The sequence below is a fragment of the Colias eurytheme genome, chromosome 6 (genome assembly GCF_061535395.1).
Source record: "Colias eurytheme isolate Ceu_HAF_F1 chromosome 6, ilColEury1 Martin Lab GWU primary, whole genome shotgun sequence".
Lineage (NCBI taxonomy): Eukaryota > Metazoa > Arthropoda > Insecta > Lepidoptera > Pieridae > Colias > Colias eurytheme.
This window is the reverse complement of record NC_142985.1, coordinates 9,025,910-9,155,248: the sequence shown is the minus strand read 5'-3', so window position 1 is coordinate 9,155,248 and position 129,339 is coordinate 9,025,910. Positions and strand designations below refer to the sequence as shown.

Sequence of the window (129,339 nt, the reverse complement as noted above, 5' to 3'; positions counted from 1 at the left end):
ATGGCTTGGTAGAAAAATAAATAGTGAATTATGCATAAAAAGTTACCAACATTTAACAGAGACAACTGTTAATCGTATTCTTTTAAATAAAAATGCCAAATCAAAAAACAACAAAACCATTTATTTTAGTAGGTATTATTATTTTACGAAGTCAGTTAAACTTTAAGCAATACACATACAATCAGTACCTAATAAAAGTTTACTATAATATTGGTAGAGTTTTTTCAGAAAACAAAGTGCGCACGCGCGGGAGGCCTCCCCCATCGTTCATTGGGCGCGGATTTTTGAATTATTTGATACTTATCAAAAAAATTGGTTGTTTGTAAAGTAGGTTTACGATCGAGATGTTTACGTGATAACATAATGCAGTGGCAGCGCTCGAGATGAAACGGGAGAACGGTCCGTCTCTCTCTCGTTATACCTGCGATCGCGCTCGTGAGGTTTTGGTGTGACACAAGTTTATAAACATGTCACCCGACTAAAACGATTTTAAAAACGTTATCACGTTAAAAATTAAAAAAAATCAAAATTATTTCTTTCTTTCCTTTACATAAACAAATTTGTGATTGGAACACTCCTAGTATGCAAATAAAATGCTTGTGTCAGGAGGTTCCGCTCTTCCTTAACACTATTACAGAAACAGAAATAAAACAATATGAATGAATACAATGCAAAAACATAAAAGAAAAGAAAGAATTTAATAAAAAAATATCGGTATCGGTTGATTTATTATCGGCGATACCGATATATCGGCTTGCCGATATATCTGTATCGGTATCGGTATCGTTACATCCCTACTTAAAACCAAAAGGTCATAATGCATTTTCAATAATATTGATACAAATTTTAAAGCTCTCTTGACACTGTTAACCTCAAACTCACCATTATTTATTACTTTCAATAATGAATTGAGATAATCCCAAACAATAAATATCTTTAAAGTTGACTTGTATTAAATTATATTTCCATCACTTAAAATCCAATTTCAAAAAGACGGTTCTAGAAAATTTAACTCATACCACTTGTCCTTGAGGGCGAATGCAACGGCGTGCTTTGTCCTAGTTAACTGATAAGCTTCTTAGATACAATTACCCCCTTTTGGGCAGGTGACCACGGCTTGCGAATGACAATGATCGCGCCTTCGACCATGTGAGAACGTTCCTAGTTATATAAAAGACAATGTTCTTGGCGGAGGCTAAATCTTATTTGCCATTTGTTTAATCATTGCGTAGGATATTACGATAACAATGTTAAAGATCTTAAGGCCGTATACGATGTAGTTAATGGGTCGTTCAACCAATTAGAGTTTTGTAAATGTTTAAGTGAAGCGTAGTCCTTTTTAATTTTTGTAAAAAACGCTACAATAACCAGATATTACCCGTAGTGCGGTAGGTATACCTATAGGTAGATTTTCTCTGAACTTTAAGATAAATTATTTTTATTCATTAATTGGGCGTGATTCGAATAGCGAAGGTAATAAATAAACATGTTAGTTTAATTCTAAATCATGACGGGTGGTCAAAGTGAAAATTCCAACGTAATACATAGTTCTCCTGACCTAACTGCCATGGCCACAACAGGGTAATAATAATATAATATTATACTAGCTTAGGGCCCGCGGCTTTGCCCGCGTATTTCAAGGAGATTCCTATATCAATGAAATATTTCACACCGTAACCTTCTTACCTACCTATATCAGCAAAGATGATAATTATAATTGTCATAGTGGCTAATCTATATTCAGACTAGTCCTCCATCCAGATATCTAAACTAATATCGTAAGGGATTTTTTGGTGATTACTATTAATGAAATCCATCAATTTTATAAATTACTAGCGGTCCGCCCCGGCTTCGCCCGTGGTACATATGAAAAATAGATGTTGGCCGATTCTCAGACTTACCCGATATGCACAGAAAAGTTTATGAGAATCGGTCCACCCGTTTCGGAGGAGTATGCAGACTAGCATTGTGACACGAGAATTTTATATATAAGAAGATTTAACAATAAGAGAGCTTCATGATTTCCGAGTGAAATAATAAATATTTTATGTCTGTTTCTATCCCATGGTCAGCAGAACCAGCCAGAATTAATTATAGGTAATATTCTGATTTCTGAACAAACAAGCACAACAAAGAAATGCACTTAAATGGTCATCATACATCATTTGCATCATTATCATTCATTATTCATCAATATCTATAAGTGTTCATTTTCAACTAAGTAACTCTTAAGTACCAATACTTTTTAATATTTTTAGTATAGTGCCAGCATTATTTTATTTAAGGAGCTGTTATTAAAATTACAGGTTAGGTTTATTATTAGTCCGGGATCCATCGCTCATTAATTTTGCAAGTGATTACTATCAAGCTAATTTTTCGTGAGTAGCTTTATTTTGATGAGATGCCCAATAATTTCATGTACGAAACTCTCGATTGTGGTAGCTAACAGAGGAAACAAGGATAAAATATTTTGATTTGATGGTTCTCAAATATTAATTACTAACTGAATGTTTTTTTTTGTTCAATCTCAAGATAATTATCTAAATTATTCGAAAAAAATATTTGTCCTACAAAATCTATGGTTTGATCAAAGAGTCCCCCTTTCCAATGTGTATCGATAACGAGGTCATCATAAATGATTACTAACCAGCTGATTTTTTTATTTTCACTTATTTAATACTTATATAATTCAACAGACATATTGTCCTACAAATTGCGTAATAAATATTTGAGAACCGTCAAATCAAAAATTTTTATCCTTGTTACCTCTGTAAGCTACCACAATCGAGAGTTTCGTACATGAAATTATTGGGCATCTCATCAAAATAAAGCTACTCACGAAAAATTAGCTTGATAGTAATCACTTGCAAAATTAATGAGCGATGGATCCCGGACTATATGTAACTTTCTCGAATACCTATTGTTTATATCAAAAACATATTACATATTATTTGTTTGATTTGATTCAAAATAAAGGAAATTGAATAATTTTTTTTTTATTTCTTTTGTATTATAGTTAGATCAGTCGAGACAGTGACACACCACCAAAACCTGCATTCCGTAAATCTATTACTAGCTGTGCTCCGCGGTTTTACCAGCATAGCTCCGCTCCTGTTGGTCTTAGCGTGATGATGTATAGCCTATAGCCTTCCTCGATAAATGGGCCATCTAACACCGAAAGAATTTTTCAAATCGGACCAGTAGTTCCTAAGATTAGCGCGTTCAAACAAAAAAACAAACAAATAAACTCTTCAGCTTTATAATATTAGTATAGATTTGAAATATATAATATGTAAAATATACTTAAGCATCTTTTAATCCTCTGACTCAACTTTCGGTAGATCTATTAACTGGAATGCCGATATTACTACGTATTTTGACACAGTTTATCCAATGAGTAATCGACGCAGGCTGAAGTAGATACGTTTGACGCCAAATTAACATAATAATATTTTTTATTTATTAATATGTAAATTTCATACATCTAAATGTCCATCTATATTACATACATATATTTATGTGCCTAATTGGGAATATTTGATAGCTTCAATTAATTGCACTAACATTTTATAAAAAGCGACATCTATCGGATATTGTCTAAGTTAATGTTAAACGTTTAGAAGGTTGTTTTACACTACTTTTACAAAATGTAGTCGTTTCAGCTATATTCCCTAGATGGCAGAGTACGCACTGTATTTAAAATTAGTAAATTATTAAAAAATATATTCCAAGCACAGATTTCAAGTATCAACAACGTATCATCGATCTATGTTAAGTACCTATCATCAAGGTATCATCTAACAAAAATGCGTTTATAATGGAACTGTCATGAAGAATATTAGATTCGGGATTGTTACCTACTGTCTTACCACAAAAACCTAGACAGGGTTTAACTTTAAGCCCGGGTTCTCTTTAATCTGGTTTTGTCGTATTTCACATAGACAACGATTAAAGTGACAGATCCCTGGTTTAAAGTTAGACTGTGTTTAAATTGTTTTGTGGTAAGACCATTCATGTTTAATAAATTATTGACATAAAAAAAAAACAGAAAAATATAAGTTGTTATAATAATTATCTACCCAATATTTCAAACAAACAAACTCAAAAATTATTCCCCATAAGTTATTTATTCATTATCAAAAATTAGCAATTGGTTTAAACTTTAATCTTACAAATGCATTCCGGATAAACTAGCTTATATTTATTGCATTCATCGAACTAACAATCTACACACTCAGGGAAGTTTTTTGCCCACTAGGTATCTATTTCGTTGACTCTCTTCTCCTTAAACGTGATAAGTTAAAAATTCATATCTAGAATTAAACTATAAATATCCAGTTTATGTAACAAGCTGTGACTATCACGTGTAGGTCAATCCAAATGACCTATAGTTAATATAAATAATGTTAATATTAGATAATCATTTATTTTGATTTAAATTTAATTGCAGAGAAACAAAGGTTATCAAATACTTCTATAATGTTTAATTGCCGTTAAATAAGTTCAATGTAATTATCGGTATTCTTAGTTAGGTATTTGCAAGGTAAAAATAATAAAACAGTGATGAACTTATCTAGGAATCATAAATTTCAATAAATTATACATAACATTGAACTAGACGTTTTCTTGAATCTTTCCTTGATAAATGAATTATTAAATAACTTAATAGCGTATTTTGCTATGGAATAAAATTTAAAAAAGTGTTGTTATAGCAGTTTCTATCAATTTTATAGAAGGTACCTCAGTTGCTTCTCAAAGAAGAAAATAATATTCTCTGTAAAATGGAAGGCTTATACGCAAAAAAGCTTCTACATTCGGCATGAAGTTATTCAGTGATTGATGCGGTTGCAAATACGAGTCCAAAGTGAAAGTGCAATGTGGATCAAATCTAATATGTTACGTTGTATTCAGTCCTACATTGCCATTTATTCTTTTGAGGCAGGTTCAGGACACTAAAGAAACAAAAAACATTATCTGCTAATCATTCATTGTAAATAATTAGTTTAAGTATAGGTCTACCAGAATCTGATGGCATATTTATATTTACGAAATAAAAGATTTTCATATGGCAATTTTATTTGACAACTATCAAATTGGTTGTCAAATTATTTGTCTTCTTTGCAATTGATGAATAATTTTTAAGATTTTGTCTAAAAAATCTTCGAAAATGTCGAAAAAGCCACTGCGATCACAAGCAAGAGGTGTTGTTTATAATGTGTATAGAAAAACATTCGATGAAGAAGGGTCAAACACATCACAATTTTCAATTTTGAATATTTTATTGGTAAGTTGGACTTACCCGTTTTGATACTTAAAATAAAAAATATTATAAGTAGGTAACTATAATATTGTTTGTTGATTACTTACAATATAATTTTATGAAACTTATTACAGGAGTTTCCAATACGGCTATTCGTCAAGTCCAAGCTGTCCAAGTCAATTTTATAATGTGTGTATCTTTAATACTTACAAAAATAAACATACCTAGTTTTATTTTATTTTTATTTTATTTTATAAAAAATTATTAGCAATCTAGTTTTGATCTACATTATCATTACATCCATATTTTTACATGGCATAATGATAATGAATATACAAATATAGGTATGTGTAAATAATAGTATGTATTACATAGATAAAAGTAATATATTGTATATTATACATGTAAGTATGTACCTACATAATATTAAGTGGATATCTCATTATTAAGTACAGTATTGTTCACTTATGTAATATGACTAATGATGTTGAGGACAAAATAAAAAATAAGCAGTATCAAGATCGTTCAGTCCATTTTCCCTAGGGTTGCACACTCAAAATTTTGATTTCCCAATTTGCCATCAGATTCTGGTTTACCTATATCAATCTTATTCAGCAACATTCTAAGGACTAAGACACGTACTTAATAGTTATAATTAACAAATGCCACTTCAAAAACTGGCTAACACGAAACATCTTTCATTTAAAATATCACTTAATCGATCTCGATTTCGCAACAAGACGAGAGTCATTGTCTGCTTACATCCTATACATAGGCAAAGTGTGCTTTGTTCTATCCAAGATATCTAGAGACTTGCACTCCCATCAAAGATAGTTGAGTTGGCAAGACTTTTACAACCTTGAACTATAAAAAACATAGAAATCGAAATGCCTAATAAATAAACCAAAAATGTTTTGCTGACTTTTCATTTTGAGGACCACATTCCTTGCATCAAGCTGGATATAAACTGGTTCAGTATTTTTGTTTTCACGTTGTATTTCACGTGTACCTTTTACTCAATTAATTGCATAATATTAAAAGTTTCCGTATTATATCATTAATCTGAAAATAATTTTTGAATAATTACTTAATTTGTCACGTGTATTTAAATATTTGCATTCACTTTGAACGGCATAAGCCAATCCTCATATACGTACCTTCATTTTCTTTGTAAATAAATTGTATATCTGATACTTGTATCGAATTTGCTAGATGATACAAAAACTTCACAGATTTGTATTAAGGTCATAAGTACCTATATCTATTATCTACCCCTCAGAGATCTACCCAGTCTTAAGAAATTGACAAACGAAGATCATCAAACCAGAGTAGATAACAATAAACTAAAATAATTTGGAAAATCCAAAAGTGCACGCCTCATAATTTTTTTTAATAAATATTTATTAATTATTATTTTTGTTTATTTAATAACAATTAAACCACATCGAATCAGACCCTGAAAAATGAAAGGGTTCTATTCCTGAGCATACTCAAGCGTAAGAGAAAAAAAAAGACTCGATTAGTAAAGTATTTCGGTCGCTATCGTGTTAACAAGAAAAAGGATCCGCACATACAGACACACGGACGTCCAAGACAGAACTTTTTTAAACTGTTTTTTAACTAGTTTAAATAACAAAAATGACATCAAAAATATCATGAACGTTAAAAATAGTGTTTTTTCTTAATATGTGTGTGTATGTATTATCTTACAAGTGCAATGTATGATACATAAAGACATTTTAAGTTTGAAAAATCAGATGTTTTGCGCGAAGTGACAGTAGTACCCACCTCAACGCTTCGCTTATGAGGCGTGCAATATGAATTCAGGAGTAATACTGGCCTCTGAGACTACTAGGAGACTACAGAGAAAAAAATATAACTTCAGCTGCATATCCACTCAACCCCGTTAACATGTAGGTAGTAACGTGTTTAAAATTTTAAAATGACTGTCGACCAGATAAGAAAGTTTCATAATAATCTCTCTTACAAAGAAAAAAAAATATAAAATTGTACGATGATATTCCACGTTTTTCATTTGTTCCAAAATACTTTATACTGTCGTTATAGTATAAAATAGTTGCTACACTCGTATAGTAGTTACTTATACAAATAGTTCGTCCATACTGCTGGAAGAATCATCTAGATTCTAGACTTTGACGCCAGTTCAAACCATTCATTAAAGCTATATACATATTATATATCTGGTTCACATACGCAACTGTTTGTACTCTGAGCTTTAATGGCACGAGACTTAAATTGATGCTGTAATAGTATGTAATTGAAGATTGTCGTCATTTCTAATTTATAGTTCAATTCGGAGTTTGTTGTCTATTTATTTTAGTCATCGATAATTGAAATGTTCTACTTCTAGAACATGTTGCTTACCTACTACCAAGTTCAAATTGCTAAAATAGCGGTCATAAACTTGAATTTATATATATGGTCCGGGAGCCAGCAGCAGATTTTATGACCAAGTTCCTCTCAAGCGGTAATTAGTAAAATGCATCAAAGTATACTTAGTATTATGAAGCCTCGTGAACGTCAGCTGGAGCTCGGTTGGGGGGAAGAGCGGTTGTAGCCTCCCGTATCAGCTGACGGTTTTTCCACCAAGATACAGCCAGGTAAATAACATCAGGTAAATTTTTATTTGAGAGGAAATAACGGAAAATAAATTTTTCTTTAAATTTAACTTTCATGTTCGAGACACCAGCTGACGTATAATACACCATGTTGTAACCAGCTGACTATTTTTTTTCGTTGAGATATTGGGTTAGCTACAATTTGACAAATTTTTAGCTGAGAGGAAATGAATGAATGAATGTATTTTTTTTCCTATGTGCGTGGGAGGCTACAACCGCTCACCCCCCCAACCGAGCGCCAGCTGACGTTCACGAGGCTTTATAATACTGTACTCTCATGCGTCTGACGAATTATCTCTTGAGAGGAAATAGTTAACCAAATTTGCACCTGGCTCCCTAACCAATAGGAATTGGGTATTAATTCAGTTAATACCCAATTCCTAAATATCTCTTGATACTTATATTTTCATAACGCTGCCCTTTATACCCTTAAAACTTTTCCAATATAAGGCTCATAAATGACATAAAAATGTACGTCTGATGTCTGGGATTTGATGAAGTTGTTAACAGTGTATAAGCTCATTTTAATAAATTCAAAAAGTTTATCATCTACCTATGTATGAAAAAGGTAACATCATTTTTGTTTTGATAACATTTTTTTATTACTCGCATGATATATTGAATGAGTGTAAAATAAAATCTCAAGTTCGAATGGAGAAAATATGAAAACTAGGTAACATCTGTAGATGGATAAACTTTTAGAAGTTCGGTTTGCCATTATTAGTTGAAGTCAATACGGTATGTGTAAAAGTTACTCTTACTGAAGGACCAAGTTTGCGAAATTTAATAGCTAATTTTATCATTAAAACTACATCGCTTTTCATGGTACATTAGTTAGAAGCGTTGCTACCTTGATGTCCATCGTTTTTTTTTTCGGACTCATAAATAATATAAAACTTTTCAGTCACATAGGGAAGCCTAGCACAAAAGTCAAGTGAACAACTTTTTTGTATTTGAAATCCGTACTGTAAAAAAGTAAAATGCATTTGCCTCACTCCAACACAAATGAAGTTAAATCTGAATATGCTAAGAAATAAGATCCTAACTGCACCTACACGTATAATTTAATATAACGTTTATGGGCGGTGGTGACCACTTAACATCAGGTGGGGCCCACCTTGCCCCTTTGCTTGCTCTGTCATAAAAAAAAAAAATAATGTATATATTTAGATATTCAAACTATACAATTCAAATTGTATTATAATCTTGTTCACAATGACAAGTTATTATTAGTATATCGAATTAAAGCCAAATTATCGAAAGTAAAGATCATTGCCAAAATATGACTTTCGTTAAATCGATCTTCTAATATATGGTTTTAAATTACATATAAGTAGCGAAAGTGTTTAGCATAGCATCTGTATCAAAGCTTCATATTATGATACATATTCTTTATACATATAGGAGTTATAAATAAAACAAGGAATACAATTATCACAAATCATATATTTACTCATAACTTATGGCTATTTACAGGCTATTTACAAAATAACTACATAATAACATCTCAAATGTATTCAAAAGGTATATAACATAACCTCCTTACGACTAGAAGGGGGAGTTGCGGGAGGCAGAACACTAAAAATACCGCGAAGGGGCTGAAAAGTATGAATGATCCGAGCCACGCCATCAAGAACCACGTCGGCAGAAACGCTATTTGTTCCATTATTATCGATGTGTCCTCACAAAGTTCATTTTAAACTATAGCGTAGTAAAATCTAGAACTTTTTATAAACGAACTATTTGCAGCATCCGATCCGCGTGCAACTATGAACGCCATCTGTAAAAGACAATCGATTATTTATTTGTGAACAAAGAAGCACATTTAAAACGTATTTATTGTCAATGAAGAATGTTCAGCTTTCATTCTTGCGCGAAGCAATTCAATTTAAGATATTAAGATTTCTTTAAAGAATTACATTTTCTTTATTTTAGAAATATATTTAACTTTGTTTTCCTTAATTAAAAGAATATAAATTACATATTTGCCACTATGATAAATGTGTTTGTATGCATTTGAAATAGTCTGAAACATCGTTTTCAGAACTCGTAACACAAATACTCTTCATTTAACAGTTCTCAGAATATTAATAGCATTGCCACCAGCATAACTTCACATTAACCGCAATCTATTACTTGTCAATTTCCAACTCAAATATAAAAGTTCCAACGAGATGAATTTAATTGAAGTTAATATTATTCAATCTATTTTTATGCATGATAAAGTATTTAAATTATGTTTTACATGGATTTAATATTTATTATTAATTTTCAAAGGACACTCAAATATGACATTCAATAATTAAATAACAATTTATAAGTAGTTAAATATTATCGATATTATGTATTGATATTATTTTACACCGTCTTAAAAACAGTTATATATACATAATAGTACCTACTACGTATATTATGCAAATTCTCTAAAAAGCTCGTCCTATATAGTTCGCTACGCTTTCACTAAGCAGTAGTTATGACCGATATTTAATTAGGTACGGGCCGTACGGCTCAAGAAACGGTAAACAATAAGTCGCTTACAGTAGGACAAGACATCTCGTAGAACCATTTAGCTATATGTTCATTATATTTTTAAATACATAGAATACTGTATTATACCTACAGCATAAGACAAAGATAAATCGTGAATCGATCTTATTGTACCGATTAAGAAATGAGATGAAATCGCTCGTGTCGTGACTAATATAACAAGCTTCTTATTTGTAAATGTATAATGTTTAGGAAATTACATTTAGTAACTTCTCTTGTAAACTTCGAGACAGATACGGAGTTTATTATTTTGCTCTTAAAAGAAAATATTGAAAGAAAAGCTCATTGACCCCTGGGTGATAATTTAATTGTATTTATCGATGTTCTCGATATAACCGCCCTAAAATAATATTATAAAACCAATATAATATTATCTCAATGATTTGCAGGCTGAGTTCACGATAACATTGTTTTATAAACAAAACTGGCACAGTTCGTTTCGATACTCGACGTTATCAGTTACTTGACACTGTTAGCACTAATCATTTTCTTAGTTATAATATATGTCTAACACTTATCTAATAGTTCAATGGTCAGTTAACAGCTTCAACAGCTCTTCAAAGGCAAACATTGTTTGATATTTATACATACTGGTACCTATTTCTGAAATACATAAGAATGTAACTTGTTAACAAATATTTAAATACCTTCATTTACACGTTAAAGCACATACATATTAACTTTTATTTTATTTTAATAAAAACTATTAACTATTTTTGAAATAGGTATATCTATGTATAATTTGTACCTTCTGCTCAATACTCAATCATAATATTATGTATCCAAATATAAATAACGTTGGCTTTGACTGTAGATACAAAATAATTTGGAAAATCCAAAAGTGCACGCCTCATAATTTTTTTTTAATAAATATTTATTAATTATTATTTTTGTTTATTTAATAACAATTAAACCACATCGAATCAGACCCTGAAAAATGAAAGGGTTCTATTCCTGAGCATACTCAAGCGTAAGAGAAAAAAAAAGACTCGATTAGTAAAGTATTTCGGTCGCTATCGTGTTAACAAGAAAAAGGATCCGCACATACAGACACACGGACGTCCAAGATAGAACTTTTTTAAACTGTTTTTTAACTAGTTTAAATAACAAAAATGACATCAAAAATATCATGAACGTTAAAAATAGTGTTTTTTCTTAATATGTGTGTGTATGTATTAGGTATCTTACAAGTGCAATGTATGATACATAAAGACATTTTAAGTTTGAAAAATCAGATGTTTTGCGCGAAGTGACAGTAGTACCCACCTCAACGCTTCGCTTATGAGGCGTGCAATTTCTAATTACGGTAATACACTTATCATTTAATTTTATTATTATGGTGATCAATAAATGATTTTTTTGAAAATTGTAATGTCAAATAGGAAGTCTGCGTTATCAATATTATAGCAAGGGCTCAAAGCGAAATAGAACTTTTGAACGAAAAAGTTATCGGAAAATTCAAAGCAACTTTAAGTACACCACGAGCGAGTTACAAACGAACTCTATCGACATTATTGCATTTCAAAAGTGATGTATGGATTGCAGCCAAATAGTGAAATCTATTCCTGGTATTTGGCATAAAAACTATATCCTACAATCGAACAATGCATGACGATATCTATACCACTACTTCAATTATTATCTATTTATAACTGCATATAGTAATCCTATGAATGTAATAAAAGTGAAATATTGCAAACTTTAAAATACTTAAAAGGTTTAGATAAAATTTTGTAGACAAAGTTTTACATTTGAATATAAGATTTTAACCTAGAACTACGCCGACGATGTCGCAGGCCACGAATGGTAAGTATAGCAGAAGTATTTTATTTTAAGCAAAGAAAGTTTTTATGTAAAATTAAGTAAGTGCCTTCGCGTTAATATTTACAGTAGATAAAAGATAATAAGTTCTGTGAATATCAAAATATTGATATACATATAGAGATTACACTTAAACTTACAAAGATGATAGAGCAAGCATAGAGCCTTTACATGTTTTCATATTTATTTAGAGTCGATGTTTACAATATTAGCAAATAACCATAAATGTGACGTTTTTGACATTGGAAAATTAATATTTCGCCATATATGCAAATGAGAAGGCAGTACTGACTGTAACATAAACAAACATGTGAATTTAATATTCATGTGTATATTTTTCACTAAATTCACCGTTTTTCATCAATCAGCTTTGCATTGTCGTGCAACTATCGCAAATTGCAATCTTTATGGGGATGATTGTCAATATGTATTTAATAATTTGATTGATTTGAGTTTTATTATTTACACATTTTTAAGTCTATATTTGATGTGTTTTCTTAAAATTTTGTGCTATAACGTTTTGGAATTTTACAACCAACACAACCTCCTGAATATTCGTATACACTAATAGTTATTATCATATTATCATAGTTGCCTATAACTTTGAGTGTACCTACATAATTTAAATGGAAAACATGGTATTTTTTTGCAAAAAAATATTATATCTAATATTACGTCATGTATAAAGCAACACATGCGAAATACGGTTAATTAATTCACATGACGTTATTTTCCGCTTCACATACCTACACGATGTTAGCATTGTCTTTGTTTATGTATTTCGATATAAAAACTGAAAATATTTATCGTGATGTAAATAGTGGATACCTACACATTTCACTCACTTTTAATGCTCAATTAAAATTTAAAGAAAAGCAATACATTTAAAATTTTACATTCATTTAATATTATAGTTTAATATACTCTTAATGTCGCTACACTTATGCCGCAATTGTGCAATTTTACGATCCTTTGTTGGTATATAAACAAAAAAGTAATGCTAACCGATGCATACACGTTCGCTGGTAATCCTATAAATCCAGAGGTCACAGAACACGTGCTCAAATCGTAATATCACTGTCACTTTCAACTGATCACAATACTAAGTTATAGTAGGGTCTAAATGTGTACTGCGGTAAGCGGATCAGCATAGCGTGGCGCGCACGCAACATAAGGTTGCAACACCGAGAGCCAACCAGTTGAGTCTGTCTCGCTCCCTCAGCTGGTGTAAGGTGAATATGAGCGAGACGTACGCTGCAACAGACGTTGCACTAGTGGTTGACCTTCTTGCAGCACCATTATTGCTGTTAAGCTCGACTTTTGCAATCGGCCCCTTGAGCCACATTTGAAGTGTAGCGTTTGTGCGTTATGTAGGCTTTTTCAATGTTAATTAACAATTCGAGTTAAATGAAAATTAATGCTTTTAAAACGTAGGCAATTTTTTATTATGATGGAAAATTTTCAAAATTAAATTGTTTATTTGACATATTAATTGTTATAAAATCACGTTTATTGCAGTTTAAATAAGTTGTGTGCTTAGTTAATTTATTGATACTTGAGACTGTATATTTTATTTGGAAATTAAATTTCAGTTTAAACATATTTTTTATTATACCTTACGTACCTACACCAAAGATTGAATAAGAGTTGTTAAAAATACTTTTTGCTATGATTACGTTGCGTTATGCGTATTTCGTGCACAAGTAGAGCATCTATGGACTAGCAATGTAGAGTTCATAAAACAAAATTAATATAATATTTAACTATTTAATATTTATGCAGGGATTTACAAGGCCGAATGATAACGTGAAGATAATAAATTTAATAACTTCAATTTATATGTAAGTACATGTAATAAAAAAAAAATCAAATTTATGCAAAGGTCTCTACTCTCTACTTCTTTTTTATTTATTTTAATACCGGATTTTAAAGTATACTTGTAATAATGAGTCGAAATATAACATAAATAGGTACCTAAGTATATATTTATTTTGTTTACATAATATAATGACGTATTGAAATTCAGTGACAGCTTTACTAACCTTACAACAATACAAAAAGGTACGTTACCGACTTGTAAATTACGTAGGCACATACCTACAAGGATAACAGATTACCTAATCTTTTAAAATCATTAGATAACGATAATAATAAAGCGATAAAATTAAGTAACAATCAGTCAGTTTTAGTAAATAGAAAAAAAAAATAAAGAATATCCTATTAGGTACTATAAAAACTTTTTTTGTCTTGCTAATTGTTTCATATATAAATCGCCAATGCTAACGTCATGAAAACAAGAACTAAGAACATGACTATGTACGAATTATAATAATTTAGAAAGGTAGAGTGTTATCGTATTTCATGCATATAGCTATAGATCTACTCGCCTTGACATTTTATAAACATGATACCTATTATATATTTTGAACAAGCAACATTCCTGTTAATGACCTATTGATTAAAAATTTTACATGGCAATATTACGTACATAACTATGGCCATAAAAAATGTGTTATCAATGAACTGTTTAAATGCAGCGAGTATTGTGATAATAAAATAATTTTATCTATTCCTATCAACGAAAGACAAACCATCTGAAATAAAAAATGGATTCAATAAATATATTGAAACTTTTTTTTATTTTTACTATTACTAGTTACTAGTTACTATTTAGTATTTGTCTTTTAATATACTCACATCATCCACAAATATTCTTCATTTTTACTGGTCTGCCTTTGAACTGGACCGAAATGTGATCCTAAAGTAAACAAAACATTATCATTACAATTATATGTAAATTAACGATGAACAAATAAACGACTGAAACATAATTTTAATGCTGCATTAAAATAGGTAGGTACCAACGTCGAATTTAAAGACTCAGGATTTGATATTTATAATTTGATTGTAAATAATTTTAAGGATAGGTAAACAGATTGTCACATTGTATTGAACAAGTTAAAATGTTAAATTGAACTTTATAATTCTAGTTTTAAAGTTTAAAATTATGTAAAAATTTCTTCCCGTCTACCTGCTTTAGAGAATGCGTGACAAGCGACACGCATATCAAAGAATGCGTGTCGAGTCATGGCATCAATATAGCAATTTATGAAGTATTTTCTGAATGAAAGTGCATAATTATATATGCACTAAGTACACTTTTAATGTAATACAAAAATGTATAATAAATACATAATATTACAAAAGTAGACCCATAATATCTTATTGCAAAGAAATTATTACTTATAAAAATTTAAATGTGTGAAACATTATAATATACTTATACCGATTTATATTATTCCATTTTATATCCACATAGGAACATTAAAATAATAATTTTTTCTAAAACTAAAAAAAATAATATTTTGATCATATTATTTCATAGAACAATAATTTAGAAGCGCTTACCTGATTCACTTGAAGTATTAGAACAATTAGATGTGACACTGTTCTCACTCTCCGTTCTCTGCCTTGAGTTGAATAATAAATTCCAAGGATTGTAGTTATTATTATTTATAACCTTATTAATGGTTTTGGAGTTAGTTTTATTAGCGGAATCCATGACGCTATCTTTAAACTACACACTAAAGACTTTCTATTAAAATTTAAATTAAATATTGCAATATTCACGAGCGTACTATCTGATAAAGAAATTGTGCTATGTTGTGACAAAGGTTGTGACGGTCCACGCTTGATGCTAAACAGTTGCCACAAAGTACAACTACGAGCAGCAAAGCGAGTCAGCCAGCTTTGTTTTGATACGATAGAGCCCGAAGTTGCGCGGAAACGCACGAACTTCTGTTTACTAACATTGGACTTTGTACCCCATCAACAAGTCGCACTATTGACTCTAGCAACTATTTAGTAATCTGTACTATGACCAGTAATACAACATGGTGCATATATTGTATCAATAACATTAATTAAATACGAAACTGAAAATACTCAAATGTATTTTAATTGATTCATACTTCTTAAACTGGTACTTTCATGTTTTACAAGTAAATAAAAATATTGAAGAAAGCTCCAATGATTTATGTTTACCAAAAAATAAGCTGCAATTAAAAATAGTGGTTTCTAACCAGTATGAGTTTTACATTAAATCTCATTAGATAATATACAATTAAATGAGTTTTAATTGTACGCATGTCGTAAAATGACAATTACCTATATAATGTCATAACGCTATAAAAGACCACAAGAACCACAACTACTCTTGAAACAGTTACTGATAACTAGAAAAACATCTTTAAAAATAAATTATGAAGATACCATATGTAGTATCGCTGAATGCGCGCGAGGCCTATACAACTGCACCTTTTATGAAAGCTTCAGCAGGTGAAGCTGGGCGTAAAATTATAGCTGAAGATTTCGAATGGGACGACAACTTTAGCCCAGCACCTCTCACATATTATGCTGCTCTAGAACTATCCAGAATTTTCCATAGAATTAACCCACTCAAAAAAATATTACAAAAGGATGTCGATATTCTCATGGACCTCTATCCTGCTACTATACCTTTGAAATATAGCGTTATTCATATTAAGGTAATTAATTGCTTACAGTTTGTGTACCTATATATCCTAAACATTTCTATATCTGTAGCTAAATAAAAAAACCATTACTTTAAGGATGAACAATATTGGAAAAGATCCTTCTCTGCGAAATTTCCATCTCGCAAAGAAATAGGTGTCACTTTTTGGAAAGGTAAATTTTTATCAGCTTGCTTGCAAGATTACCTGGAAAATGTGAACCCAGATGTATTTATCGAAGAAGATGCGGTTGAACTGGCTTCTTTGGCAAGTTATTTCATATAATTCGTTTTATCGTATACCTAGGTATTTCTATGTGAAATTTAATAAGTGTATATTGTAGGTGAGCCCATACATCTATGAATTAAGATTGAATCAATTACAAATGGTCAGACAACCGAATCCACCAATACCTTCAGAGAACTCAATAGAAGATACATGTATTTTCAGCGTTCCAAAAGTGTACGATCACATTCCTCTCGAACCCGTTCTTATGAAATTATTTAACCTTCAAGACATATCTTTAGTTTTTGGAATCAATAATGTAGAAGATGGTTACTTGACAAGATATTTTGAGTTCTCTTTAAGCGACTGTGAGTCCATGTGTCGAGGTTTGGAGTACTTACAACATCTTAAAATATTTAGAATCAACCGCAGCAATTTAGATTGTTCAAAAGTTAAACTTATTTTGCAACATCTTGTGAAGAAAGATAGCATAGAAGAACTAGATTTCAATCATTGTAAAATTGGAGATTATGGGATGAAAGCTCTGGGGGGTTTCATTTATATGCACAAGAACGTGAAAAGAGTAAGAATCGCAAACAACAGGTTCAAAGCAGTCGGTGTTCAGGGAATTGCTTATGCTCTACAAATGAATCCTGCGGCTCCAATAGAACTATTAGGTAATGATAAAAAACGCATTATGATAAACAAAAATGTGAGCAAGTCAAATGTGTACCTAATAAGTAATTAACCAGACCAAGAGGCTCGATAGAGCCTTTCTGTTTATAATTTTCAAGGCCTTTAAAATTATAGACACCAAATGATATTATATAGATTTTAATGTTACGTAACTGTAACTAATTCTGGTATGATGCTTTCTATATTTTCCAGACTTTAGTTTAAATCCAATGTCGCTGGAATGTGCGACGATCTTCGCCGCAGCATTCGTTCGATGCAAGGAAAAACCTCAAACGCTAATCGTCAATTCGTGTGGATTTCACGGCGCCTCTGCTGAGAAGGTCGCCATATTTTCCTGTTTTATTAAGCAGTGGTGAAGGCTAGCTAGTCATAATTGAAGTCATTTGTATAATGGTGTTTCTGTGTAAATGTTTACTTTAAAATAGAAAAAAATATTCACAAATGGATTCATAATCTAGACTTTGAGAGCATGTCATACGTTTATAGCAATATACGTTCAGGGAACTATGCAAGCACTGCCTATATGTAGCATATATGACGCTTATTTTTATCGAAATACTTGCATTATTACATCAATAGCTTATCATATAAACATTTTAATTGCAGGAAACTCTACTCTAGAATGCTCTACATGATTATCTCTGATTATCTCGTGGTTTTTATAATACATTTGTGATAAAAGTCACGTAACGATTTATCGATTGGTTTCTCGAATAATTACATATTTTACCAATTGCTGATATAATTACAATTTAATTACTATCTACGATATACGTTTATCGTCCTTGACGAAAAAGCAATCTGCTGAAAGATTAGTTAAATATAAATTATTATTGTATCTTTATATTATTTCTCATTTATATTATTTTATCAAAACAGTGACAGACATAGAATAATATAATACATATGTGACGTATGTAGTAGTGACCCAAATGAACGAAGTTGTAATTTGTTGAAAACAACAGTAACAAATGTGGACCGTTGGTTATCTTTAGCCAGGTCTTTAGCAAAATTGAAAGCGCCGTCAATCTGAGTTGTGGATTGGGTGATCTACAACGTGGCTTGACGTCTAATTTTATTTCAAGTTCTTTTCGTTTAGAAATAGCTTTACGGACAATGTTCGGGAAATCAATTTCTCCGCTCGACAATAGCTTCACAATATTTTTATGTACTATGTATGTCAATTATTTAAATTTTATAGTAGCAGATAATAATAAAGATTAGCGTAGATAAAACAGTCTATTGTATTTGTTATCTAGATGGCTGGTCTGCTAAGCCTTAATCGTGGTCTAACACGATTAGATATGGCTGCGAACAATCTGTCTGGTGAAGCTGAGGCAACGCTGATACGCGCTCTTGAGCAAAATAGGAAGGTGCTAAGAGTCGATTTGCGAAGGACCCGTAAGTACTCAATTGTGTAACAAAATATTGTTTGCGCGTAATCGTATATTCTGATATTATACACAACATGATATCAACGTTATACTAGGAAGTTGTTTCAACAAAATAAAATAAAAACGATGTCATATTTATTTATCGAGAATATTATTTTAACTGTTGTGTTTTTAACCGTCACGTTTGGGTTTTCAAAATCCAATCAAGGGTGACTGTAATTTTTATGCAAAAAGCTTTGCAACTCTATAGTAGAGTTCATTATCTGACGCTTTCTTTTGCCTCTACATTACGCATTTGAAACAATAAAACGGATAATGATCGTAAAGCGGGTGCAAAACTATGCAACGCTTTCCGTTAGAAAACTGATCTGGAAGAATAGTTGATATTAAAACAAAATTTAAAATAATTCCCGGAAAACGAATGAATTTTATCAAAAAATATGTTGCAATTATGGAGAAATATCTAACACGTAACGTAGTGTTGAACAAATAGGACAGAGCGATACGAAACGGATTATATAAAACGAAATTTACTTTATACAACTTAAACCTATTATAAAATGTTTTTTTTTCTTTAGACATCTCAGAAGAGACACAGAAAAAGGTAAATGAACTGCTTGAGCGTAACAAAAATTTGATTGGTCAAGAAACCGAGGCCAGCGACGAAATACCACCGTTGTATCTCAACGAGCCTGAATATCTCATTTGGGAATACAATCCTAATAATCCAGATTATATCCCTGGACGATATCCAGAGAGAGTCCCGGAAATATAATGTATACATATCTATTTTTATATTGTAACGTTTACTAGAACTACGATAATTTTCCTATTACCTAAATGTGTTGTTGTATCTATTTTGTAAACATTTTTAATTATATAAAAAAAACGTTAATTAAATTCATATTCTATGGAATTATTTTTTACCTTGCATCAATAAAAATACACAAGTAAATATTATTGTCACGATCTTGTTTACATACGTATAAGGAAATACAATTTAACGAAATGATATCGTTACACGTGATTATTTAAATATTTTAACGTTATTTATCCCATTCTAAATAAGAATTTCTAAAATATATGCATATACCTATAATAAAAATCGCATTATCTACTCGTACCTGCTATGAAGCAGGTACGAGACATTTTTTAATCTTTAAATGATGTCAGAAATAACAAAATTAACAGTATGTTCATGAAGTAATTTATATGTAATAATACTGTATACTTATACGAGGTTACAAACCTAATGAGTTTCTTTAATTAACCTTTCCACACGATGCTTATTCAAATACATTTCTATTAGAACACGCATATTGATTGACACAAGTGCGTTTAATTGCTTTTGCGATACCTAATAGAAACCTGTTGTACAGACATTACTATTGCTTAATATCATGTACATATTCATGAGTTTAATTAGGTATTATCTTTTCAGATCTTATGATGGTTGTATTATCTCTCAGTCTTTAGATTCAGTATAACCAGGGCAAATCCATCTAAAATAACTACCTACACATATATAACTACAAGGTTCCTACCTTCTTTTCTTGATGCTGCAATCCCCTTATATTTACGTCATGGAAAGTTCGTTTAAAAAACCTATTAGTCTTTAATCAAAGAAACGAAGAAATATAAAATAACCAGGTCACAAAAATTACGCACGTTAAAGAGTCTGTAGAGATTTAACTCAAATTTTACGAAACCATTTTTTTGGCTCGAAACGAATACATTTGCATTTTAATTATACCACCACCCCTGTAGAGATGCTGTTGGGTTAAATATCTCATGCAGAATTTGATTTCTTTAATCTCTTTGTATATGAAAAATTTCATAATTATTATTACCACGATCAGTACAATGAAATTTTGGATTTTTGAATCGACAAAACTGTACGTTACCTAAATATGCACATTAGGCCAACGTGTTAACGATAGGTAGATAAATAACTATTAACTTATTAAGTGGGTCATCTCATTCAAGAATTTGGTTTTCATAGTTAACTTCAGTTGTAGTAGATAATATATCGTGGCCAACATAGTTTGATCAGGTAGTCTCATAGTAAAAGACCGTGACCTCAATGTGGGACAATTTACTTGATGATTAATTCCAATATCAAAAGTTTTTAACAACCTGTCTCTGGATTCAATTAAAGTCGCTAAAATCAAATTTTCTCCTCATATTTTTCATAGCGCTGTAGATTAATTTTGGTAATACATAACAAGAAGTAATTCATTTAATATCTCTGACAATATATCCAAGCTTACCTATTGTTACAAATGGTTTTGAAATCGTAAATCATAATATCCTAGATTCCGCTGTTTAAGTGACTAGCTGTGCCGCGCGGTTTCACCCGCATTACTCCGCTCCTGTTGATCTTAGCTTGATGATATAATATAGCCTATATTACTCGTGGATAAGTAGCTTTCGAATGGTGAAAGAATTTTTAAAATCGGTCCAGTAATTTATGAGCCTATTCATTACAATCAAACAAACAAAGTTTTCCTCTTTATAATATTAGTGTAGATTACTGACTTCTACTTATCTGACATTTAGGTTTTCCACTCCAATTTTATAACGAACTAGCTGTGCCGCGCGGTTTCACCCGCATTACTCCGCTCCTGTTGGTCTTAGCATGATGATATATTATAGCCTATATTACTCGTGGATAATGTAGCTTTCGAATGGTTAAAGAATTTTTAAAATCGGTCCAGTAGTTTATGAGCCTATTCATTACAATCAAACAAACAAACAAAGATTTCCTCTTTATAATATTATCGTATAACGAATGAATGAATAATACCGGAGTAAATAATATAAGAAGTAAATTATAAATCACTGTGAATTTTGTATGTATGTCAAGAATTTATATAATATGTAAATTGTTATGTGCATATGCTGTAACAATTATATTTTTTTATTATTTAAATAAATTTTGGAGCCTGTGTAAAACACAAGAGCATAGGCGCGAAGTGTAAATAAGCACTGCGTTTTTTAGTTAAAGCTCAATGTTTAATGCTGTCTATAAAATATATACTCAATATTGTTTTAAATGATTATTAACATTAAATTATCAAACCAAATGAAGTTTAATCCTCTTTAAGCTTTCCAAGTATTTAAATGAGGCATACGAGACGTATTATTGTAATATTTTACACAGCACCTGTCTCTATTGAACAATTCAATGGTAGTCGTCGACTTTATAAGAGTTTGCGCCGGTGTTGCAGGTAAATGGCATAATTTGTCTACTTTCTTGAACTCTGGTAAACAAATGCATTACATAATATTATAGAGATAAAAAAGGGTCAAGAGACAGAGATTAAAATCACTTCTTCTTCGTTGAACAATAGATATTGTGATTTCCTGATTTGATTTGTGCAGATTTTTAGTTCTATTACTCGTTCAAAAACCTTTACAAACTCGCTTGATTCCTAATTTTGTAGAGCTTAGCTTAGTTGGTTAATAGTGCAAAGATAACAATTTCCCCATATTCTGCTGCAATATCTGAAGTTTTAAATTATACGATTTACCTGCAACATAAACATTGAATCGACTGAGTTTCTGAATACATTACAGCGCCTTTGGAAAATATATTTTGAGCTCAAATCCCTGTTTGCTCTAGCTCCTAATAAATGTATCAGCAGCCTATATCCATTAGATAAGATAATATATAGCTTTGTTTCTTTATCAATATAAAGTCCATATGTATCATTAGACTATTAATCTAATATGAATACTACATAAGCATATCTTGGAAACAGATAAATAACGAAATTTTCGGTTTTTCACTGACGTTAAATAACACAACGAAAGTAGTCTCAATGTGTAGCGTACTTTTTTAATATTTAATTAAAATCGGATACATGAAAAAGTGGTTATAGCCCAGCTTTTTTCATGCACAATCACAGTATAAAAGAAAATAGGGAACTGTATTTATACAAGCAATGTTGATATACAGAAGCAACACTGCCATACCATACAATATTTCTCCTTGATTCTTGTAATAACATCGTTTATTTGGGGTTTTGTTTATTAATATGAGGGTAATGGGGTGTGATTCGTCAGGAGCAGATAAAAGGCCGCATTATTGTGGTTAAACGATCGAATAGATTACTTTCATTAATGTGAGCACATCCCATTAGTAATGAGAACTTTCTTGTTGTGACAGTTCCATAATTTTGGAATATTCCACTCTATGATAACATCAACTTTAACGTCGATATTTCTGAACCTTTGTTTGTACTTATTATGTGCTTTATAATACTATACTATATACGTGAACTGCAATATTGAACTCCGGACTCCCTATTTAAGTATTTTGTTTATGATACGTTTTATATATTCTCAACAATTTAAATAACAACCCGTCGGCTAAAACGAATTGGTTTCTCAACCGATAGTTTACGTTAGAACTTTGACGTAAATCTAATAAAACTTATGTGGTGTGGGTTAAACTATGCCACATACTATGCTTTAAATCCATATGCATGTATTTTTATTTTGTACATTTTTTTATCTATGCCACAAAAATGTACAAAAGCACGTTCTAAAAATTGTAACAGTGAAGCCCTCTGGGCATGTAGGTAATGGGTCATACGTGTTATTATTTTTAGTAAATGTAGTCCTATTGTGCCTCGCTAGACCGAGAATTTAGAACGAGGAACTGAATAAACCACTTCCTTTTGCTTGTTATATTTGCGGGATAAATAGTGTCCGAAAGAGATAATATTTAAACAGAATATCGTGAAAATAGGTAATTTTTTACAAAGGTCGTACAAAATTATGATACTTTTTTTATAATGTTAATTTTATTATTTGTGGCTGACTTTTGTGACAATGTATTCAATTAATTATATCTTCAAAAATATCCAGTACCTACAGTAAGTATCCTTCAGTAAAAGAATTTGGAATGTATGTTTTTACAAAATAAAACAGCAAGTGTTTCAATTTCAACTAATTGTTTCCTAAAATACAGCTGGACTCTAAAAAAAAATAAAGTAAAAAGTAAAGTAGAGTCAAATCTGGCACTTTAAAACTGATTGATATATTACCAGATCAAAATATTATGTACTCGTAATTCATCAAAAGCCTTTTCGTGAAAAGAACAATTCGCGCGAGAGAAAAATGTTTAACGGTTTATATTTCAAAATATTAATGCCAACGCGTCTGTTGTGAAAAGATGGTTTGAAACGAGTTGAAGCAACGTCTTACGTCTATTTTGTCGGGTTTACTGTTATATCCCCTCAAACGATGAAAGAGTGAAACTATTTTAAACATTTTATTAAATAATAAAGTAGGTACTTGCTTTTAAAATGTTTATTGACAAGTTTTATAGTGTTGAGATTTAAAATGTCGATAGCAATAATTTGTGGGTGATTTATTTGCAATTATATTGTTTAGCAGTTATTTGCGTCAAACAAAATATGTACTTATAATTATTACGGCCGTTTTGAATTAAATTTAACAAAAATTATAAAATTTAAGACATTTTCGATTGCATTATTAAACTGCTTCATTACTTATGTATGTATAAATGGCCAGATACAATTACATAATTTAAGTTCAAATAAATATTTATAAATATAGCTTTTAAAAATTGACTTGTGTTTAGCAAAGTTTCCTCGTTCCTACTCTACATATTTCAACGTAATAGGTAATACCTTCTCATTACGTTGTGTGCGATATTAATATAAAATCTATCATCAATAGTTGTCAATACATTGTAAAATTATATTTTTGTGACTTTCAATCTCAACAGTATTTCGCGAAGATGGCCACGTGAAACAATAGGGTACGAGGAAAATTCGACAGGGAAAGTGTAAGGTTACTTGAAAGAAGATACAAAATTTGGGTCAGCACTTTGATTTGTTACACAAAATCATTTTAATTAAGGCTATTGTTGGCTTTCTATCACTTTGTTACTTTTTCAGTTTTTCATGTACAAAATATATTGGCAAACAAAAGGAACCTAATAACTGAATAAAGACTTCGTTTCGTCGTTAAATATTGGTCTGTTTAAGTATTTAAAATACTTAAAACCAACATTATATAAATGTAAAATTATATGTGAGGTTTTGTCTATTATTAGAATATATTTGACACAATTTCATGCTACAATTCGTACTGGATTAAAAACAAACTAGATATACGACAATATCCAACTATCTGAAACCAAAAGGAAAGTGTATTTCAAATTAATAAATATTTTACAAGAACAGGAAAGCAAACAGCTATATCAATACACATGGTGTTTAATTTTTCAACTCGCACAAATATTTGAGTCGGTCTCGGCTAAAGAATTCCCAGCGTAATAAAAGTACTGCAACTATGTACTTAATATCCGCGCTTATATTTAGTAGAGCGGTTAATGTACTTACTTCCACTTGAAAAATGTTACAATCTGTTGCTGTCGTCTTCTAGTGAAATATTTGCTGACAACGCAAATATTTTTTACTATAAAGAACATATATCCTTTATGAAACATCATATCTTATGTTTAGAAATATGTTTTCTTTTCGTCGCTACGTAGCATTTATTATAATAAACGTTATGTTGTGTGAAATTTGGGTACATAATTTATCAAATACTAAGAAAAAAGCTGCTTTCAATCGTTAAGTATATAATCAGAAAAGAAAATAACTATAGAAATGACAAGACATCTTAATTACGGTAATGATTCTAATCGCCGGAGATATTCCAAGAACTTTTTATTATGGCATTAATAATAATTAATCTCTTAGCAAGCATTAGATATAGACAATGCATTTCTACGAATGTTCCCAGAATATTACTGAATTAATTTATAATGAAGTTAATTATGATAGACTTTTCATTTTACTTTAAAGGTAAGAATAATTAACTCGCTAATATAACAAGTTGGATTTCCCTTGTGAGTGACTGTTCTGACAGTTGGTCAACATCAGGGTACAGGGCACAAAAGCCTAGTTGTATATTCTTGATCTATGTGTATATAAATGTTTATAATATTTTGTCTATTATCTATTTAAATAAAAAAATCACAAATGCCAGATCTTGAAACAGAACAACTAATAACAACGCAATCTGATTCGCATTGCGTCTGACTTAGGTATTTACGACGACTTTGCTAATTGAATTTTCATCAAAGTAAACCCTGGTATCATTGCCACCTTTTAGCTGTTGACTGTAGAAAGGAATATTTTGGAATCTAGACTGATTACGTCTGTCTGTGACATAGCTCCTGAATGAAATGAAGAAGGCGCGGTTTTAAATCGAAAGTTTTGTCTGCTGAAATTATCCTTATTTATGCTATAGCTATTGAAATAGTCATTCATCTAAAAACTCTCTCTAACTTAATACTAAATTTTAAAATAAATATTTATTTTGGTCTATTATTCCTTCAGTCGCATATTCCGCACTACACGCTTGTCCTGAGTTATTATATAATACAAGTACATATTTATAAGCTTTCAGATCAAGTATACAGGGTGATTGGTAAGACGTCAGACGCATTTTGACACGAGCTTCTTCTCATGAAACTGAACAACTTTTGTTCTACAACTTTGCTGAATTCGTAAAAAAAAATTGGACTTTGTAAGGAAACTTCGCTAATCAGCTGACCGATTTCCGTACAAAGTCAATTTTTTTTCTACGAATTCAGCAAAGTTGTAGAACAAAAGTTGTTCAATACGAGCAGAAGCTCCTGTCTAAATTCGTCTAATGTCTTACCTTTCACCTGGTATAGTGGAAATATTTATAATACATTGACTATAACCTCGATACAGAGTTACTCTGCACGTTACTGTGCAAACATACACTATTATTTCTCGTGAAAGTATCTCAGGAGTCAGTTGAATGTCTCCCCTCGCACGGCAATAAAAGGGTTTAATCTTCGTGAAACACACAGTACAGCTTTCTTTCAAATATTGCACGCACTTCATAGTTGAAGAGGTCTTGCATATGAAATCTTTCTTCACAATGGTGTATTTGTTTAATACTGGAAGTCTGTGTAAGGTATTATAATTGAAATGTATACAATTGTAAAATATCTATAAATATTTATAACCCTTGGATTTATGTACTTTTAAAAGTTCTGTTCATTTCACTCTTACGAAATATAATCAGGCACGACAATTTTTTATGACAAAAATAATAATTGTTTGGTTTAATAGTGTTTGTGGGTGTTTTTATTAAGAAATTCAATACTAGAATTAAGAAAGCTTTTAAGCTCCAAAGACAGAAAACATGACATAAAAATTCAAAAGCTACATGAGGCACATAAGACCTTTGTCCTTATAGACCGGGAGATACTGACACAAAATTTCGAGTCATTTGTAACAGGATGGCGGTTCTACAGGGTTCTTAGTACGCAATGACAAAAAGAAAAATGATGGTGTGAACGCTGGTACCGGCGGCTTAGTCGCGTGGGCGTTAGTCGAACTCGTCGGAAAATAGCGAAAGTCAAACGATTTGTAACAGTATGGCACTTATTTTTCCTGGAAGTTTGAGGATCAAAGAATATAAATACAAAATTTCAAAGATCTAGGTGTTGGAAATCGTCACTTATATAAATTAATACTAAATTAATTTTTCAAGTATGACAGCACTTTTTCCCCCTACTAGAAGTATGGCAAATATAATAATGGTCACATTTTATCAAATACTCTCCAAAAATCCAAATGCAATACTGGTACAAAAAGTTTGGCGAAATAAATTTTTTTTGCAGATTTTCGGCGGTATGGCGACCATTTGGAATCGTCCGAAAAGTATGGCATGGCGATTTTCGTAAATGGCTGCACGACGATGGTTACCTGTGCAAAAGTTAGCCTGGTACAAATGGTTGAATAATTGTTTTATTTAAATCAACATATTCGCGTCGGTATGGCGGGCTGTAAGTCACACCGGAAAAGTATGGCATGACACTACCGCCTACTTCTTTTTTATGGGCTATCGGTAAATACTAAAATTTTTGTGTTACAAATCGTTTGACTTTCGCTATTTTTCCGACGAGTTCGGCTAACGCCCACGCGACTAAACCACCGATACCAGCGATCACACCATCATTTTTCTTTTTATCATTGCGTACTAAGACCCCTGTAGAACCGCCATCCTGTTACAAATGACTCGAAATTTTGTGTCAGTATCTCCCGGTCTATTAGTTTTATGTTAGGTTGTGTTATTCGCTCTAGCAACGACAATTTACTTATGTAAACCCGCAACATTTCGATTTTCGATATATTAACCCCAAAGATAAATTTAAATAGAGTGAACAAACTAAGGGTCATAGTCACTGCATTAGGTATTAGTCAAATAAACAGTCAATAGTTACATCTTATCTCATTGTAACTAAATTCCCTGAGGTACGCTCTGGGCTCATTGGATTAATCCATCTAAAGTGTAGGTCAACAGGATACATTAATTCGATCTTATGTAATCAGGAATGGTTCAGGAAAGTTGTAAACGTGGGATAAATACCTAAGTACGTACAAAATACATGTGAACGTTTTTAAAACATACAAATGTACGAAAATTTTAACTAGGTACTGTACTGTACATATGTAAGGACATATGTACAGTTCTACACATAGTCCAAATGTAATTTTGTACCTTTTGTAGAGTAGGTAAGTGTGCACGTTAATATTTTTTTTTAGAAACTATTAATAAAACATTATTATATATTTTTGATTGACGTAAGATTAACATCCTTAAGGGTGCTATAACAGTTTTTTAACAAAAACCGCTATTTTACGGTACAATTTTAACTCAAAGCACTTACACGTGAGAACAAAGTAATATCTTAATTTAAAGATAATATATTCAGTTCTACGATCATCTTATAAAAATTGTACGACGTCATACAAAATTGTCACTGAAATACGATTTTCCCAGCACAATGATCGCATAAAATGCAAAAAAATGGGGTCTAAACCGGTACACTTTTAAGAAAATTAAAAGCCTAATCTATCTTCTTACCTATAAATTATTGAGGGATATATAGTCCTTTATAGATTGTGATAATTTTTTTGTATCTAAATCAAAATTTTATTTCAATTATAAGCTAAATTAAAAATACTTGTCGATTTCTTCATACATTTTGCTCTCGCGGGTCGTCAGACCGCGCTCAGAAGCGCTCTTGGAAGGACGGGTGTATCGCTCCTCGTCCCAAAAATAAAAACGAATTAGAAAAAGATTATTGTGCGTATACTGTCGTTTTCGTGATTTGAAATATTTGATACTTTATAAGAGTAAACTGTATAAGTTTCATATTCCAGTTATTTGTAATTTAAAATTATGTTTTAAAAATTATGTTGACTGAGATCCTCTTTTTTTATTGGTTGTTGAACGGATTGGTGGGGTAAAGCAATTTGACAAAACTTAAATCCAAAATGGCGCCGACGAAAATTTGCCATCTTTTCGTCATGGGTGTCATTTTCATGGTTTTTGGGGTAGCTATTAACCAATATGAGGTCAAAAATAAAATCCAAGATGGCGCCGACGAAAATTTTACATCTTTTCATCATGGGTGTCATTTTCATGGTTTTTGGGGTAGCTATTAACTAATATGAGGTCAAAACTAAAGTCCAAGATAGCGCCGACGAAAATTTTACATCTTTTCGTCATGGGTGTCATTTTCATGGTTTTTGGGGTAGCTATTAACCAATATGAGGTCAAAAATAAAATCCAAGATGGCGCCGACGAAAATTTTACATCTTTCCGTGATGGGTGTCATTTTCATGGTTTTTGGGGTGGATATTACGCAATATGAGGTCAGAACTAAAATCCAAGATGGCGCCGGTGAAAATTTGACATCTTTTCATCATGGGTGTCATTTTCATGGTTTTTGGGGTAGCTATTAACTAATATGAGGTCAAAACTAAAATCCAAGATGGCGCCGACGAAAATTTTACATCTTTTCGTCATGGGTGTCATTTTCATGGTTTTTGGGGTAGCTATTAACCAATATGAGGTCAAAAATAAAATCCAAGATGGCGCCGACGAAAATTTTACATCTTTCCGTGATGGGTGTCATTTTCATGATTTTTGGGGTGGATATTACGCAATATGAGGTCAGAACTAAAATCCAAGATGGCGCCGACGAAAATATTACATCTTTTCGTCATGGGTGTCATTTTCATGGTTTTTGGGGTAGCTATTAACCAATATGAGGTCAAAAATAAAATCCAAGATGGCGCCGACGAAAATCTGTTATTTTATTTTAGTTTACTTCTTTATTATTAAGAAAATTACACCTATGACGAAAAGATGTCAAATTTTCGTCGGCACCATCTTGGATTTTGGTTTTAACCTCATATTCGTTAATAGCTACCCCAAAAACCATGAAAATGACACCCATCACGAAAAAAGTCAAATTTTCGTCGGCGCCATCTTGGATTTTAGTTTTGACCTCATATTTGTTAAGAGCTACTCCAAAACCTTGAAAATGACACCCATGACGAAAAGATGTAAAATTTTCGTCGGCGCCATCTTGGATTTTAGTTTTGACCTCATATTGGTTAATAGCTACCCCAAAAACTACCCACACTTGCAAATGTGTTTGCTACGTAGGAAAAGTTCAGATTTAAGAGTATCCTAGGTAATGTGTTATGTGACGAATACCTATAATTTATTTCATTCCGACTATTTTTCGGAATAACATACATTTACTAAGAATTGTAAACAATGCCGGATTTAATAAAGTGCCGGTAACATCATATGTATGATAATAATTCTGCATTTCTTAAAAAGCTTTGATATTGTATACAATTCATAGATTATTATTCAATGAAATAATGATGTAAAATAGTCACACTTTTTTAAGTTGTTTGAATATACTAACATACTTATTAGGATCGTACCTACCTACTAATAAAAGTAACAAAATGAATTTTTAAAGTTCCTAGTAATCTTCTGGAATCAATTTCAATAAAAATACATAATATCAAAAATTAAAAATAATATCAAGTATGAAGATGGTCTATAAAATGGAATGCGCTATGTTTACGTGAGCGTGATATTGCCGCGAACAAAGTTACGTCGTTAGATACCTAAATTTGAGTAACGCAGATTTGTGACAGCGTCCTTAAAACTTCGTTTCTGATAAACACTTATTAGTACCTAGATTTTAAAATCCAAAAAAGTACTATAAATGCGAACAAAGGCGTGGGCAGAAGGCATGTCTAATTAATAACAGCACGGTAAATTAATTAGATGTGCTTGTGTCTGTAATATATTGATAATCCTCAACACGGCCCATGTTTGAAAGCGTATAAATTAGTATAAAACCCTTATAGGCAAAAGACTGCTGATAGAATATAATAACACATTCATCACAAATTTTAAGCGACAATATACAACACAGAATATTTGGAATTTGATTTAAACAGAAATATGTATGTGATAAATAAAATATTTATATCATGAGGCAAACGTTGACATCACAATATATAGGTACCTAAGTGTAGCTATAATAAAATATGCCTCTGATAGCCTATCTGATACTTTTTGATGTACATCATACGTATTTATCATTTTAACTGGCAGATAAGTTAAACAGAAAAAATCGGGAGCTGTGAAACCCAGCCATAAATCTTTTATTTTAATTCCTGCCCTCTATTATTTGACATTCGTCTCCTAATAGTTTTTCCTGAACAAAAGAAGCGGGAAGCTTCGTATCAGTTACCGTTCCTCACATTGACATATCAATCGTTCCCGCGCTTTTCACTGAAACGTAGGTAATGAGAATGATTCACATTGTCAGAAGACGAATCTATTGAAGCGAACAAAAGGAAGTAACTAATGTTTTCGATAACGTTATGAAGTGAAGTGGGTACAGATTACGCGACAGGAAATGTCACGAGTAGCCCGGTGTTTTTCTGAATATTAAAAAAAATAATTTGGAAAATCCAAAAGTGCACGCCTCATAATTTTTTTTAATAAATATTTATTAATTATTATCTTTGTTTATTTAATAACAATTAAACCACATCGAATCAGACCCTGAAAAATGAAAGGGTTCTATTCCTGAGCATACTCAAGCGTAAGAGAAAAAAAAAGACTCGATTAGTAAAGTATTTCGGTCGCTATCGTGTTAACAAGAAAAAGGATCCGCACATACAGACACACGGACGTCCAAGACAGAACTTTTTTAAACTGTTTTTTAACTAGTTTAAATAACAAAAATGACATCAAAAATATCATGAACGTTAAAAATAGGGTTTTTTCTTAATATGTGTGTGTATGTTTTATCTTACAAGTGCAATGTATGATACATAAAGACATTTTAAGTTTGAAAAATCAGATGTTTTGCGCGAAGTGACAGTAGTACCCACCTCAACGCTTCGCTTATGAGGCGTGCAATATCCTGCTTGGATTTTCATATATGTACACGTGTGCACAATGTACATACTGATATAATTCTGATCTCTTTCTGTTAGCGAAAAATGTCGCTCATCGTGTACTTTATATACAATCATAGTTTTTTCTCCGCTTAAAATACGACTTTATTCATTAAGTTTTTGCAAATATTTATACTAATTAATTATTATTATACCCTCATGAGTAGGTATTAATTAATGTAATTATACCAACAAATTATAGCCTTATTAGAAAGTGGATTTCTTAAATAAAGTGAGTACCTATTATAATATTTAATTGGAGATACGCTAATTTCAGCTGATTATTTAGAAGCTTTTCAAGATTATTACAAGTACTAGCTGCGCCGCGCGGTTTCACCCGCGTGGCTCCCCTCCTGTTGGTCTTAGCGTGATGATATACAGGGTGTAATCGTTAAGTGTGCACAGGCTATTATTTCGTAACTATTGCAGATATAAAAAAACTTTATACTGATATCGACAACCCTTTACCTAATGAGTAAAATGACTACAATAACTTTTTAAAAATAAAAAGAGAAATATCCAAAAAAATTACACCAAACACTCCCATACATTTAGTATGAGATATGACTATCCTCAACATGTAATATGATTTTTTTTTTGTGCTTAAATTACTTCGCAAATTAAAAAAAAAACATTTAGAAACTGTAAACAGAGCTCGATGTGGAATACAATGGTATTCCAAAACGAGGACGTCACTTCGAACATTTGCTTTGAACACAAAATGTATGGAAAATTCAATGTATGGGAGTGTTTAATTTAACTTTTATGGATATTTCCCGTTTTATTTTTTAAAAGTTATTATTGTCATTTTACTCATTAGGTTAAGGGCTTTCGATATCAGTATAAAGTTTTTTGATATCTGCAATAGTTACGGAATAATCGCCTGTGCACACTTAACGATTACACCCTGTATAGCCCATAGCCTTCCTCTATAAATGGGCTATCTAACACCGAAATCATTTTTCAAATCGGACCATCAGTTCCTGAGATTAATGCGTTCAAACAAACAAACAAACAAACAAACTCTTCAGCTTTATAATATTAGTATTATAGATAATATAAAATTTGATACGGGAAGACCGACTATAGGTAAGTGTTATTTTACGCTTATCGGTATTTTCCATTGTATTTTTTTTTAATTAATAATAGTAATTCTGTTGACTTTTTAATAAAAATAAAGTGAAGAGAAGACTTGATGGGTTTGATTACTGTATTATAATAAAAATCAATCAGAAAAATAGATGTGAAAGGCATCTTCCCTATTAAGAGCAAATCATTATTTTTCTGTATTTTGACGATTCAAACACTTTTAATAGGTGTAAAAATAAATGTTTGAGTTTGAGAATCATTGGGGATTGAGATTGAGAAACCTCTCTTATATACATATACAGGGTGTAATCGTTAAGTGTGCACAGGCGATTATTCCGAAACTATTACAGATATCAAAAAACTTTAAACTAATATCGAAAGTACTTAACCTAATGAGTAAAATGGCCATAATAAATTTTTAAAAATAATACGAGAAATATCTAAAAAATTAACTTTAAACCCTCCCATACATTTAGTATGAGATATGAATATCCCATGTACATGGGTTGATCCAAAAGTAATGATAATCAATAATAAACAAGGTCATTACAGTTAAAATAATTATGTATTTCTCTAGATAGTCTTCTAACTAGATAATATACTTCGATATTTTTTTTCCTTAACTTAGAAAAAAAAAACTTTGACTTCATCTACAAAAACCCCTCAAAATCGGCCATCTCTTCGCTGTCGTCTTAAAATTTCTTGTATCGACGGTGTTTCTTGTGCCGAGGTAAGAGATAGAATTAACTAGGAGCTAGATCTTACAAACAGGGTGGGTGTTCAAGCATTTTCAATGCCGATTTTTGATTGGCAGCCATCGCAACTGATGCTTTGTGATCTGGTGCGTTGTCTTGGTGAACCAACATTCAAGACCGAAGTTTGCCATGTCTCTTTTTCTTACTAACCTACCCGCAATCTTTTAATTTGGTCTGTGTAGTATAGTAGTGTAGTAGTGGCTACCTTCTTAAAATATTCCACATTTCTTCAGCGTCCCAAAAAACTACGGCTTTAATCTATCCCACTAATTTTCACTTTGAAAATCTTCACCGTCACTTTGGAAGCTCGCATCCAGGCCACTGATTGTTTCTTGGTTTCAGCATAAACATGGTGAACCCAGGTAACGCCCATGGTCACAAATCGTGACAAAAAGTTATCCTGATCTCATTAAAAATTTAGAAATTCACCCTCTAAATGTCGAATCGTTGTTTCTTCTTTTCGTCGGGAAACATTCTGGCTCGGACTGTTCACATTAAAATTAATGTTAATACTTGGAAACGTGGCCTGTAGATATAATTTTTTTGTGATAACTTAGTGATTACATGAGCAAGCATTAAACATTTATTTTATATTTTTATGTGCACAGGAAATACCCAACTATCATTACTTTTGGATCAACCTATACATTTAATATGAAAGATTTTAGCTTTTTTTTTGTTTTTTTGGTTTTCTGCTTTAATTACTTCGCAAATTTAGAGGGAAGTTCATTTAAAACTGTAAATAGACCTCCTCATTGTATTGCACAATAAGGACGTCACTTCGAAAATCTACTAAGAATACAAAATGTATGGGAAATAAATTGTATGGGAGCGTTTAATGTAACATTTTTGGTTATTTCTCGTTTTATTTTTAAAAATTTATTATGGTCATTTTACTCATTAGGTTAAGTACTTTCGATATCAGTTTAAAGTTTTTTGATATCTGCAATAGTTACGGAATAATCGCTTGTGCACACTTAACGATTACACCCTGTATATTATACTTACATGATTCCGTAATATTATGAGTACAAAAAGGTAAATAGGACATTAATAAAAACCCAAAATTACTTGTATTCCATTTATTAACATATTTTATTGAATTGCACATTGAATACTCGTAGGTAATAACAATCAATATTTACATCTAAATTATTTAGCTTGAGCTTTGTAACGAAACTTTCATTTAATATACTATATTTATGTTTAATAACCTTACCTATCTATTTGAGTTATTTTATCTCTGTCGGTAAAAATGAATTTTGGTCGAAATTAAAAGTAAAGAAGAATCACAGTTAAAATCTATATTTGAGAATAAGATAACAATTTATTTAAATCACATTTTGATTTTTGGATCGAAGCTAAGCCTGTTGTAAGCCTGTAAATTTGTAGTACAATATTGAAACACAAAATTCATAGAATCAATTAATAGATTCGCGCTCCGCTATTACGATTAAATAAGCAATTTAACTGAAAGAAAAATACGTTATTATTTTTATATACAAATATATCTTCCAAATTGACTTGTTACTTACCTATCAGACACTACATTAAAATTACGATCTATCTACACATATAACCTAATTAAATAACTGTAAACTGTTGGCACATCTTTGGCACAAAATTTAATTTACTTTTAAAATGGAAACTGAAACATCTGTTGATATTATTTCGATATTATCTTCATTAAGAGTGTAATAACGTATAAACGATTGTGGTCTTTAAGCCGGTGGTTTTAAGGGTGTATTTCCAACGTGGAGGTTCTTGAGTTGGGGTAGAAGAATGGCCCCGGTAGCGAGTGTAGTGACCAAAACGAATACCGCGAGGAGTGCGCGGTCCGCAACTACGGCCACCTGAGAAATTAAAAATTTTCTTTATTTTCGCTCGCTTCATTTACAGGCCTGCAGATATATTTTTCCTTCCGCATTCTTCCTAATTATAGAACTAAAAATAGATTTTTCATCTGTAGACGTAAGAACGGTTTCCATTCTAACAATAAGAAAATATTTTTGCTTTAGAATTTGATATTTATTGTTGCTTTTCTATTTAAAACTACTGTCTTATTATAGAATAGTTTGTTGAACTCACATAAGTATAGCATTATCATTTAAATACAAGATACGATGAAAAATGAAGTGTAACAGGAAAGTTAAATTGGATTATCCGTAAATGTCGTTAACCCTAATTAAGGCCTTCACGGAAAACCTTCGTTGTAATTTTATTTCAACTTTGTTCGGTCTTTTGATCAAACGGTCGCTGAAATAACAGCTTACAGCAGGTGGTCATGTAGAAATAGATAATGATAACATTAATCATAACGTATTCTTAAGATAGGAAATAATATTGTAATACTGTGATATTATCGTAGTGTAGAAAAATAATATTTAGCAAATTTTATACTACAATACTTATCGGTATTATTAAATCTGGAACAAATGTTCGTAGCAAAAACCAAATCAAATCAAATCCAAAAATTTCTGGTTTCTTTATTAAAATCTTTATTATCAACCGATTCGTTTATTTGTATGCACTTTTAATTACATTCGTTCTCATGTAAGTGAAGTTGATTTTCAGGGTATTATTAAAGCGAAAATACTAGAATTTCTTTCTTAACTTCATAAGTATCCACCTTCCATACTCTGAAGAGACTAACCTGTTTCCACTCAAGATTGGCTCTCTCCATCCGCTCACTAGCCGCCACGCGCTGCTCATGGCGACTAGCTGCTTCACGCAGGGTGCATCCACAGCACACGCACCGGGGACACGCGCCGATACACCCCATAGCTTCTCCTGGACCACTTGACACTGACCCGGAGATCGGGTTGCCACAATCTACGCAATAAGTGACTATATAAGTTTGATATCTAGATTTTATCATGGTCTTTCGAATGTGAACGAAAATTATTTCTACTACAGGGTGTCTCAAAAGAAAGTTTATATTTTGTGGATGAATAAAAAAAAGTAAGCGGTGTATTGAAAAAATGTTTATTAATTATTAAAGTGCATAATATGGGAATTTATTTCTTAAAAATAATATCGTCCAAATGCAGTCCATTGCGTTCACAGCACTCATTTAATCGAACAGTAAAATTACAGTATTTATGACAGCTCGGCAGGTAGACCCAGTGATAGCTGCCATTTCGTGCCGGATATTTTCTTTTAAATGATCTAGAGAAGTTGGTTTGTTGGCATACACTTTAGATTTAAGATACCCCCACAAGAAAAAATCCATGGGAGTTAAATCAGAGCTGCGTGGAGGCCAATTTATATCACCTCTCCTAGAGATCAATTTTCCCGGAAAAATTTAAACAAAATATAAACTTTCTTTTGAGACACCCTGTATAATTTAGTTCCCGATTCCCGGGACACGAGATGGGGTTCTCACAATCTACTTTCCCATAATCAATTAAATGAACATGTTTGCATACTTTGAAAGACTTGACAACAAAAATATTTTCAACTAGAACATTCATAATATTATGTTTCTACGTATGTATGGCCATGTTGATGATTTGATAAAGAAAATCCTCAACAAAGTGATTCAACTAATATACGATTCGAGGCTTTGGAACATTGCCATAAAAATGTCCTAACATTGAAAACACAAAAATGTTTTAATCTCTAATTAATATAAAAATGAATGGAATTTATCATAATTATTCAGTATTTCTCGCAATTACATTAATTGTCCGCGGATTAAGCTATATTCAACGTGCTGTTTAAAACTATTACTGTTGAATGTAATAAACTTTTAGAATATTCTAACAATAAGTAAGAATCAAACCAGTAATCGGAAATATCCAAATATACTGTTCAATTCGCTTTCTAATTAGTTCCCGAATACCTACTATTGTGTTGAATAAAGAATATTGTGTCTAAAATAGAGTGCTCATTCAAATACAAAAATATCTCCAATGTAACTAGGAATGTATTCAGGAAGATAGAAATTAGTTCTCACTGAATGAGAAGTTTAAGCGCTCACACGTGTGATAATTTTATTCACGCGCGCATTTTCTAAGAGCCTTTGTTTCCACTTTCAATTTAGTCTTCAATACCAAACGGGTGGAAAATGATTTGTTTATAAATGAGAAGCTATTGGAACACAACGTTAATTAACGCAACTTTCCCGCTTAAGACAATTTCAAAACAATGCTTGAAAACAAACGAACTTGAGATTGTATCTTAACAAATAACTCTGTATTCCCTAATTAGCGCTAACTAGTTAATATTGTGATATAAATATGCGGCGTAAACAAGAAAATTGTTGAAAAAACAAAATGGCAGAAATTACCAGTTTATAAAGTTAAGATTTTCAGTGAACATGTAATATTTTAGCAATGAATTTTAAATGTCATCGAAGAATAATAGAAAGCACAAATCTGTTTTCATTTTGGAATACAAAAACATGAAGAATGTGACCTTCGGGGTAATGGCAACCATAACATCAGCGTTGAAAAGCCGCTGAGCCTATATTATATGCGCGGTGTCACACTGTCACAATACTAATTTACATATTGTATGTGCTATACACGTTATATGGGTAACAATCATCGTTAAACATACCGGAGCTTCTCAAGAACGAAACAAAAGCAACTGTCGAAGCCTCATACATACATAGTTCGCGTAGTTCTCAGCCTGATAAGAGATAGTTACTCAAGTGATTGTGATTGTGGCGGGAAAATCGCGGCGAGGAAGGTGGAGCGGTACCATCGCAGTTGATCTCCGCTTTCAGCCGAGACCCGGTCCGCGGGTTGACCTGGACCCCAGCGGTCGTCACCAAGGCACTGTCCGACTGAGAAACAAAAACCATACAAATATAATATATTTATAATACGTTTGTTTATAATTTTTCCATAAACATTTCGATAAAAGATTAAAACTCCGTTAAAAGATTCATATAACAAATTAATGGGAAATCGGACTCTTGCAATGAACTGCCAAGTTCGGAAATGGAATGAAGAGTTGGAAGTTGAACTTTAAAAACAGCATTTCGCTCATTGGACCCAACAACAAGTTTTGTACTTGGGTCTTTCTTATTTATTAAATAACTAATAAGAGCAAATGAAATTTACTTTTATGATTTACAATTATACAGAAATGCATGGAATGAGAAGCTATATAATTAATGAAAACTATTTATCAGTTTTGAAGATTAGTATCTACATAATCTACATTATCAAATAGTATTTTATAAAGGCATATTTTCTAGATAAGATAACGATGAAATGGCTTAACTATGAAAGCATACAATATAGTATATTCATCCTTGACCCAAATGATCGAGTTGAAGATGGGAAAGCTATTGTTTGAACATGAAATACAATCGTGCTACCTTCTGCTCACAAGTACTGGGCTCTGGAGGATTTATTTTGGCAAATACATGAATTGGCGCTTTTTGTGAAAACCCCTCAGGTACAATAATGTGATTTAGCTGAATTACAGTAAAACAAGTACAAAGATTAGTCAGTTGTGACCTTAGTTATGACATGAACTTCAGAAAAGTTAAAGGCAAGATTTACAGCCTATACGTAATTTTGAGTGAAAATGTAATTGTAATTTATACAAGCGGGGTTAAAGTTTGAATCGAAATCAAACTTTAATGAACGAAGAAATTGTTGTGACAAAATTGAGGCGTCTTGGTATATTTTACATCGATACCAAAAGTTCGCAGGTAATTTGGATAAATTTTTCAATTTCAAACTTTCGAAGGCAATTTGCATAATGTTTTACTTTTCTGAGCGATAAGACCCTCCTTATAATAACTAATCTAATAAACGGAAGATTCTATATAAGAACTTGTGAGTTGTGATTACACCTAAAATAAAATTAACATATGTACAACGTAATATGTATGTAAAATGTTAGATGTAAATAACTATATATTATACTGAAATGGTTGGAAAAATTATTTCTTTAATTGTAAAACTTTATCACACTGACTTTTAGAAAACAAATTAAAAAATTAGCGGCAAATTACTATTAACAGTAACAATAAATACAACAAAAAAAAACTTACAAAAAATATCTGGAGTCCCAAAAAATTTTACTTTTTGACATACCTTCGTAGCGTCAGTGTCGAAATTGATGCAGAGCATACGAGCTAGCCTCTGGAGCACCAACTCCCGGACCAACGCCGGCACCGGCTGCCCTCTCACTCCTCTACGAACAACATTACTATGTACACACACTATTATGTAACATGTCTTTGACAATAACGATGAAAATACGAAAAAGGCGTATATGCCAAGCACACGTGTCAGAAGTAAAACTTCTTTGTCAAGGTTCAAAGATACCAAATTCGTCGCCTAACTCCAGGACGTAACGGTATTGCCCTGAGGGACCTTGAATTTTTTTTAAACGCGCCTAAAAATGTTTCACTATAAAAATATACAGACTGAAATGAAACATCCCCTTTTGGGAGTCCATTAATGAACTATAGCTATGGTGAAACGTTATTACATGATAATATTATGCTTCTTAATCATCACAATGAAATCAAATTATAGAAAAATAATAGTGAAACTTTACATCAATTGGTATTTTATTGTAAAAGTGAATATAAAAATCATCTTTATGTTAATCATTTTGGGTATCACAAAATAAGTAAGTATAAATTCGATTTGTCTATAGGAATAGGTACGCAAAGTGCTTCTGTTGTATTGATTTCCTGTAATGGAATCTTGGCAATATTACAATATATTCTATTATGGGAATCACATATCAATCTTGGCAATATAACGTATGAGTATTTTCCCGTGTCGCTTTGATGTTAAATTTTCTTATACAGCGTAATACTTTTATCTAAGTGTAATATTTGAATTATGAAACAAGAATTACTGTATACTTACATTTTACAATGAAGCGTTTAATCGAAAAACTCAATTAAATCGGAATGCAGATAATTGTTATACTAGCAATTCGGGAAGAATTACTGACAATTAAAAAAAATTCAACCGGCTTTGTCGGATTCCAGTTGAGCTATAAATGGTTCTATGTCAGAGAAAAACAACCTCAATTTTGCTACACGATACTCGTTTTACTGCGAATGTGCAAAATGACAGGTTTCAAGACCCCTTGCAGCGACTAAAGTATTAAAGTGTACTTCAACAACTTCCTACCTAATTTTATTGAAATAGTTATCTTGTAAACTTTCTTTAATTTTAGAAAATTTATTTACATTAAAAATAATGATTTACGCACGTGAAAAAGCATATAGTTTAATATGGACAATAGCGTCGAAGCGAAATCTACATAAACGGCCGTTAAACTAACATCGAATCTACGTAACAAAATCTTGCCTGTATGATATATTCAGTGTAACAACGGATAGGGAAGCTGAAAAGGAAACCAGACACGTGCTCACTCCATAGTACAGACCTGATGACAAGAGACCAATATGTGAATAGCTATTGAAGTGGACAGAATAATTACGAGGAAATATTGTTCGTTCAGAAAGTTTTTCGATACCATCGACCATGGTAACTTATATTATTAACGTACAAGTTATAAGAATAAAGGTTTATTTATATCGGAAAACTTTCTGTACAATATACTTCATAATAAGATTTTTGTGTTCTTATTGAATAAAAAATGTTTTATGTAAAATTGTATATTTAATTCCATCTATGCCTGCTATTAAACTTTGTGAGCACTTTCATATAAATATGAATGCTCATTATTCATAAATGATAATAATAAGCAATTGTCTCTGGATTGGAGTAGTACTTAAATAAATAAAAGTAGGTAAGTGCATGCAAAAAAATAATAATTACCATACTTACTGATTAAAGGGGTTTTCTCTGTGGGTGGTAGAGTATCTCGGATGGTCATAAGAAAGACTGTCATTGAGAGCAGAGCGCTGATACCAAGCGTTACCTTTTCACCAGATTCCGACGGCACGTAGAACACCAAAAGTGCTGTTAAGAGACATTGTTTGAATATATTTTAAGGAAATCTAAATAAATATATTTTCCTGTGATTATGGAAGAAGAAAAAGTATAAAGGAACAAAAAAAATAACAAAAAATACAGCAAGCAATTTTCAATGCATACAAAATGAAAAACGAAAAAGTCTTTAGAGACCTAAAAGTTAAACGAGAATAAAAACAACTTCCCATTTCATTCAAACGCAAATCAACAAGAAACCCTCAATCCATTAGCTGTGGTCACTCACCTATCCCGTTAATAAGAAGGCATGGCAGAATCAGATTGAATACGTAGAACATGGGTCGTCTCCGGAGCTTTATTACATAAGTGATATCGGGGTATGGCTCCACGCAGCACGAGTAGTACTGATTGTGTTTGATCGCCTCGAAGCTCACTAGGTCGAATTCACCGTTCGTCTGGTAGTTAGTTGTGTCACCTTCGTCGAATTGCTTTTGAATGTCCAGCTGCAATATTCGAAGCGTTGAAGTTTGATAATTTGGTGTGAGAAAACGATTAAGACGTGTTAAGATTCCCATCATAGAATATATTTAAAATTTTAAGTATGTACATACATGTATATGCGTTAATGTATTCGATACGCGTTGTAATATACATTTCTATCATCAAATATGTCTTAACTTGTTCGTATAGTTCTTATTAAAATTACTTTATAGTATGCATGGAAATACAACAATATTGTGTAATAAAATACGGTTATCAACGATCATAAGAAAATTAATATAAACACTTTCATTGCCCACTAGATTCTTGAGTTTAATCGGAACAGAAAGTAAGTATAAACTGTGAACGGATAAATGTTAAAACTTTCCCCACAGATTGCATTGAGATAATTAAAATCTTAAAATTATTAAAAGCCATTTCCTTCTGGGTGAAATTTACATAAGGGAAATTTATTTAAATGTTGAGAAGCTAGTTGAAAATTATAAATAATTACTATCAACTAATGCAAAATATAGACACTGAATGAATAGATAGAGCTTTTGAATAAAAATGAATAATTATTAGTAGTAAACATTCATTATTAGATATTTAATTTACTTACCTATATAATATGAATATACTTAAATTACCTATATTAATAATTAGAAACAAACTAGAAGCTACGAATCAACAATACGATTTCGACTGTTGTTTTAATTACAGTCAAACATTTCAAAAGTGCACAAAGGGTGTATCGTGGAAATCCGTCCATTAAATTAATTTACTTTGTTTACTCACTGTACTCGGCATAAGTTGAAATAAGTACTGTCAGACAAACTCGCGTAGAACGACTTAAAATTTAATTTGATAAATATACGAGTGAACCGTTCCGATTTCGGCGGAGTTTGGAAAAGTTAACATTTTTATACTATGAGACTCTTTAAAATAACATGCTGTTCTGTAGAATTTCTTATATATTTATTTATTTATAATGAGCCATGGCTGTCCCACTGCTGAGCAAAGGCCTCTCTTCCCTCAATCCATTTCTCCCTATTTTGAGCAATTTTGCTCCAATCTGCTAAATGGGAATCAAGCTCGTCCCGCCATCTTGTTCTGGGCCTGCCACGCAGCCTTTTGTCCTTGTTGGGGATCCACAAAGTGGTAATTTTCGCCCACAACTCCTCCGACATTCGTCAAACATGGCCAGCCCAGTTCCATTTCAGCTCAGCAGCTTTATAAGCTACATCGATTATTATTTTATAAATTATAATACATATTTATGTTTTTATTCATGTTTATATTGATATTATATAGATGTAGAGTTTTCTGAATAAATTGTGATGTCGATAATCTATGTCAATAATAAATAAACATTCTATCTACTCTGATTACTAATATTAATTAGAAAAAGAAACCAAACACTTTTATATTCGACATATTAGCGTAGAATTTTTTAATAATCTTATTGGAATTTCTCGCCCAAAAGCTCGTTTTAAAATGAATAATTGATGATACAAATCCAGTCTATTAACCATTTGTTATTATAGTATGGTTTTATGAACAATTTATCGCGCTATGAGGAAAATAAATATTATAACGTTTCAGTAATAGTGAGCTGAAATCGATAGGTATTAAGTACACACATTGGATAAACATTTACCCTGCTCTCATCTTGATAATGAAGTGGTTATCTGAAAATGCTTCCAATTATTCAACCATAGTGATATTATTTGTTACATCATAAATCTAAATAAATATAGGTAGGTACTAGGTATGTTAAATTAAAAAGTAGATGTACATGTTTTCAGAAAAAACTAGCGAGCTTAAAATGTTTTTTTTTTTATTTGTATATTGGCCGCATTTTATTATTTCCTATACCTACCTTCGTAATAATCTGAATTGTGGAGACTTAACAAAAAAAATACAACATAATCATCGTAAGGACCTACTTAATAATTAATTTTTCGAATTCTGAGATATGCTGACGCTAATCTTTTTAATTCTATTTGTGCTAGGAAGAATCTCATTATTATGCTCTAGCAACTATAAAACATATTGTTGTGTATCCAATAATACATTAAATACCGACTGGATTTCTCAGAATTCTATTCACTCTAAGAATTATTCATTATTCAGAAATACAAGACATATACAACAACAACATATTGCTTCTAAAAAGGGAATCTCAAATCTAAAAAGATATTTATAAACTTGCGTAGTTTAATTTGATAAATATAGGAGACGAACTAAATCAAAGATATGCTAGACGTATAAAAACAGCGGTATTGCTGAAGGAATTTATTAATAACATCTTTGAATTTATTCTTAGTTTTCCTACTAAGAATATAAGCCCTTGGGGCAACTGCATCATGCATGATACACAAACGATAACTACGTTTGCAGATGGACTTTGAAGAATATTCAAGCCACGGCAATTGAAATGTCCTTATCTTTATACAGTATTCCCTAGATACAAGGTTTGCATAAAAGTTTAATAAATAATAAAGAACAAACATCACTGTAGAGTCTTGAATGATCCTATTATTAATATTATAAATGTGAAAGTTTGTATGGATGTATGGATGGTTTTTACTCTTTCGCGCAAAAACTACTGAACCGATTACAATGAATTTTAGCACACATATAGAGGGTAACTTGGATTAACACATAGGATAGGTTTTATCCCGGAAATCCCACGGGAACGGGAACTATGCGGGTTTATCTTTGAAAATGCGGGCGAAGCCGCGGGCGGAAAGCTAGTTATAATATAAGAACATGAATTTATAAGTTTTCTCATATTTTTGTTTTTAAAAGATTGATTGGTCATTATCTGCTATTGGTTTTCCATTTAAATTAATATCTACTGTTTTTGCTCTAACGACAGACCTCATAACATTATTATAAATAGCTTGGCAATTTACGTCAGCCTAGAATTAATTAGAAGTTAGTTCTGAGTGAGCATTGGTTATTTCATTATTTTGAACATCGCCTAAAGCTCCAATAACCTAGTGAATCCTTACAGAAATACCTATTTCGTACCATACGTCGGTTTTCTCATGCCAATTTGATATTATAGTCTAGTGATCATTTTGATATTTGAAGTTTAATAAATACGCCATCAAACAAAAACAGTATTTTTAAATGGTCTTGAATAATTTATTAACTCGACAAGAATAGAAAAGAATTTTAAAAATATGCATAAAATTGAGAAAAATCTCTTCACGTTTATTAAACAGTTTAATTTAAAAAGCAGCAGTTAATGGATTCACTAGAAAGAGCTCTGTGGATAAATTTGCTTAACTAAAACTGCTATCCATATAGCTTTCATTTAAACGGAGTCACTATAATTTAAAAAATCTTTTGAACTTTATACAATTAATTGTTTTGTTACATCTCACTGAACTTACACAATATTATTAGATACGTAATTATCATTAGGTAGGTACATAAATATGTATTAACAAAAACAGCATCATTTCACATTACTTGTATATTTCAATTGTGAATTGCAGATTCTACATAAAGAGCGTAATTATTATGACGGTGCCCTTTTCATTACTAACTCGTATTGATGCAAATGCACACTTTTATTTGTCAAAGGTAAAACGCAGTATTCCAAAGAAAGCCAAGTGTAAACCTGAATCGTCATAAATGAGCTCTTTACGACTGAAGCTTAACAATTTACTAAACTACGAATCACAGTAATTAGGTAAGCTTTTTAGTTTTTTAGTTCGTTTCGACGCAGTCATGCTTTTATGGCCTTTATTTTTTATTTTGATACTTATAGGTTAATTTTAGATAAGCACTATAATATAATTTTTATATTATCAATATGCTTTTAAAATATACTACTTGACACTATGTTCAGATTAATTTATTATGAAGCGAGGTACTAACTTAAATATGCACTGAAATAATGAAATCCATTATTAACATAAATAACAGGAAACTTTATCATGTTTCAAGTAATTGGAGACTAGGAGTGTAATCGCCGGTTTTAAGGACTTTCCATCTAAAGCTTCTTTTGTCATTACTAAAGAACTTCATAAAAGTATTGCACCTATTTTTAGCCGATATTCTAAAAAAGGAAGGAGATTCTTAAGTCGTTACGTATTTTTTTAAGTGTTTGTACATTAATTACTGTGTATTTCTTCATTATTTTTGTATTTGATAGATAATACCTAATTGTTTATACTTTAATTTTGATCAAAAACAATAAATGATTATCTGTAAACTGGTAGAGTTGACACATTGATTTTTTATTTAGGTAACAGATTCTAATAATAATGTGCAAAACTTTATAAACAAAAAATAAATTATAAAATAGTTTATTAACTAGATCGTTAAAAAAATATTTATGCTCTATTTTGTCGTGTATAGTTTCACATGCTTTATTAGATATCAAAAAAAGCTCGCCAACTTTCCCAAAAAATGTCACTGCGGCTGCGAATTGGATTAAAAAGCTTTTCAACGAAATTCGACAAATGCTGAGTCCTGACCTTTTTTTTTTCGAGAGGTTAAATTTCTTCTTATTTCCAAACAAACATTCCCTTAAACTAACTTCATAAAAACTTATTAAATTAACAAAAATTTCCATCTTACTGGACACTTGAAGCGCCTACAATTTCAAATATTGAAACATATGGAGGTTAATTGATGTTGGTTGAAACAATACTTCATTGATGATGGTAGAGAGTATTAAAATTGTACATTTTCAAACTCAAAACTCAAACTACATTTTCAGTTTGGAATTTCAAAATACAATTATTAAATTATATTTTCATTGAACCTATGAACACACGCACAATCATAGTAGATCGTAGTTTATTTGAATGGTCCGCTTTCATTATCATCAGTTATCACTGTTAAATTTTAGTACTAATTTTATTCATAGAACACAATTTTTTACGACATATAGTATTCAACAATTATTATATCAACGACAAACGCTATAAATCAAATAAAATGTTAATATTTGGGTCGCTCGACGACAATCAATTTTGAGTGGAATGTAAATATAATTTCGTGAGTAACAGTTCGGGAATACAATAAGATTTCAAGATCGGCTTTTTATTAGAAAATAATAAATACATTTCATGCCCGTATTTTGGATACAGAGAGAATTATTATGATATTATAGTTTTAACGAGCCAAATATTTATTTTCAAATAAATTTATATAAAAATAGTTATATTGTCTAGACATCGTACTTAATAATAGTCTTGAAAGTATTGAATTACGTAATTATTATGTGCTACGATTTCATACAAGTTTTAATTATTTATTTCTCAATGCGAAAGACAAAATTTTCTACTTGATAGTATCTAATGTTGATGACTGTGTTAGATAAAACTGCCGATCTTATTGTATTCATATTATGTTATATTTCTCAATAGCCTATTGTATAGTAAAAACAAGTGCAGATAGATGTTCAAGCCTATGTGAATGATTACATTGGAAATGTCAGTAGAATTGCATACTAAGCTTCTGCATCAGTGGAGCGTTAGAATCAACAAACTGTGCACAAATACAAAACCAACCTGTTTAATATTCTCGCAAACATATTGTTATTTATTTTCATTCCACTTTATGACACAGGTTTTTTTCTGAGATTTATATAAAAGCCTGTCAACCGCAAATGTTATATTTCTAAGATATGCATTGTACATGTACATTTAGAAATTTAAATGCGTCGTTAAGAGTGTAGTATTTTGTATATTGTAACAGTTTTCAGTTTTACAAAAGGTGTACAATAAATATCAGGAAAATGCCGTACAATATCGCCTATTATTTCCTTAAAGCTCACAGCGCTTTCCGATGCAATCGAAACACTTAAATACAAAGCTTTTCGCCATTTTCCTTACAATTTCTGAATAATACGGCACGAAGCTAAGAAATAATGATGCTTACCTGAAATCCATCGTAAGTCCACGACGCCCACTTCATGGTGCACAGTTGAACGTCAAAGGGGAATTGTTCCACATTTATATCGCACACTGAGACGTAGATGCCATGGCTGAGCCACGTGACTTCGCCTGTGTTCTTCACAATCACATTGGTGTTGATAACTGCTGATCGATAGTTCGGATCAGCGCTACGAACAAAAAGCAAAAGGTTTTGTAAGAGACGCTTTTTATTGGGTGACAAATGGTCACGGTGTGCTTGTGACTTCTACTTATCTAAGAATATGTAGCAAATTATATCACGATTTTGGTGTTTAACTGTTTTAAGTCTAGTATTTAGAAGTAGGTACCTGTACAGTCTATAATACATATTTTATATAAAAATTAACGTAAAGTAAAGTTCACAATTAATTAAAAGTACAATTCTGATTACACCTAATATACTTTGAATTTATTGAATGCATAATACGCTTGGTTAATATTAGTTATTGGCTACGAAGAAATATCTACGCAGCGATATGTTTGTGCAGCTGTTTGCTCGAGTCGGGTGAAATTTCAAGTTACTGAAATTTTAATAAATCACTGCGTTTATTTTATTTAAAGTACAAAATGATCGTTCCACTTCTTAGTGGAATCAAAGATCTCTTGAGAATGCGTTTCTAATTTGATTAAGGTAGATTCTTCCTACTGAACGTTTTTCTTCCCGTGCACGGTGCACATAGATGATCTTATATACTTACTAAAGAAAAAAAATACTAAACATGACAAGAAAATCAGGACTTTTTTTGAAAAAGTGTTTTTTACCGGCAATGAGTTTTGACAGGTAGAATATTTATTTAATAAATTTGAGATCCACTTCGTACGAAACCTTAAACCAACTAAGATGATTTAATTAGGGACCTCATCCTTCGTGACATTTATATGGGTAAACGACGTCGCCTACTGAAGGTGTTATTTATAAAACAAATTTATACTTTAACAATTGATAATTTAACAATACTATTAAATGAAAACATAATAACCATGTTTATAAATCAAATCCCTAAGAGTATTAAGTTACACAATAATTGTGTAACAAGACCACGTGAATTACGTATTTAATAGCGATCGACTGTATTATGATTTAGGTATATCACGAATTTACTTACTTGTTATACAATATTATGTCTGGCTTCCAAACCCTTTCGTACGGTATTCTTATAACACTGATTCCGTCGAAATCGCTGATGTTCCACCTCAAATGGTGGTCAGTCCATATTTGCGTTATCCAGCAATTTGTAGTTAGCAGTTGGTCTTTTTCTTCCTGTAAAAATGGCTATATGTATTTTGCTAATATTATATAATATTATAACTTTACAAGTTCTTCCATTGTCGGTTTACTACTCCTTAGAACTTATAGTTTTCATACGCTGATTCATTCGCTGATTGAAAGCTGAAAAGTCATAAAATCTCCGACTCATTTCTTTCTCTATTACCTAGATGTAATATGGAAAACTCTAAATTAAAAACTATAAGTTTCATTGAGAATAGTACACCAACTGCAACAGTGACACACCCCGATCGTGGCATTCTAATAAGAGGTAGGTACATTAAAAGATATAGGTACTTATTTTTTTAATACTCATTTAAATAAAGCCTTCGTAGCAGTTTTCTTTTAATTCACGCTCAGTCCTCAGCGCTACAATTTCCTGCATTGAAGTCTTGATTACAAATAGAAAAGAAACTGAAGTTATAAACTATGAATTATCATGAAACAACAATTTAAATAAATTGCCGCTTGACTTCTAAATTAAAAAGTCAAAAATGTTATTCATTTGCGATTTGGATCGTTTGAATATGTAAAAATTTTTATACCTAAAAGTTAATCAATATCAATGTGAGGAGTATTTTTAATACATATCATTTTGTAAAGAATAATATATCATATGTTGCTTATAAAATGAGAATAAAATAAAACTCAAAGAAGATAAAATATAGGATATGAAAATATCTGACAAATCTTCAATCATTCTTCAATACAATTTGTCTCCGTTGTTACATGGCATGATATACGACTTCTTATCATCAACTTTATAATTGGTATGTCATAGGTCATAGGTAAATACCTTAATCTAAATCTTTATATAGCGAAATAATTAAAATATTGACTTTTCAGGAAAAAATAGTTTTTTTACAAACTAGTAGCACAAACCAATACTTGTATATGTAGGTACATAAAATAAAGCTGAAATACAAATATAATTATAAAAATGCTTTTATTTTAAACAAATAATATATCTAATATATATTATAAAGGCGAAAGTTTGTAAGGATGTATGGATGTATGGATGTATGGATGTTTGTTACTCTTTCACGTAAAAACTACTGAACCGATTACAATGAAATTTAGCACACATATAGAGGGTAACTTAGATTAACACATAGGATAGTTTTTATCCCGGAAATCCCACGGGAACGGGAACTATGCGGGTTTTCCTTTACAAACGCGGGCGAAGCCGCGGGTGGAAATCTAGTAAATATTAAATATTTCAACCTCTTCACAAGTATCATGCGGGCTTCATTTAAACAATCCTGGGAATGTTCGCATTAAAATCTCTGTGGAATAGCGACCGACATACAATTAAAATAAACATCCGCAAATAATGCGTTTCGTTTATGACAGATTAATAAATAAATAAATCGTTTATTTTCCTCAAACTTATAACTACATTAACAAAAAGTACAACTACAAGTAAACATAAACCAAGAGGACTGGTGTCTGCGATAGGCCGTAGCCTGTAGTGCAGATCGCCAGGCACTCCCCAATTCGAACCGCTTCAATTTTGCGAAGTACATCAATTAGAAGATTTACATATTATGTATTTGAAGTAAATAAACAAAAAAATAAGAAAAAATTACGAATTTAACAATATATAACCCTATATGTGTAGTATATATAAGAGTAGGCATGTGGTTGAGTGTATGTATGACTGTGTGTGTGAGTGTGTGTGTGTGCGTGCGTGTGAGTGTGTATGTGTATGTGTGTGTGTGTGTGTGCATATATGAATTAATACATAGACATATATGATTCACTTGTATTTGTAAGCTTTTCTTTGAAACAGAGCTTTTATATTAAAACTGAAACAACAATTATAGAATATGTGAGATATATTATTTTTGCATAATGACATCAGACCCTTATTGCAATAAATAACGTGACATTTCCATTGAACCATTTAAGAAATTTTATAAGTAATCAAAACTTAATCAAAATATTTTAATTCATTGCCACAAAATATTATGCACATGAATATTCTTCGTTTTTAAAATTCATTAAATGTACAAACCGAAGAACAGAATTTGTGTGCGAATTGATTTTCCTTGAAAAATATGTAGCAACAAGATAAAAGCATTAATTCACATTATACAATGTACGCAATTTAAAAAATAAGTACATGAATTACTTCTCTTTAATACCCATTGAATTTCATACCGCACCGAATGTGGAAACGTTTATTCCAACAATTTACTGACATTTTAAAATATAATATTATCATTTGCGATATTCAAAGTGGAATTGAAGGATGCATTCTGTATCGAGAGGTTACGGCTACGCCCACATCGCGACCAAGTTCGAGAGACTTGTAGGAATCGGTACAACGCAAATTATTTTCAATAAAGAGATTTACTGCATTGATATATGTGATACATGATCGTAATAACGCATTCATGCTTTTGTGTCGCCCGATGGATAAAGGAATCAGATGTCTCGGATCTCTTGATAATATTTCTCTTTGTAGATGGTAATCTTTTTGAGATTAATAATACGTTGTAAGTGATATACGTACCTACTTATTTCAACTACATATCTGTGGTGTTTGGTATATACCTCGTAAGTGCAAAAATGGCCATTTTTTGTTTTTTGGCCATCTATACTGATAAAAACGTCCTCTTTCGTTTGGTCTATGTCACATAAGCCTATTGATAGTAGAAATACCTTAAATAGGTTGTATCAAAACCCCTTAAGTACAAAAAAAAATATTTTTATTTGATACAAATATATTAATATATCTTAACATAGACTTGTAAAACGAATACTCAATCAACGAATGGCCATTTACAACGTAAGAGCACTTAACATAATTAGACCAAACTTGAATAATTATTATCATCACTTAACTTATTTGTACCAAATCAAATAAAATTACACTGGTCTGCAAAAAAAATTTTTTTCGCGCTCCTTCTTATTTTTGCACAAGATTATTATAGAAGTGATACTTCTGAACAGAAATTAAGTTTTAAAAAATTTGTATCACGTCTAGATTTTTTGTGGTTTAATTTGAAAGAAACCAATTTTTTTGTTCTAAGAATACATTGTTATTTTAATAATTAGGTTTAAATATTACAAATAATGTCAAAAAAAACCATTAAAACTATTAGAGAATATAATTACACATTATTTACATTGTTTCAATCAGTTGTTTTCTTTTCTTTTAATATTTTATGAGGAGTTTCGCGACGAATCGATCAAGTAAAATCAGCAAGCTTTGCTGCCAACTTATTATCTATTGCACGCCTCATAAGCGAAGCGTTGAGGTGGGTACTACTGTCACTTCGCGCAAAACATCTGATTTTTCAAACTTAAAATGTCTTTATGTATCATACATTGCACTTGTAAGATAATACATACACACACATATTAAGAAAAAACACTATTTTTAACGTTCATGATATTTTTGATGTCATTTTTGTTATTTAAACTAGTTAAAAAACAGTTTAAAAAAGTTCTGTCTTGGACGTCCGTGTGTCTGTATGTGCGGATCCTTTTTCTTGTTAACACGATAGCGACCGAAATACTTTACTAATCGAGTCTTTTTTTTTCTCTTACGCTTGAGTATGCTCAGGAATAGAACCCTTTCATTTTTCAGGGTCTGATTCGATGTGGTGGATAATAATTAATAAATATTTATTAAAAAAAAATTATGAGGCGTGCACTTTTGGATTTTCCAAATTATATTTTACTATATTTTCAGTTAGCTTTTCCGTATCTCCTCTCAAACTTCTGGTGAAATATTTCATAGTGATCACCAGATACTCTTTTTACAGCTTTAGTCTGCTTAATTTCATAATTTAAGTCTTATCTAAGCTCCTGCATTTGCAGTCTTTTAGAGACCACACTAAAGACTCGCGCTTTCAATGTTGCGTCGTTTAAAAATCCATAACACGTGATTCAATTTTGCTTTATGGTTGAAATTATACACCAATTTTCATCAATGTATCAACTATCAGTATAATATAAAAATTTTACCAAAATATTAGGATGAAATCATCAACCGTCACCTTAAAACTTTACTTTGAACTGAGCGCCGCGGAGTCATGATGAGAACTACGGAATTCCATAAATTCTCTACAAATTAGTGTAATAATAATGCCTTCAGTAGATTTCGTTCTAGTTTTATAAATTCAAGTCGTTTTTGTGATGAAAAATATCATATAGATCGAATAAAATAGCATTATTGCAAGAGAGACTACCAAACAATACAGAATTTTGAGGTATTTAAAAACGACAATAAAAAAAAATTTAGATGTGATACAAAAAAAATGAAAGCAGATCTAGATTCAGCATGTTAAAATCTCCATGTTTATCATATTTTTATTCAAAGGAGGATTTCTTTGCAGACCAGTGTTATTTGTCAACTTAACAGGTCTTCTCCCTTACTTAAATATAACGTTATTTGGCACATAATTTAAATCTTCAGACATTAGGTCTCAAGCCTATTATCTATAAAGAAACATGCATGTGATGCACGATCTCTTAGACTTAGTGTGTTCAGAAACGTTTACCAATCTTTAAATCGATTTAAAGATTGGTAAACGTTTAAAAAGCCAAATAACGATACCTACATGCACAAGGTTTGATTCTTTGTCTGTTCAAATTCATTCTTTCATGTCAGATTAGAATAAATTTAGAAAAATCGGAGCATAAGGCAACATTTCACTATGAAACTAAAAGATAAAAGCTGTTTGTTTACAGATTCCAAATTTAACTGCATCTGTAGCCTTTTATAAAAGAAACTTTTGACTTTTAATTTAAAAATCCGCAAAGTTACTACTAAACGAACATTCCATTATGTTATGTATGAAGGAATAGCTCAAAGAGGTGCGGATGAAATCGCATCATGCTTATGGCATTTTATTAACCGTTTGGCAGAAGAAGTAGAGTAGCTTATTTTATATTCAGTGTTTTCCAGGTCAAAAACGATAATATCTTGCCTGTTAAGCAGATATTGAAAGATTCTTTCAAAAAAGAAAAAGCACCATCTCCGTTCCCCGAGATAAATGAAAATGACCAGCAATCGCCATGATGTAAAATTAATGAATGAATCTGACTTCTTTCCATTTTCGAAACTATTGACTACCTACTCATTTTATCAAAAGAAATACTGCAACAGACAAAACTACATTTGGTTAGAACTGTATTTTCTGGTTGATGTATTGAAAAGTCTAATGACGTAGATTTTAAATACTCTTTGAGTGAAAATGAAGAGTTTCTGTATTTCTGGCTTAAGAGAACTGAGAAAAGATAGAAGTCTCCGAAGTGGCTTTCCCATTGGCCTCTAATGAGCCTATCAATATCGATGCTCTGAAATTCAAAGATATCTTAGATCTCCTGCCAATAAGTGATCCAATTTATGATGATTATTTCAAATCATTGTCTCATGGTCCGACTAGAAAGAATCTTATGACTTTCAGTGACAGTGATGACGACTATGAATGAATGTTGTAGTGGTACTGTAGTGTATCTATGAAATAGATACATACATTGTCTCACGTACACCAGTGGTGGGGACAGCTTATAGCTGTCATTAGTCAGTCGACGGCCGATGCCGGACTGGAATGGACGTGTTCCCGCACTATTGAGTGTAGTGGTGAGCCAGTGCAATTCTACATATATACGTACTGTAAGCACAGTACAAGTGGCGACGAGGTAAAAGGTCAGTGTTACAATATTATAAAGAGTACGCGTGCAATAAAAAGTTTTAAGAAATTTAATAAAAAAGGGAGAGGGTATGTAGTAACATACCAGAATTCATTTTGAAATGTTAAAGACAGAATAACCGTTACGTCCGTTGGTTCATATTAAATACAAATGCAATTTCAATCTTATCCAAAATCCTTCACAAGTTAAAATGGAACGACAAAATAAAAATAAAATCTTTCGAATTTAATCTAGTAATTAGAATACGCAGTTATTTTGGTTTGAATAATTTATTGAATATAGAGAGTTTTACCAACAAATAAAACTTACCTATTATTTTTTCTTCAATATCCGGAATCCATCTTGAGTCAAGCACCCCCTCTTTGTGCCTTGAGTCAGCGTTTCCCCTACCTCTCCGCTGGTGGCGCCCTCTATCGTACGGTTTTGGTACTACTTACAAGGCGCCTGAGCACCGGGTGAAGTCTCGTCATTATGGCACTCATGATGCACCAGGTAGACATTACCTGGATTCCGGATATTGAAGAAAAAATAATAGGTAAGTTTTATTTGTTGGTAAAACTCTCTATTATTTGTTTCGTATCAATATCCGGAATCCATCTTGAGTGATTTGTTTGTTATCACCTGGTGCGCAAGCTATGTCTTATGCACATAGCTTGTAATAGACGCTATAATGTGTATGTAATAAAAATAATAAACATTGAATGTTTAATAAACTATTTATTCTTACTAATCAACATACAATGTGAATATTCAATCTTTAATTTTATGTACTTAATATCATTAATTCTAAACAGGATCAAAATAATTAGACAATGATACCGATTCATTACAATTAGACCTATTATATTCAATCAATTCTTTTTGGTAATAATTCTGGAAAGTATGTATTGCCTTCCAATTACCTGTTTCAAGAATTTTGTCTATTGAAAAATTTTCTACCCAATTTAAAGAGGCTACAGCAGATCTTACAGATCCTGGAGAAGCCTCTATACCAGCCTCTTTCAAAAGGGATTTTATCCAGCCGCCAATAACAGTTCTAGATGCAGGCTTAGATTCACCTCTAGCTGTGATAAAAAGATGATTAATGTTGTTTCGACGCTGTACTGTTATTTTCAATAACTGTCTTATCCAAAAAATTAAGTTTAAGTTCTTAATAGGGTGTTCTCTAAGCCTCCACCCAGACTGCCTACGATTAATACTATCAGTCTTAGAACCAAAAGCTGGCCAGAATACAATTGAATTATTTTCATCCACAAAACTGTCGCTGTCAATACGAAGTAAGGTACGTAGGTCATGAACTCTACGACCAGAGGCTAATAATAATAAAGTAGATGTAAGTCTAGAAACCTGATAAATATTATTTTCATCTATACTATGTGAAGAAATATAATCTAGCAACTTTTTTGGATTCCAAATAGGCGGTTTTACAGGTTTATTTCGAGCAACAGATATAGCTTTGAGCATGTGCTTTATGAAAAAATTTGATGACATGTCAATATTAGTAGAAACACTAGTAAATGTTGAAATAACTGATTTGTGTACTAATATAGTTCTATATGCAAGTCCAACATCGCAATGTAAATGTGCCAGGTATCGCGCCACCTGATCGGCACTCGGACATTTAAAATTAATAAAATTTGACTCACACCATTTCTTCCACCTAACCCATGCTGATTTGTAAGTGTTCAATGTTGAGCTTCGCCAACTGGACATTAAAAGTTCTTGTTCCTGATTCGTCCAACCTGCTAATATTTCTTGCCACCCGACATCAACCAGGCTTCCAATTGCAGGTCTTGTACTTGTGGTGGGTGCATACCCGTTGTCGTGTCGATTAACACCTGTGCTAGATCTGGAATGAGATAAGGATGATCCAGCGCTCTCCGCTGTACATCTGCCCGCCAAAACGCTTTGTGCCATTTGGGGGCAATCAGAATGTACCTCCCCGTAGCCTCGTTCAGGTGATGTAGGACTGTCGGGATGAGATTTGGCGGGGGAAACAACCACCCTAGACTGTAATTCCACTGGTGACAAAAGGCGTTGTGATGCTGCGCCATGGGGTCTTGCAAGTCCACTGTCACATAGTTTGGGATCACATGAGCTGAGGTTGAGGCAAAGAGATCTATTACTGGAGTTCCCCACCTTCGAAATATCTTCATCGTGGCCGGTGGTAGCAGATGCCATTCGGGACAAGGTTTCTGACGAGATAGAGCGTCCACTTCGGCATTGTACCTGCCCGGAAAGTATTGCGCTTGGAGATGAATGTTGAGCCCGTCCAAAATCGCCAGAAGCTGTCGAGTTAAATTTAGAAGCTTTTTTGATTTTGTCCCACCTTCCTTGTTTATGTATGCCACGACTGTTCGATTGTCCGTTTGCAGAAGAATATGAGCATCTGCTAACTGGCTCTGTTCCTGCAAAATCGCTGCATATACCGCGAACATCTCCTTTTGATTGGCGTGCCACGCTAATTGGGGCACTGTCCAGTGACCGAATATGTTTTTGCCTCCTAGACAAGCCCCCCAACCGATATCCGAGGCATCCGTCGTTAAAAGATGAGTTATTGCAGGTAGATGAATGGGCGAGCTCGTCCCGATTGCGTCCTTCCACCATACCAGGTCCTCTATCACTCTTTTCGGGATTTGAACCTTGCGATAGGGATGGTTCATTGGTAGCTGTCGACTGTAACATTGCAGTGAACGACAGTGAAGTCGTCCCCTTGGAACGACGAATGCGGCGAAGTTGAGTCTCCCCATTAAGGATTGATATTGCTTTAGGGACCAACTGCCTGTTTCGATCTGTTTTTGAAGTGCTTTGCGTAGCGTTAGGCACTTCGGCACCGACAGGGACTTTGCGTTGAGCGTTGTGTCCCAGGTAATGCCGAGAAACTCGAGGCATTGGGTCGGTACCAACACAGATTTTTCGAAATTTATGTTCAAGCCCAATAGCGACATGATTTTGATTGTTTGAGCTATGTCGTCTGCCAGCTGATGCATGGACTGACTCGCTAGAAGATAATCGTCCAAATAGACTACGCACCTGATGCCTTTGCTCCTGAGAAACTCTGCCACCCAATTGGTCAACGTAGCAAACGTTCTTGGTGCCGAGGAGAGACCGAAGGGCAGGCACGTCATCTGCAGCAATTGGTGCCGACTTGGATCTTGGTGATAATTGAGTCTTAAGAACCTGCGATGGCGTTGACAGATAGGCACGTGAAAGTAAGCTTGGCTCAAATCCAGTTTCACCATCCAATCGGAATCCTGCAAAAAGGCTGGCACGCGAAAATGGCTGAATAATTGAAATGGCTTTGTTTTGATGAAGAAATTTAACCGCTTCAAATTGAAAATTGGACGGTGGCTTCCGTCGGGTTTCGGTATCAAAAAGAAAGTCGAAAGGTAACTTGGAGTTGTCTCTGCTAGTTCTAATATTCCCGATTTCAACATGTCTTTTATTTGTAAGGTCATGTCTGGAGACGTCTGTGTTCGATATTTTTCCATTATAAGCGAATTTGGAAATATCAGCGGCGGTTTTTGGATAAAGGGAATACATACTCCACTTAGTAGTTTGCAAATTTGTTTTGGTGCACCGAAATTGCTCCAGACACATTGAAATTGTTTGAGACAGCCGCCGTAAAATAATTGATAGTCATTCGCGATTTTTATTTTTAAACGAAGGCCGCGATCCTTTTTCTTTTTGTTTATAACTACCTGATTTGTTTCTATTTGCGTATTTTTGTTGCCTAGATGTGCGTTTACCCTTTTTAGAAGATGACGAGTTGTGTCGAAAAAAATGTTCATTCGATTGTGAGCTTGTTGACGGTTTAGATTGATTGTGCTGATTACGAATGAAATTATCCTTTATGTGAGGCCCTGATCGAGGTAATGCTATTAATTTCTCGGCCCCCCCAATTTTTTGGAGATAGTTTTGCACTGACTCGTCATTAAATAACGTTGACGCACTTGGAGGTATTTTAAATAAAACGTCGCGGTGAAATTCCTCCGGAATTTGTTTAAGCAACGACTCGCGGCGTAAAGTAATACAGTCTGCTCGTCTTCCACAAACTATTTGTAATAAATCGTCAGTAACTTTATTGTATGCCGATTCTTTAGAAAATAACGATTCTATCTTATTAAACAATGAGTTTGGCGTTAACGACTCTTTTTCTTGACTAGCCCAATCTACTAATGATTGCAACGTTTTTTGTAATTCATCTTTTTGGCATAGTATAGCATTAGTTAAGGCTGCAAATGACCGCTCGATTAAATAAGAACGAGGGTCCTCCCGAAGCATACCCGATTCATACCGTTTTAAAGAATCGTTAACACTCAATTCCACAAAACCGGGTGTTGTCAAATACTTCTTTTGTACATCAACAAAACGAATAGCGTACCAATCATCGCGGTTAAATCGTTGTAAATTGTGCAATTTGTTTAGATAAATTTCACTCGATTGCGAATAAATCGGATCTTTGACGGTAGTTTTTAATTCGGATAAATTCAATTGAGATGTAGACGCGCCTTCCGTACTTAGGGTAGGTGGGCGTAAATTTAAATCGCTATTCGAATGAAACACATTTTCAACGTTCTGATTTACAGTAGGAAGACCGTTGGCAAACGCGGCATTTTTGGTAATTAAATCCGTTAGATATGCAACTTGGTACGATAGCATGTTTAAGTGTTCAAAACTCACGGTTTGTTCTTCTTTACCCGCCTTTTTAAACCTTTTTTGGTGCACACGTGTATCCTGCAAATCACTGTCACTGCTCGAAGAGACGCTTTCACAATCCGAAGTCGGTGGAGAAGACTGGCGACGCTTCCCAGAACCCGATTCTTTATTAACCGGTTCCTCATTGTGCTCGTAGTCCTGATTCTCCATAATTATCAAAAAACGGAGAGGTTGCACTTTACACTTGATAGTTTTTAAATTTTAATTTTAAACGTTTAAACAAAAAAAAAAAAAACTAATTAAATTAAAACGTAAAGTACACTTCTAGCTGACTTGTGCACGGCACAAAGAACGACGCTATAATGACGAGACTTCACCCGGTGCTCAGGCGCCTTGTAAGTAGTACCAAAACCGTACGATAGAGGGCGCCACCAGCGGAGAGGTAGGGGAAACGCTGACTCAAGGCACAAAGAGGGGGTGCTTGACTCAAGATGGATTCCGGATATTGATACGAAACAAATAATAATATAATATAATTTATTGAATTTAAGTAATTTATTTTCAAGACATCCTGTGAGCATAATATAATGTAATCAGGAGAGGTTAAACTTCTTGTTATTTTGAGTTAATTATATGGTCACACACTCACATTGAGGAAACCTAGTTTAGAGGCTTCTGTGATAATAGATATTCAATGAACAGTACCGTGTTTAGGTTGTTGGTAAATAATTACTCACTCACTATTTAATTTCGCTTATTTGTTCCACTCAGAAGGAGAAAAAATAAGTATAAACTTACTATGTACACACTGAATTCATAATACACTTATTATAAATTAAACAATAAATGCTGATAAAAACAAATAGACAAGGAATAAGAACGAACGATTTTAAATTTAAACAGAATTAAACTGTATTGAAACATTTTAGAACTACCCGCACATTAATGAATATTTTAGCCGCAGAACGCATACAACGCTTATACTGCGACTCGTTAAATGCGAATATAAATATGAAATAAAATATTTGAAATACTTGTTTGAGTAATATATACATAATATTATAAAAATGCATACACTAAAATACTGTGTGTTAGCCACACCTAGTTTTATTATATTATTCAAGTGGCAAACTATTTAAGTGTCTTAACGTTTTCACGACTGCTACTTATCTGTAACTAATTTCGTTAAATTAGAAATTAGAAATAAATATTTAAAATGTCGTTAGACTATAAATAGATTGGGTAAATTAATATATATCCATGTTTGTTTAATGCATAAAAAGCCACAATATAAATACAAGTGGTAACCTGTAGTAACCTGTAGGTACCAAGATGTGACAAAGTATTATGGACTCGCAACCGCCATGGTTATAATTTTATATTATTATGACATTACATGTAAATTGGGCGGCTAAGCGTGGGACGACCTCCCACAAGATGGACAGACGACCTGGTTCGAGTGGCTGGGAGTCACTGGATGCAGGCCGTCCAGCAGTGGACGTTCCATGGCTGAAACGACGACGACGAGTAAACTCGTTTGAATTTCATATTCTATTTGAAATGAAAATAGATGGACTTCCATTAAATTGGAGGTATTGACTTCCATTAAATTGGAAGTATGGACTTCCATTAAATTGGTAGTAGGGACTTCCTTTGAATAGGAGGTATTGATTCCCTATATATAGGAGGTATGAAAGAAAGAAAGAAAGATGACTTCCTTTAAATAGGAGGTAGGGACTTCCTTTGAATAGGAGGTATTGATTCCCTATATATAGGAGGTATGAAAGAAAGAAAGAAAGATGACTTCCTTTAAATAGGAGGTAGGGACTTCCTTTGAATAGGAGGTATTGATTCCCTATATATAGGAGGTATGAAAGAAAGAAAGAAAGATGACTTCCTTTAAATAGGAGGTAGGGACTTCCTTTAAATAGGAGGTAGGGACTTCCTTTGAATAGGAGGTATTGATTCCCTATAAATAGGAGGTATAGATTCCCTATAAATAGGAGGTGTTGATTCCCTATAAATAGGAGGTATGGACTTCCTTTAAATAGGAGGTAGTGACTTCCCTTAAATAGGAGGTATCGATTTCCTTTTAAAAGGAGGTATGGATTTCCTTTGAATAGGAGAAATTGACATTCCTTAAATGGGAAGTGTGCCATCGGGACGAGGCTACTTTACATTCGAACGTTTTCAATGGGAAAATGTATCCAACAGTAATTCTACGTGTCACTCTTTGGTTGGTGCCAAAGGTAAGGTGTCGACTGTCGAGGTCGACAAGTGCCAGCAGGCCGGCAACTTCACTTTGCGCAGCATGGATGGCGCTGCCGCTCTCACCACCGCTTCGAACGCCATGTCATCGCGTCGTGCACCGCAGGAGTCGAGCTTCGAGCGTCATGCATCGAGTATCATTCGTTGATACGCAACACGATATCCTAGGTACCGTGACATCACATCTGGGTCCGCGACACCATGCCTGGTGTCCGCTACCACGTCGAGCAACGTGTCAACACATCCAGCCGGTGCTCATCGGAATCCAGGGTGACGTATAACTGGGTGACTGGTACCAAACTAATCTGTATTGCAATCATTCACATAAAACGGTCAGTAGATAATATAATTTCACATTGAGTGTGCAATTAGAAAATAAAGTAAGTTTTCAAACTGTAGTAACTTCACAATGATGCGATGGTAATACTGAACAGATTTTGTTGTAGGTTGTAACGTACAAAACCAGTGTGTAGTTAAATCTTATTACATTAAATTTAACCCAACGTTTTACGTAGTTATATAATTATTATCTCGTGTGATATTACTAGTATTTCACGTAGTTTGGAACCTACTGATGATCTACATCAGTAATTCATGATACATATTTCAAAAAAATAAATCCTGTGGCGTAAGCACGTCTTTCATATTAATTGCACGAAAAAAAGGAGGAATAAATACTCAAATTATGACCAGATATCAGAATAAACTATATTAGCAACGTGTAAAGTTTATACTGCAAAAATAGTTTAAATTCTAGAAGTATTACAATCTACCTTCATAAATACCAGACAGTTTTAAACAACTACCGGTAAAACCTGCTAGCTTTGCCAAAGGTTGCAGACTTTGCCATAGCCAACTTCTGAGGGAAAAAGTGTAGTCACATCTTAATATCAGTTTTTTGTCATGTTTGCATGCCTGTATAGTAAAATTTATGAGTTAAATTGCAACACCGAATGAGATGTGGCATCCCAGCTTGTTTTTGAGATGTCATTTTCGGCGGTTACTTTTTTCGAATGTTGGCGGTATGAAACTTAGTGCTCCGGAACTTTTATAAAAACAAACGGGAAAAGCATTGCCTACGTAAGTATTTTTTTGATATTATGTTAACATAATGTTCTTTAGCTAAATAAAAGCTGATTTACTGTGCTACAAGCTACCTTTACTTCGCAATTGGTATTGGTAAATTCAACAACCCCAATCACAACGTCTGTGATGGTGACTTTGCCATGTTTTGTTGGAGGTTAGGGCTGCCACAAAATTTCTGATGAATATTTTAATTAAATTGTCATTGTAAGAAACTACTGACTGGTGAAAAAAAAATATAAATAGTTAGGTAGCCAGGTATGAAATACACGGTGCATGTGCTTAAATGAAGGTTGTTTTACAAAAGGTATTTATTTATTTAATTATTTATTGCACACACAAAAGAAATAGAGACACATAAAGTACATTTAATAGAAAATAATGTGTACAAACGGATTTTAAAACTTGATTGGATTGGTTCCTATCAAGTTTAAAATAACAACAATGTTTATAATCAATCAAGATCATATAAATAAGAATTTGTCATTGTTTAAATCTTTTAGGAATGTCGTGTAATGTGTGATATTAAAAAAAAGTTAAATAGTTTAATGAATACTATTTTTTTTGTTTTATTATGTCAAACAATTCAAAGTTAAGAAACTAACTAGAAGTAATTGATTGTTTTTTTTTTACTTTTACTAAATTGTTCCTACTACGAAAACATTTTTATTTGACAACCCTAACCCTAACTTCTTCTTATATAGGAAATATTTTGGAAAGGTTGGTGAATTTGCCACCTTCTTAGAGAGTTAAATTACCAGTGCTAAATAATATAAAGTTTTTACTTTATTTTACGGGATATAGGAAGAGTGCAAATATATTACTTTTTAACCTCATAAACTCCAAAAATTTCATTTTTTCTTTCATATGGCAAATTTACCAGAAGTGACAGCTAACTTTGCCATAATTGTTTTTATGCTTAAAATATTATAATTTACAAAAATGAAATAGATATTTAGTAATAATGTAAATTTTCATGAAATTTACTACGTCTAGGTGCAGGTTACTCATTACGTTTTCATACAATTATATTTTTTTAAAGCGAATCAAACTTTTTGACACATGAAAAAGTGGCAAAGTAAGCAGGTTTCACGGTACCTATAAATATATTGCAGACAGGGTTGATAAATTACTTACTCACTTACTTACTTATTAATTATTGACATCATATTGGACATGCATTTGCAATAATAATATTATAAGAGTAATTTCGTTATGCGAAATAACACTAGTGACATACCTACCTACCTAATATTGTTTAATGTAATTTAAAATATAAATAATTTCTCGTTCAACTACGAGTGGAAGGATTAAGAATCTTATAACTTGTATATAGGTAATATCTTTGTAATTACATTCCGCAAATAATGATGATAATATGAATTTAAATATACCTTAACGGTTTTGTAGTTAGCAAGTTTAACACTAGCAACGAAAGTCATTGAATTGAACGTAAACGATAAACATTCATTTGTCCATATATTATAATGAAAAACCATTTGCGAATTATTTTGAATTGATTTCTTGACTACCCACGTTAGTACGTACTAGTCGACAGATCTTACCCTTGACAAATCGAAATGACATGCTATGCAAAGACAGCTTTATAACTACTTGAATAAAGATGAAAAGTAATGCGTTAAGTACATAGTTGCATCAAGAGATTTAATAAGTTTTTCGTAACTTTTGATTAAGGCGTGATTTCCATTTGACTTTAATGTATACTTAATGAAAAAACGTGATGTACAGTGCCTAATTGACTATGAAAAAGAGGCAGGTTTAATTTAATCGAATAGAAGGTAAATCGAAACACTTAATACTCGCATATTTTAATACTTTCTTATTTACGCAGTTCATAATAAAATGTAACAGATAATTACGTGTTTAGATAAGCAGCTGACATAACGTAAATCCTATGGTTAGAATATGTATCTTGAATTGGTTTTTGAAGGTTGTTCATTTATTGTATTGTTTAAGGTAATTTAGAATTCAAACAAAAGGTAGGTACTTAGATCTCAAGAATGTTTGGGTCTGTTGAAGATTAAGATATTTAGATTGTTTACACAAAAAATACAAAAATAGCACGGTTATTGGCGTATACATAATACATAATAATATTATCGTCAGATAAAGTCAATTGTTTTAAAGGAGAAACTGAACACGTTTTTAGTAGGTAATTGTGTAGCATTGAATTTGGTGGTGTACACTCATCAGTACGGAATCTTGGCCACTTACAAATTTGCTGATATTAAAAAAAAAAAAAAAAAAAAAAAAATAAGAATAAGAATAAAGTTAGTAAGTTTGAAGATATGCAGATACTTTAAACTTATGTTAGGTAGTAAAAACATGAAGTTCAATAATAAGTTTTGTACTATTTTTTGAGCAAGCCAAAATTTGTAAATTTAGATAACAATGTCATATTTTCTATAATTGTCTAAAGGAGATTGCCCAAGTGACTATGGCACTTGGTATCGCAATCAAACTTGTTGTGTCAAGATGAAATATAGCTCAATTTGAAGTTTGATGTTGGTACTTTTAGAAACGATTAAAGTTTTCTTTAAAAAAATAATTTATCGAGTTTAAACTAACGATGAACGTTAAGTTTTACATTTATTACATAGGTAATATTTTGATTTACAAGACAAATGTGAAAAGTGAATCGTAATCATATCGTAATAAACATTATTTCAAAAGAACGTCAAACAATGCGTCGAACACATTCATTCAACATTCATTTCAAATAGATACTATGACATATTATGACGCAGGATGCTTGCTAGAGAGATAGATATATGTGTCAAAACAAAAACTTTTACTTTTATTTCTATTTATTCGGTATTATTTAGACTTAATATTGATACATATGATCATTGTAAATGCAAATAGGAATTAACAATATCGCGAATACGTGGCACAACTAAAATTTTGCCGATGCCACCCGTGGTCATTCTCCTTTGTTGAACTGTCGAATACTACAAAATGTCTAATCATTTTGAAGGACAGACGCTGTTTATAAAATGTTGGATAATGTTATACACTTCTATACAATATTCGTTTGAAAATAGAAAAAAAATTTTTGAAAAGGAAGGGCAGGGGTGGAAGCTAGTACGGAATGAGTTTATCAAGTATCAAACGAGTAGGTTTGATAAGTATGTTCTGATTTTAAGAGTTCTTCATTAACTTAGGTTTCAAAGTTCTATTGGGAATTATTGATTAATAACTTTATAACTGTATAATTCTATAATTTTTCATTATGTGATTATTTGGAGCGAAAATTAATTAATTTTGAAAAAGGAAGGGATGTAGTGTATCTATGAAATAGATACATACATTGTCTCACGTACACCAGTGGTGGGGACAGCTTATAGCTGTCATTAGTCAGTCGACGGCCGATGCCGGACTGGAATGGACGTGTTCCCGCACTATTGAGTGTAGTGGTGAGCCAGTGCAATTCTACATATATACGTACTGTAAGCACAGTACAGGTACGTTTTACAAACAAATTTTATTTGACTTGATCCAGCTCGTAACTATTTGCAGGGTAAAGACATCTTCTCACAAGGAGAAGACATGAGCAGTAATCACCACGCTTGCTCACTGCTGGTTGGTGATTTCACACCAAAATCCCGGTTGCCATCACAATGTTTTCCTGTTATTAGAAATGATGATGTTTTCTTGTTAAAGAAGATGTATCTCTGGTTATTAGAGAATCTACTTATGCATCCGAAAAAGACACATTGGTACATGTCGGTTGATGGGATCGATCCCGCAGCATCTAGCACGGCAGGCAAGCGAACTACCGACTTGACTTCTGAACCACACACACACACACACACACTACTTTTAGGATTTTACTTTGTAGAGAGAGTATCAGAGAATTGCATATTGCACGAAAATCACAATATTTCCTGCCTTTTTTATGAGTAAATTATTCTGTTTCGGTTTTGGCCTAGTCAATCCTAGAAGCGACTGCAATTCTCGGTCAAACGTTGATCTGAACATGTTTAAACAGGTTCATAATGTTCATAATTCAAAATTTGGTGGCCAAGGCTTTATAAAATGCCACTGCAATAAAAAATGCTCTTCAAAATTATGCAAATGTAAATGCCTCACCATGCCAGAATAAAGATTAATTTTTCATTTTAATTACCTAAGAAATTATTAAAACAATTAACATTAATGCCTCACCATGTCAGAAAAATGATTAATTTGTCACTTTAATTACCTAAGAAATTATTAAAACAAATAACATTAAAGTTAATGCCTCACCATGTCAGAAAAATGATTAATTTTTCATTTTAATTACTTAAGAAATTATTAAAACAATAAACATCAAAATTTTAAAAATGTTATTTTTTTATACTTAATCTTATACAAACTAACCTCCGTATTTATTTATTTATTGCACATCGTACAAAAGGCGGGCCTAATGCCACACGGCATTCTCTCAAAGCATCTCAAATATAAAAGTGAAAATCACGTAAGCTGACCAATCAGGTGTCAGAACTGGCAGAGTTAAGCGGTTCTTAAGACTTGAAAGCTGCTTAAATGATAAAATGCTTCCAAATATACGAAGATAAGACACTTCATAAGTACCTATATCGGAGTTTGACTCGTCAAACCCCGATTTAATAAAATTGTGTTTTGACGTTTGCCTGACCAAATTAGTCTCTCCCAGGTTTGACGAAAATTGTTTAGTCAAAGGCCGAAAATTTACATTTGTTTGGGCTTTGGCTAAGTCATTCAGTCTGACCTGAGGATTGACCAGTCCAACCTAGGAGCGCCGGAGCTTCGGAGTTTGCCTATAACATATGGTTAAATCTATTTTTGTATGGAAGACGTTTCCCCATAATATTTGTTTTTTAATGTCTGTTTATGTCTCCGTCGAAAAAAAAATGAAAAATCCTTTCCATTAAGGTAAAAATAGGAATAAATACTAATTAAGAGTACAAATAAATATGCTCTAATCCACTTAAGTACACACGTTTTAGACATTTTCACATCATTTTCACATTTTTTCTTTTGGTACAAACATGTTAAGTAACAATTACTCTTGAACTAGAACATTTTTTTTATTTTTTTTGTAAGTGTTCAAAACTTGAACATAATAGACATTTAAATATCATAAATTTGTTTTACTCAAGTGTTTATTCCGATCTGTAGCAACAGGGTAGAAACCGTGAAAACTTTCAAACGCTCATACCCAAAAATCACCATTTTGCACTTAAGTGGTACGTACCAAATACCACAGATATACTTGGTTTAACAAAATATTGTGTAACAGAGCTGAAATCGTAAATGAGATTACTCAGAATTAATCATTCCTCACGTCGCAGTCGGTACATATTTTGTGTTTCTTATATCCATATGATCAGTGAGCCTTAACGATAAACTTTTTCAGAATAATTGAGGCTCGAATACATTAAACGTTATGGAATATTAAGTTTGTATGTTACGACTTTGTAAACAAAACTCTACGTTACCTAAAAGTTAAATTATGAAATCTTACACGTAAACTTTTCTTAATTTCCCTCGCACATATCGAAGTGGCAGGAACGATAAACTTCATTAAAATTCCATTATATCAAATCTTGAAAGAACTTTAGGGCTCTTCTAATAGTGTTCGGTATAATTTATACATCATCGAAAAAGCTTGCGTAGTCCATACAATAGATATATTATTATATAGGACTATGTAGAAAAATGTAAATGATTGTATTTTGCCTTTCATTGCCTGCTATTAACCATAATGATTGATATGATTTCTATACAACTTTTTATGATAATGAAGACGACGCGGCTTTTAAATTTTGTTAACCGAAACATGTCTCGAAATTAAAATATTTAAACAATAAATTTTTTTAAACGCGAAATGAAAATATAATATCTAATCATGAAAAAGTCCCTTATCTCTTTTATGTAAAAAGATTTTACCACAGTACAAATTATAATATAAAACGGATTTTATTCAGTCTTTATAGTTTTTACGGGTTCAATGGAATTTGGAAGGGCGATTATCCGACCTTACATCAGACAGAATTGAATAACAATGAAATCTAGTCACGTTTTTTCTGAATCGTTTTTGAAATTGAACAAAATAATGTATAAACCGAAATACAGAATTTGTGTGCGAATTGTCGTAGTGATTCCGAGTTTATTGAGTTGCTTAGAGAGAATGTAATTTTCGACGACAGGTAGGTACGTATGAAATTAAGTAAGCCGGCTGATGCGGAAATTCGTAATATCCCCCAGAAATACGTTATGTTAGCGAATGAATGACAAAAATGTATTATATAGTGAGTGTTTTAGTCTAGGTATTTGTTTTGATTTTCTACTAAAATAGCATAAATAACTACTGCAATCATAGTACCTAAATCTTATATGTATTTTGATATTGAAGTAGGAAATCCGTCTAGCTTGTTGTTATAATATGGAAGTTATTATTCTGGAAATAATTAAATTAAATGCTTTTAATTACTAAGGCTGTTCTATATTACGGTTACAATATCCGCAATGAAAACAAACATAAGTGACAATTATATTAAAAGTCGTCCATAGAAACTGCGCGAAACACTGCGGACTAATTTTCAGCTCATAAACGGTAAAACTAATAATTAAATTAACTGTAAAACTCAAATAGCCTGAAAAGTGTTCTCGTTAAACACACCTGTTTGCACTAACCGCCTCTAAATATATCTCTGTGTTGGAAAATGGCAAGTGAAAGCCATAATTTACTAATTGATAGTGGTCCAAAGATAATTAAATTAACATTTTAATTTACCTTTGATGTCAATACGTAATTAAATCATTGTCGATGCGTCGCGACACGGTTGCTTACTAGGTATATCTTCTTATATATAAAATTCTCGTGTCACAATGTTAGTCTGCATACTCCTCCGAAACGGGTGGACCGATTCTCATGAAATTTTCTGTGCATATCGGGTAAGTCTGAGAATCGGCCAACATCTATTTTTCATATGTACCACGGGCGAAGCCGGGGCGGACCGCTAGTCTTATATGTATATATAAAATTCTCGTGTCACAATGTTAGTCTGCATACTCCTCCGAAACGGGTGGACCGATTCTCATGAAATTTTCTGTGCATATCGGGTAAGTCTGAGAATCGGCCAACATCTATTTTTCATATGTACCACGGGCGAAGCCGTGGCGTACCGCTAGTTATGTTATAAAATTATGAATTCTACCAAAGAAATCCTGTGATTAAAACAATATAAAATTACGTAAACATTATTTGCCCATATTTGCAACCGGTTTGCATTTCTTGGGAATAGATATCAGTCACAGATAAAAGGTTAAAAATAGCTAAGTGAAATAAATATGTTTCGTAATAAATTAAATTTGATGTAGTTTCCCCCTTCAAGGGGAAATTAGGATGCCTACAGCACTGCCGGCGGATTTGATGAAGATAAATTGCCTAAGCTGTTTTTATAGCAAAAAAATATATGAATATATTCCTCAACGGCAATCGCTTGTCAAATATTTATAAGTAGGTACAATATTATACGTGTACGTTATTTTAATATAAAAAAGATAAATATCATCTTGAAACGTTATGTATTTTATAAAGTTTGGCAAGAAGATCAGACGGTAATAACCTATTGGTGAATTATTTTTCATAAACAAGCCATTAGTTTTTTTAACGTATGAAGTTATATTAGTCTATACCTAAATTACAATATTAGGTACCTACTGGTTTATATTATAAGTGAAACAAAGATAATAAGTTAAATTTAACACAAATAACTAAAATAAATAAATTTGCGTTCGTTCTACTATCGTATACACGTACAAAGACTGGTGCTAATTTACATTTCAGTAGGTACAAATCATGAATACAAATTTGGACTAAACGTTCATTGTTTTGTCTGAATAAAGCCACGTTATTCATGATTTATTTTGTAACTCCGCATTCCATCGAGTTAATTCTTTCACTTATTTTAGTACAAAAGTGTGCCTTCAAAATTCCTACCTACATCTAAAAAATACGTTAGCACACGTGGACTCGAGTATACAGGCAATGAAATGAATCTGATTTTGATTGTGATTTGTGATGCCGTACCATAAAGTATTCAACGTTTATGACATGGAAATCTTGAATTTTATATTAAACTAGCGGTCCGCCCCGGCTTCGCTCGTGGTACCTACATGTTTAAACTATCCTATCTCTTAAGTTGGATCGAACTGCACATGGTGTGCGAATTTTATTATAAGTGGTTTAGGAGACCATTGAGTACAAACATTGCGACACGAGATTTATATATAGGTATTAAGATTATTAGCAGTAATAAACACACTTCATACGAACTAATGGAATAAGCGCAAATTCAAATGAACAGTAGCTGAATTTAGGGAGTAATTAATTTATTCGTTGACAGAAATTACTCCATTTCGCCGTTTATTAAACGGGTTTTGAGTTACTTGACACAAGGTGAATGCGTGTTAATAGGTGTAATTGAATTCGAATTAAATCTATAAAACCTAATTGCACTATCAAAAAATTTGGAAAATCCAAAAGTGCACGCCTCATAATTTTTTTTTAATAAATATTTTTAATTTTTATTTTTGTTTATTTAATAACAATTAAACCACATCGAATCAGACCCTGAAAAATGAAAGGGTTCTATTCCTGAGCATACTCAAGCGTAAGAGAAAAAAAAAGACTCGATTAGTAAAGTATTTCGGTCGCTATCGTGTTAACAAGAAAAAGGATCCGCACATACAGACACACGGACGTCCAAGACAGAACTTTTTTAAACTGTTTTTTAACTAGTTTAAATAACAAAAAATGACATCAAAAATATCATGAACGTTAAAAATAGTGTTTTTTCTTAATATGTGTGTGTATGTATTATCTTACAAGTGCAATGTATGATACATAAAGACATTTTAAGTTTGATAAATCAGATGTTTTGCGCGAAGCGACAGTAGTACCCACCTCAACGCTTCGCTTATGAGGCGTGCAAAAAAAGACGTGTGGCACTCGGGGACTGCCGCGGTAAAGCTATTGCTATGCCTTCAAGCCACACCTCCGTGCCCGTCGGAGTGGGGGGCGTGAGGTTTTTTCGTTACGGAATTTCAAGAGGTCGAGGGTTCGAGACTAAGCGAGCGTGCAAAATTTAAAATTATTTTTAAATTTGTCTGCTCTTTAACCACGTTATACTCCACTTAGCAAAGAAACACAGCTTGAGGAAACCAACCAAGGAATAGTTCATCACATATTGTGTTATCTGCCAACCCGCACTTGGCCAGTTTGGTGGATTGTAGTTAAACTGTGAGTTAAACCCGTGTTAAACCATACTCATAATAAATGAGCTAATGTTGATATTTATGATAGAGATCTTTTTTACTGTATATAAATAGGAAAAATATTATAATACCTACAATTTATATTTTCAGTAAATTCTGTGTCATAAAATTTTCCACATATTTTACATAATCTGCAAAATTTACAACCATTGAGATCCGTAAACCTTTTTATTTAAAAACGAATTTTTAGCATGATAAATGAGTTCCTTGTTACCCAAATAGAATATTAAAACTTTCCCTTGCGTACTTTTGTGAAAGCTTACTTACCTTTAATTTAAATATTTCTTAAACATTATTTATGGACGGCAAAATCACTGGACCAACTATTTTATAAGAAAGGAAAATTTCGTAATTATGGCTTGTTATACAAAACATAATTATTAAATCACGCACCAGTGAATTGCTTGTTTAAAGACAGTCTACATATAATAATTCATGCATCACAATTCCACTACGATACTATCATAATGTATTCTTCAATAATACTTACAACATCAATAATGTGGTGTAAGGACACTCCAAAAGTCACAAGTAAAGGGTGCGATGAGTTTTCAACAGGTCTCACTGAAGGGTCATACTTGTCCATTAGATGCCGAACCAGCTGGTATTCTTCATCACAAGAAAATGCACCTGCAAGAACATAATATGTTTGGTAACAAATTCACCATCAACTCAAAGAAACTTTAAGGATACACAACGAATAATTTAGATTATATCGTACATGTTTATTAGGTATAATAAATACTTAATTGGCCACCAAAAAAGGGACACGAAACTCGAACGTAAAGAATATACAATAGGTAAACACGGAAAAACGGCAAAATAGGCGGTCTTATCAGTGGAAACTATGTCTTTCATCACACATGTCACCCGTACCTACACTCTACAGCTATACCTTACCTTTCTATAAAAAGTATCAAAGCTTCGCGAAAATACATAAGCTTGAAACACCTCTATTGTAGCGAAAGCGAGATCTCTATGCTGAGTGTCGCTTTTAGCATGTAGGTATATATTATTTTAACCTCCACAATATTTTCATGATAACCGCAACTTATGACACGTCATATTTTACAATAGACTTCTCATGACGCGTCATTTATCGTTGTCGTCAACAAGCCCTTTAAAATTATGTTTATCCTTTGAAAATACGGGACACACAATATTGCTTTAGAGCACCTTCGACAACTGTTGTTATTTATATAAAACAGGGATTTGCTTTGTTAAATATTTCAATATAAAGTATTTGCAATATCACTAATGCTTCGTGTTTAATATTCTCCATTATATTGCCGACCTTAGCTTTTATTAAAATAACTGGCCCTGTAAGCTGCAACTAGCCAAGCCAAGACTTGATGGATATTAAAATTATTAATGTTTTCTTTTAATTGTGATTTGTTAATAGGTACTATTCTTTTATGTCATTGTTACATTAGGTACTACGTACTTATAGAGAAGTAAAACAATTATAATTCGCACTGAGAATTTTTATAAAATAAAACTGATATTATTATAATCGGGTTCATTTCAACAACACTTCAGCTGTCTTCATTTAGAGCACACATAACATGTATAAGTATAACTATAATATACTCATTATAAAATATTATCAACAACGTTACGGTGGTCTGTTCATGACATCTGGTAATAAAGCAACGTAAAGGTACCAATGAGCACCACATCAAAGGTTTAATTAATTATTGTCCACAGTGCCACACTAGAAAACTTTGATCCCATTTGTAATATATAATATACATAATACGTATTTTATACTCTTGCTGTACATATTTGTTTTGATACAAATATTTGATTCAGAATATCCGTAAAATGCAAACAGAAATATCACATCTAATTGGTCTTTTCATATTCATGTTTTCAATAAACATAGAGAGAGAAATTGTCGAGTACAATACAATACAATAGTTAATAAAATTTCTATATATCTAATGTGGTTTATATTAGACAATAGATAGGTATATGTGTAGATTTTTTTTTCATATCTTAGTTCAATTCTGACGCAAGAACGATCAGTGAGTAGTTGATTTTCCAACTTACTCAATTACTTTCAGTTAATTTAAATACATACTTCTTAGATTATGGATTGGCATCGCGCGCGCGCTACGACTAGATACCGCCGGCGTACTTGAAAAATGCGGCAACTTATAGTACGCCGAATTCGGCGTACCCAAGCCAGTCGTGTCACAAGCATTGTGTGGAGAGGGTGAACCGATAAGTTATAAAGATTTTGAACAAAATCTGAAGTAAAATGCCTATTTGTGTCATAAAACTATTTAAAAATAATACAACAAAAAATAAGAAAGACACTGGGATCACGTACCATCACTAAGTATCGTATTATTCGAAATTTCTCCTTTACTTCGAAAAATTTTTCTACGAAAATACGACGCCATTCAGTGTTGCTGTATTGCATATCCAAAAAAATACACGTGGTTGAGGAAATATTTTAGCAATAATTTGAACTTTTTTTTTCAATACTATTACTAACACAATATGTATAAAAAGTATAAGTAATACAATAATTTATTTCTGTTTAACCATGTTTAACTGATTCATATAATATGTTTTTTTTTATTTCCGCTTTTTTACTTTTAAACAACCTTTGTGACTATAGTATAGTAGCGTCGCAAGTGGATTTGAGTCACATGTTCATGGATTCGATTCCCGGCCAGGTCAGGATGAAAAAAATATTTTTCAAACTTCTTTCCAAGATGCCAGATTTCCCATTTATGAGGTAAAATTTATGTAGCTGGCAGCCCAATTCTTCACACACACTAGCGTCTTTACAAATTGCCTAACACACACTACAGAAATGAGTTGCCGCACTCACAGAGCTATTGTTTTTAGGTGGGGCGGTATCTAGTCGTAGCGCGCGCGCGGAGACCAATCCTTAATCTAAGACATACTTATATTAACAACATCCATTTTAGCAATAGACAATATAAATAAAAATTTCATAGTTGATACGTGTTAGTATTCTGTACTAGCACGGCTAAAATTTTTATAGTTATTCCTTCAAGTGGCATTTTATGCAGGGATCTCTGCTGACTAACTATAAAACTAAAGTAACTTATCACTTATGTACCGTTTATGAGGTATAAATAAGAATTATCTTAGATAGAAATATAAATGTTTGCAAAGCTTACACCAGCATGTTAATATTACTTTAACAAAGAAATTTAATTAAAGCTTTAGATGATTTTTAATCAATTTCTAAAACATTAGTGTTTGATGTTGCACCTGAATACTCAGAGCAAAAGCTCGCCCTAAATACCAAATTATATAACAACACTAGGTTTCCGCCCGCGGCTTCGCCCGCGCTGTCAAAGAAAAACCCGTAGGTATAGTTTTCGTTCCCGTGGGATTTCCGGGATCACATCATTTTCCCGGGATAAAAAGTAGCCTATGTCCTTTCTCGGGTATCAAAATATCTCCATACCAAATTTCATGAAAATTGGTTCAGTAGTTTAGGCGTGATTGAGTAACAGACAGACAGACAGAGTTACTTTCGCATTTATAATATTAGTATGGATAGTATGGATAACTTAGCAACATTATGTCAAAGAAATAAGTCTTCTTCTATAACAGTCCTATGAAAAATAAATCTCGATTCAGCATTTGTAGATGGGCTTGTATTTTCTAATCTAGACGAATCGGACACGTAAAACTCGGCTAAGCCAGTTGGTATTTTTAAAGGAACTAATTGAAACCCAAGCCGTTTCCCAACAATCTCAGAGTAAAGATTTTATAGACTCAGAAATTACCTCTTCCAAGTGTAAGTGCCTTTAAATTTTCTTTGTTCATTGATTCATTTTGTGAATAGAATAATATTCAGATTTTTTAATTATTTAAGAAAGAATATTCTGGGAAAGTGGATTTTTTAATTAAAATTATTATTGATCCATAATCCATACCACTCCATACTAATGATTTTGCCGAAAGGAAGTGACATTCAGCGTTTAAAAAAGGAAAGTATAATTTTAACGTCAATTTTATTGCAAGCATTACTTTAACATTTCTAAGCGAAACGGGTTGAGCAAATTAACTTTTTATTTGAATAAAATATTAAATCGGGCAGGCTTAAAATCATCTACACCCTTTATTTGGAAACTGAATTGAATAATAACTGTTTTAATTAAAACTTTATTTTTTTTTGCAGATCTTAGTCGGACTTTATCCAGACGTTATTACACGACTTTCGAACTTGTTTGTTAGTGTGTTTATAGATTTCTTAATATTGATGAAAGTAGTAGATTTGATAATAAAATTGAGTACCTACCTACGTAGTTACTTCTGTTACTATAAATTGATAAAAACAGTTTTAATGTTTAAAGTTTTTATTCGAGCATTTTGTCTCTATCATTTTCATTTAAACGATAAAATGCTGAGTCCCCGTGATCCAATTTGATTGACGTGACAAGGGTCAATAAAAACAAAATAAACCCTTCTGAAAATGTTTCCAAGGTAGTCTAAGATTACCATGATAATACAAATAACATTAGTACAAAAAATAAAGAAACCTAATACGTCTGTCTCTATCTACTATTTTATCTTCACATAATATATTGAAAACCTATCCAATAAATAGAATCCTCTCCAATATTATAAATGCGAAAGTGTATGTTTATCCTTTGGCAACGAGGGCAAAGCCGCAGGCGGAAAGCTCAGTTTCAGTTCTAATGAGATTATACCTTCATTTTTCTAATAAATGAGCTTAAGAATATTTCATATATTTTCATGGAAATGCATTTGGTTTATTAAAAATATATTTTTTTAGGTTAGGTTCATCTAATTGTGACCTAACTGTCGACAACAGCTAACATATTTTCAGTCAATTATTGCAATAGATAAATAAAATGAAACAGATCATGATAAAATATTACTGCAAATTTTAATAAAATATCTTGAAAATATTCTATTTAATAAAGTTAAGGAAGGAGCCTGATTAATATACCTAATTTATCAAATCTGTGAGCCTCATCGTTATAAATTACATTAGTTGAATATTTTAATCACCATATCAGTCAGATAATTTTTTTTTTCGTAATTAGTAATGAAGCAATTCATTTAATTTATCAAAAGTATTTTTTGCCTCTAAAATTCCTGTAGGTACTTCGATGTAGGTATAACATGTCACATGTTACTGAAAAAAAGGGCAGTCCATATATTATAAACGTGAATTTTAATTTCTACAAAAGAAATCTTAAAAGCAGAACTTACAAACAACTTTAAATGTACAAAGACTCTTTATATGTGTGGTAAACCATTCTTTGAGCATTTACTAATGTGACTCTTGTACTTTTTCTTTTTTGCTCGTGTCTAGGGCATGTGGTCTTGTGTCAAGAATAATCACCATTTTATGGTTAAAATTTACAAGTCAAAGTGTAAAAGAGTATACCTAAAAGAGAAAAAAAAGGTAGTGTAATTTTCTAAAAATAAAATCTTTCTATGTATTTTATAATATTACCTACCCAAGTAAGGTTGGACGCGCGAAATTCACTATAAACAGTGGACTGCTTGGACTATGTGGTAATTACATACATTACCTAATGTAAAAAAAAACCGGCCAAGTGCGAATCGGACTCGCGCACGAAGGGTTCCAGTATCTATGGGGACCCCCCATAATATTTTACTTTTTTTAATTTTTAGTATTTGAGATAGACAACGAAGTCTCAGTAATAGGGTCCCGTTTTACCCTTTGGGTACGGAACCAAAGAGCGTGTGTGTCGACCTCACGTGTCAGAAGTGAAACTTCTTTGGCAAGATTCAAAGATATCAAAATCGTCGCCTTTGTTTACTCTCAACCCGCCTAAAGAAGTTTCACTTCAAAACAAAAACACATCTACTTATAGGTAAGTAAAACATACGGTAAGTAATGAGAGAAAAGTATACAAACATTTCGTACAAAATTAATTAGCTATAGCAGATTTACATACATCTAGTAACGTTTACAGTAATTGTTGTATTGTTAAAGATTCGTAATACTTACTTCAATATTAGATATTTATTTTTAAGACAATTCAGGTCGGTCAGACTATGTTTTTGTACTACATGACGCTTAAAATACCTAATTATCGATTTGTGTATTTTTTTGCCAAAACTAAAAAATATTGAATGGAAATCATACCTTTTAAAATTAATGGTGAAAGGATCCAAATAAACTTCAATGTTATTAGCCACATATTCATAATAACTGCCTTGTATAAACTCGGTATATTATACGAAATATAAATGTAAAGCAAATCGCAAAAAACATATTAAATACAATCACTCGATAATGTAAAGTTTATGCAATAAACGCACAAATTCATTATTATCGCAAATTTTAAACACAACACTTCCTTTGTACTAGTGATTATACAATAGGCAATAAATTCGGTGTAGCCTCAAAACATTTTTATGTAATAAATTGTTTATGACGTTCGTAAAATGTGATTAACGGTGCGGATAAAAGTTGATGTTTGCGTGAATGGCGCGCGTGCTATCTGCCGCGGCTTTCGAAGCACTGAGCGCGGAGCTTAGCCAGTTGGGCTCTACGAGTTGTGTGCTACGAAATACATGTAAGCTTTATTTTAAAGTCCCAAGTTGGTATAAAAACTTTAATTTGCTAATTTTAGGTACGTATATTGATGTTAATTATATTGATGTTAGCAACGTTTATTTAAAACCAATATTTCTTCATATTTTCTATTGCAACGTACAATATTTTACTCGTAAAGTCAAAACAAAACCTAATGCCAGTTAGTCCGATCCGCTCTAGATTTTTTTTTTACAAATTGCTCTAAAAATCTTACAGAAAATAAAAAAGTATCATTATTGAAAATTTTATATGAGCTTTGAGCAAGAATATGAAGTAACTATCCTTATGTGGACCAATAGTAAACACTTCTTACCTTACTAAAATGAAGGATATTTTGATGTAACGTCGGAAATAGCTTTCAAGTGTCATTTGATGGGTAGTGTAAACATTGTACACCTATGAAAACCTATTCTAGCGAAACTCTTGATGGTCGAATAAATCTTTTACGTTTAAAGTGTCACTTAACCGGGTTAAAGTGACATAATTAAATTTAAGGAAGTGGTTGATTCGTAAACTACATTGAACGAATTTCAACACTTGTAGAAACTGATTTTAGTTTGGTTTCACTTTCTGGAAGATAGCAGCTTACCAGGATTTTAGCAGTTGACAAAGTACAGAAACAAGCCACTTTCCGATTTGCTGCAGTTAAGCGATCTATGCTGAAGTGGAAAGAAATAGAAAGACTGCCTGCGACATTTAAATACATAATGGGAATTGTTACATGCGTGCGTAACTTATTTTAATACTTTTTTCCCACTCTCTCTCTTTCATTTAATATACAGTATATTTTTTTGCACAGTAATAAAAATAAGGCAGTGGAATTTCAACAACCTATAGATATTAATTAAATATTCCCGTATTGTTAAATTGTATACGGCTTCAAGCTTGGACGTTGATACTTTTTTATTAAGAGTTACCGAGAGTACAAAGAAAGTGTTGCTTTGACTATCGAGTTTAAAAGTCTGTCAATATAGAAACTTACCCGTGCAACTCGATACAGAGAACAAGAAAGAATTTCTTGTTCAAAAATCTGATTGAAATATTGACTGAAATCATTCATTGTACCTATCCATCGATTTTAATTAAGGGCCGATTTTTCAATCCCTGGTTAAAACTTTTCCTGCCAATAAAGTATTACACGATAATATTAAAATGTCACATGTAAACTGTCAATTGCGGGCAATAAGAATACATTTTTAAAATGGTAGTTTTATACGTTATTCGACGAATAAGTTTTAACCAAGGATTGAAAAATCAGCCCTTAATAAAATAAAACTTTAATGCATAATTTGAAACGTTTGACATTTTATACTACAAGGTCTACTATAAGATATTCCGCTAAAGGAAGGAAATATTTTGAACAAAACGGTGTCCCGATCATAGCAAATGCTGTCTTGTGGAACATTCACCTGAGTGTGAAGAACACAGACAATTAAAGATACCTAGATATCAGATACCTGTAGGCTGGTTTGCTAAATTTTCCAGTGTCATATATCGTAAATACTGCCACATTAACCAGCAACATTTTTCATTTTATAACAGTAACCTGTAAGAATATTGGAAAATTTATAATTATTATAGTAATGAAGGAAAAAATATTCTATTGTCTGTAATGTATGTACGGATGGTTTTATAAATAATTGTTTAGAAGTACCTACTTTAAATATGAAACGTGCCTATCTGTAGATTTCAAATTAATAAACCTTCTTGGGACGAAATAGGACTTGGATATCGCTCCTTGAAATCTGTACCACGGAATACCTAAATAATTAAATTGTATAATACATACATAGTACCAAGGACTAATCGTCGCGACATTATAACGAGACACTTATGTTAGAATTAAGATCGATCTAGTAAGATGTTTAGTGTTTACAGTATATTACAATAACAACTTAGTACCTAATGAACAAGTGGAACCACTTACAAAATGTGTCTCAAAATCCAATCAACTTTTTGAAATTTAATTTACAATTAATACAATACTTGTAGAGCAACATGCGTATGCTTGACCGGACTCTCAGTGGAGTTTCGTTTGCAAAAATCGCGGACCTAAATCTGACTTCTGATATATATTGTATAGATCCCAGACATCCTATAGACAGATGTTGCCAACCAGTTTTGTGGTCCCCCTGCCCACACCCCGGTAATTAAATATGGCATACAAAGAAAAAAATAAAAATTTCCAAAACATGCCGTGTGGGGTATCAAATGAAAGAACTTATTGAGTAGATCACGAATATATAGCATACTATATACATTTCTTACACTTTCTCTAAGATTTTTTAGAAAATTTACGAAAATGGTCCATTTTTGAGTTAACTTTAAACAACTATAGATTGAAAACTCATGAATATATTTTTTAAATTATTATTTTAAATAATTAACAATAGTCCATTGTTTACGATTCAATATTTCGTACAGTGAAATAGTTGCATGCAAGTTCATATAGTATATAGTTATTTTCATCAAATCCACCACATAGCTCACTTATATTATATTACGAACTATTGAATCATAAACAATGGACTATTGTTAATTATTTAAAATAATAATTTAAAAAATATATTCACGAGTTTTCAATCTATAGTGGTTTAAAGTTAACTCAAAAATGGACCATTTTCGTAAATTTTCTAAAAAATCTTAGAGAAAGTGTAAGAAATGTATATAGTATGCTATATATTCGTGATCTACTCAATAAGATCTTTCATTTGATACCCCACACGGCATGTTTTGGACATTTTTATTTTTTTCTTTGTATGCCATATTTAATTACCGGGGTGCGGACAGGGGGACCACAAAACTGGTTGGCAACATCTGTCTATAGGATGTCTGGGACCTATACAATATATATCAGAAGTCAGATTTAGGTCCGCTATTTTTGCAAACGAACATCTCCTTGGAGCTTGCTCTATGTATATGCATGACATGAATACTAACTCAAAAACTTATATAATTACAAATATTATATACGTGCGAGCATTTCAATCAAGTGCTAATTCAACCTTTTTAAATTTTAATTCGATTACGTACGTTGCAGGAAAAAATCCTTAACAAATTTGAAATACTTAATGTTAGTGGAATAATAAAACTTAAAAGTAAACCTTGATCAATTTATATCTATTCTAAAAAATTATATAGGATAGTTAACTTAATGTTAGTTAATGTGAACACTTACTTATTGCGTGGTTACCACACTATTAAATGAAATTCCACAAGCCGCTCACATTGGCGACTGAGACGGATAGCTCATCTAACTCAAAGCAGCTAATTACGATCATTGTATGTTCGTAATTTCATCGCAATTAATATTATTTGGATAACATTATAATGTTACATAGTACCTAAATGTTTATAAAATGTAAACCTATATGTTGCTTGATAGAGATATCGGTACTCATAAATTTAGGTTATGCGATTCATTTCGTCAGACTGAAACATTTATTACGCAAAACTAAATGGAATGCAATATTCATAATGCAATATCCTTTCGGCACGTGTGTTGGGATTTTTACCTACTCGGATGAAATCACGGGCGGAAAATTGGTTCTTATTATACAAGTTTTTATTTCCACTTCACTTCTGACAATCATGTAACAACACGTGTATAAATATTAATAATAGATAAGAACGTAAATAAAGAATCATACTTTTAGGCTTTGGCCATCCTTCATGATGAAATAATTAATTATTATTACAAAGCATTCTTATTAAAAGAAACCAAAAAAATACATCACACCAAGGAACGTTCAAAGCAGTCAGAGTTTTAGAGAGATCTACAGGTCATGTTCAGGATCAAAAGCAAAAAAGTACTAAGTATATTTTTAAACGAAATACGTTCGCTGAAAACGACAGGTGTGGCTGGTTCCTCAGTATCAGTCGTTTTATTGGTTCTTCCAGCTGTTGCATTCGTAATTTGCATACTTTCAATAATTCACTTTCATTTGTGCCGGCATTTTAATGTAGAAGAAATATGCTACGAATCGAGCTAGCTCTTAATAGTGATTCAAAGTCGTTAAGTCGCTGCTTTGTCATTTTTGTTATACTCATGTTGGGTTATACCAACTGCTATACAGATTACAGAATTTTGTTGTAGATAATGGAAGAGCTTTTAGAAATAAATAGTTGTTGCTGAAAATTTTATATGTTACATAGTTAGTTACGTATTAAGTATATTGTTTTTATGTTATTCATGATGTTTGTTTTTCCACGCAATTCGTTAATATCCATGTGGATTGTGAAATAAATACCTAATTCAATATTATAAAGCCCTTGTTTTAAATGTATTAAAAACTACGAATCGACTTATAGCTACCAAACATATCTTAGACTCTTGCACGACTATAAAAGAATGGACGGAAAATATAAAAAAAAATTCCACCCCAAAGCTCGTACCAACGTCGACAGTTGTAATAAAGTACCTACACATGTCGAAAGAGAATACACAAAATCGTAAGGGTTTTCATTTCAGGTGACAGCATGAAGAGTCATCAAAGGCAAAGGTTAGATATACTTATAAACCTACAGCATAGAACAAATAAGAAACACAATCCCGTAAACACAGCAAGAAAATTACTGGTTGCCTTTTTTAATTTGCTCTGATCTAACTACATATCTACGGCGAAATTTTAAATTTCTTTGTATGTACTACCTAACATTCAAATTAGAATAAGAAGGGCGCATTTTAAACACACTAAAATAATCTAAGTAGATAAGCAGATTTATTATCCAATAAGTAGTCGAAAATCAAATTAATGATATCTTATGAATGCTTAACAATTCCTGAAAGCTAAGTAGGTACCTACCTAATATCCATACTTAATATTATAAATGCGAAAGTAACTCTGTCTGTCTGTCTGTTACTCAATCACGCCTAAACTACTGAACAAATTTGCATGAAATTTGGTATGGAGATATTTTGATACCCGAGAAAGGACATAGGCTACCTTTTATTGCGAAATAATAATATGTACCACGGGCGAAGCCAGGGCGGACCTCTAGTTATTTATAAATTTAATTTAATTTGAATAAAGTAACACGATATAAAATTAATGAAAGCTAATTGATTTATTGTATCTACGTAAATTCGCCTTGACATATTTTTATTAATTTAATAAAGTAAATCATAATAAACCGTTTAGTATTTTCCAAGTAAAATATATAAGCTAAAGATTAACTAATCATGTTTACATCAAAATTGGCACGATCTCAATTGGGATGCTAATCTCGCACAAAAGCTATAAAGTAGGCATAAAGCTGCGTCTATTAAGCACGTATGGTACTTTTTCTAAGTAGCTGAGGTACTTAACAAGTTAATAGGACGATTTTATGTCTTTCACGAATCTCTTGATGTCACGGTTAAGCGGGGATTATTTTTATAATGTCCAAATTATGTTGTTTAATTATGTTCACCTTGTAGCCACCGAAATAAATAACGCATATCAAAAATGTGGGGAGCACTGCGGGTAAAACCGCGGGGCAAGACTAAGTAGTTATAAATAAAATGAAAATGAATGATATTTGCAAAATAGAATTTTGATCAAAGTCTGATAAAGTTGAATATTGTTTTAGACACGCTTTTAGACTATCACAAACTAGTTTTGATGGAACTGTAGGATCGTGTATACTAGTAATATGTAAAGACAAAGTTTGAAATCCGTCATGCGGCTGCGGTCCAGCAGCGTATTTCCAAACTATACAAGGCCAGCACGCAACGGTGTGAAACTAATCACGTATAGTTTGGAAATAACTTTTTTACAAAGTTCTTCCAATCTATACAACAGCAGTACGCAAATACTCGCGTATACTTTGTAGTGAAGTAAGTAAGAATAGCGCTCCAAAACATACAGTGCCAGTACGCATGCGGACTAATCGTGTATGTTTCGGAGTAGGCGCGGCGTCTTTCTATTGCTCGCGTTTTTATTATTGTATTGCTGTTTTTAAATCTATGATATATATAGATAATTAGATATACTATGATGTGTATAGTTTGTATCGTGGATGCTTGCGTCTTCGTTCCCGACTATATTACACGACTTACATACAATTGACAATAGTGCTAAAAAGTAAAAATCTAATAAGTCGGTTGCGAGGTGACGGAGCCCCGCTTCGCGGGGCTCCTATTTTTCTGTAGTTACAAAAAAACACGAACCTAACCTAACCTAACCTAACCTAACCCACACCCTTAGGTATCTGTTACCTATTTATTTGCCTAAGATTACCTACCTAATAATAATATTTTTATTCCATATTTTATTGAATCAATAATATCAAGATGAATAAAAGTAGATAGATGTAGCTGTGTACAAGTCTTTGATTACCTATATACATGTTTATTGTTTATTATTTCGTTCAAGCGAAATTTGTAAGTCGTAGTACATTTAGTAGTACATATTTGCGTACTGATCGTGTATAGTTTGGAACGAATACGCAAGCATCCGCGTTACAAAGTATACGCGATCAGTACGCAAAATTCGTGTATATATTGTAATCACAGACTTAAAAACACCATTACAATATATACACGAGCAGTTTCCTATGGTTGCGTTCTGGCTATGTATAGTTTGGAAAGACGCGGTCCAGCATAATCGCTGTAAGAGATCCGAGCAAAAGTAAGATAGTCACGAATCGCGGAATCCCGTAAACCTCATTACAACACAACCCGTACTGAGTTTATCCGTTGAAAGCGGCTTTTTGAAATATTATGGAAATTTAAAATCTCCTTTTTACATAGACTTTTGCCATTGTACAAAGATATTATATTAACGTTCTATTTTAGGTTCAGTTATAGGTATGCTTCTGATTTTACTTCGTTGCACTTGATTTTTATCCATATCTACGCGTTTAAAGTAAAAACCTATTCATGTCTCTTAATTATTTATCATTTAACCCTACCTGTTTTAAATTTAGGCAACCATCAAATATAAGTATTAATATTATTACTACTCTATTTCATAATCGATGGACTTTTTGTGAAACAATGATGACATAAAGCAATGATCTTGAAACATTTCTGCTAAAAATAATTAAAAAAACTGATAATGAATCCCTGTTTACAAACCTTTTCCTTTTTAATTTTCCATCGAATGGATTTCGTTCTTACTAAAAGACTTAATTACGGCCGATCGAGCAATTGCTTAATGCGAACAAGCTTATATTGAACGTACCTGAATAAACATTTCAGAGTAAAAAATTACAATTTTAAAATTTTCAATGATAATTCTTTGGTTATTCTACGAAAATATACTGCTCATCTTATTTCTCATTTATCTCCTATTTTGGAAGTATGTACATATGTACTTGTTTTAGCTGCACAACTATAGATAAGACAAGTTACAATAGGTATTTACCTATTTCTTAATTTAGAAAAAAATAGTTTGTAGCTTACAAACATTTTCATCGTTGTACAGAGGATGGGATTGATATAAATAATTTAAATACGAAAATTATCATTTTATATCGCGAATTTTGTGTGGTTCGTACTTCGTACACGCTTCCTTGAGGATTCCAATATAAAGCTTGTTGACGCAGCTACGTGATAAGAGTCATCACTACTGTGGCACCACTCTGACAAAATATGAAATTTTAACAGACGATCCAAAAAACAACGGAGGTTCGCAATTCGTAGCATTTATTGCTAAGAACAAAAATCAAATAGTATAGCAAAACTTAAGGCTCAGCATTAACCCTCCAGCCTACCTACTATGCAAAACTGCAAAGTTATTATGAACGTAGGTATACAGCCAATCTATCCAACCAAATTTGACGTCAATAACTACAAGTTTTGATTGAAAATGAGATAAAACCTGATAACGTTGTGTTTAACTCATTTTAGGTCACAACTGTCAAAGTTTCAATGGTTAAAACTAAAGCTTTGTAGATACTTAAGAGTTGAGGCTTGAGACATTCAGACAGCGGAGTATTGACCCTTCGTCTAACTTTGACCAAGTTTCAAATTAGGTAAAGGCCAGTTGTTTTCGAATAACAATAATTGTCGGATGTGCTTATGTTTTATCAAATAAGGAAACCGTCTAAAAAGGGGAAGATCATTTATGAAAAATTAACCTAGCTAATTTCTCTACTGTGTCTCTACTACTGTAACTGGTTTGCAAGATTTAATTAAATAAAAAGAAACCTGAAAATATTATGTCATAGCAATTCATTGTCACAATTTATCAAAATTATTATGTCAAAAAGTCATGGACGCATAACAAAATATAAATAAATACATATTTACCGTACATATTTATATATTTATTTACAATATACAAAATCTGTTTTTAAAGTTTTACTATGAACGACTTTGCAACTTTAGAAAGAACTATTGTTCGTGAATTGTCCTGTCGAATGTGTCTTTGTACTGACGTCATCAAACTGAAGCCACTCAGTGCAGAACTAAAACGAAAAATTAAGAAACTCTTTGATATTGTTGTACGTATCACCAACAAATATTCAATTTTAAATACGAAGAAGGAAATAATTAACCTTATTTTTTCAGATTCACACTGATGATAGTCTTCCAAAAGCCATTTGTCATGATTGCTTACAGCAAATAAGTAATTTACATCTGTACGCAGTAAAAGTAGAAAAAACACAAAAGTTCTTAGAATTTCACAAAAATAAAACTAATGAAGAAAGGGCTCAGGTAACCACTGAACCCAAAAACTTTCCACTAATAAGTGAATTATCGCCTCGTAATTTAGACACAACAAATACTAATGTGACTCCAGCGGAGCCGCCTAAACCTAAAGCACCTTCCACAGAGTTACAACAAGGTGATACAAAACCAGTAAAAACAAAGCACGTAAAGAAAAAATCACCGTCAGAAATGAAATACTTAGAAGCTATGCCTCTAGAAGAATTTGCTAAAACAGAAAAAGTTGACAAATCTTTACTAAATAGCACAACATCAGCAAATAATACAATCCAAGTGAACAAAAGCGAAAAATCTAAAAAAGAGGAGGAAATAATCAATGATGTTTTGGATCCAATAGTGATTATAGACGGGCGACCTGCGAAGCAAGGCGCTGCATTAGATAGGCAAATAACGCTCTTTTATAAGATGGAATGTTGCATTTGCCATGAAACAGGATTCAATTTTAGGTCTTTAATGAAACACTACAAAGACAGACATGGCGTCCCTGGCTACGTAACGTGTTGTGACAAGAAATTCCACTATTTCTACCCTAAAAAAATTATAGAGCATATGGCTTTTCATCTTCAGCCCAATATATTTATGTAAGTAATATCAAGAAGCTTTAAGATCTCTATATCTAATGATCTATTTATAAGGATTTCACAAATTGTAGAAGCAATAAGGCGTTGATATTTTAAATTTTGATAAGAGGAATAATTTGTTTAAGGTGTCCGAGTTGCCATCAGAACTTTCAAACTTCCCAAGACTTAACGGAACACCAGAGTAATGGCGGAAGATCCGAAGGGAAGATTCTTTGTCCACGGTGTTCAGAACGCTATCCCACTTACCGGGAACTGGGGGCGCATCTAATAACACACCGTACCGACAAACTGCAATGCGATTATTGTGGAAAACTGTACGTTTATAATATACTCAGTATTTTTGGAAAATTTTACTGATTAGGCACTTTTTTCCTTGAAATCGCAGCGTAAGACATTTTCTTCTATCAGCGCATCTAGCTTGAATAAATCGTAAGATAAGTAGTATAGACCGTACTTTAAAATAAATGACAATATATAAGCGAGTCGACGATGACGAGAAATTGTCTCGATGTAATTGTGTTTAGGATTTATTTTTATATCAGAGCCATAACATTGAAGATGATTTTTTTTTTTTGAAATCGGTTTAAAATAACAGCCATTCCGGTATAAGATGACGGGAAGAAATAATAAACATTAAGAATATTCTATTATTTTCCACAGATTAAAACATCATCACCGAAAGAAGTCAGTCAATCATATGGAAGACATAATTTTATGTTCTCAGTGTGTACGCACCCTAAAAAATATTGAAAAACAAGAAAGAGATATTGTAAGTATTTTATTGTTCATTCAATATAATGTTGCCGTGAAAGGACTTGTCGCTAAAATTGAACTTATTTATTGTTAAAATATGCAGATAATTGCTAAGCGTGTAATCTTATAAAATTGCTATTGAATAATGTAATAAACAATTTAGGCTTTAGTGTTTTAATTTATAACTTGTTTTAGAAAGAAAAAGTTAAAGCGAAAAGTATTGACGCTATAACAGTGCAGAAGTATCAAAAATTTCGGCAAGCTATGGGACTGTCAGCTGATGAGGAAGCATCGTCTGATTAAAATAAAAATTGTAACATTTTTATATTTCTACCGATGATAAGTTCATGTGAAAATAAAACAATTGTACACTGGCATTGCATTTATTTTAAAATTGTAAATTATAAACTAGGTTTTGTACGACTAAATATAACTTAATCTAATCTTCGTTTCTTGACTAGAGAGCCCAATAAGTCAGAAATAGCGGGCAAGTTGTTTGTTTGGTCGTTCGCGCCCGTGTTCAGGTTCGATAAAGGAATATTGAGTTGGTTAGACGAACCCTTTTGTTGTCCTTTCATATTTCTGTGCTGAGGAAAACTCGGCATCAACTTCGGATCGCAAGCTAAAAAGGGAGAAAATGTTTATGTAATACATCGTTTTTCAATACCTAAATAAATGTCTTCCCATATTATCATATAACCAATTTAGGGCCGATTTTTCAATGCTTGGATAAAACTTATCCGTCCAATAAAGTATTACACGATAATAGTAAAATGTCACGTAAACTGTCAAATACGGGCAATTAGAATACGTTTTTAAAATGGTAGTTTTATACATTATTCGACGAATAAGTTTTCGGCCTAATAAAATTGGCCCTTATGTGGACATGATTTACTTACAGAATTAGCTAATCTAATTTTTATTGTAATCTATTTATATGAAATATAATATACGGTAAAAATAAACTTACGTAAAGGTTGTTCCTTAAAGTATGAGCTCTGTAAGCATTCTTCAGCGGTAGCGCGCTTATTAGGGTCGTACATGAACAGGAAATTAAGGAGCCTTAAGCCCGCCGCTGACAGCCATGGGAACCGCTGCTTCAGATTGTTGTAGGGCTGCTGCTTTAGTGTAAAGTTCTGTAGGGCTGGCAGTGCACTGAATTCGGGCCAAATTGCATCAGACGGTGTACCTGTTAATGGAAAGAATTGGTTAACAAAATTTATAACAGACAAGAAAAAGGAGTTGAAAATTTTAGTTCTTCTCTGTAAAATCTGTTTTTCAAAATTAATTATTTATCAGATCGAATAGTATCAATTCGAAACTTTAAACCTTTACTAATTGATAAATTAAAAAGGCATTTTGTAAGAACTACTTCCACTAGTTTCAACAATAAAACTTTAATTTAATAGTTGAGTTTTACTTACCATTAAAACTCGTATTATGTCCAGGAGCCTTATTCGAGGCCTTTAAACAATAATGAGAGAGACATCTTTGATTTCCGGCCGACATTACGTAGTTGTAGTTCCAATTATCTCCACAGAGGGCCTCGTTGTCGCGCTTCCGTGTTTACCAGAGTGACGTTTGTACAGCTAAGCTTATAAATAACGGTTATCGCAGTAATTAGCTCATTGAGTCTCATTATTTTTAATAATTTTATTTTATTAATTATTTAATCAAACTACCAGGCAGGACTTAATGTAAGGCCTCGAATAAGGCTCCTGGACATAATACGAGTTTTAATGGTAAGTAAAACTCAACTATTATGTCCTTACGCCGTTATTCGAGGCCTTTAAACAATAATGAGACATTGTTTGGTTTCGCCTGGTAAACAAGACGCCAATGTGATTATTTACAAAAAAAAAAATATATTAATATAATCATTTCAATTTACTATTGTGATAAGGGCTCAAACAGAGCACATAAAGAATTATTCTGATTATTAACCGGTCTCACTTCTTTTCTATAATATTTTTTGAAGGTATTTTGTGACCTCCAATTTCCCCTTGCAAGAATTTTATCTATAGATTCATTGTCTAACCAGCTCCTAGAGGCAACAGCTGATCGAACGCTACCAGGAGCAGCTTCAACACCCGCCTCTCTCAAAGCAGATTTCACCCAACCAGCTATTACAGTTCTAGAAGCGGCTTTCGCCTTGCCACAAACGGTTACAAATAAATTATCTACGTTAGCCGAGTTACGCCTATCCATGCCCAGATCTAATAACTTTCTAATCCAAAATACGGGGTCGATATTACAGTTACTTGCGTTTGACAATAATTTCCAACCCGATTGAACATATGAATCCGAGTCAGTCTTAGATCCATGTTTGGGCCAAAAAACTATAGAATTTTCTATGGTACTATCTACATAAAAGCCTTCTGCAACACTCAAAAGTGTCAAGTCATGTATTCTACGACCTGAACACAATAATAATATAATGGCACAACGGCGTGAAATTTCCCACAAGTTACTACTATTCTGCACATTATGATTAGTTAACCACGATATCAAAATGGAGGTATCCCAAATGTTACCCGCGCGCAATTTTGGGCTAGTATTTGCTATAGCTTTTAAAATCTGTTTTACTAAAATATTCGAACTTAACTTAGAATTGTCCTCCGTTTTACATAAAGTGGACACGACTGATTTATGAACTAAAATTGTCCTATATGCAAGTTTTTCGACTAAATGTAAATCAGCTAAATATTTGGCTAAATCAGATCCTGTTGGATTCTTAATGTCGACATTGTGTTTTAAACACCAATTAATCCACCGTTCCCAAGCAGGTTTATACGTTTTAAGAGTAGAGCCTCGCCATCCTGACCGCAACAGCGATTTTTGCTGGCTTGACCATGTTTCTAACGCTTGCGACCACCCCCACATTTCCAAATTTCGAGAACCATATTCTTTACCTTTGGTGGAGGGAGACCCGTGGTCAGATCTATTAGTTTGGTCTCCAGGTGGCGGACGGTGAAGGGTGGTGCTATCGCTCGCGACTTCAGATCTGCTCTCCAAAATGCCCGTGGCCACCTCGGTGCTACTATTAGGTACATACCTTTCGCTCGATTGAGATGCATCAAAACTCGGGGCAGGACACTCGGAGGAGGAAATACCCACGCTAACCTGAAAGTCCAGTCCCAAGCAAACGCGTTGTGTTTCCATGCTTGTCGATCCCGTTGGTCTAGACTCACATATTTGGGTACCACATGAGCTCGTGTTGAAGCGAAAAGATCTACATCTGGCACTCCCCATTTCGCAAACACTAGATCTGTCGTTGATGGTAGTAAATGCCATTCCGCGGGGGACATGTTCCGCGATAGGCGATCTGCTTCCATATTGTAACTGCCTGGAATGTGGTGAGGAATCAAATGTATGTCGAAAATGTCTAACAGATGGTAAACTTCGTAAGTTAGTTTCATCAGTTCCGCCGACCGACAACCCCCTTCGTTTTTCAAGTAGGCTACAACGGCTTTGTTGTCGCACTGTAGAAGAACTGACGAATGAATCAGAGAGGGACCCACTTCCCTTAAACATTTGACAACAGTGAGCATTTCCTTTTGGTTCGAATGAAGTAAGCTTTCTGCTCCCACCCATTCTCCCTTCATATGAATACCATTTAGCTCGGCCCCCCAACCCGAATCCGCCGCGTCCGTTGTTAAGAAATGTGTGGTTGAGGGAGGATGAATTCGAGAGAACTTCTCGCAATTTACCAGCCACCACTTGAGCTCCTTGACCACCTGTTGCGGCAGATGAAACGACGTTCGGCCTTGGTGTTTCAGCAGTCTGTTTGAAAGTGTTAAGAGACAACGGAAATTGAGCCGGCCCTGGGGTATAACGAGACGAGCAAAGTTTAGAAAGCCTACAGTACTCTGAGCCTCTTTCAAAGTTATGACCTGACTCTCCAATAGATGTGAAATATTTACCTTTATTTTCCGGATTTTGTTTTGTGGTAAACACTTCCTGTTCTGCCACGTGTCCCATACTATACCCAGGTATTCTAAAGAGGTCTGAGGTGAGAGTATCGATTTGTTGGTGTTTACCTTCCAGCCCAGCTCCTCTAGACTTTTTAGCACGAACTCCACTTGGTTGACGAGCTTGGCTCTGTCCTGGCATACAATTAAAAAATCGTCGAGGAAAACAATGATTCGAATACCTTTTTCGCGCAGAAATTCCGCTGTCCAGTTCGTCAGGGACGCAAAAACCTTGGGTGCTGTTGCAAGCCCAAATGGTAAACAGGTCATCTGTAACATCTGGCCCTTGTACATCAACCTCAGAAAGCAGCGATGACTCACGGCTACGGGCACGTGACAGTACGCTTGGGTGAGATCGATTTTTACCATGAAATCGTGCGGCTGTAGAAAATCTGGAACTCTATGTACCGAAATTAGTCGGAATTTCGTTACTTTGAGATATTGATTCAGTCTTTTTAAATTGAAAATTGGACGCATTGAACCGTCGCTTTTCGGAGTTAGAAAGAGGGTAGATAAAAAACTGGGCGTTTCGGGGGCATGTTGTAAAATATTTTCGGTTAGCATATTGTTTATTGCCAAATCCATCTCGACAGATGGAACAGTTTGATAGTGGACTTTGGTATGGCGCGGCATGACCAAGGGCGGTTTCGCTTGAAAAGGAATTTTGTAACCTGTTATTATTTTTAGCAGTGCTTCTGGAGCACCCCTCTCTTTCCAAATACTCACAAACTCCGTTAACCTGCCCCCCCGAAACGTCTGTAAATAGTCAAAATCTTTTATCACCTTTGCCTCTTGGACGCGAGGCACTAGTACTGTTAGATTGCGGTCGGTTAAAACGCATTTGCTTAAATTGTGATCTAAATTGAGGTCGAAATAAACGCTCATTAAAGTCATAATTAGGACGCACTCCTTTGGGAGGTGCATAATGTCTACAACTATTATTATTATAATTGAACGCAAACGGTGCAAAGGAGCGACCGGTTTGGTTTTGAATAAACGTACTAGGTCCAGGTTGCGCAGCCTGGGACCCAGAAATAACTCGCTTTTCTTGCGCAGAAAAGGAGGATTTATTTTGCGAAAAAATTTTATTAATACCGCCATTTATTTTTAAAAATTCAGAAAATGCTTCCTTTTCAAAAATATATTCACAAGAAGGCGGAATCTTTTTTAAACTAACCCTCAAAAACTTATCTTTTACCAAATTTAAGAAAAAATCCCTTCTTTGTTCAACAATATCCGCTCGTCGACCGCATACTAATTGTAAGCAATCAAGAGAAATTTTTTGAAAACTGCCCGAAAATGTCTCTTTAATTTTAGAAAGCAAGGATTCTTTGTTTATTTCCTCACTGTCATTAGTCCATTGTAACAATTCCGATACGCCCTTTTTTAACGCATCACTTTGCATAATTAACGCATGAGTAATAGCACTTAACGACTTTTCAGTTGCAATTAAATTATTAGATTTTTCGAATTGTTTAATTTCATCGTTTACTTCAAGATCAACAAATCCCGGACGAGCGTTATACAATTTTTGAATATCGGCATAACGTACGTTTGTCCAATTCTCCGAATTAAAATGTTGAAGAGAATTTAATAATTGCAAATGTTCAGTTGAAGTATTTGCTACGGTTGGCTCTTTTAAATTTGTAGTCAAATCGAAATTAAAAGAAACGCTCGGCTCGACAGCCGGTTCGCTTACATGATCACAATCATCTAAATTAATTCCATCCGAACAATAACTATACCCCGGCGGGTAGTAGCCAAAACTAGAGGAGAAATTCGCAAGAAAATGCTGTATTTCACTGACCTGATTTGAAAGTAATGACAAACTTTCATTTTCCTTACGTGTTTTCTTGCTCTTACTAGGTTTGCTGCTTTTTCGTTTTCTTTTAACCGTCTTTTTAGGTGAACGTACGACCTCCTCTTCATCCGACGATAACGACGACGAACAATCGCTGGATACCAAATTATCATTTGGCATCTTCTCACTACCTCCGTCACTCATTTTAAATACACTTTACACGACAACTTCTATTTAAATTTTAAACTGTTACTAATTTTAATATTTAAAATTTTAATTTCAAAACGTAATATAATATAATAGCAAACTACAACTTTTATTCCAAAGGATAATAAACGAACGCTAACAGCGTTATCCCAAGATATACTGTCGGTACGAAAATTAAGACGCCAATGAGCTAATTACTGCGATAACCGTTATTTATAAGCTTAGCTGTACAAACGTCACTCTGGTAAACACGGAAGCGCGACAACGAGGCCCTCTGTGGAGATAATTGGAACTACAACTACGTAATGTCGGCCGGAAATCAAAGATGTCTCTCTCATTATTGTTTAAAGGCCTCGAATAACGGCGTAAGGACATAATAAAATAATACTGAAGCAACTCTTACTTTACAACTTTTACCTGCTCTAGACTATAAGAGACTGACTTATTACAATATAAGTATCAAATTTAACGCAACTTACCAAGCAAGTCAACAATTAGTTCCAGCTGTTCGATTTCCGTTCTGCCAGGTAACAGGGGCTTGTTGGCCAACAGTTCACCCAATATACACCCAGCAGCCCACATGTCGAGAGCTGGTGTTTGTTTCGGCGATTGCAGCAAGAGTTCAGGAGCCCTGTACCAGAGGGTAACAACGCGTGGTGTCGCGCAACGAGCGGGAGCACCTAGCCAACGGGCTAGACCGAAATCGGCTATAAAAAAAATAGAACTTAATAGTATTATTTATTTACCATAACACCATTTAAAACAAGTCAATAACTGCGTTAAAAACAACCGACTTCAAACTTGCACTTGCAACATTTACAAATACAGACAAAAATGCTCATAAAATAAAAACTACTGGGCCTATCCAAATAAAATTTTTATGGGACCAATTCGACACCATTCCGCATCGAACAAAAAAAGAATCACGTAAATCGGTTCAGAAACCACGGAGTAATCGGTGTACATACATAAAAAAAAAAATAAAAAAAAACATACCGGCCGAATTGATAACCTCCTCCTTTTTTTTGAAGTCGGTTAATAATAGGTACTATATGTTCTACATCTATACTAATATTATAAAACTGAAGAGTTTGTTTATTTGTTTGCGTGAAAAAATATTTCAGTACTAGTATTACTTGTTATGTTTACTAGACTTTCATAACATTTCATAACATTCAAAATATTGCTATGATACTCACACCCAGCGAGGACACTAATTTGGCTTGTCACAAAAGTTTATCTACCTACCCTTGTTAAAAGTTAAAGGTAAAATTCACAACATATTTTTTATATTGTTTAGTATTTTTATGCATAAACATTTTTATTTTTTATTTCAAATATGATGCATAGTATGTAGTTATTGGCTTGGTGCACAGAAAAACTTTTGTTTGTATTTTTTTATGATTTATTAAATAAAAATATTTTGATAATTGGTGACTTCTTCACCTTTTACATATTTTGGAATATCAGCTATTAATTTATATTTAAATTTTAATAAATGCTGCTTGGCAAAAAAAAACAGAAAAATAAGACCATGAAAATTTAAAGTAGGTACATTTACAAATTGTGGCATAAGTTTTTAAAAGATTGACACCAAAAGGTTATGACTGCAAAATATAATATTTTGGCCCCTCAATAGCAGTTGGTATGAACCAAAATTAATTAGTATTAATTTGTAAGACTCACCAATTTTCACACATCCCTTATCGGTAAGAAGAAGGTTGGACACTTTCAAGTCTCTGTGCACAATAAAGTTTGAATGCAAGTATTTCAGACCCTTCAGTACTTGTAACATTAAACATTTCACTTGAGATTCAGTAAATGGTGATGACATGTTATCAAGGAGGGACGCTAGATCCTGCTCACAGTACTCCATTGAGAGGAATATGCTAAAAACATAATAAAGTATTAGTTTCCATAAACTATTTGTGTGATTATAAATGAAAAATAATCAAAAGTATATATTATGTATTTTCATGGCGAGCATGAGATAAACAAACTATTGTTACTTATAAACTAATGTCAGATATATTATATCTATTTAAAATTTTGCCAATTTACATGTACATATACTTACATGTAAATAGGTAAAATTTGCTTGCTTGCTTGAAACAATCACAGAATCAGCTTAATGCCAATTTTATGTATTGATAAGCCTTGTATATTTGATGTAATGCCTTGTGCATTATCATGGATATGAAATCATGTATGTAGAAACCATATATTATATACCTTTCTAGGGACCTTCCAACAAGAACCTCTTTCAATTGAACAATATTCTCATGGCGGCATGCCATCAATACTTGTATTTCCCTGAGACCACTCAAGGGCAAGCCATCCTTTTCAACGTCCATGCGCACTTTCTTTAGTGCCACAATATTTCCATTCATTTTGTCTTTGGCTCTATCTGTATTGTACATCCGAAATGAATAATTAAAACCAACATACTTTATTCAGTATACTGATTATAATATGTTCTATTGCACTTCTCACACATTAATATTTAGACTGATTCAATACATTTACATTTTACACATATATACAGATGTTATAACACATACATTCATGAAGATATTCCAAGAAAAAGTAGAATAGGTATTCAAAGAACTACTCACATACAATTCCATAAGTTCCCTCTCCAATGCGATTAAGTTTTTCAAATTCGCCAACAAACCGGCATCTTCCCAACTAGCGAAATTAAAACTTGAATTAAAATTGCTCCAAACTCGTGCATACAAAACATAGAGGTTAAGTTTCTCAACTTACTATATCTTTTTCTGGTATTTCCATTGTCTTGCCGGTTCTAAATGATATCAGAACTCCTTTTCGAGCTGCAGGACCCGTCGGATCCGACACATCTTGAGTTACAACGGGCTTTTCTGAGTCTGTAATAAATTTTGAGTAAATAAGGAGCAATCTAGTATCGAATTAAAAATGTGTGTAAAATTGATGAACTTACTTTGAGACATTTTGATATGAAACAATACACCAGGTAGGTGTACAAGATTTAATTTATATGTTTTTATTGTAGTGAATACTAAGTAAACTTATTTTTTGTCGTACGGTTTATGGTATAGGACCAGATAGGACCAACACTTGACAACAAGAAACCAAGAAACTTCAAACTTGTAAACAAACGCGAAAGTCAAAGATTCTAGAGTTTAACCACAGCTTAACAATAACAACTTCAAAATATGACCATAAATAATGAACCAAATAAATTTTTTACGGAACATTTCCTAAAAAATTAATCTATTGGAAACTAAGATTGGAAATAATTAGTACCATGTTGGTTAAAAATGATCTAAAATTCCATATTCCTCGACAGATATTAAAAACATAGAAGGTAGCTGGCTGGTGTTATGATGTATGTTAAGCGTCTTATTTACGGTCCATCTTGACGTACGTCCCGCCAAGGTCATACACGATGCACGACGCAAAACGACAGTGAATAGCGTTGACGTACGTCAATAATTATTATTAGTATCTTGCTGGATGTGCACGACCAACTTTTCATCCAGCAAGCACCCCCACCACCGCGAACGTCGTGCAGATGGACAGTGAATAGCGCGGACGTACAGCAGATTAGTGTTGCCAACAGAAATTAATGTAAATACTTGGAAACGTGGCCTATTGATATGATTTTTTTGTGATAACTTAGTGAGTACATGAGCAAGCAAGAAACGGTTATTTTTGATTTTTATGTACACAGGAAATCCCAATTATCATTACTTTTGGATCAACCTTGTACACATGGACAGTTTATATTCAGAAGTTATTATTTTAAAAGAACTCCAAGGCGAATTGTTGAATAACACAGATTTTATGCAAAAGTCCACTGCAGAAAAATGGCAATTTATTTAAAAAAAATATAGTATCAATATAGTATCAATAATCAGTTAATTAATAGAACAACTTCAGTAAAGGATCTCGGCATCCTTCTGGACGATAAATGTTTCTTCGACGCCCATATTGAGTACATGTCCAGTAAAGCATACAAATCCCTTGGTTTCATCCTAAGAACAAGTCAACCTTTTAAAAACCCTCAGTGTCTAAAAATGCTTTATCATAGTTACGTCAGAAGCATATTAGAATATGGAAGTATAATATGGCGACCATTTTTAAAAAAATATATAGACAAAATTGAAAAAATACAAACGATATTTATTAAGCATCTTAGTTTTAAAGCCAAAAATAACTTTAAGGACTACAAAGAATCCTGCATTTTCTTTAAAATGAATACTCTCGAAGACAGACGTACTCTTTCAGATATTATGTTTCTTTATGATCTCCTAAACAACAAACTAGACTGCCCCCAATTAACAGAAAATATATATTTTAACACCCCTCTAACTCGAACACGTAATACTCCTTTATTCTTTATACCACGTACAAAAAATCAATATAATATGAAGAACTCACTCTTTAATCGCCTACCTTCGATATACAATCAAAAATTTTCTACTCTTGACATATTTAACAGCCCTCGCAATCGTTTTAAAACCAATGTAATTTAAATATTATCTAACGTACCTAACACATTTTAATCATGCACACACACACACACATATATACACACAAACATACCCAAACGCACGCACGCACTCACCCACACACACAACTCACCACTCTTTAATAAGTTACTGTTTTAAATATACATATAATTGATAATAATTGTAAAACTCGTAATTGGCGTATTGTATCATAGATATAAGTAGAGTAAGTCAAACTGTAAGCTGTGTAGTTTTCAAAATAAATAAATAAATAAATAAAATCTTGACGAATTTGTTTGTTTAAAAAAAATGATTAGCTATATACTCTCTGTTCCCGCCACTTTAGCATTTACTGAAAGAGTCTTTTCGGTCATGAATGTGAAGTGGCGGGAAGAGAGAAACCGAGCTTCATTAAAAATTAATTAAAAATGAGCTCTTGAAATATGTATATAAATTTAGATTTGGAATGTTTGGATTCATATAATTCATTTAAAAATAATGAAAAATTCTTAGTTACTGCAAAAAGTACAAAAAAATACATTTTTAAAAATATATATTTACTCTTTATTTACCTCATTTAAAATCAGATATACTCTATTTCTTCAAATAAAAGTTGGCAACCCTAGCCATGCTTGATGCGCGCACGATCGTCAGTAGGATACATCCAGCACCGCGGCCTTGAGCGGACGTACGTCGGGGATTGACCGTGAATAAGACGCTTTAGATGTTTGTAGCAAGCACAGGTAGCAAGTTTGTAGTAGATAAAATAATACATATCAGAACCTTGATCAGAACAATAAAAACAACTATAGGCGCTTTAATGTCTTTGGGAGTATTCAGAGAGAAAGCTTGAAACTTATAAGCGCTTATCGGCGCTTGTCATGTTCATATATTTTCCTGCGCGGGTTGACAGCACTGACAGGAAAATATATGAACATGACAAGCGCCGATAAGCGCTTATAAGTTTCAAGCTTTCTTTCTGAATACGCCCTTATTTAGTATGAAAACCACTGTACTAGTAGTTATAGTACTTATTTCTTCTAAATATGGAGAATACATTATGTATATTATCCGAATAACATAGTAAGGAAAGTAAAAACTGCATTCAATGTTATTTTAACTGGGGTTTTAACAGAATACTCGAGGCTATCTACAATTATTGTTATCTTGGGCTTTGATAATACGTACCTATTAATATGTCCAGACTAAACTCAAAATGTACACGGTGCGTGGCTTTACTGCAAATTTGGCATAAATATTAGTAACAGGTCAACATATAGTCTAGATATATGTCATGACTCATGACGCTAAAACCAATAGAAGCGGAGCAATACAGGTAAAACTGCGGGGCACAGCTAGTTTATGATAATATTATAGGCAAAAAGACTTCGCTCATTGCCATATCAAGAAAACGAATACAATATTTTATTTGACATTTGACAAATGACTTTTGACACTTCATAAATTGACAGATCACAGAACGGAATGAAAATAATATCAAAAATTTTAATAAAATATAAAAATATAAAATAAAATTCTGACTTACGTACTTATAAAACTACATATTCTGCAGACCCTGCACAATTTTATTGGGTATACACTAATATGCAAAGTATTAACTACTATGTAATATATATTCCGCGTGGAAAGCTTTTATTTTCAATACTATTAAAATTGCAGATAAACAATGCTGAATAAAAAATTACATACTACGAAATAATATATTTCAATTCATAATAATGCCACTTTCGGAGATGATTAAACCAGTGGGACGATTTTGGAGAACTCATGTGTAAGATACATAATATACGATATCAATAAACTAACAAATTGAAGTACAGTAATATAATAATTATTGCTTTGATGATTGATGCATAATTAGAGATAAATTTATAATTTTAGCTCCTACATTTAGAAGAAGTGTGATCAATTCCATAGTATTGATTTCCATAAATATTTCGCTTTATTATATCCCAGACTTGGACCCTTTTAGTCAAAACCCAAAGATGAGAGTACCTAGAGTATTAAATCCATTATATCAGAAGAAATTATTGTAAGTTTATTGCACTCAATATATGTATTTCACTGAGATTAACATCTGGCTTATAATAAATTGAATTAAAAATTTGTTATTTACTTTCATGTTTTCCTTTTTTCATGACTTAGAAAGAGATTTGGTGTATATGAAAAAGTTTTACCTGTGGAAACAACACCTAGTAGATTTGTACCCCAGCATATTGTCAAACCAAACTATGTGAGCGGTCTACCCAAATCAATACCTAAACGACCGGAAATAAAAGATGAGGAACAAATAAATGGTATGAGGAAGAGTTGTCAATTAGCAGCAAGTATATTAAATAAAGCCCATTCATTTATCCAGGTTGGTATATTGATAACATGTTTGTTTAAAAATAAATACTATTTACTAACTCCATTCTGCCCAACAGTCCCATTTCTGTGTTTTTTTCTCCATAAGTACCTTCCTTGTTCTTTAAAAAAAAACTGAAAAAAGAATTGGTCAAACTGTTCTTGAGTTCTAAAAAATCACCAAATGTGTTGCTAAACATTTGGTGATTTTTTTGAAACAGAAAATATAAAAATACATTTATATTTTCAGCCAGGAGTGACAACTGATGATGTTGATGACTTAATTCATAACTTTATAATAAACGCAGAAGCATATCCTTCACCTCTACATTATAAAGGGTTTCCCAAAAGTGTTTGCACATCTGTGAACAATGTTGCCGTACATGGTATCCCAGACTTGAGACCTCTTCAGAATGGTGATATTATAAATGTTGATATTACAGTGAGTATCATTGATAAGTACTAGCTGTTGAGATTTTTATCAAAGTTCCTATTGGTATTTACATGCCTTGGAAGGCTAAAAGCAGAAAAACAGAACCATTGAGTACAAAAATATTTAAATACTAGCTTTCCACCCGCAGCTTCGCCCACGCAGTCAAAGAAAAACCCGCATAGTTCCCGTTCCCGTGGGATTTCTGGGATAAAACCTATCCTATTTCCCGGGATAAAAAGTAGCCTATGTCCTTTCTCGGGTATCCAAATATCTCTATACCAAATTTCATGCAAATTGGTTCTGTAGTTAAGGCGTGATTGAGTAACAGACAGACAGACAGACAGAGTTACTTTCGCATTTATAATATTAGTATGGATTATAAGCTTCATAGATGTTTGTGTACTAATAACTGGCTTATCTACTACTGCATTTGCAGACAAGTAATTTTGAGAATAATATTGTTTGTAAGGTTGCCTTGCATTACCTTCCTTAAAGTGTCCTTGTAAAATTATATGTTACAACAAAGTAGAATAATCAGCCATATCAATGAGATAGAAGATAGATACATAGATTATACAGCATGTACATCAACAATATTGTATTTTATAAATCTTTCACTTTCGCATAAAACAGATTACCTTGCCTATGTGAGCCAGACAATTACCTGACTTCATAAACATATTCAATTATTATAGTAGTAATGTACAATTGCAGGTATTCTTTGAAGGCTACCATGGTGATTGCTCTAAAACATTTTTAGTTGGTGATGTTGATGATAAAGGCCAAGAACTAGTTGCAGTAACTGAAGAATGTCTTTTCGAAGTAAGTTTCTCAATCAATGAGTATGCTTAATTGTTTGTAATGTTGTGTATTTATATGTAAATCACAATCACAAGAACAAATAACTTTAATCTATATGTACTAATATTATAAAGCTGGAGAGTTTGTTTGTTTGAACGCGCTAATCTCTGGAATTACTGGTCCGATTTGAAAAATTCTTTCAGTGTTAGATAGCCCATTTAGTTATCAAGGAAGGCTATAGGCTATATATCATCACGACTAAGGCCAACAGGATTGGAGTACTGCGGGTAAAACCGCAGGGCACTACTAGTCTATTATAATATTATGCTAATGCATAATTTTGAATTGTGAATTAGGGCATTTTATATATTTTGCAGAAATAATGACACGCGGGATTGCCCCGCACGCATAGCATCCGCAAGTGCCCTTTTCATGCGAGTAAATATTTCCTATATCCTGGATAACAGGAAAAGCAACAATAGTTTTCCGCATCAGGCTAATCCTGCGGGCGTGAATAAATCCTCACGCTATTAAAACACACACGTAAATCAATTCATCCATCATCCTATTAAATTATCATAACCGCGTAAGTTTCGATGGACGATGGCAGATGTATAAATTGAAATTTCTGTAAAAATTGGCACAGATAAAACATGTTTGTATGTTTTAATGTATCGTGACTTAAGTCATATAACTACCCTAAAAAAATTATAAATAATATCTTATGTCTACAGGCAATAAAGTTATGCGGGCCTGACGTGCCGTTCTGCGACATAGGGTCAAGGATATTTAGACATGCAAAAAGAAAGGGCCTGACAGTGTTACCAGCTTTTGCTGGCCATGGGATTGGTAAATACTTCCACGGTCCGCCAGATATCTTTCATATTTGTAAGTATATGTTTGATTTTTGTTGAATAAGTAGTAGAATATTTATTTTTATTTCTAACTTTATAACTAATGGCATAATTTTATCGAACTTTTCAGTTTAAAATTTTCTTTATTATGGCATTCCACACAAATAGTAATAATCAGTTACAGAACTATTTACCAAGTGTTGCATGACCATGAACACAAAACGTAACTCAGGAATTTGAAAAGTATTTACCTAGTTAAAGGTTGACCTACTTCCATTAACGGCATGTAATATCTGTAAGAATGACTAAGCAAATTAAAGCAATACATTTGTTGTCATGGTGAACGGAAGCAAAACATTATATTTTAATTTACTAATTATCGAACTTTGCAGTGAACAGATATCCCGGTCTCATGCAACCTGGTATGACCTTCACGATTGAACCCGTTTTATCGCACGGTCGGGAAAATACATATATATTGGACGACGGTTGGACCATCATAACTGAAGATGGTTCCAGAACAGCCCAATGCGAACACACAATATTAATCACTGAAGATGGAGCTGAAATTTTAACCAAATAACCAGACCTGCAATATGCAACAGTTTCAGATAGAATGTCATAGCAAAATTTTATAAAAGGTCAAGGATGTTAAAAAAGCTTTTAACTATCAAATCTAGTCCTAAAAATTATAATTAAGTAGACAAAGTATAAATAAAAACACTTGCATTATAATCGTTTTTTATTTTAGCATTATAATTCTTAAAAAAACAAAACATGTAACTTCGTACATTAAAAGCACAAGCACATTATCACTCAGGCTTGTCAGTCGATAGATAAAACTTTAAAGGCGTAGAAGGAAGGTATCGATTGAGTGTGTAATACTAATAGTAAGGTGATTAGACAAAGGCGTAACCAGTGGGACGACACAGCCCCTCAATTATTATCATCGATCTCGATACTGTGTTCATACATGCTCAATTCTTGGTCCCATTTCGAATCCAGCCACGCCCGAATAAAGAATTCCACTACGATAGTCGTCATAAGAGTAGAAATAGAAGAATCGATGACTAGATCTTAGGACTACACTTGTTTATGGTCATGTGTATGGCTTAAACTTAACTTTCAGTATAATGACTAGTACATAAATTCGAAAATATAACGCTAATCACGTGTAGAAATACTTTATAATAAATAAGATAAATGCAGACTCAATGCTATTCGTAAAATTATCAATATTGGTGCTTTAAAAAGGAAATTATTATACGTACTTTATTAGAAAATCTATGTTTTTAACAGTATTATTGTATCGTTACTATTGAAAATGTGTTATAAATGTGTAAGAATAATAATATCTTATAACCATTATTATAAAACTGCTTAAGAATTTTAAAAAATCGTACTAAGTATATTTAATAATAACTAACTACAATAAACCTTGTTTATTTGGATAAAATGTAAATAAATTTGTACATTAAAGTTATTAAATTTTGGCTATTATTTAAAATTCAAAAGCTTTAGAATTGAAATACATCAGATCATTAAGCTCTTACATAATATTAAATTTATATGTATCAAGTTAATAACTTATGGCGATAAACGTAGGTATATAATATAATTTCAAGATATTTATAACGCTAAGGGTGCTAGGGAAGGATAAAAAGAGTGTATAAAAGTCGATACAAAATTATTAAATAGATTTAAATACGAGCTACAAGCATCCGAATTCCGAAAGGCCTGTTTTATTTGCAATTTTATTTACTTAGGTCAATGTTGCCACTTTTTTTTAGCTTCTGCTTGCATAACTGCCCTGCGAAGTGATAAGTGATAACATTACATTACACTAAATATAATTGCATCCTTATGACCCTTTCAGATATCGTATACTTGCAGTTCGAATCTGAACAACATACAAAAGCTACCACGCGATCATAATAATATTATTATACACTACAAGTTATTTAACATTTAATTTTATCACTCAAAACATAAATCAAATAAGTTTAAAACGGTTACACAATATTATTAACGTTATAGAATATAATTATTATTTTAGTAAACAGCAACAAACGTGTTATTAAACATTAAACAATACAATGGTGTAAAAGAATTGGGGCGATCGATATAAAAATCTACCAATCTTTACTTTTAAAGCGTAATTATTTAATTAGAGTTAAACAGCCATTGCTCGCTTACCTATTATTCACACGCAAAGTGATAAGTATCGAAAATTACCAACGACACGAACATGAACCAAGTAAAAATTTAGACGTGTATTAACCAAAAAACGCAATGTCCGTATTTTATAAATTAGTTAATTATATTTTGTTATCATTTTTACTTATTAAGGCTTTAATATAATATATCGTTAAGTATATAAAACTTGCAAAAGCATGCAAAGCAAACCACTCTAGATATAAATTTTAAAGATATTTGTAATATTTTGTTTTAGAATAATTTTATTATGTATTTAAAGCACAAGAATATTGTGTTTAATGGTTTTTAATTTTATTTTAAATTATCAATTTTTACAACTTGCCCATATTAAAGAAAAAAAAGCAATAGGTACCTACTAAAAACTTGGCAAAAATGCCAAACATATAATAAAAAAAAAACTTATTTTTGTCTATGAGCAGAAGAAACTAAATCATCCATCCCGAATTTTCTGCTCAGGAATATAGTCCAGTACTTTATAGGCAAGTTATATGGATTTTTTTTCTAAAATAGCAATTAACGCAATACATTTGGTTGATAACATATAATATTATAGTCTATTATTATTAAAAAGTATCGTAAATATTGAATTATAATAAATTTTATATCTTATATACTAATATAGCAATTACCAACAAATTAACAAGTAACATGCAACACAAATTTTAAGGTTCATGAACCTTGGATACCACATGTATACAGTATTTTTATTTTAAATAAGCATTTTAGTTGACTCTTCCTTGACAGAACACAAACTTTCTTTAGTTTGTGAATATATAAACATTTAACATACTATGTGTCCTTAGAAAATCGGATGTCGATTCAAATTAGAGGTCTCTCTGTTTCTTAATCTTATCCACTTTTTTTCCCACAGGCACGGGAAAATGCATCAATTATATTAACGTAGCTTATATTTTACATATTTATCGAATTAGTACTTCTAATGTTAGTATATAAATGGGCTACCACAGCCGTCCAACATAAGGCTCAGGCTTTTGAATGATTCATATTTATCTTGTACTATTATTAAAGAGAAATTGCGATTTGTTTTCAAAGTTAACAACAGAGCATATTAAATGATTTAATACATATAAAATTTTAATATCTATGTAGGATATTTTGCGTATAACTCGCATGAAAAATGCAATAACAAATATTTTTTTTTAACTTTTGGAAGATTTTTTAATAACGCTAACTTAAGTCGTAATAAGACTTCTACATATAAATTTGACTGGCCTTATACAAGTACATATTTTATTGTAAAAATAAGTGATTGTGCGTAAAATCACATATTGAGGGTGTGAATAGTAAAATATTTAAGTATCGGTGCTATTACTTGTAAAAATCACTTAATTATTCAATGAAAATATACATTTTGGAGTTTTGTAAAATTAGTCTATATATATTCGTAGAATAAAATAACAATAAAAAGTAAAGAAAAATGTAACAGATTGAAATTATCAATAAATATTTGAATTTTTATATGTTAAAACATCCAAAATATTATATTATATATTATATATTATGTAGTATCAAATTCAACATTCAATATTATCAAAGCACTTTAAGCCCAACTAAGTTCAAACATCCATTAATACTTCAACATAAATATGTTAACATTATAGGAAATATAAAAAATTAAGGATTATTAAAACATAATCAACGAAACAAGCAACAAAATATTTGCTTATAAATAATATTTATCTATCTAACATATTATTTGGACATTCACTTGTCTATCTTATAGAATCGTTGTACAAAATCTGTGAGATTGAAAACCTGTCCTGGGCCAGTGTCTGCGTCCATGTTAATGTACTCATCTAAATTGTGTGTGGATGCTGAAAATAGTATTCAAGTGAAGGTATATTTGTGCAATACAAACAAATTGTATATGAAATTGTGATGAAAAAACCTATACTAATATTTTAAAGCTGAAGAGTTAGTTTGTTTGAACGCGCTAATCTCAGGAACTGTTGGTCGGTTTGAAAAATTATTTCGGTGCTATATAGCCCATTTATTGAGGAAGGCTATAGGCTATATATCATCACGCTAAGACCAACAGGAGCAGAGCAATGCGGGTGAAACCGCAGAGCACAGCTAGAAATTTTATAACTGTAAGTCTTATTAAAAAACTGATAAAAAAGAAAAATTCAATAAATGCCTATTTAAAAAAAATAACTGATATAGAATTATGGATAAATACTTTATTGATATTGCAATATATCAAATGAAAAAACATACATTTTAAAATTGTTTTGTAACTTTAAAAAACCTTATTTTAACAGTATAGTGTTAAAATAAGGTTTTTTAAAGTACAAGTATAGGTACTTAATTGCCTACAACCAAACTCATTTTAAGGTATTAAAGCTATACAAAATACAATAAAAAAATAAAATTATTCTTGTATGCAATATGAACAAAGAAATAAAACTTTATTACCTGAGGTACTTATAGCAGGATATGGTGGCGGAGGTTTAATCCAAGATCCATCTGGTCGCTTCATGTGACGTCTGTCCGAAGAGAAATGCTGCAAAAAGCTTTTTGCTCCCACCACTCTAAAGAACCTAGTAAATTGGAATTGTTTTAGCTCATTAAAAAACTTCTTTTATCAAATATTTAAATTATTTTTGTAACATAATTAAAATAAAAAACCTGTTACATACTTATATGACTATATAAAAAAACAGGCTAAAGGAACAATTATTAACTCAGTAATAAGTAAAAAATTACAAAGAATATATGTAATTGAATTTTGTACTATAATTACCTGTGAAAATCAGATTTAAGTACTTGGTCAGTACGGAAGGTTTCTGTGACATATTTGTGGAAGAATGTTGGGAATGGAAGCTCTGAATCTAAATCATACACAAGGCATGTTTTTGAATCTATGGAGTATAAGAATATAACATGATAATCCTGTAATTAAAATTTTGGAGTAAGTAACAATATTTCAAATCGTTCATAAATAATAAAATATTGTAAATAATAAAATATAAAAAGTTAGCTATTATTTTGAAGGCAAATTGAATATGTAATTCAAGGAATTGTTAATTAGTAAAATAGCTTTGTGCACACCCATATGACGAGACGATCCTCTTCGCGCCCAGCCCTTTGTTTCCACAAGGGGACGGTGCGGCAAGGGTTGGAAATAAAAACAACAAAGCATCTATCCAATTCTTCAGGGACTCTTACTGATACATCTTGACAAAGCTTCCAAACATTTTCTTCACTGCAATGCCGCAATAACAAATAAAATATTTTTTTTTATGTTACATCGGAAGTATTGAATAAAAAAAATACATACCAATAGCAGGACACATAAGAGCACTCCGCTTGTTTAGGAAATAAAGGTTTTAAATTTTTATCATTTTTTTTCGTATCAATATTAGCGAGATGCATTTGGTTGACCGACATTTTGACAGATTTGTAATGTTTCTTGTTGCTTTATATTACTTGCTCTGTGGTTGCTTTTTAATTTGCATCTGCAAGCATAGACATTTTTATTTGACTTTTGAACGTAGACAGAGACTCTGTACACCTCAGACGTAGCTAAGTTTAAAAGTGTTGTCAGCTCCATAATCCATTATGGCTGGCGTCCACTAGGCGGATCGGGCCGGGCCGCATCGCAACGCAAAAATACGCCGGCCTATGTTTTGTATGAAACATCGTCCATTAGCGACGGATCGGGCCGGGGCGGGCCGCAACGCATTGGCGGATATCGCTTCGCAGGCGGATTTCTGCCGGCGGTGCGCTGCGGCCCGGCCCGGCCCGATCCGCCTAGTGGACGCAGGCAGGCGGATGTGAGCGGCGAGCGTCTGTTAGATAAAAATCTGCCTAGGCGGTCCGCCGCGCCCCGTACAGGTGGACGCAGGAGCAAACAGCGCGTCCATTAGAGACGGCCCGTTGCGATGCGGCCCGGCCCGATCCGCCTGTAATGGACGCCTAGCATTACGCTTGACATAACTGTCTAATGGCTGGTTCACACTTTGATTAGTGCGAGTGCAGGTGATGAGTAGTACTACGTGTGGACAGCGACTGTTTAGTGCGAGTGTTTAGTAGGCTGTGTAGTAAAGTGAATAGAAGCGTGTTCTATTTTTTTGCGAGTGGACTGCGAGTAGCCACGTCCCGCGCGCCCTCCCTTCCCCCTCACTCGCAGTGTGCCTGCCTAAACACGTCTGGACAGGAGTGTTTAGTGTTTAGTGTTTAGCGTAGTGTGTAGCGTCGCGAATTTCACCATTGTCCTGCACTCGCACTAATCACCTGCACTCGCAGTTGAATTGGACACTACTCGCACTACACACCTGCACTCGCACTAATCACCTGCACTCGCACTAATCAAAGTGTGAACCAGCCATAATATTTATCCTTTAGAGTAGGTACCAAATATTCAAAAAAGTGTAATGATGTGGTAAGGACTAAGGCCGCCTGTCCATTTGCAAGAAAACTTCTGCAATAAATGTCCGACAGGCTGTCTGACAGTAGCTTGCAAGTCTAATTTATTCCGCGTTTCCACCTGCAAGTAGACTTGCAAGCTGCTGTCAGACAGACTGTCAGACTTTTCTTGCAGATGGAAACGCGGCTTATAGATGGCAAGGAATAACTACCGAAAATTATTTTGATGAAGTAAACCACAGCTGTTTTTTTAAAGGTTGGATTCTGATTTCTGACATTAAATTAATTTTTGCTATTTATATGCGAATGTTCTATGAAAATAAGAAAGAGGAAGAATTCACTAGATAATAAATAAATTAAACTCTTATTACAATTATTGAATGAATTTATTGATAAAATATTGTTTATAAAAATAATAATGTTAAAATAAACTATTCGTTTCATTTTTTATCTTTAGGGTTTTTATAATTATCTGTGTAATTGTTTATGGCCAAGTAATATGGCCAGCTGGTGTAGTTGACCGAGGGGGTGCGCTTTATCATAGCGACGTTATTCTCTTTAGTTGTTTTGAAATTTCCTTTTATATTGGATAAAGGAGGGCGGTGCGTTGTCCTAGGTTTCGGCCGGACTAGCGTATCGTCCGTATTAAGTTTATAATTTTGCATATTTTTACTATAATATTGAGTGGGCAGGGAACAAAAAGCCACGATGACCCGTAAGTATAAAATAAAACATCCGATACACTAAGTGAACTATCTCTAATTTACGTATCAGGTATACTGGGTGTTTAAATACAGCTTTTATTTCTTATGATATTGTTAGTCATGGTCAAATTTCATCGATTGTTCTAGAATGTAGTTCTTTCTGAGTAGGCGACAGGGTCACGTTTATGACAACACGATTCGGACAAAATTACCCACGACGCATTATTATGTAAAGCGTTTTTTTATTTCATCATGGAAGTGTGTTTATGTTTATTGTTTATCATTTTATGTCAGAACCCGTTATAGCTTTATTGATAAGTTATTCAATTCAATAAATTACATTCAGTTGAGCTTATAGTCTAGGATCCCACTGCAGGATTAGTGCGCTCGTAGGTTATTTACTAAAAACCACATTTCTATGTTTATTTGAGAATATAAGTATCAAAATCGTAGCCTTACTCCATGACGTGATAGTATTGCCATGATGAGACCTTGAATTAATGTTACTCTCAACATGCCTACAGAAGGTTCACTTAAATAATTTGCCTAAGTTTGATATATATGATTCATAATTAATGTATGTTATGAATGTATAAATGGACATATAACAGGCTGTGCAGAGGTTTCAGTCAGGTGAAATACACCAACCATGATTTTTTAGAATTGTGAAAAAAATTGCCCTGATGTAGACTGCATTCTAAATAAATAACAAGTGAATGATATTTTTTTCGAAAAATCGAATAAAAATATTTGCGTTCAAATTTTCACTGTCAATTTGGTCTAAATATATTATTCTCCAAATTATTTTTTTAGTCAGTAGCCTATGAGCGCACTAATTGCACAATCCGCAGTAGGATCTCGTACTATTAGGCAAGTATCTATACAAAGGTTTCATTTATGCTTTACATTTTCTTTCCAGGAGGTAATCAAAGAGATTTGGCTCGTGCTAAAAACCAGAAAAAACAGCAGGAAATGCAAAAGAAGAAAAATGCTAATGAAAAGACTGGAATGTCTTTAAGTGAAAGAAAACACAGGTATAATTTAAAAAAAAATGTTTCATTGCGTAAGAATTTATTTTGTAAAATTCATCATATCATTATTATGTAATAAATAATAATATGTAATAATGATAAAGATACTAACCTATCACACCATTGCAATAAGATCTTAATTTTTAAACCATCATGTTGGAATATGTATTTAAAATACAAAAGCATGTAGGTAGTATAAATTTGAAAAAATATAGAATATGTTAATTTAGATATAGCATTTAAATTATATAATATTATATGCATTCAATTAAATTGAACTACTATGTTAAATTGCACTACTATGTTATATGCATAATGCCTCCCTAGTAGAGGTTGAAGCATATGCATTTCAGACTGTCACTCTATGTAATTTGACATCAGTTCAGTCTCAGTTTACATAGTAGGACACACAATACTGAACAAAAACTCTTTGTCTATATAGAATCAGTGAAACATATGTATAACACATCTGCCCTATGCTAACCAAGGGACATGAGTTTTCCCTTTGTTTTAAACATCCCATTATACTTAACTTTAAATATGATAATGTTGAATTATCAACATTAGAGGGTCAGATTAAGGAAAAATTAAAATGCATTTATATTTCAGAGATGCGGAACTAATGAGAGAAAAACAACGAAGAAAAGAGGAACAATTAAATTCTCAAAAACAACCGGTTAATTAAAGTTATTTCCCTAATATATTTGACTGCTATATTTATGTGAATGATGGTTGAAAAGATTTTCAGTGTTATCTGAAACTTAAATCAATCAAGTGATAAATAAGCAATGAGGTCTTATAAATCTCAAATTAATGTTTAAGATATTGTGCCTGCTATGAACAACACCAAACTTTCGCATTTTCAATCTCACTAATGCAGGGAATATGAAACAGTATTGGGAGAAAAAGGATAGATAATAAAAAAAACAGTGAACATAGAATGCATGTGTAAAATTTTAGCATTTAAAGTCTTAAGTTGACTGAATACTAAATAAATTTGTATGTATAATTAACATCCATTTTTGTACAATAAAAAATAAAACACCAAGTAATAGTTTTATTCAATACTGTTCTATTAGCACTTATGTCATACTTGCACGTTTGAGTTGTGAAACCTTTGAGATTTTAAGATGTCTTGCAAAATACTATTATATCTATCAATGTTTTAGTAGAGGCTCTTATCTTGAGATAATGTTGATTTAAAAATTTCTTAACACCCTCTTGGCAGATGCCTACTGGGCCTGAGGACTGGTTTCCCAAAAAAGAGGTCATCAGTAAGTGGAGAAACTGAACTCTTGAAAAAAATTTCTCAATTATGCACATAATTGACAATTTTCACTATAGTCAAACAATAGATACGAAATTGCAAATGAAAGATACATCTTTATTCTTATACCTAGCAAATTTAAAACATTGCACTTACTGAAAATATGTTACTGAAGTATGGCCAGTTTATTCAATACATGTTTAGGTTAATAATTATAGAAATATACTGAATACAGAAGTATCCTACCGCGTATTTTTAACCGTTTTTTAAAACAAACTTCACTTTCAAACATTTTCCACTATTTTATTAGATTATTTCCCATCTATTTCGGAATTAAGTAGATGGTACTGTACAATACTAAATGTGAAGTATAAATTGGTTATTGGAAAAAGTAATAGTAGTAAGAACTAGTAACTATAACTTGTAAAAAATCTAAAATTAATGCAATAAAAAAAGTTAACTGGTAACATTGAGTTAATAATTATGTACAACATACTGCTAACAATAATTTGGCCACATACTGTAGGTTTGAATTAAAAAAACATATTATGATGGTAGATATAGACAATATATTGTGCTTAACAGATTGTGATGTTAGTTATTTAGATTAAATTAATTAAGAGCTACAGATCATTTGTATGAATTAAATTTAAAGTAGGTACTTAAATTTAAAACTACCACAAGAAATAAGTTATAATAAAAAAGTAGGCCTCATAAAAGTTCCTGAGAAATATTGCTATTTAAATAATACCATATTGAGCTTTCAAAGCTTTGTACTACTTAAAATTCATACTTTAATTCCTATTTATATGTATAAGTACCATATTATGTATTTGGAAAATATATCACTGCATTTTCATTTCTTTTCTTAGATTAATATATGAAATGAATATATTATAATGCATTACCTACATTATTTATAATAAAGTAGGCCTAGGTAACTTTTTAACCCAGTGATGATAAAAATAATTAAGATGTTGTTTCTTTAGCCAAATGATTCTTTGCAAATTCATCACGTTGCTTATAGAGCTCCTTAGCCAAATCTTGAATAAATGGATGGTTAAACTTTCCATATGTTGCAGTGAAAAACTCTTCCAATATTTTTGGAGAATTTTCTCTCTTCTCATATTCAAAAGCTTGCAGAATCATATCATATCTGTCCAAATCTTTTGCAAACTTTGCTTCTGGAGAACTTTGACTTTCATATTCCTGTAAAAATAAGGTTTTATATGAAATATGATAAGACAAAGAATCTAGGTTTAGTCTGGTTAAATTTACACAATTTCATATCACCAATCATAGAATGTAAAAATGATTGTATTACCAAAGGTTTAACATTATAGTAGGGGAGCCCAGGATGCTAAATGTGGATTTACTCGAGCGTCACGGGAACCTATTAGAATTGGTAGATTAGACCATAGCGAGAAAAAAGGTCCTATAATGTTTTCACTTTTAGCGGTGGGGAAGGGTTTTTTGATTTTTTTTAATTTAAAAAAGAAAAAAATTGGCTTGGAAATACTCAAGCGCGTTAGATATTGATATTTTGCATGCTCCAGGACGTCACTGAAAAAAAGTATACGTTAATCTGACGATTTAAGTGGCGATTTAATCGCTACGAAGAAAGGGTAAAAAATTAAAGTAATATTATTCGAGCGCGTCAGATTAATATATGGGGGGGTTAATTACAATATAAGAAGTCCCCATTTCGCTAATCTGACGATTCAAGCTCAACCTTAGGGAAATATGGATTATTCAAATTTTCCAGCGGGGCCCCTGAGCGCACCCACCAACCATAACTGCTCATATTGACTAGAGGTACTAATGAATAGCTAAGGTACCGTCCCTTATAGTAATCTGACGCGCTCGAGTAAATCCCAAAATCCCCCTCTTGGCCTCCCCTACTATTAGTAATTTGACATTTAAAACTGATCAATGTTCTCTTGAAGGTTAAAATTACATTTATAATTTATATTTATATACAAAGACATACAAGGGCAAGACAAACAAATTAAAGGACATTGATAAAAATCAATTATCACATTTATAATCAATTAGGCAACTATGTGATGCCAAGGTATGGTAACTATATGATATGGTAATAACTCAATTCTTTGATACTTTTCACCAGTATATTGGTTTTGGTATCACTAGCCACTCGTTATGAGACCTGTCATATCCTCATTATTAAAACAGCAGTACTTTTTATCTTACCATAAAGAGATTATACATCCTATCACCAGCTATACCAGTGAGTTCAGCAATCTGTTTCATAGCTTCTTCCTCCCTTCTGTGTTTCTCTTCAGGTGCAACTCCACAGTGAGGTGTAAGGTCTCCCACAATACATTCTGCTAAATCGTGGATAAGAGCTGAAATGAAGTTATCATACTTATTTAAAAACTTATGTCTTACTACAAAATAAAATGATGAAAAATGGCAGCAATAAAAGTGAAAACTTACCTATTTGCAGGCATTTAAATCGGTCTAGTTTTGTTGGATTATTTTCTTCGGTTAGTAGGAATGTCATAAGGCCCATTCTATACATGTGGCCAGCAATGGTTTCGCAATCATTTATATCACACAGAACCCAGCCTGTTCTTTTAATATGCTGGAATGATACTAGTTTAACTGAATGATCTAGTAAACTAAATATTAAAAAAAGTCACATAGCTTTTTACTTGTAAAAGGATATTCAAATTGTTTCCCAAAAAATCTAACAAGTACTACATAATATTACTATTAAGCAGTATAATAAGATTGTTAAGATAAAATAAATTATATATTTTATTTACCTTTAGACGACCAACTAATTCAAGAAATTCAAGAATTTTTCCATGTTCAACTAATGCCATCGTATTTGGACCTCCCCAATTATGTACCTTAATCTAATCGAAGTTCGCTTTAATGAAAGTTCGTATAAGTATTATGAACTACTGAATTAAAAAAATAGGTATTGTATATTATTGATGTCATTCAATCTATAACAAATAATCTAGATAGTAACCAACCACTGAAAAACCATTTCTGAATTCTCATTTCTCAATAAAACCTAAACTGATGTCTGACAGTCTGAACTCTGATGACGTATGGGCATCGATGACATTAGATGACATTGACATATAAAAGAAGTCGCTTGACACTTGACAGTTGAATAATTTGTTTATATGGCAAGACTGATTAATTATTTTAGTCATTTTAATAATTATGGACTAAAGGTTACCCTGGGTGCTTATCCTCCAATAATATGAGAGGGAAATAAATTGTCGTATCCTATGATTTTGAGCAATAGAAGACATTTCACAGCTTTGCAACGCATCCTCGCACCACACAGCTTCAGTGGAAACCCCCACATATTTTCACAGCACAGCTAGACATCCTCGTACGACACGTCTTTTCCCTCGCTCATAATTAGTGGAAAAGCACCCTTAGATTACTATTTCACCGTTCATTTTTTGAACTATGGCTGTAAACTGGATAGTTATAAACGGACCTATAGTAGGGGAGCCCAAGAGGGGATTTTGGGATTTACTCGAGCGCGTCAGATTACTATAAGGGAAGGTACCTTAGCTATTCATTAGTACCTCTAGTCAATATGAGCAGTTATGGTTGGTGGGTGCGCTCAGGCGCTCAGGATCAAAATTTGAAAAATCCATAATTCCCTAAGGTTGAGCTCGAATCGTCAGATTAGCGAAATGGGAACTTCTTGTATTGTAATTAACCCCCCCATATATTAATCTGACTCGCTCTTACTTATTACTTTAATTTACCCTTTCTTCATAGCGATTTAATCGCCACTTAAATATTCAGATTAATGTATATTTTATTTTAGTGACGTTCTGGAGCATGTAAAATATCATTATCTAACGCGCTTGAGTATTTCCAAGCCAATTTTTTTCTTTTTTAAATTTAAAAAAATAAAAAAACCCTTCCCCACCGCTAAAAGTGAAAACATTAAAGGACCTTTTTTTCTCGCTATGGTCTAATCTACCAATTCTAATAGGTTCCCGTGATGCTCGAGTAAATCCACATTTAGCATTATGGGCTCCCCTACTACTATTATAGTTGAGCCAATTTAATAGGCAACATTTGACGTCTATCAATTTTTTATTTGAAGAGAGCTATCCTGCTTAAAAACATCGATTATAGTGAATTAATCGATACGGACTTGAAACATTTGTCAATCGAACTTGAAACACATGTCAATTTTAAAATTCATCAGGCAAATCCCTGTCCCAGTACCGTCAAATGTGGCTACTTGACCTTTACTTGGCAACTTGACCACACCTTCCGTTTAACAACAAAATATCAAATTTTGTAGAATTGAAAGCAAATTGACCTAACGTATCGATGTTGGTAGGTTTTTAAAATATTAATTGGCAACATATTTTAATTTTAAAGCGGTAACGCTGTTGGTTCTCGCAATATAACGTATCGAAGTGTGACTGTGACTAAGGATCTTTTGCCGGTGTCAGTATTATTATGTTTGTAGAGCTTAAACTGCACATCTCAGGTGAGTACAGTTTTGATATGTTGTGTAATAAACCCTAGAGATTGATTTAACAGTGGGAACTATCCAATTTTAGGCTCATCTGTCGAAATATTTGCTTGGGCATTGATGCCTCAGGTTAGTTCAAGTTGCCATTGACCGCTGCGTGGCAACTTGACCGACGCCTAGGGTTGACACAAAAAAATAACGTGACTGCATTTTTTCCTTTTTTGTCTGTTTCGAGTTTTGCATAGTAAAATCAATAAATTTGCTGCAAATTTCGAACAATCCAGATACTTATACTATCTTTGATGACAACGATTTAGCATATTTCTAATGAAAAACAAATGTTTCCTTACCTATTAATAAATACCTATAAGTATTAAGTAATATACATAAACATATGTATTAAATTTAGTATAACCACTCAAGTGCTGAACGACCGGGAGCCGGTCGATCCACATTCAGGGGCTTGTGCGTTGCGACCGGCTCCCGGTCGATCAACAGTCGTGGGTTTTGCGTTCGCTTTATAAAACGGTCTAATAACCTTCCTCTTTCTAACTTATATGACATGTTAAGGAAAGAACAGGCTAGCTATAAATCAAGATAACAACATAACCACATGATTTAAGTGGCCCACTTTTCATGACACATTGAGTAGGTAGTTTTTTGTACAAAAAAATAAACAAGGAATGTGTAAAAAACATGTATGGGAGGGTATGATGTTTTTATTTTCTCGTAAGAAGAGTGTAACAAAGGATCAATAAATATTAAAATCTCACTGAACAGCTGTTTTAATTTTTTATTAGCAGACAAAATGTAACAAAAATTACAAGGGTACATTTGCTTTGACTTACAAGTTGTTTTTATTTATTTAAATGTTACCATGTTTTGACAAGGCATAGACTATTTTATTATCTATGAATATACATATATACTTGCAAATGTGCTAGATAAAGGAATCTGAGATAATCGGCTTTAAAAAAATATTGGACCGCCAAAAACCCCAACTGCGGCGGCACCGGGAGCCGGTTCCGCACAAGACCCGATTTTTGCAAAATGGCTCCCGCACTTGAGTGGTTAATAAATAAATAGTTCATTAAAATTTGTGTCTTGTTTGTGACAACCCTATCCGACATGTAATGCTTTGTATGAAATCATTACAAATCCCGTGGCAACTTGACCAGGTAGCCAGAGCCTAACAGTTTATTGTAAAGCTTCGGGCTGCAATATTTAAAAAGTCGAAGACTTAAAAAGTAATAGCAACTTAGCCTAAAACAAGAATGTTAAGCATCTACCTATGAAAACTGATGTGCAAGGTCAAGATACCACATCAGTGTCAACTTGACCTGTATTACGTTTATTAGTAAATAATGTCAGATTCAATATATTTTAAAGAAATACCTAGTAAAAGTGAATGATGAAATCATTCATGACATGAACAAATCGTAAAATGTTAATAAAAGTTTAACATAAATAAGTTAGCTAAAAAAAGTAAAAAAATGTGGTCAAGTAGCCACATTTGACCGGTACTTTCTTTTGTAAATTTAAAGAGCAAAATAAGAAAAGTACAACATAATAAAAAAAAATGTGTGCGTGTACTAATGTAAGAAGTGAAACTTCTTTATGACCTTATTTTTCAAAAAATAATATACAATATGCAACTTTACAGAAATACGTCGAATCTCGCGTGGTAGGGATAAGAAAAAGATGGCGCGTAACGGAAAAATGACACGCGTAACGAAAAAATGGTAACATAAAATTTTTTTCCAACCCCGATAAAGAAGTTTCACTTCAAAGAAATTTAGGCGATTTTCACACTGCCCCGCATCATGCTGCATATTGCGTGTCGACGCACCTACGCGCGTTCCTGCAGGAGTGCAGATCTGCATCATCGTGCGGGTTTTTTGCGCACTCACGCGCGTAGGTGCGTTTGTAGATTCACGCACGGCGGCTCTCATTTATTCACCGTTCTCTGTGGTGGTCGTGCAATACTGAGCATCACGACGCGCGGCACTGCGGGATTCGGTGTGCCATACCTTGCGTCTCGGCCCGCACCTACGCGCGGGGGTGCATTTTTCTCCGCGTGTATGCGCGTGATCCGCATGAACGCGCGTGGTTGCGTCTTCAGTGTGTTGGACTGTGCGTGTTTTTTATACAAACGGAGATACTTACAAGTAACGTTAAACGCGCAGTCACGCAACATGCATCGTGGTGTGTGAAGATCGTCTTAGTAACGAAAAACCTCACGCTCCCCACTCCGACGGGCGTGGAGGTGTGGCTTGAAGGCATAGCATGCAATAGCTTTACCGCGGCAGTCCCCGAGTACCACACGTCTTTTTTTATTTAGAATGGTTTATCAGTAAAAAGAAATCTTAAAATTATTACTTGTATCGGTCATTATTATTATAAATATGTAATCGTAATTGAAAAATATTAAGCAAATGTGCCGTTCTAACAAAACGAAGTATCATGTTATTCTATGTCGTCGTTACTAGGTTAGAGCGTTTTCACATTATCCGATCCGATATCGGATATCGGAAGCCGATAGCCGATATCCGATATCGGAGGGAAGTAAAATGTATGAAATATATGCCTGTCTTTCACATTGTCCGGTCCGATATCGGATATCGGAGCCGACACCGATATTCCCAGTGGCTATCGGACGATAATGTTCAGTGTTGCCAACTCAATTTTCGAAAAGGCAGTATACCAACAGCAAAAAAGCACTAGTTTGTGTATTTTCAGTCTTATAGGGCGCTCAATCTTTAAAAAAATTCTTTGCTTTTAACCTAAAACCCTTTCTATTAAAAGAAACCTTTTTTTATTAAGAAAACACACATTTAAGTATTAATAGGCATTTAAAATACGATTTATACGGCAGGTATTTTTATTTGCCGTATTAAAATATACGACATTTAACTGAACTGAAGTAAACAAAAATATATTGCGTTCTTTAATTCAAATATCTATCTTCGAAAACATTAGTGTCTATCATCTTTATTTTATCTCATTCTGCCTCGCTCCTCCTCCTACTCGGATGTTGGTTGTGCTATTTATAGTATTGTTGTCATTGAGTGCTTTGTTTTTAACAAAAAAAGGAGGAGATTTCACACCGATTTTATTTTTATTTTGAATTTACAACAAAGAATACAAAGTTTGAAAACTCTTAATTCTAAAATAATTGTTTATGAAAATAAAATAATTTATGTATCTTTACTTACAGGTAACAATCATATTACAAATATATTTGAACGAGTGACAATATTATTTTAGGATATTACAGTGTATTAAGAAAAAGAAAAGAAAATGTGAACAAAGATTGTATCACTTAATAAATTTATCATAGGTACTACATGAACTTTTATAAATGTATGTAGTGAAAAAATTTGACTAAATGACTACCTAGTCATTTAGTCAAATTTTCGTCTTGCTAAAAATACATTTAATAGATTTTGAAAGGTATTTACTAATATGTATTACCATAGACAAATATAAATTATATTCGTCCATGGTATTACTAAAACTATTAACTAATACAAGGTTGTAGTAGGTATTGATATAAATTTATTTAATTTATAATGTGTTAACATAAGTATATTATGTTATACAAATGACCGATATCAAAACTATTTAGTAAATAGCACATCTAAATAATATGCAGTAATTTGTGATAACAAATCTTTTTTTTACATTTTACTTTTGTTTTTTGAAGTTGTTTTTCTTTATCGTAGTTATTTTTAATGTACATGTACAACTATGATTTATAACATTTGATTTTTTTTAATTATACCTTTTTTTATCAACTGGCAATTTAGTTTAGTTTTCTCTAAAAATTTCTGGCAACACTCATGATGATATCGGAACGATTTTATCGGACAATGTGAAAGGGCAAATTGTATCCGATATCGGATATCGGCTATCGGCGTCCGATATCCGATATCGGATCGGATAATGTGAAAACGCTCTTACGTTTTTGAATTTTGTTAAACTGTCAAATGTTGCCTGTTAAAATGGCTCTTAGTAATCTGTTCTATTGTCTGTCTCTTTGTCCTTCATTAACGATTATCAGTTCTCACCATTGAGTTACAATGTAGGTACTACGTACTAGAGTGGCTATTCCAAACAAAAACGTTGCGCACGGCCGCGCCGGTCGGTGTGGTGGGTGAACTTACTGGTGAAAAATCACTCCTCGGGCTGTTAAAACAATATCTCAGCACACCCGAAGGCATTTTGAACAGAGCAATAACACGTCTTGACGCGGCAAACGGGGGGCACAGTTCGGCACAGACTAAATGAGTTTGTGACGTTTGCCTCTAACTCGTGTTACAAAGAGTGTAGTAGCGATGTCCTCTCTAGTACGTAGTACATAGTAACTCAATGTAGGCATGTTCGACTGCGGATTCAAATTTCGGCTTGGAATTTGGAATTAACCTCGTGTTGGCGCGTAGGTAAATTTGTGTAAATATACTAAATAGGTAAAAATCTAGGCTGTGAAAGAATTACGTATTCTATCGCAAAATTGTGTATATTTGCAGATTTTCTAATAATCAGTATGAGTATGAGATAGGTAAGTACATTATTTCAATATATGAGTACCTAGTAGGTACAAATTACATTTTCTCAAAATTGTCTTTATTTTTGCACGATTGATACGATTTCTATTACCTATATGAAAAACTATTTTATACTCATTATTTTGAATACTATTACATATTATATGATTTAAATATTATGTATAACACCAGTCACCAACTAATCCCGAATCTGTGTATTAACACACTCTTGAGCATCAGACATCGTATTTTTCCAATACGTGGTCTACTTAATCAAGTCTGCATTATTATTATGATCGATGGAGAAGTTAACAGTGCGTTCTATGAATCGTAATGATCCACGATGTACCGCTAAGCAAATTTATATTCTCCACCTCGTCCAGTCAGTGAAAATGTGGGAGGCCTGGCTGTCGGTCTACGAATTAGATTTACCTCCAAAATGACCGTTTTATTCAGTTCGAAAACCTTAATTTATTTGTGGAAAGTCGGCTCTAAGAATTTTGTGATGTTATGTTGTTGAATCACAGCTGGGATGATTTTGTTTGTGTGTTTCATTTGCACAGGTTTGTAATTTTTTTTATGTTTATTGAAATGTAGGTATATAGTTAACGCATAAAAAGCAGTTTAAATAGAGATACTAATATTTGTCTTCAATAATGAATCGTTTGAATGTTTTCAAGTAACTATACTCGATATCTATTAATCGGTTATGACAGAAGATCAAGTCCGTTACATTTTATAAATAAGGAGGTAATGGTTTTTATTCCTAATTTGTTCTGTAATGTATGATCTAACGATAATTATTGCGTCTTACTGATGCAATAATAACATCATAATATCATATAGATCCTATTAATAAAGTTTAAATTTTTGAGGAGTTAATTTAGACAGTAAAAGTTAAAAAATTATATGTCTGTAGATGGACTTTTATTAACTACGTAACGTATGCATATCGGAATATATCCGGGGGTGATAGGTACTTAGATATCACGAATTTGGAAAATCCAATATTTATTTCTTTACGGTTATATTTAAAAAGTTTATCATATAAGTGCTGTACTCCGATTCAGACTGAATCGATTTTTGAAGTGAAACTTCTTCATCGGGGTTGGAAAAAAATTTAGTGTAACATTTTTTTGTTACGCGTGACATTTTTCCGTTACGCGCCATCTTTTTCTTATCCCCACCACGCGTGATTCGACGTATTTCTGTAAAGTTGCATATATAGCAAATTATTTTTTGAAAAATAAGGTCATAAAGAAGTTTCACTTCTTACGTGTGTAGGACGTAGACCGTACACTATTACACGCACACATTTTTTTATTATTGCGATTCTTTTCGATATTAGGAACGATAAAAAGGTAGCTAATACCTTATTTACAATAGTTACTATAAATTCTACACGTTTATTATCTTTAAATGCGAGTACCCATCATATATAGGACATAGGTGTGATCGAGTTTTTTTCAAAGTACCCTCTAAGTACCCTTAGTTGTGAAGCATTGTGCGCTTATGCTCTCGTTATACTATACCTACGTACGATTAAAAGTTGAAGCAATAATTTCCGTTCCGGAAATTGCTGTGAGACCTTCTAGCCTCTTTAACGAGTGCAATAAAAATATATTTTGCTTACATACCTACTTCTAAATATGCATATGTTATGATTAATGAACTTTTTGATAAAACACAGAAAAATTAAAACCACAGAAATATTTGTTGAATTGTTGGATGGTTTCGACTTTCCACGTATATAGATTAATCTCAAAATTAACTTCGAAAATTTTAGAAGATACACAAATATTAAAAAAAAAATACTTGATATTTGAACATTCAACAAACAGGCAAAGTAATAATTAGACATCGGATTATATGCACTAACAAAATGCCAAAATATGCATGCAAATATGCACTAAAAAAGGCCGAAATATGCACTAAAAACGACTGCTATGCCTAAAATATGCACTATACAAAATCAAAAAATCTTTATTATTTTTATATATTTAAATCAAAGATTGTACAAAAACAGTGAAATTTTCTTGAAATTAAGTATAGTTTTTGTGCCAATATAAAATTAAGCATTTTTACCAAATTTTCGAGCGCAAATTTGTGACGTTTGTCACCCGCCAGCCCAGTCTTGCCACCTTAGACCTTTCCGGGCTAAATCTAGCCCTTTTTTGGAATTCAACCCGTGTTTTAAGTTTTTAGCCTCAAAAGGGTAATCTAGCCCTATTTTGAATGGCTCAAAATTTACTTAAATTTTACCATGCCAAAATAGGGTTTGTTTACTTTACGTTCTGATTGGCTAATAAAGGTTAATTATTGACCAATCAAAACTCCCGCTACTTAACGAAATATGCACGATTGGGGAAAAAGGCTAAAATATGCACTAACGCCGTAATTAGAGAGTTTTATGCATTTGCATATGCAAATATGCAAATGCATATAATCCGATGTCTAGTAATAATCAGTACAATAGTGATTTATAAAGCTTATAAATACGGCTCTATAAAACGTAGAGTCGTAGAATTCTTTTGCCTCTTCTATTTTATAGCCGATTGGATTATCGGCTTCAATTAATATTCATCAACAAACATGTTTTATCCTGCAGCCTGCTGGGTGCAAACAATCTTGCTCGTCATGCTACATCTAGTTACTAACTTGATGTTCAACTTTCAAGTTTTTCTTACTTTCCATAAGTACAGGTCACTCGAATAAACTTTATAAACTTTTTGAATTAATGTTTTTTTTTCCTATTTATGTCAGTGATCTTTCGACTTCCGCTAAGAAAGGTCGCGTCGCGTCGCTCACGTTTGGGCGTAGTGCTCGGGTATTGCGCTGACGCAGCAACCTACAAATCGTCACGTCTGGCCGCGTGCGGTCGCCGCGATGACCCAGTTACCGAAAGTAACTCACATATTTGTGTAAACAAAGTGTTAAGGCGAAGCTATAACGTTTAATTAATTATGGCTTCGACATCTCCAATCAAACTAATAACTGAAACAGAACACCTGTTATATAAACACTACAGTGAAGAAAAAATAAAACGAGAACATCTCCAGAATTTAGTGCATGACCTCAAAGGTCAAATAGAAAAACTTCAGCAAGAGTTGAGTTATATCCAGGGGCAAAAAAGTACAGACCCCGACAAAAAAGATAATAATGGGAAGCCGATGCAGGTCCAGTACGAGACGGATGAAGAAGAGCTTGCAAAGGAAACAGAATGGGTACGACAGAAAAGTAGAAAAAAAAGGAAATTGAACACATCACTGTCCCCACCATCTCATCAAGCAGATGAAACTACTGCAAACAAAGAAAATGTGAAACCTAAGAAACAACCTTCACCACCACCCATAATTGTCGAAAACGTAAAAAACTATCAACAATTTTACGATCTTCTTTCGGAAAATCTAATGAAAGACTCGTTCATCATGAAAATGATGAATGGAGAAAAAGTTAAAATAAATTCTAACGACGGTGACTCGTATCGCGCTATTACCAAGCATTTGTTACAGAACAACTGCCTTTGGTATTCTTATGAAAATAAACAAGAAAGGCCGATTAGGGTAATGGCAAAAAACCTGCACTCCTCATACGTGCCAGCTAGAATACTTGAAGACCTGACATCTAAGGGATACAAAATCCAGGACGCGGTCAACAAATTGAGCTGGAAGAACAAGGAACCCTTAAACATGTTTATGCTCTCTTTCGATAAGGATGAGGACATAAAAAAAATATATGGAATTAAATCCATATTAGGCTGTAAGGTGGACATACAGCCCCTGAAAACATCTAAGCTGATACCACAATGCAAAAGGTGTCAAGCATACGGCCACACACAAAAATACTGTTCAAAAGAACCCAGATGTGTTAAGTGTACAGGCAAGCATTTAACAAAGGATTGCAATAAACCAACTACAATGAAACCAAAATGTGTTCATTGTGGAGAGCCTCATCCGGCTAACTATAGGGGATGCACAGTGGCTAAAGAACTTCAAATTATTAAAAACAAAAGCATAAAAAGGAATGTGCAGCCAAATCTTCAAATTCTAAACAAAGAAAAAGTGACCAAACTCAGTAAACTTACAACAACAAAAGAACTTTCGTATGCATCAGTGACACGAGGAGCGCAGCCACAAACATCCTCACAGTCACAAAATAAGGCACTAAACCAACTCATGGATGAAAAAATGAATACCATCTTACAGCTTTTAACCTCGTTTGATGAGAGGCTTAAAAAACTTGAGGAAAGCAATAAAAGAGCTTCCAATCATAAACAATAAAAATGTCGAATACATTAAAAATTATGGCATGGAATGCAAATGGACTGCTAAAACATCAGAATGAACTTACAGCAGTCCTAGACATAGAAAACATTGATGTATGCCTCATCTCAGAGACACACTTCAACAAAGAATCCCACGTAGAAATCAAAGGCTACAAAGTTTATCATGCGCTACATCCCCATAATACATCAAGAGGAGGAAGTGCTGTCATTATAAAGGAGAACATCTACCATTATGAAGTAAATAAATACGAAAAAGAAGAAATACAAGCAGTGGCGGTCAGTGTAAAAACTAAGCATTGTCCTATAACCATTTCATCCATATACTGTCCACCAAGGTATTCCTTGAAAGCAGATCATTACAAAAGCCTTCTACACGATCTTGGAAACAGATTTATATTAGGAGGTGATTTTAATGCTAAAAACGTATACTGGGGTTCAAGACTGACCACAACCAAAGGAAGAGAGTTACTATGTGCTATTAGAGACACGCAATGTAAAACTTTATCAACGGGTAAACCAACCTATTGGCCAACCGACCGACAGAAAAAACCAGACTTAATTGACTTTTTTATTTATAAAAATATATCACAAAATTTTCTCCACATTGAGGAAGGTTATGACATGAGCTCCGACCACTCGCCTATCATACTAACTATAAGTGAGAGCATAATAATGAGGGAAAGTCATCCTACTTTAGTAAATAAATATACTAATTGGGAAAGCTTCAAAAAGGACTTGGAATCTGTGATAGAATTAAAAATTCCTCTAAAATGCGAGGAAGATCTGGAGCATGAAATCAGAAAATTTATTGTTGATATACAGAAAAGCGCTTGGAATAATACACCTACTGTTAGAAAAAGCAAAAGATCCAATAATTATCCGCCAGAAATAATAAATCTTATAGCCAAAAAAAGACAACAAAGACAGATATGGCATCATACGAGATTTCCACATGATAAAACAGTACTTAATAATCTTACTAAAAGACTGAAAAGAACAATTCAAAAGTTTCAAGATGAATCAATGGATATCTTCCTTAGTCATCTAACTAGTGATCGTACAACAGATTACTCCCTTTGGAAAACCACAAAAAGTTCAAAAAAACCAATGACGCATATCCCACCAATCAAAGATGTGAATGGGAGGTGGGCAATCAGCAACGAGCAAAAAGCAGCAAGATTTGCACAACATCTGGAGCAAATTTTCAAACCCAATGAAGAGAATGAACACTTCACTTTAGTAGAAGAAACAGCAAATGATGAGCTAGAAATAAGACTAGTCACTCCAAGAGAAGTATCCAGTGAAATTAAACGACTTAGCCGAAAGAAAACACCTGGCTATGATCTCATTACTGGAGAAATCCTTAGAAACCTTCCGCGGAAGGCTATTGTCAAACTAACTACAATCATTAATGCTACCTTTAGGCTTAAGTGTGTGCCTGATGTGTGGAAAATAGCCGAAGTTATAATGATACCAAAACCTGGTAAACCACCACATGAGACTACTTCATACCGGCCGATCTCTCTGCTGCCGATCATGTCAAAATTATTTGAAAAACTTTTCTTGAAACGGTTAAAACCCATAATCGAGGAAAGAAACTTAATTCCTGAGTACCAATTTGGATTCAGAGAACGCCATTCTACAATAGATCAAGTACATAGGATAACCAATATAATTGAAAAGGCTCTAGAAGAAAGAAAAGTTTGCTCCACGGTATTTTTGGATGTGGCGCAAGCATTTGATAAAGTATGGCACGAAGGGCTTATATACAAACTAAGAAATATGCTCCCAAAACAGTTTGCTGACATCTTAGAGTCTTACTTATCACAACGTATGTTTAGAGTAAGACAAGATGATGCATATTCAGAGCTCAAGCCTATAAAAGCTGGAGTACCGCAAGGAAGTGTCCTGGGTCCTATTCTGTACTTGTTGTACACTTGCGATATTCCTGAGTTAGAGAACAACACCATTGCAAC

General features: G+C 32.7%; 11 protein-coding genes and 1 long non-coding RNA gene across 13 annotated transcripts in view; 5 read left to right on the top strand and 7 right to left on the bottom strand.

Annotated features, from left to right (window-relative positions):
* Window positions 1–9,325: 9,325 nt before the first annotated feature.
* LOC149907895 (uncharacterized) lies at window positions 9,326–16,004 on the bottom strand. Its single transcript, XR_016456809.1, has 3 exons — window positions 15,676–16,004; window positions 14,965–15,025; window positions 9,326–9,679 (listed from the first exon to the last, which is right to left on the bottom strand). It is a non-coding gene; the product is annotated as an uncharacterized LOC149907895 (long non-coding RNA).
* Window positions 16,005–16,529: 525 nt separating this feature from the next.
* LOC149907894 (dynein regulatory complex subunit 5-like) lies at window positions 16,530–19,940 on the top strand. Its single transcript, XM_090102375.1, has 6 exons — window positions 16,530–16,814; window positions 16,899–17,066; window positions 17,143–17,701; window positions 17,913–18,040; window positions 18,980–19,121; window positions 19,693–19,940. The coding sequence occupies exons 1-6, from the start codon at window positions 16,530–16,532 to the stop codon at window positions 19,887–19,889; spliced, it is 1,479 nt and encodes a 492-aa protein (XP_089958501.1). The 3' UTR covers window positions 19,890–19,940.
* Window positions 19,941–35,506: 15,566 nt separating this feature from the next.
* Window positions 35,507–79,413, bottom strand: LOC149907892 (neuronal acetylcholine receptor subunit alpha-10-like). The gene is made up of 11 exons (XM_090103013.1): window positions 79,062–79,413; window positions 73,410–73,549; window positions 49,752–49,906; window positions 48,611–48,794; window positions 42,507–42,723; window positions 42,116–42,250; window positions 41,633–41,711; window positions 40,394–40,493; window positions 38,988–39,126; window positions 36,988–37,166; window positions 35,507–36,187 (listed from the first exon to the last, which is right to left on the bottom strand). The coding sequence occupies exons 1-11, from the start codon at window positions 79,120–79,122 to the stop codon at window positions 36,056–36,058; spliced, it is 1,521 nt and encodes a 506-aa protein (XP_089959139.1). The 5' UTR covers window positions 79,123–79,413; the 3' UTR covers window positions 35,507–36,055.
* On the bottom strand, window positions 56,012–59,625 carry LOC149907893 (uncharacterized). The gene is made up of 2 exons (XM_090102401.1): window positions 56,485–59,625; window positions 56,012–56,085 (listed from the first exon to the last, which is right to left on the bottom strand). The coding sequence occupies exons 1-2, from the start codon at window positions 59,180–59,182 to the stop codon at window positions 56,012–56,014; spliced, it is 2,772 nt and encodes a 923-aa protein (XP_089958527.1). The 5' UTR covers window positions 59,183–59,625.
* Window positions 79,414–87,806: 8,393 nt separating the features above from the next.
* Window positions 87,807–89,807, top strand: LOC149907891 (uncharacterized). The gene is made up of 5 exons (XM_090103012.1): window positions 87,807–87,944; window positions 88,012–88,751; window positions 88,877–89,065; window positions 89,412–89,520; window positions 89,700–89,807. Exons 1-5 carry the CDS (start codon window positions 87,807–87,809, stop codon window positions 89,805–89,807), a joined length of 1,284 nt encoding a protein of 427 aa, XP_089959138.1.
* Window positions 89,808–89,868: 61 nt separating this feature from the next.
* Cdc2rk (cyclin-dependent kinase 10) lies at window positions 89,869–98,592 on the bottom strand. The gene is made up of 8 exons (XM_090103008.1): window positions 98,443–98,592; window positions 98,250–98,368; window positions 98,099–98,171; window positions 97,716–97,890; window positions 97,170–97,372; window positions 95,963–96,190; window positions 90,475–90,693; window positions 89,869–90,126 (listed from the first exon to the last, which is right to left on the bottom strand). Exons 1-8 carry the CDS (start codon window positions 98,450–98,452, stop codon window positions 89,939–89,941), a joined length of 1,215 nt encoding a protein of 404 aa, XP_089959134.1. The 5' UTR covers window positions 98,453–98,592; the 3' UTR covers window positions 89,869–89,938.
* Window positions 91,364–93,088, bottom strand: LOC149907890 (uncharacterized). Its single transcript, XM_090103006.1, has one exon. It carries the CDS (start codon window positions 93,036–93,038, stop codon window positions 91,395–91,397), a length of 1,644 nt encoding a protein of 547 aa, XP_089959132.1. The 5' UTR covers window positions 93,039–93,088; the 3' UTR covers window positions 91,364–91,394.
* A 2,858-nt stretch (window positions 98,593–101,450) lies between the features above and the next one.
* On the top strand, window positions 101,451–105,148 carry LOC149907888 (methionine aminopeptidase 1D, mitochondrial). 2 transcript variants are annotated; one of them, XM_090103009.1, is made up of 8 exons: window positions 101,508–101,569; window positions 101,657–101,768; window positions 101,879–102,029; window positions 102,143–102,356; window positions 102,594–102,785; window positions 103,491–103,598; window positions 104,312–104,465; window positions 104,824–105,148. In XM_090103009.1, the coding sequence occupies exons 2-8, from the start codon at window positions 101,765–101,767 to the stop codon at window positions 105,012–105,014; spliced, it is 1,014 nt and encodes a 337-aa protein (XP_089959135.1). In that variant the 5' UTR covers window positions 101,508–101,569; window positions 101,657–101,764; the 3' UTR covers window positions 105,015–105,148. The 2 variants fall into 2 exon arrangements, with proteins under 2 accessions (XP_089959136.1, XP_089959135.1); XM_090103010.1 differs by lacking the exon at window positions 101,879–102,029 and having other exon boundaries at window positions 101,451–101,569.
* Window positions 105,149–106,259: 1,111 nt separating this feature from the next.
* tun (N-terminal glutamine amidase tungus) lies at window positions 106,260–110,088 on the bottom strand. The gene is made up of 5 exons (XM_090103011.1): window positions 109,950–110,088; window positions 109,721–109,874; window positions 109,413–109,561; window positions 109,085–109,209; window positions 106,260–108,483 (listed from the first exon to the last, which is right to left on the bottom strand). Exons 1-5 carry the CDS (start codon window positions 110,057–110,059, stop codon window positions 108,374–108,376), a joined length of 648 nt encoding a protein of 215 aa, XP_089959137.1. The 5' UTR covers window positions 110,060–110,088; the 3' UTR covers window positions 106,260–108,373.
* Window positions 110,089–111,530: 1,442 nt separating this feature from the next.
* Window positions 111,531–113,820, top strand: LOC149907886 (putative SERF-like protein). The gene is made up of 3 exons (XM_090103005.1): window positions 111,531–111,752; window positions 112,661–112,775; window positions 113,382–113,820. The coding sequence occupies exons 1-3, from the start codon at window positions 111,746–111,748 to the stop codon at window positions 113,455–113,457; spliced, it is 198 nt and encodes a 65-aa protein (XP_089959131.1). The 5' UTR covers window positions 111,531–111,745; the 3' UTR covers window positions 113,458–113,820.
* Window positions 113,821–113,954: 134 nt separating this feature from the next.
* Window positions 113,955–117,069, bottom strand: LOC149907885 (5'-deoxynucleotidase HDDC2). The gene is made up of 5 exons (XM_090103004.1): window positions 117,045–117,069; window positions 116,829–116,935; window positions 116,497–116,644; window positions 116,251–116,405; window positions 113,955–115,248 (listed from the first exon to the last, which is right to left on the bottom strand). Exons 2-5 carry the CDS (start codon window positions 116,886–116,888, stop codon window positions 115,009–115,011), a joined length of 603 nt encoding a protein of 200 aa, XP_089959130.1. The 5' UTR covers window positions 116,889–116,935; window positions 117,045–117,069; the 3' UTR covers window positions 113,955–115,008.
* A 6,234-nt stretch (window positions 117,070–123,303) lies between these two features.
* LOC149907884 (pancreatic lipase-related protein 2-like) overlaps window positions 123,304–129,339 on the top strand; it is a 12,656-nt gene continuing 6,620 nt past the window's right edge. The window contains exon 1 of the mRNA XM_090103420.1: window positions 123,304–123,641. Within this exon, the coding sequence (XP_089959546.1) occupies window positions 123,611–123,641 (31 nt within the window). The 5' untranslated portion in view covers window positions 123,304–123,610. The remainder of the gene's footprint in view (window positions 123,642–129,339) is intronic.

Coding starts and splice junctions, on each gene's coding strand:
- LOC149907894 (XM_090102375.1), top strand. CDS start 16,530: ATGAAGATACCATATGTAGTATCGCTGAATGCGCGCGAGGCCTATACA. Junction 17,702..17,912: donor GGCTCCAATAGAACTATTAG/GTAATGATAAAA, acceptor TATATTTTCCAG/ACTTTAGTTTAAATCCAATG. Junction 19,122..19,692: donor AGTCGATTTGCGAAGGACCC/GTAAGTACTCAA, acceptor TTTTTTCTTTAG/ACATCTCAGAAGAGACACAG.
- LOC149907893 (XM_090102401.1), bottom strand. CDS start 59,182: ATGTGTCTGGAGCAATTTCGGTGCACCAAAACAAATTTGCAAACTACT. Junction 56,086..56,484: donor AGACAAAATTCTTGAAACAG/GTAATTGGAAGG, acceptor TCCGGAATCCAG/GTAATGTCTACCTGGTGCAT.
- LOC149907892 (XM_090103013.1), bottom strand. CDS start 79,122: ATGAATATGTGGCTAATAACATTGAAGTTTATTTGGATCCTTTCACCA. Junction 73,550..79,061: donor TTCACCATTAATTTTAAAAG/GTATGATTTCCA, acceptor ATGTTCTTGCAG/GTGCATTTTCTTGTGATGAA. Junction 37,167..38,987: donor CCACAATCACAATCACTTGA/GTAACTATCTCT, acceptor CTTATTGCGTAG/ATTGTGGCAACCCGATCTCC.
- LOC149907891 (XM_090103012.1), top strand. CDS start 87,807: ATGAACGACTTTGCAACTTTAGAAAGAACTATTGTTCGTGAATTGTCC. Junction 88,752..88,876: donor CTTCAGCCCAATATATTTAT/GTAAGTAATATC, acceptor AATTTGTTTAAG/GTGTCCGAGTTGCCATCAGA. Junction 89,521..89,699: donor AAAAACAAGAAAGAGATATT/GTAAGTATTTTA, acceptor AACTTGTTTTAG/AAAGAAAAAGTTAAAGCGAA.
- LOC149907890 (XM_090103006.1), bottom strand. CDS start 93,038: ATGTTTAAGGGAAGTGGGTCCCTCTCTGATTCATTCGTCAGTTCTTCT.
- Cdc2rk (XM_090103008.1), bottom strand. Junction 97,891..98,098: donor GGGAACTTATGGAATTGTAT/GTGAGTAGTTCT, acceptor TGTACAATACAG/ATAGAGCCAAAGACAAAATG. Junction 90,127..90,474: donor CTTTAAGGAACAACCTTTAC/GTAAGTTTATTT, acceptor CTCCCTTTTTAG/CTTGCGATCCGAAGTTGATG.
- LOC149907888 (XM_090103009.1), top strand. Junction 102,030..102,142: donor TTATATCAGAAGAAATTATT/GTAAGTTTATTG, acceptor TTCATGACTTAG/AAAGAGATTTGGTGTATATG. Junction 102,357..102,593: donor AAGCCCATTCATTTATCCAG/GTTGGTATATTG, acceptor TTATATTTTCAG/CCAGGAGTGACAACTGATGA.
- tun (XM_090103011.1), bottom strand. CDS start 110,059: ATGTCGGTCAACCAAATGCATCTCGCTAATATTGATACGAAAAAAAAT. Junction 109,562..109,720: donor AGGATCGTCTCGTCATATGG/GTGTGCACAAAG, acceptor TTTTAATTACAG/GATTATCATGTTATATTCTT. Junction 108,484..109,084: donor TCCTGCTATAAGTACCTCAG/GTAATAAAGTTT, acceptor TACTATTTTCAG/CATCCACACACAATTTAGAT.
- LOC149907886 (XM_090103005.1), top strand. Junction 112,776..113,381: donor TTAAGTGAAAGAAAACACAG/GTATAATTTAAA, acceptor TTTATATTTCAG/AGATGCGGAACTAATGAGAG.
- LOC149907885 (XM_090103004.1), bottom strand. CDS start 116,888: ATGGCATTAGTTGAACATGGAAAAATTCTTGAATTTCTTGAATTAGTT. Junction 116,645..116,828: donor AATTAGTTGGTCGTCTAAAG/GTAAATAAAATA, acceptor GTATCATTCCAG/CATATTAAAAGAACAGGCTG. Junction 116,406..116,496: donor ATTTAAATGCCTGCAAATAG/GTAAGTTTTCAC, acceptor ACTTCATTTCAG/CTCTTATCCACGATTTAGCA.